Genomic DNA, 144179 nt, shown 5'->3' on the forward strand with positions numbered 1-144179 from the left:
CCATTTTCAAATCCTCTACTTGGTATATATTATCTCTTTATGTTTTTCAACTTTGATCACATTTATATGTACCCTGAAATAACTTATACTATTGATTTGCATTTATTTAAAATTAAATAAAACTGAGGTAAGCTGTACAAAGTCTGTCCAGAAAGTGCCCAGCCATGTACCATGAAAAATAGAGACATTTACTGAAGAAGATACAAGATACAAGAAACATTCTACATAGGACAGTAATGACTCAGTCCCCTTCAAAGTTACAACCTTCTTGAGGAAATCAGGTTCATTGGTAGCAGTTTGAATCGAGCCATTAGCAACTACAGCACAACACTCCTTCTGCTCTGGTAGCAGAAGCTGCAGAATGGATTTTGCCACAACACATTTCATGCCAAGATCCTGTGTCACAATCTCAGACAAAATAGTTTTTGGAATCCCCAGATCAGCTTCTAGTTCTCGCACTGTCAGTCACCAAAGTTTGTTGATTGCAGCCTATACGTGTTCAACATTCTCAGGTGCTCTGCTTGTTGCAGGTCTTCCAGAATGTGGATCACTTTCAACAGATTCTCGACCATCTTTGAAGCATTTGTGCCACACTATTATTTATGCTGCACTCATTGCACTGTCACCAAAAGCCTTTTGAGTCATCTGACTAGTTTCCACAGAGGAATGTTCAACTTAACACAAAATTTGATGCAGATTTGTTGTTCTACTCAGTCATTTTGAATGTGACAGCCACACACCACACATGCTCACTCAATAGTGTCTACTGCCCACACTGACTAGTACAGTGAGGTCAGCATTATTCACTCATGTGCATTCCAGTCCACTCTCCCTGGCTGCCAAGTTATATTGATGTTGCACAAACTGTTCTTGTTATATTAACAATGACTGGATCTTTTCTGGAGAGACCTTGTATTTCTCCATTAGTTTTATTTACTAGTTCTTAAGTTAATAATATTTTCGTGAGATGTATTTATATTAGTATATATAGCTATAGACTTTTTCTTTTTACTTTAAATGTAATATATTCATTGCTAAGAATTGTGTACAAATTGAAATGTCTGTACTTATCCTCAGAACAGCCCATAAAATCTCAATTAGGAAAGAAAAGTAAATAAAAAGTAAAAATAATATACATCAGTCGACTATCCAAAAGATCACCTTAATAACTTACTAACCAAATACAGTTTATTAATATAGTGCAGTAAAAAAGAACACAACACTCACATAGTTTTCAAAGTGTTTCAAGAGGTGGGAAGAAAGGAAGGATATTTATGGAACTTTAGAAACTGGGTTGGATGATTTTAAGGTGGGCCTACAGGGCAGGAAACAGTTTGGGATTGGACAAGGTTTACGACATGATGTCTTTGGAGTGAGAATCTTGAAGAGCATCTTGATGATCTGATAGTGTTGAGATGACAGAAGAATTATTCATTGTTAAAGTAGGCTGCTCTAGGTGGTCCACAGGTTTACTTCCAGAAGGCAGTATTTTTTTTGGAGCAAATTAAATTATTTTGCTTGTCTTCAACACTGTTTAACACAGGGCTGTGATTAACAGCTCCATTTTATTTAACCTTCGGGCAGGAAAGTACTGTTTAACAGAGCAGGATGGCATTATGTTAAAATTCTCCCAATTTTTAAAAAGCCATTTCTCTGTCAATTGACTATTTCCAAGGTTACTAAGAACAGAGCTGTCATAACCATTTTTAAGAATTAAAAACCTAAAACTATAATATGTAGTTATAAGAAATAGATAGTTTAATTCAGTACATAATGAAGACTTGCTGTAACTTAAAGTCCCACTGGATCATTATGATAATTCTTTCTTTTTTGGACATACTTGCCAGTACTTGCAGCTTTTAGGCTTTTAAATTTTTCCCAGAAGTTAAATGATACTTTATTGTAGTTTAGCTTGTTTTTTTAGTTACTGCTTGGTTTGCTCTCTGGTCACATTTTTTGTGACCAGATGCTAGTCACATTTTTTGCCCATTTTTCTATCGAGTCTATTTTTTTCTTTATTGATTTTAGATGTACTATGATTTTATGGAAACCAATTGTTTTCTAATTATGTGCATTACAAATATCTTAATTTTTGCCTTGTCTTTTCTTCCTCTGTTTTATGTATTTAAAGTCCAATAGATTTTTCCATATTGTAAAATTCATCAATATTTTCATTATATTTTATATTTTTTGTCCCATTCAATAAATATTTCCCTACAAGGAAGTTATAAAGACATCTGCCTATGTTATTTTTTTCTCCTAGTTTTACAGGCTGGCTTTAAACAGTTTTATCTTTAACTGGCCAGGAATTGATTTGTGTGCTTGTTATAAGTCAGGGACTGATTTCATTTTTTACCATTCATGGATGACCAGTTTTCTCAGTATACCAGAGAATATCTTTTCCAACTTTCTATCATATATCACCTTCCCATATATGTGTGGGTCCACTCCAGGCTCCAACCTCTCATGCTATCTCCTACCTGATACACATAGAAAAGAGGGACCATCATGGCCATGCTGGGAGAGACTCCCTGTGGATACAGGAACCATACTGACCATCTCCCATCACCCTCCATCGCTAAGACTCAGTTTGGAGGAATAATAAATGGAAAATATTAATATAAATGGAAAATAAATGAATGCTGGGCTCCTGTCTGCAGCGAGAGACCCAGGAACAATAGAATCCCGGAGCAGCTGAGCTCAGAGATGGCATACAAATCTGGTTCTGTAAGCCTGCAATCACGAAACCACAGTTCCAGTACCAGTCTTTCAGCTTCTCAACATATCAGCCCCTGTTTAAAATGTTACCATAGTGAGACAGATCCTATGGACCCCTCTCCGAGATTTGGGGAGTGGAGCTTCAACCAAACCCAGCTGCCTGGACGAGGAGACAGCGCCTCTGCAATGGAGTCCATTGTCTACGGGATTGGTGGAGAAATACTGGTTGAGTTTGTTCATATATCTACAAAGAAGTCAAGAATGGGTAATCACCTCTTCCTGTTGACAGAGCAGTTTTCAGTTTGAGCACCAATCTAACCTTGAGGCAGGATGTTCCAGAACAATCTCCAGGCAGGACAATAGAGAATCTCTTAAAATTCATTGCTGCCTCTGGTAGGTAAGCTGGAACACAGCAGCCACTCCACCTCCACGGGTCCTGTGGGGACTGTGCTTCCAGGTCTTACCAAAGAGCTCAGTGGCTAAGCATGTCCCAAGGCTGAGAGCCAGGACCCCAGGTTGCCCCCAGATTTGGGGTGATTTAGCTCATCACACTTGTATTCTGCCTGAACTGCACAGGCTCCTGGGTGCCCCAGGGCTATCTGTACTAATCCATTGTTAACACCAGTTTGAGTTTCAATAGGCTCTGTCCTCTTGCTAGTCCCCTCTCCGCTTCCCCTTTGGTGTAGAAGCCTCAGTCCTATTACTCACGAGCACATATGCTGATCACCCATCTGCTCTTCCAGGGACTCCATCAGACTGCAGTGCACATTTAGTGAGGCTGCCAATGAGCTAGAAGACTGCCATGTTTATGATTATTATTACATTAATATGAGAGAGAAGACAGGTGAGTCTGAGGAAGTTTGAACAATTTGCTGAAGATTGTTAAGTAGTAAACTTGTTAAATGCAGAGGCAGGATTTGAATCCAGATCTCCTGGGCTTCAGATGCTGTACCTCTACCATTGTGTCTTTTCACCTACCAGGGTGCGCACTTAATTCCCTATGTTGATGTTCACTCTGCAAACTGGGTCTCCTCATTGCATTGCTTCTGATGCCTCAGTGCAAAGTACGTGACTAAATTTTGACAAATCCCTCTCAGCCAGGTCCATTCTACGTCCCACCCTGCCCTGTCCAGGCTGGGGCGGTGTCCTTCCCCTGCCCCTCCTACTCTGCTTTCACCATAAACCCTTCAGAATTACAGCTGATGGGAAATCCACAGTTTTCTCTGTCACAACATTTCTCTCTTATTTTTAGTTCCTTCTCTTTCTAGTCTATAAAAGCAACTGATTCAGGGATGCCACCATTCTTGTTTGAGAGACTACTCAGCTACAGAAAAAGTGTTATAACTAAGTTATCATATTTTCTGTCAACTAGTTAAGTCACAAATTGTTGCCCATTAGCTTTCATTTACAAAACGTGCCTTGAACAGTCAGACCATGTTCAAAGGGTCCAGCGGACGTGTCCCGGAGTCAACACTCAGGGACGGTTAGGCCTCCTCGGCTGAGAAGATTTGTAAGTCATTCAAAGGCTTATTTTAAAGTTCAAAAATGAATTATTACTGCACAGAGACATCAACACAGTGCTTAGACAAAGGATATGAACGGAAAGCAATGACCGATATTTTATATGAACAAATACCTTTATAGGCTCTATTCACAATTCTGTGCTTGGACTAGTAGTTATTCACATTATCTTCCAAATGGAGCGTTGTTCAGAAGCACTGGACTGTGGTATTATGTGTTACATTGACAGCAGAATAGAGTGATAAAGGAATTGAACTGTTTCTGAATGATAGTGGGAGAGATACTATGGAATCGAGTTTGTGGCATAAGAGAGAGATTGGGAGTCAAGAGAACTCCACCCCTTCTGACTGCTGTGTGGGGCAGACAAACACGGCTGCTGTTTTCATTGGGCCCACATAACAAGTCACAACACCAGAAATCAGGATGGAAGGGGTATAGTTTTCCTGGTCTCTCTGGGTATGAGCAGAGACACATTAGGATTTCCGGACCAGAGGACCCAGCTGGACCAAAAGAGAGAGGGTGTTGGTGTGAAAAGAACTGGAACCATAAGCCCCTTGCAAACTGAGCAGGGTCCCAGGAGGCGCCCCCACTCGCCTGAGGCAGGCAGGGAAGACCCACAGCATCATCACCGAGGCAAACATGCAGTAATATTACTCCTACTGCACACGCTGGCCATAAGAAAATAATCTCTTTTGAGGCACAGCGACACTCAGCATTATCAGGGAACAGGCTGGTTACCAGGCTTACAGTTCTGCTTATGATTTAGGTCACACCTGCTTGGCAGGGAATGGGTTTCTTACAAATGTTTACTCTTATTCCAGTAGCTGGCCAGACTAAGTCATTAAGTAACAGAGCTTATTTACTTGCTACAACCTTCTGCAGATTATGAATAATAAATTCAATACCTCCTTATCCATGATGATTCTTCCTGTCCATTTCTTCTTTACCAGTTGTATCTTATCCCCTTCGGTTTTTCCCACAGTGTGTAACTATATCCCTGCCTATTTTGACTTCTTAGTAAATGGATGGTACTGTTCTCCTTTTGAAACTAACCTGTAAGAAGGGAAAGAATACTGTTTTAGCTGCTTGTAACATCTTCTTAGAGAGAATGATAATGATTAGGTAAGTGTCTATTGGTCGATTTAGAGGACGAAAGCAAGACTCCTTAGTCATGTACATAGTGGAAAAATAAAAGAAAAGGAAGACCTGCAATGCTCAAGCAATTCCTAAGCCTCGGGTGCTAAGTTAGAGCCTGAGAGGATGGAAAGCGGGTGGAGGAAAGGTGGGGAGTAGGAAGCAAAGGGGAGGTAAAATCAGCCAATGAGACTGTCCCAGCGGTGGGGCACATCAGCAACTGGATATTTCTTATTGGGCCCTGAGTTGCTTATATTACTGGGAATCTTAATCTGACTCTCTATAAGGATTTGTGTTTGTGATATTTTGGCCGCAATGGAATTTGAGTGGTACCCATAATGAGGCGATGCAGGAAAAGAAACCTACTCTCAGAACACCCGTAAACTAAGAAGGAGGAGAGCAAATCTCAGGTTAGACTGTCACTTCTCACTGTCCACTCTAGTAAAGTTCCTGGAGAGCCTAGAAGGGACCTAGACCTCCTTTTGCTGGCGAGGAGACAGAAATTGATCCATTTAATGTAAATTTTAAGGATTTAGTCACTTTACAAGACTCCCCTGTTCAGGCTACAAGAGCAAAAAAAAAATCTGCACAGCACCTTCTCCTATTTTGTAATTCAGTATGGATCTGGAGTTAAATACATACATATATATATGTATGTATTTATATGTATGTATATATATACAAAAATATCCGGATCTGAAAAAACTTCTCATTGCTACAAAAACATAATCCTTCAAAATGATGAACTCCTTAAATCAGCATTCTACTGCAGACTTTCATGTTATACAAGTATATTTTTAAGACTCTAGGGGTACCCTGGCTGGTGTAGCTCAGTGGATTGAATGCGGGCTGTGAACCAAAGCATCGCAGGTTCGATTCCCAGTCAGGGCACATGCCTGGGTTGCAGGCCAGGTCCCCAGTGGGGGCCACATGAGAGGCAACCACCCATTGATGTTTCTTTCTCTCTTTCTCCCTCCCTTCCCATCTCTAAAGAATAAATAAATAAAATATTTTTTAAAAATTAAAGAAAAAGGCTCTAGGGGTGGGGAGCAAGAATTTCACCCCCCAAGAGTTAACGTGGACGTATATAACTCTGCCCATTGTCCTCGTCACTAAAGCTTGTAATGAAGCTCCCCTCGGCATTGTCTTTCGATGTTGACAGAACCTTCTTTCAAAATGACTTGTCGTATAAAGCCGACATACCTTCAATTGCTCTCACATTATTTCATTAATTTTACCAACAGACCTGTAACTACTTTTATTACTCTCATGTACACAGATGGGAAAATTGATGCTGATTGGTTGACATTTATAGAGTCAAATCCATTGTGGTGGATCCAGCATCAACCACAAGACCAGAAGTTGCTGGTAAGTGAGGGAGGAGTCAGCCATGGGGTTCTGTGCCCCAAATTCTTCCCCTAAAAGTTTCTGCATAACACTGTGCTTCTTATATATACCTACCAAGGTGCACCTTGCTTCAGCCTTTAAAGGAAAGTATGGAAATCAAAGCAGAGTCTCTAGTAACTGTGCTGGCACCTGGCAATGTGGTAACATGAATTACACAACAAAGCAAGGTAGTTATGCCCAAATGACTAATCAGCACTACTAAGGAATTTATAATATTATCATATATTAAAAATTCATCCTGCACATATGCATAATTCCATACTCAAAATTATACTGAGTCAGACTCATTCCTTGATTCTAAAATAGAAGCATTTTTTCTGCGTCTCTCACCTTTTCTGCCTAGGTAGCAATAAGAACAATAGGGCTAATGGAAACATTATTAGACTATGCATCTTACACAGACTTTCATATCAGAATCTAACTTATTGCAACAGTGACATTGTGAAGTAGAGAGACATGGTATAAATATCTTAAAGATGAAAAATGTTATGCATAGAAAGTGTCCCTGGCTTGCTTAATTTCATTAGTGGCATTGTGACACTTCAATCCTGATTTTGTGACCTGCTCGAAATTGCTGTGAAGGAGGGGAGTGTCCCCTTCAGCTAAAGCAGGTCCCTTATCCTGCTAAACGGACGCCTGGTGTTGCACATCGCTAGTCCATGGAGCCTGCAGCTACGCAGCTTTTCTTCCAGCCACCATCATCATTAGATATCCCTTCCCTGTCTGCGGCTGTACAGCAGCTCCCAGGGGTCTCCTATCTCCAATTAAAAGCTCCAAAATTGCATGTTTGGGTCTTCCAGCAAACTGTTGGTTTGTTTACAACTTCGTGTTCTACTCAGGTGGTTCAAGTTTTATCTCTTTGTGGCACTGCTTATACAACTCTCCTCTGTGCCAAACCACATTCTTCTCCTTCAGGTGGTAGCCACGTCCCAAGAAGGGCGCGAATGTGTTCTTTTCTTCCTTGTTTCCTGCTTCTCCGTTAACTTTCCCCAGCCGGACTGGGATGTACTCTCTGTCAGGTGCTGGCTGACAACACCAGCCAGCAAGTGGTTTGGATTAAGGCCTTGGCCCGGATTCTCTCGGACCAGCCAGCTTTACCCAACAGCTTTTAAATTAAACCCCAGACCGTTTTTGGAAGTGAGAGTGGAAAATAACAAACAAACAGAGTGGAGACAGGAGGAAATTGATGTAAAGAGAGAAAACTACTCAGTAAAGGGATGGAAGCTTTGGAAGGCTGGGGGAAGTAGGTTCTTCGGGGCCATTTTTGCCAAAGCTTCTCGAGCTGAGATTTCTGCTGTGGCATCCTGCAGGATCAGCCTGTGAATGTTCCTCATTCTCTCCTTTTTCTTTCTCTGAACGTCTGTGGAGGCCTGGAGCTGGCTGTCTACACTGGATGAGCCAAGGATCCCTGCAGCCTTGGAAATGTTCCCCTTACTGTTTTTGGTGCCTTTTCATTGACAAGATAATTTCTTCACTAAATTAGACTAAGCTGATCGCACAGCATTTCTCCCTGCCTAAAGATTTGAGTAAATGAAAAGTTCTAGATACAAAAATGGACTTTCTATTTCCGTTGACAGAGTGCTATCCCATTTTGAACCCCCATAAAGCTGGAATGGGTGGGGGTCTCCAAGCCACATCAAAATGACACCACCACCGTTGAGAAAGCGAAAGTAACTTCCACAGAATTCAATGTCTTGTATTGACACCAACTGTGGAGGGAGCTAGTAAATATTATGGGTACTGGAAAATGAAGGACTTTGGTTTGCACTTTGTTTACCCCGGTTCTTACAATCACTCTTGAGTTAGGTAAGCCACATCTTATCATTCCTATTTTGTTTGCTGGGATTTGAGGATTAGAGGGAAAATAGCTCTAAAGAATATGGAGTAAGCCCGAGGCACAGCTGGGACAGAAACATGGGTCTTCCCCTGCCGGCCTGCTACACTGACCACATCCTACGGCTCTCTAATAAATATCAGCCTGTTTGTGCAATGACGCCGCTCTCCTATTCATGGAGAAGACACATAAAATAAATTGTTTTTATCTCTACAAAAGCATATTCTACAGAGAACATTATGCATGTGTGCTTTATCTTAATAAGCTATAAACTATCTCAGTGTTAATGATTAGAAGATAATATTGTAATTCTCTTTTAAAATGGAAAACAGAACCAATGGTGTTCTAGCATAGGAAATGTTTGGTCTGTCATCTCTACGTGAACATAGTCAAGTTCACAGGTGGGAATCTCCTCCCACCCGTAATCTGAGTACACAGCCACTGGTGGGAGTTATTTGTACGATAAATATGTTTTCTTAAATTTCTTGACTCCCTTACTACCTGTAACATTTTTAAGTAGGAAGTCAGCTTTCAGATTTGAATTAATAAGATAGAAATAGTTGTCTTATACTGCTATAGTCCCCAGAGCCATTTTCCCCAATTAATGTATTACCTTGTTTCTTTAACATAAGATGCTTTAAAATCACAAACCGACCTACCTTTTAACTCGAAACTTGCAGCATCTGATGAAGTGATAATTAGCAAATTTGGTATTCCTTGCATCTCTTCTTTCTTTCTCCCCTCCTTCCTTCCTAATGTCTCTGCGTCCTTCCTCCTTCCCCTCTCTTTTTTTCTCCCGACCTCTCCCAGGTTATTCCACTAACCTCTCGAATCACTCTGGCAGCTGACTTGGATATAGGATAAGTTGGTTCTCTGTAAGTAAGCAGGCCTTGTCTTCCCTAATAAGCCCTTGTTTGGAATAGTAGCTGTGTTTTCTCATTATTCTACCTTGAAGCTTTAGAAGAGAACAATTTTATGAATTTAACAAAAGAAGAATAATTTGTCATTAATACTACCAGTCTTTTTAGGCAAATCTTTTTTTTTAAGATTTTTTATTTATTTATCTTTAGGGAGGGAAGGGAGGGAGAGAGAGAGAGAGAGAGAGAGAGAGAGAGAGAGAGAGAGAAACATCAATGTGCGGTTGCTGGGGGTTATGGCCTGCAACCCAGGAATATACCCTGGCTGGGAATCGAACCTGGGACACTTTGGTTCCCAGCCCACGCTCAATCCACTGAGCTACGCCAGCCAGGGCGGCAAATCTTGTAAACATGAAGCATCAAAGACTTTTTTTTGAAAATAATTGAAATGTTCTACAGGTTTTATTGAACGTACCAGTACTTGGCCCTGGGGAAGCTCTTAGTGGATGATTAACAAATGTATTTCAGTCTTTTTTTTCCATGACCTAAAATTACTCTAGCTAGGAGTGTAATTCTGAAGTTTTTCATTCAGGGAACCCCCAAAAGTTTTAAGGGTCAGATTCAATTCTAGAGTTATGAACAATGATATAGTAATTTCCCTTTTAAAAAAATCACTTGTAGCCCTGGCTGGCGTAGCTCAGTGGATTGAGCTCAGGCTGTGAACCAAAGTGTCACAGGTTTGATTCCCAGCCAGGGTACATGCCTGAGTTGCAGGCCATGACCCCCAGCAACCGCACACTGATGTTTCTCTCTCTCTCTGTCTCCCTCCCTTCCCTCTCTAAAAATAAATAAATAAAATCTTTAAAAATATCACTTGTGTACTTGACATTTGTGTAGAAAAACCTACAGCATAAGAGTCTGATACTTAATGCAATGCTCTTAAACCCTGGGTCCATGTGTTTCAAACTTAGCATAGCCTTGCCTCCAGATAGCACAGTTCAACGGCCAATATAATTAAAAATGATTTAATTTCTTTGTAAACTGGAAGATTCTAAATATCAAGCTCATTGCAATTCTTCAATGCCTTATATTCTCTTGTCCTGCCTAAGCCCACTGTCTCCAAGTCCAGAGCTACTTTCCCTTTGCTCCTTTTATGATATATTTGACCTTGTGCAATTGTGTGTTTTAGTTGCTGATTGAGCAGTCTAAGAAAAGTTTGCTGTTTTTGTGCCTGGTGCGGGGTCGTCTGAAATCCGCAGGGTGGCATGTTAGAAAGGAAGAGGGACATGACCTGGGAGAGAGCAAGGACAGAATGGAACCCATGAGGATTAGTGCTGGAGCCTGCACCAATTTCTCACTGCTTCCAGCTTTGACGGTTCAGGGAGCCTCACGAGAAGGTGGTGAATTCATCCTGGAGCTAAATATGCACCCAGCCGAGGAGCATGAGAAGCTGACAGGGGCTCCAAAGGGAACGTGGGGAAGTGCAGGCATTGCCTTGCTGCAGACCAGGCGAGCCGGCAGAGCAGGGGCAGCCTGCGTGGGCTGCACTGGCGCCCTGTTGCCCCTGCAGCGGCTTCCTGAGCACACAGGGAAAGACAGCTGCTGCTGAACACTCGGTTGCCCAACCCTGTACAAAATGTCTTTTGTGGTCCGTGATAGACCGGACAATATGGGAAAGAAAATTTGGAAAATGTAGCTGTAGCAGAGCTACGCTGACACCATATAAACACAGCACAGTAGCGGGGGGCAGGGAGGACTTCGTGCAAGACTCCAAAGGGCAGCTGACACTTCCTTCTGCATTCAAGACATTTGCATGCTGTTAGTTTAACTGGAATAAGTTAAGTAGCTGTTTGCATTTTAAACACGGTCTGTAAGAATTGTAACAATGTAATTATTCGACTTAAATGCATAGCAGTCTAAGCTCCATGTTAGAGATGACTTTTTTGATCCACCAATTATTCAGACACCTAGCAATGGTAGGCCTGTGCCTCTTCTCATAAGTGCTGCTTCAACTAACTTTGTGATTCAGCAAAAACAAACAAAAAACCTGTCAGTACATGACCATGTAAAGTAACTATGTTATTAACTGTGTTATTACAGACTGTGTTAGTACATGAGCATGTAAAACCTTCTGATAAAATTCTCACACGGTCAAAACTTATGATGTAGATTGTTATGTAACAGTCCAGTTATTGCTCATCAGAGATCTTGATAGCTGGATAAGATTCTTTTTTAAAAAACATGTGTGGATTGAAGATTTTGCAAACTTGAGAAATTTTCTCAACCTCATTATACAGAAAGCAATTAAATTAAAATCAACCAAATAGATTACAAAGAAGACAAAATTATAATCTTATGGTGAAGATATAAACTGGGACCATTGATTGAAATTTGTGTCCATTATTACTGACATTTATAATCTAGAAGCCTTGAACTTCAGTATATTCAATTCGATATATGTCATTATAAAATTCCATTTGCCAAAGTAGATGTTAAAATGGCTCAAAAACAGACACATGGTAAGTATGAAGGTCTTCAATATGTTTATCCAGTGATTTTTAAATATTCTGTGTCCTTTGACAATATTCTTAATCTCTTAAATATTAATTAAACTGATTTTAGTGGAGCAAAGTAATAAAAATCATGTTCAACGATCTCATAAATATGAGTGAAAGATGATACGTTATAAAGTGCAAGTGACTCCAGCATCTTCCTTGTGGGTACAGGATCTCACGCCCCACTGTCGGATTTTACACTCTTCAATAGATGCTTCTCTCCCAAAACAATAGACTTCATTCAGCCATATTGGACCCGTGCCTGCAAAAATCAGATACATTTGCATTAGTAAGTACACTTGAGTGTTCATGTTTGAGTGAAACAAAGCCATTTATTTACTCACTCATTTAACAAAATGTGTTCATCATGATCTATATACAAGTACTGTGCTCTCTACTAGGATTCAAAAATTAATCCCCTGCCCAAGAAAACTTTATATCTTGTCAATGTGTAAAATACTAAAATCCAAAAGATAAGAGCTGTAATAAAGGTACACAGTTCCACACAATTATAGATTAAAAAATGATTGGTTTTCTCTAAGTATTTAACAAACTATTTTCATTTTTAAAAATAAGGAAAGAAATAAACTTTAATATAATGGATACATGCAATACCCTGGTAATCCGAGTGCATGGGATGAGGTGTATCTGGAATGTATGGTGTCCTGGAATTGTTTTCTTAGCCTCCAATGTGTTTCAGTTTACATGTGCCTGGCTTACCAAACACATTATCTATTTTTCATTAAGTGAAGACTAGTACAATGAGCAAAGGGCTTAGGAAGTCTCCTGTAAGAAGGCGGTGGACTCTGAGTTGCAAGCACACGCGAACAGGAAAACGGCAGAGCTCACACGCCTTTCTGAACTCTCCCTCAGACGCACCGGAAGCAAAAACAACGGTGTCAGCAGCAGGCTGCCTCGCAGATATTCATCGAAATGAACATAATTGCCACTTTGAAGATAAGGACTTTGTTTTACCAATGAATGAGAAAACAACTGCTATTTTTAAAAAAGGAATTCGTAGCAAGACATGTAAAAAATGAATGTTTGGAAATGTTTTCTGATATACCCTAAAAATATTCTAAGTGTTTCATGTATTAAAGTGTTCCTTTTTTTAGGCTTGTGACATTTAGAAACAGAACCTTTGAAAAGTTCTGAATGAATGATTTCACTGGGTTCTGTTAAGCATACAGTATTGCAAACCTCCTAATGAATTTTCAAAAACATTTCATGCCATCAAGAAATGGATGATTTGGCAGCCCAATTTCAACAAACACTTCCGCAAAAGTGAGGGAGGGTAAATAAATATGTTAATACTGTAAGCATAATTGACAAATCATTTTTAATTTGGATTAATATAATGTCTAAAGGTTTTCTTTCAGTCACAGCAGCAACTAAACACAAGGTATATTAACAAGGGAGAAAGAAGTCTGGATAGAAAGCTGGGTACGTGCTATAAAATTTTCTGAATTGTACATTGTGAGTCACAAAAAGAAATGACAGCATCAGAACTACAGTTTTAGAACTCTTGTGTCTGGCAGAAATGTGGGCATTAAATTGAGGAAGAATCTGTAAGGTAATAGGATGTCAATATAGACATTTTCTGTGATGACTTATGTGTTTATTTACTTTTCAAATTAGGACATTCTGATTTCCACATATAAAAAAGATGAGTAAATTACTTAATATTTGAATAATTTGTGCCTTCACTAGAAAGATCCAAATATAAGACAAAATTATATTTTGGTTTAAATTATCAAGGTAACTAGGAACATTGTATTCTTCTTTTAATATAATACTAATTAAATCATTAGGATTCAAACAATATTTCTATTAGAAAAGCGAAGATTATCCTGGATTGATCAATTGTAAGAATATGAGGTCTGTTCAGAAAAAGTCCAGCCATTGTTAATATAACAAGAATGGTTTCCACAACATTAATGTAACCTGGCAGCCAAGGAGAGTGGACTGGAATGCACATGTGTGAACAATGAAAACTTCTCTCTACTACTCAGTGGGGGTGGTAGATGCTGTTGAGTGAGCATATGTACTTTTGTGGCTGTCACATTCAAAATGCCTGAGCAAACAGACCAACAAATCTGCATCCAATTTTGTGTTAAGCTTAAACATTCCTCCAGGGAAACTATTCAGATGATTCAGAAGGCCATAGCTCTGGGCACCTGGTGATTGGCAGCTTCTCTACGACAATGTGCTCACGCATCAGGTCTTGTGCACACTTTTTTGGTGAAATATCAAATCACCCAGGTGACTCAGCGCCCCCTACAGCCCAGGTTTGGCACCCCGTGACTTCTGGCTCTTCCCAAAACTAAAATCACCTTTGATAGGGAAGAGATTTCAGACCATCGATGAGATTCAGGAAAGTATGATGGGGGCCTGATGGCGACTGGGAGAACTGTGGGACGTCCCAAGGTGCCTAATTTGAAGGGGACTGAGGCATTTTATGTACATTGTTCTCTGTACAATTTTTCTTATATCTTGTATCTCCTTCAGTAAACGTCTCTGTTTTGCATATTACATGAGTGGATACTTTCTGAACAGAAGTTCATTTGTGTTTGAAATGTTCATACCAATATTGAGCTTTTTCAACTTGGAATTTTAAGGCAGATAATTGGCTTTCATTTTATAGTCAAATTGTATACTTAGCTCTTTCTCTTTGGGATAAATGTTATCTAAAATAATTTTTTGTTTGTTTTAATGGTAAATTTTACATCTATGCCATTAAACATCTACATTTTTAAAAAAGATGAATGGTATATGATCTCAAAATCAGAAATCTTCCCAAGAATACTTTCTGGTTCCCAAATTGCTCTTATAGGTACATATATTGTTCCTTTTCATGTTTGTGAGTGTTTGTATGTATGAGTATGTTTATGCATGTTTTTGAAAATGATACTATGTATAAAATCTATACCAACTTTCTGGAAGTTCCCAAGGGCTACTCAAAAATATAGCCAAATAATAAAAGCTGCACAAACAGTAAAACTACTCTTATGTTAACACGGAAGGGAGTCAAAATAATGGAACATTTATAAATCGCACTCACTACATCTCTGGACATTTATAAATTGTGTAAATAGTCGGGAGTAAATGTTCTTCTGAAAACTGTGGCTCCATCATGTCTGGGCACACGGGAATGGTACGGATCCGTGGCTTCTGGGCCCAGGTACCAGAATGCTTTCCCTTACTCCACATTTCCTAGATCTAGTCACTGGGTTTGGATCTCAGCAGTGCCGCGTTTTTACAATTCGGGAAAAGAGAATTACGAGTGGGACCTCCCAATGACAGTCACACCAGCAGGGCCACCCCCACCGGGTCAGACAAGACAGAATATTTTGTCAGAATGAATGTGCTGGCACGCGGGCACGAGTGTTTAGAAACCACAGTAGAGGAAGTCATGAATGTTGGAATTCCCTTCTGTCGTAATAATAATGAATATTTAAACCCACTCTTTGAAGAATTCACAGTGTGGCCCGAAACATTCAAAGTACTTTTGATGGGTTATCTCATTGAATCCTAAAATAACCTTAAAAAGGTAAGTGCTTTTATAGTGCCATTTGACTGTGGAGGAAAGTAAAAATCGGAGGCAGTAACTTTGCTCAAGGTCACGCAGCTAATGCACGATGAAGCGTTTCCCCCGGGGCTGCCTAGAGCCAGGGCCCACAATCATTGATTTACTGCGATGCTTTGCATTATTAGATTCGGTCCTTCAACAGATGTTCTGAGGGCCTACACGAGCGAGCAAAATCAAAGTGCATTCTCTCTTGGACTGACCTCCTAAGGAGGACTTTTGTTTTAGGCAGATGGAGCAGCTGAGGTCACACAGGTGTGTAGTGGCAGAGCTGACGCTGCAGCTAGGCCTCCTAGCTCTTCCTCCACAGCTATGAAAAACAGAGGGTGCCATTCGGGGACTCTGGGCTCTCCTACGGGGAAAAGACTCAAATGCAGTGAACATGCTTTCAGATACAGTGCACATACTGTATCTGTTCTCACCTATGATTTTTAAAATGTGCTCTTCTAATAAGCTTGTAAAATCATGGCCATTGTCTCCATTTCATGGGTAAATAAACTGAGACGCAGACAGGATGAACAGCTCTCTCAGAAAGAACAGAGCCAAGCAACAGAATATAATAACCTTTAAACCGTGATGGTATTCAGTGACTACACAGAAGCCCAAATGGAGTTTTGAAAATAATTTTCAGATGTGTCATTTTATTTTTATATTAATATATTCAGAACTATAGCGCCTAAGGGGAAAATTTATTTAATACAGAATTCCCCTAGCCTTCCAAATTGTTTTCTGCATTAAAATAAATGCTAAGGTAGTATAAAATTAATAAAATGTTATCTTCATGCAAACCACAAAGATAAAACAAATTTGTTTTTGTTTCTTTAGATAATAATTGTTACTCAAGGATTTTGTTGTCGCTGCTATCATTGTTATTTTTTGCCTCCAAACTATCCTTTCTCCTTAGTGGAAACCTATACAAAATTGGTATGTATATTTTAGACGTTTTTATTCTCTAATTCTATCTATCTATCTACTCAGTCGTACAGCTTCAATCCCCTTTAACATTTTAGGGCTGTGGGGATTCCAACTGACGGACTTGGTGCTTCCAAAAGCAGGCAATGACAAATGGACTGTCCATGTCCTCTGGGGTTTTATGAGCTTGGCTTGTGATGTTGGGATTATGCTTGACAGATGATACCATTTTCCCTTAATCGCTCTCTTTTTTTAAAATACAGATACTGTTGTTCTTTGAGGGATTTGAATTCATTTAATCTAATCTTCAGAAACCCACCACTTTGTGGGGGAAAAAAAGGGAATCAGATATTTTACATTAGCTACATCAAAGCAATGAGATTTGTGATTAGCTGCTGACTAGATATGTGGGGAAGTAAAACCGCAAGTGTTTAAAAATTTCTGCATGAATTTGCATTAAATCCAGTTATGGCTGGGTGAGGTGAATTTGTATCACTTTTAAGACTTCTAATAAGGAAGTACTTTGTCAACAGCTCCAGAAAAACATTGTTTTTTGTTTATTTGTTTTGTTTTGTTTTGCAGGGGTGGGGGATCAAAGTTGAAAACAGAATGGGAATCTGAATAGAGAATGGCTAAACAGGCTAGAGCTCTGGATTCTAGTTCTGTGGTTCTAAAGAAGCTGTGTATTGCCCCTATTTTATTATATATGCAAAATAAATGGGTATGGCTAAAGTACCTCTAAAATTTCATTTACCTTTAAAATTCTATGATTTTAAGATTTTGAAGAAGCATGATTTTCAGATATGAAGTTCTTAAGGGTAAAAAACATGCTGTCTCTTAGAGACGTAGGTTAGGACAATGAATCTAGACACGCCCGACCACCATAATACCATAGTAGCTTTGTAAACAGCTACTTCTCACAGGTGCTGTGTGCGCTAAATGAGACCATGCAACAAGCACTTGCTATACAATATTATTCCTGCTTCGTACTGTCTTTGTTACCATAAGAACCCTATAGGCCCTGTATCAGGTTGCATAACATTCAACATGTAAACATCTTTTAAAACTTTCCTTGTGCATGGTGCACTATGTAAGAATTTGAGTTCTGATCCATTGAGATATTTTAATTATCTTTGAGATTATTTTTATTCCCATTTACTAAAGCACAGTTCAGAGGTATAGTTATCTTTTTTGATCTCTTTCAATTTATTCTCGTATTTATTTTAAATTCCACTTAGAAAATTGGTTACGGATTGAGAAAGAGGTAATGAATAAAAGATGACATTTCTGTTTAGAATCTTCTTTTGTCTCTGCTCTCAAGTTTGGTGCTTTAGCACAAACTAGTGCGAAGTGAGAAGATCGCTGCTCCAGGCCCTGCTCACACCTCCTGCGTTTGCTCATGGGCCCTGACTTGCCTGGAACAAATTCCCAGAGTACCGCCGTTGTCTGGCAAAGCTCATCCAAGTTTGCTGCAGGGAGACCAGTTTGCTACTGGGAGGACAGATTGGAGGGCGGAGAGAGAGAGGTGACTCACCCCCTCTTCCCTTCCCCATGCAATGAGGGGCAAAATGCCTCTCAGTGCTTCCTTATTTTAACCTTTATGTCTACTCAGGAAAAAAGGGGAAAAAAAAAGAACATTCCACTTTAGCAAAAGGTACACCCAAATGAAGAAATCTATTTAAAGGAGCATGCTGTAAGCTTCATTTCTATAAATCATTTTTCTTGCAGCTGCAAAACTAATCCTTCATAACGCTAACAAGGATTATCTCTGGTTAGCCAGGTTTGCTATTTTAAACTGAGAGAGAGAAAGAGAGGAGGGATGGGGGGAGGGAGAGAGAGAGAGAGAGAGAGAGAGAGAAACTGCATTGAGAAAATTATATTCTTCCTTTAATGGGGGAATTATACAAATAAGGTAAATTCAATTTTTTTAATTCTTGTTTCAGTTTTGGTAATAATATATATATTATTAGTCTGATTCTTCTTACTTTCCTAAGGTATGACAAATAATTAAAATTCTAATGCATCTTTTCTCTCCCCAACCCTTCCACTCATATTTCTCTTTCCTGTCTCTATGCTGTATTCGAAATTGCTTTTTCTTTTCCCCCAGAGTGACACTGTAAATTTAAGGTGGAGGAGTGGAAAAATAAGGAGGAGTTTATGCAGCTTTACATAAAAAGGTTGTTTGCTGTGTCTAATCCAAAATCAGCTTACAATGTAAGCCTGTTTCTTAAAATAAAACGTACGATAAAACAGATCATGAAATTTATTTCTCAGATTTTTCAGAACAAATAACTTCAGTTGTATTAATTCTCCTGGCTCATCTTGCTGTATTATTTTGAAATCCTCATACTCATTCTTCACATGCTTGGTACTGAAATCTGGGTACTGTCCACACAGTGGGCAGAGACAAGAGCTGGGTCTCCTTGGGGGCAGTGGGGAGATGGTCTGGGCTTCTATGCAGCGCACGTCAGCCACACCCCTCTCCGCACAGTAGGACATCACATTCCCCTGGGCCTTGGCACACCACTGCTGTCACTGTACAATACACTAACACACACCGGACTCTTCTGCCTTTCAAAGGGGATGGAAAAAAAGCCTAAAATAATACCGTTGTTTCTGGTGAGCAATGCTATGAAGCAGGCTTTGTACTGGGCACTTTTCAGTATGCCAGCTCTTTTAAGATCCCAAATAAATCTGGCTTGGTATTATTATTATTCTCATTTTATTGAAAAAAAAAAAAGAAATGGAAACTCTGAGACATGGGTATCAGCGCTAAAGTTTCAGCTCATATCTCCTTAGTTCCCAAATCCACTTCAGCAGGCACTCAAACATGTGAAAGGAAAACCAAAATTCTGACATGCCTTGCTGTTTTACTATAGTGAAACTCTAGTGTAATTTATAGAACCACCGACTACTGTGAATACACAGTCTCAGTAAAAACAGACACTCATCTTAGAGAAGTAGTCAGTTATCTGAAGGAAACTTAAGAGAATTGCCTCCACAAAGGCAAAAAAAAAATTCACAAGAGACTAAACTCTACTGTTTCGTTACTTATTTAAATAGAAAACGTTTCCCTGCCAGTATTCTCCAACACTTGTTTTCTTCCTTTGTACCACTGCCCTAGATGGGAAGTCCCCAGAGATATAAGCAGGACTGGATAAAAGCTGTGGGACAGAAGAACAAGGTACTTGTGAGACCAGGCCTTAAAGTCCATGTGATCTTGAAACAGTGGCGTCCAGCTGTGACTTGACCATCTCTGTTTGGAACTTCAGTGGAAAAACAGCTTTGAAGTCTATGACAAGGCTTGGGATTGGGAGGGGAAATAAAGCTGGGGTACAACTGCTTATTTGCTTTCCTACAACAGATTGTATTTTGCCAAACCTTATTAACAGTTTCCCGTGAATTAACGTACATATGTGACTGCTCTTGCTCTAAATTTGGTTTCTGCTTTGTAACAGATTAAAGGTTTCCTTTGAGACAGGAGAAATTAATAAATTGAACCACCAGGCTTGTTCCTTAAAGATACAAAGCTAAATGCATAGTTGTCAACCCTCTGGATAAGATAAGGTGCGAGTCATCTTGATGAAAGTGATTTTAGTGTTATTAGTCACTTTGTACTGAGCTATTCAGCTAGCCCACATTGATTAAATTATACATAGACAATCGAGAAACTAGATTTCATTTTGTCAGCTAGGGCACATCCAAGAATTCAGATCATCACATGCTGTTATTTCTAAAACCGAAGAACGTTGGGCCATCATCTCCCTGCAGAGCAGGTCCACAGGAAGGACAACTGTCCTCCTGCCATTTTAACTGCAGCTGTCCGCTTCACAGATTCTGGCAGTGGAGTAGTTAATTCACCAGTCCAGCTTTGCCAATCACTCTATTTTCCTCTGTGTTAGTCCCCTCCACCTAACCCACTGAATCTAAATAAAATTGAAATGTTGAAGGTTGTCAGAGAGCATATGGCCTTTGATTTTAATATCCCCTTCTTTTCATTTCTACTTTCTAGGAAAGGCCATTTTAAAACATCCTACAGAGACTTTTTCTACTTGTACCATAGTCTCTCCCTCTGCTGGCTTCTACATATAAAAGAATGTCCATGCTTCGTTTAAAGAAAAAAATTAAAGAAAATTACCTTGTCCAAAATGGGCTTCCTTATGCACTGTGAGAACACCAGGGTACCCCAAACTCCTGCAGACGACCTGTCCCCCACGTAACTCCCAGTAGTCGTCACAGACCGTACCCCACTGGCCGTCGTGGAAAATCTCCACTCGGCCTTCATGGGGGCCACTGCCATCAGCCAGGCGGGCGGTCCTGGATGGAGCTGCAACAGAAGCAAGCAGAGGTTAATTCTATATTGATACAGTTTTATGACGCTTGTTAAACAAATCATTTTAGCACTTTTTTTCAGTGAGGTCAATTGTTGGAATAAATTTCAAGTGTTCTAGCATCACGTATGGTAAGGAGTGGAACTGGAAGCATGGCATCAGTCAAAGCTGAAGAGCAGAATCTCTTCTCTCCATCTGATCCTTTATGTAAGTTATGTCAATGAGAGCTCTTCGAAGATTATGTCCCCATGACTGGAAAATTCAATAGCTATCATTTTCTAAATGTTATAGAAATTTTTCTTACTATGTAGAAAGTTTTATAACAAAGTTAGCTATTATTTTCCTGACATACTAACACAGAAACAGGAAAATACAATCCAGTGACTTTCAATGATGTAGGAGGTGGAGGAAAAGATACTTTATAATATCATAAACATGGAGAAAAAGATGACCAGACATCCTATCTTCTAGCAAGAGAAACAAGATAACCATAGTGACATTTATTGAGAAATATCAAGGCTATTTCTTAGGATGAGACCCCTGGATTTTTCAAAGAGAGAGAATAAGTACCCTGATCTCTTGAGGGTGCTGATTCTCACGAAGACCTTATCCTCATGACCCATCGAAATCTAATTATCCCCTGAAGACCCCACCTCCAAATATCATCGCATTGGTGTTTATGGCTTCAACATACAAACCTGATGGGGGAAGGGCATGAACGAACACAGTTCAATCCGTAACAGTATGCCTTGGAGTCACAGATGGCTGCCCCACACCCAGAGTTCCTGATTCAGTAGTCGTGAGTGGGACCCAAGACTTTGTACCTTTGACAAGTTCCCAGGTGATGCCGATGCAGTTGGTCCTGGGAGCAGGCCTTGAGAACCACTAACCTTGAAGATCATATTATATATTGAAAAGAGGAGGCATGTTTATCAGACACACCTGCTGATACTTTGATACTATCCTTCAGTCTCCTTTACTCCAAAGAGAACAGGTGCCAATTACTTCCAAATCCCTTATGCTTGTGCAGTTTTGAAGGGGAATAGGTTCCTCTATTGAAGTTTTTATGACTTAGTTGGGCATGCTCATGCCTATCTGTCATCTAAATATTTTTCAGTCATACATCAGTTATAGCAGAGTGACCACACTTTGCTGGTCTTTGTCCATCTGTAAACTAATACAGAGACACAGCAGGCCAAGAGACTTTTTCATCTACTCTGTTTTGGTGATAGAGAAGAGTTCCTTTTGCCATTTGGAACAGCCTCAATCAGCATTTTGTCTGGAAGACTGCGGGTCAGAATTTTCTCTGAATTTAGCCAGCTCATTACATGAATGTAATTAATGGCACAGTTTCTTTGGTATCAAGCGAACCCATTTAGTCAGGCAGATTTTTTTCCGTTGGGGAATATTTGCCTCGTACCTAAAGATTTCAGAAAAGTAATTTGCATGTATTTTTTTTCCTGGGTAACTGTCTTAATTCTCCTCTTAACTTCATTAATGTAGATTTTCTCCAGAGTCAAGTCAGATAAACCCAGATAAACATTGACCGTGTGCCCACTTAATGACTCTCTGTATTTGGCATTGCTTTGTAAAACTGGCTAAAAATAGAAACAAACCAAAATGGAAATGATCAAGTATGTTAGGGACCACAGGATTCCCTATGGAACCCAGGGATAAGATTATATCTAGTCACGTAGAACAGCCTGACCAACTCAATTCTGCTCAGTACTCTCTCCCCAAGTTTTATTCAAAAGCCTCTCAGTAAATTGCTTCATTCTTTTCTTTTGTTGCAAGCTAGATATCTCCGTTCCCCAATCCACATGATAAAATGTATGTTAATAACTTCTAAGTTTCTTTTCTACAGTCTTAACTGCTCAGGCTTCGTGTGAGCTGGATTGCCCATCCACGGCCTAAGTAGGTTGGGCCAAAGATGTTTTCGCTTGCATTGACATGGTGCTTCTGGAGAGAGGGTGAGAGGCATTGCCTTCTTGGAGGGGAGTTCTGAGCAAACAAAGACAATACGTTCATTCCATAGAAGACACTTCAATAACCTGTGTGTATTCATGCGGCATTAATTATGCTATATGTTTAGCCCTGTGATCACTTTCATATCTGGGATTGTTGAGTATAAATGAAATTAAAAATCCAGGACTCAGATAACCTGGATTTTAGTTCTTCCTTGACACTGTTTATGTGACCTTATTAATACATTTAACCTCTCTAAGACCAAATTTTCCATATGTTTTATAGAAGATGCGATATTCGCTCTCTGTTAAATGTATCTTAACACAACTTCTCCTGTACCAGGTGTTTTCCTGGGTTCCTGGAATAATTTGAATAAAATATATATCCTGTCTTCAAGTTTCATGTATATTATGGTTATTGTGAAAGTTAGCAGAAATAATGCATTCTTTAAAATAGTATACAAATGAAAAGCATTTATTTTTTCAAGTTTTAAAAATTGGGGGGGTTTTCATTTTTTGATGAAAGCATTGGGATGAATATATTACCTGTATTATTCATCAAATTATTAATTAAATATTTTTTTCTATTAATTCCCTGTTTAACGCTTTTTCTCCTGAAAGAAGAGTTCTAAATGAAATAGTATAAAAGCTTCTGCAAATAGACAAAACCTACTCTGCGGTTTCAGATGTGAGTTTATTTGACCTCTGTTATTTCCTAACATGATTATCTACTCTTCTGCAGAAACTCTTCTGTAATAGTGATGAGTCAGTTATGGGCCATTGGCCAACACCAGCCTGCTGTTGGTTATGTAAATAAAGCTTTATTGGAATGCAGCCATGTCCATTTGTTTGTATATCATCTAGGACTCTTTTCATGTGCAACCAGCAGAGTTGAATAGTTGTGACAGAGACCCTCTGGCATATCTGTTATCTGACCCTTTGTTGAAAAAGCTTGCCAACCCCCATGACAGTTTAAAACACAACAGTCTAGGATTTCAGTAGGGATTCTCCTGACAAGTGACCCCTGCAATAAATCAAGTCCTGGTCCATCACTACTTTCTTCTCCTGTCCAACCCTCTGAGAATCTCTCAGCCCCCACTCTCCTACTCTTTTTTATTTTATAATTATTCCCATTGCCCAAATAAGCCTTGCTCTCTTTAATTTCTGGGGCTGTGGTCCCTTTCCAGAATGCTCTGTTAATCCCAACTCCCAGCCTCCCCTGCATCTTCCCCTCCCATATTCACACCTCCCATTTCTCCAACCCCAGCCCCGCCCCCCAGGGTTTAGATGGGTCCCTCACTTCCAACTCCCACAGCACTGCTGACCTTCCAAGGCACTGCAAACTGGTGCATTTCCTCTAGACTGAGATTTTTACAGTTCTTTGTTTTTAGCACCTGACAAAAATGTAGATTTTCATTAGTAGTCACTTGGTAAAAAGCTATAATATGAATGAATGAATGAATGAATGAATGGTGAGCTCTTCTTGATATACAACCTACTGAATGAATTAAATTGGTAAATGCTTAAAATGCCAAACAATAGAACTAATAAAATTGAGTGTTTTACAAGTCTCTAGAAGGAATATCATTTCTATATGTAGAAGCAATAAGGGAAGCTGTGAAGGAAAAGATTGATTTTATGGAATTAAACATGTTTTATTATGGAAAAAAATGACATGGCTGTCTCCTGGAAGCCCCCCAAGGCAGGAAGGGTCTGGTGGGGAGTCTGATCAAATGCCTTACATATTCCAAAGCCTGATTTTAGGTTTAGGGGATTTATCTCTTAGTGGCAGACTAATGCTAAACAGAATCTTGGAACTAAATGTCAATTCAATTTGCAAGGAGAAATGTAATTGCTTCAAAAACTGGAATATTTGTATCTGCTTGACAAGGCCATTTTCTCCCCGTGGGCAATCTTTAGAGGAAGTCAAATCACAATAAGTGAGTTATTCATTTAATTAATTTATTAATTTACAATGAAACATAGCAGTGAGATTTTGCCTCTGGGACTGGAAAGCAAGCTCTTTGGTTAACACATTTTTCTTTATACATGTTAATGTATTCAATCAGGTTAGGTGATTTGATATTATGCTCTGATTCATCGTCATTTAACTTTTTAAAGGCAATCTTACTATTCTTACTTCCTAGTTCTGGAGAGAAGAAGGTAATATGATAACTTTTGTGTATTTTTAAAAGTCCATATATAAGCATTTATTATACTAACAGTACATTCATATTTCTCTGACCTTAAGATAGCAAATAAAAATGTGTAGTAGGGCAGATATTTTACAAAAGATTTTGCAGATTTTAATCTGAGGAAATGACACCAAATATAATAAAAACTAACAAGTACAAAGGTTATTTTTATTTCATTTATTGCAGTCTTATTTTTAGAGAAGGTTGTAAAACAAAAATATATTAAATATCTCAGAATAGAGGGATGGTTATACATTAGATGGATCATGTTAGAGCATTAAACATGATTGTCAAAAGGGTCATGTAGGAATGGGGGGAAAGATGATAATGTAGTATTAAATGACTATCTCAATATTAACATTTGATTTTAATTATGCAAAAAAACTGATATATAAAAAGGCTGGAAGGAAGTACCTAAGCATATTACAGTAATTCTGTATATGGAGTAGAAATTAAATATGTAGTTTTAATTTTATATAATTATAATTTCTTAAAACTAAGATTAATTTAATAAAACAAGTAGTGGCCAGATGTTCACTAACACCCTTACTGTTGTAACATGTCTGAGACTCCAAGCTGAAATTCATAAAATTGAGGAGAAAGAACAAGGTCAAAATGAGAGGTAGTTCTATTTTTTGTAAAAAAACACACCATACAATACCATCAATTGTTTATGCACACATGCATTTGTAGCAAATGTATAAATGGAAAAAAAACACACAAACTCCAAGATCATGGTTTATCTTGGAAAAGCAGGGGAGGCAGACATAAATAGAGTTTCAACTGTATTCGTTAAAATTATATATCTTTAAAAACGCCCACCTGCAGTTTGTATGATAAAATTTCAATATTTTAAAAATCCAGGTGGTTTGTACATAACGACTTATTAGCTATTTGTTATAAATGGTCTTCCTTCTTTCCTTTCCATGTGAAATATATTTTAAAGGAGACAACACATTCACAGAGATGTTGATGGAGCCATGCGTAAGCCCTAAATAAATTATAAAAGTGCTCCATATAAGTCTTTCCTTACAAGCTAGAAGAAGATATTCTGAATCTGCAAACCTGCAGTGGACACACAGCCTCATGATTTGTAAAAAGAAGTTGGGGAGTATGTGAACTCCGGGGCTTTTTTGCATGTGTCTATCACTGCTGCTTGGGTGAAGAGCGGAGGCTAAAAAAGATTGGAGGAGTGTAATTCATTTTCAATTGTGATATTATTAACCTCGTGGTCAGTTTTTATACCATTTATTTAAATGTGGACTTAAATATATTACAATGGTAATTATTATATTTGAGTTCCAAATGTAACCAAGAAAATTTTTTTAAATTGGTTTTAGGCTGACCTGGAAGTCCTTGCAATATGACAAAATTCCTCTAGGAAGGGAACTGATTTTTTATTTAAGATAATTATCTCAATGAGGTACTTGGCTCTGAAAGCTACAACCCAGATATCAGATGTTTGGGGAAACAAATTACATTTCTCTGAAAAAAAAAGTAACTGATTTTGAGTCTGTTATCTGGATGTCAGGAGAGATACACATACTCCAGAAATACAAAGACAGAATAAAGAGGAGAAACTAGGGCTATAGTAACAAATGCTCACAATTGTGTGCCTTCAAATAACAGAAATGAGAGGTCTGTCCGGAAAAAGTCCAGCCATTTTTAATATAAAAAGAATGGTTTGCACGACATTGATGTTACCTGGCAACCAAGGAGAGTGAACTGGAACACGCATGTGTGAACAATGATGACTTCACTGTATAGTCAGTGGGGGCAATAGACACTGTAGAATGAGTGTACTGTGTGGCCGTAGTCTCATTCAAAATGACCAAGCAAGTAAACCAAAAAATCCATATCAAATTTTGCATTAAGCTTCAACATCATCCTCCAGGGAAACTATTTATATGATTCAGAAGACCATAGCTATGGGCAACTGGTGATTGGCAGCTTCATTACAACAATGCACCTACTCATGCATTGTGTCTCATGCAGAGTTTTTTGATGAAACATCAAATCACCCAGGTGACTCAGTCCTGCTACAGCCCAGATTTGGTGCCCTGCAACTTCTGGCTTTTCCCAAAAGTAAAATCACCTTGAAAGGGAAGAGATTTCAGACTGACAGTGAGATTCAAGAAAATACGACATGGCAGCTGATGGTGATTGAGAGAACTGTGCAAGGTCCCAAGGTGCCTACTTTGAAGGGGACTGAGACATCATTGTTCTCTGTGTGATGTTTCTTGTATCTTGTATCTTCTTCAGTAAATGTCTCTCTTTTTCATATCGCATGGCTGGATACCTTCTGGACAGACCTCGTATGTTCTCTCAAACTCTGGAGGTCAGCAGTCTGAAGTCCAGCCATCAGCAGAGTGACGCTCCTTCTGAAGGCTCAGGTGAAATCCTTCCTTGCCTGTTCCTAGCTCCTAGTGGCTCCTTGGCTTCTAATTGTCTCACTCCAATCTCTGTCTCTGTCTTCACATGATCTTCACTGTCTCTGTATGCCCTCCTCTTGTAAAGGTATCAATCATTAAATTTAGGAGCCAACTGAACCCAATATGAGTTTGTCTTAGCTTAATTATACCTGCAAAGGCCCTACTTTCAAATAAGGTCACATTCTGAGGTTTTAGGTGGACATGAATTTTTTTAAGCATTTTTTATTGTTATTCTATTACAGTTGTCCCAGTTTTCCCCCCTTGCTCTCCTCCACCCATTCCACCCTCACTCCCACAGTCAATTTCTACACTGCCGTTCACATCTGTGGGTTGTTCATACATGTTCTTTCACTAGTCCCTTCCCCTTCTTTCCACCATTATCCCCTTCCCCCCTCTCCTCTGGTCACTGGCACTCTGTTCCATGTTTCCACACCTGTGGTTCTATTTTGTTAATTAGTTTATTTTGTTTATTCTCTTATAGGTGAGATTATATGATATTTGTCTTTCACCAACTGGCTTATTTCACTCATCATAATATTCCCCAGTTCCGTCCATGCTGTCGCAAAAAGTAGGAGCTGCTGCTTTCTTTCTGCTGCATAGTATTCCATTATGTAAATGTACCAGAGTTTTTTGATTCACTCATTTACTGATGGGCACTTATGCTGTTTCCAGCCCTTGGCTGCTATAAAAATGGAATTTCCTCAAAACACTAAAAATGGAACTGCCTTTTGAACCAGCAATTCCACAGATGGGAATATACCCTAAGAATCCCAAATCACCAATTCAAAAGAACTTATGGACATGAATTTTTAAAAACACTATTAAACTCTGTATCACACAGGTAGCAGGGATTTGAGTGAGGAGACACGGGGGAACATAATTTCTCTATATTTTCATCAGACTATTTTAAACAGGAATCACTGGAATTGACTTAGAGCATGAGGTTGGTACTCAAACAATGTTATTTCAATATCAAGAACAAACTGACCCTCAGGAACTGCAGACTAGCTGGCTAGTAGATACTCTGGTAACACTGGGAATTAGTTAGAAAAGTCAACCATGACTATACTGAACACCCACAGTCCAGCTGCTGGATAATTAAAACAAAGATTGAGAATTTGTTGCTTCAAATTAAACTATACTAAATTCAGATGATACTGAATAAATTTCACTTGATTATGAGTAAGCATATATTACTTCAATGTATGAAAGTTTAAAAATAGCAGAAGGCCATTATGTTCAATATTAATTTGTCAGATTTTGAATTGGATCATCAGATGGGACTTTAAGATCTTGCTAAAAAAATGGTAAATATTTAAGATGAAAAAAGAACTTGATGTTTAAGGAGAATACCTCTCTAGTTGTACAGACCCTCACAGGAACGTGATGCTTAAGAATAAGTTTATGTGTGAAAAATAAACAAACCGAAAAATTGACTGAGACAAGAAAAGCAGAGTGTGGTTGTTGGTGTAAGTTCTCTTCAGAGCATCGTGGACTATACTGCTGCCTCCACCACTGGATTTTTAAAACTGCCAATTAAGTAAGAAGGTCTGAATTTCAAAAAGTATATTGCTTTCTTCAAGGGCCAGTGTTCATTTATTGGGACATTTGTTATCACTTAGAGCAATCTTATTGTAATTTAATACTTCATTTTTAAGTGAGTCTTAGTTTCAAAAGTTACTTAAGAGACTAGTTAAAAATATATACAGGAAAGTTTTATTTACCTATTTAAAAGGTACTTAAAATTTTGCTTTTCACTTAACACCCTAGGGCATAAAAAAATAAAGTCATCCATTAATATATGAAACGTTAATTTAGAAAACTCACATCATAAAAAAGCATAAGTTACATTATTATTCTTTCTGATTTCTGAAAGTGTAGTCCTCGGCCAGACCTCCCAGAAGTCTTCACGTCCTCTCTATAAGTTGGTGGGATACTGATAAGTGATCTAGCCTCTATGTGACTTCACCACGTATTTAAAAAATAAACATAACAGGGGGGATTTCATTTTTAGGACGTGTTTTGTAATTTTCTTCCAAGACTCTTATGCAAATTGTTATAGTTCACAAATGTACTTTGATGAGGTTTGAGAGCAAAAGTCAGGTTAAGGTAAAATATAATGTTGTACCTAGTAATTGGATTTAAATGAGAAAAACCAATACTCAAACTGCAGACACACCACAAACATAATAGCTGTGTGACTTTGCACAGGTCATGTAACTGTCTAAATCCTCTCGGGAGAAAAAGCAAAGTGATAGTTTCCTGTGAAGTTTAAGTGAGGGAGGTAACCAACTTAAGTGTCTGGCACAGAGGGTCACTCTATATATTATAGGCTTTGTGGTTATCATGAATATTACTATTTCTTAAAAATTTAGATTTCTGGACTAATTATTGGGATGGGTGATGGCAGCACAAAATACTTATATATTTAAAAAAAGTTTCTCAACTGCTTTGGGCTCCAGGATCCCAAGGCGAGCTTCTGGAATTTACATATATCTGACCACAATCCAAACCTTTGAAATCGGAATTTCTGTATGTTAATTCCAGCCATCTGCACGGGATAAAGGCCTTGGAAGTCATTTAGATGATCATCATGGCCTGGGAACAGCAGCCAGACCAATACAGAATATGGTATGGTTACTTAGGTCTCTAAATCTTTCACATTATGGAAAAATTGACCTAATACATTGCTTTCCAATGACAATTAGCACGAGTATTACTAGATATTACTGGACAACACAGTGAGGTTAATCCACTTTTTCAGGGCCCTTCTGCCTGCACGCTGAGATTCAGAAGGGGTGGTCCTGTCTAACCTATTGCCTGGTATTTACCTGATCTGGTGGGACAATGTGTGTGACCCGCTCTAGACACTGAAGTCGTTAGTCACAGGAAAACTCAGGGTCCAAGCAGAGACAACCTGAGTCCTTTGGAAAGAGAGAAGGAGGCATTTTTTTCAAAGAAGGCTAGGTTTGTAAACAATGAAGCATAGAAAGAGCTTACTGGATGATGAATACATCATGTATAAAGAGAAAGAGAGACAGAGACAGACACCAAGTCCACATGAGCTCCTGGATCCCCCCCATGCCTGAAACAAAATCTAGCTCTGGAATTCTTCATTATGTGAACAAATAGATTCTGTTTCTTCAATAAGCTAATTACTGTTACTTTCTACTTTTAAAAATTCTTACAAATATGTAGATTGGGCCCTGGCTGGTGTGGCTTAGTGGATTGAGTGCAGGCTGTGAACCAAAGGGTTGCAGGTTCGATTTCCAGTGGGGGCACATGCCTGGGTTGTGGGCCAGGTCCCCAGTGGGGGCCATGTGAGATGCAGCCACACACTGATGTTTCTCTCTCTTCCTTTCTCCCTCCTTTCCCCACTCTAAAAATTAAATAAATAAATAAATAATAAATAAATCTTTAAAAAATATGTAGATTGGACTATTTGACAAAGTGCATTAGAGGTGATTCTGTTTGCTGTTAATCTCATCATCATTAGTTATTGTCTACTTAAACTCCATTATTCTGGCAATTTTTATTTTATACAACACCATAATGCAAAAGAACATCACTGAAGTGTGAAAACACAACATTGGCAAGAAACAAATAAAACTGAATTTGTTCTCATAACTATAAAAACACCAGAATGTCTTGAATTTCTTTCTGGCACAATCTGGGCTCTGTCTGGGAACAAAAGGGCAGGAAGACAGGCAGAGATGACCGAGGCAGGATCTTCCACATTCTGGAACAACTGTGGCCTTGGACTGCTGAGGCTGAGACAGGAGACTGCCCGCCGACACTGAGGTAAGGGGACTCCCCAAATTCATGTTTTGAAAATTTACCCTCCAACGTGACTACATTGATAGAGCTTCTAAAGAGATAATTTAAGTTAAATGAGGTCATAAGGTGAAGTCCTAATCAGATAGGACTGGTGTTTGATATTAGACTTCCAGCCTCTGGAACAGTTAGAAAATAAACTTCGGTAATTTAATCCATCCAGTCTGTGTTATTCTGTTTCGGCAACCCTAGCAGACTAATATACTTTCCTTTTCCTTTTTTTTCAGTTTGTTTTCATTATTTTCAAGTGAAATGAGAACTAGAGTACCTCAATGGGTATCAACTTGAAAGTGTAAGCTTTTCCTTGAACTTGTAAATAAGAATTAAGCAACCACACCTGCTGTGTTGTCATCTGAATACATTAAAAACCTCTCATTAGCAAAAATAACCACTTTGCCACTGAAACACCTACTTTAAAGGGTTAGAAGACTCTTATTCAAAAATTGCAAAAGCATTTAAGGACCTACGAGATCCTTCCCAGTGGCCCTGGTGGGAACCGCACTGTGAGAGGCGGCTGGGACCAGGGCTGAACAGGACGAGCACTGGCTGCAGGTCCATTACTGGTTGAAGTCTCTGTTGCAACGTACAAGACATGTCTGTCACACACACACCACAAGGAAACACATCTATTGTGTTCATGGGACACAGTGTGTTTTTAGCAACAACTACCGGGCTTATATAAAGCTTTAAACATGACCTAACCGTCCAGCACTCAGCTGAGTCGCCAGGGGCCGGCACCGCTCAAGCACACTCTGCTGGCTGGCACTACTGAGAAAGCGAGGAGGTAAAAAACAGACACAATATGGCATGGACATCCACGCAGCCAAACTGTGTCCCGAGAAATGTTCAATGTGAGGCAGTTACTGAAACAAAGACAGCATAGTAGTAGGTAGCTCCTTCCCCTGCACATAAGTAACTCTCATTACCAATCATGGAAGCCTTGTGAGCATTACAGGGAGATGATATTTCTCAGTAATATTCATGGGGGGGAGAGACTGGAGGCAATAGACAGGGGGTATGTGAAGTCAGACACATAAACAAAGAGAGATGAATGGGCAATGCTTTTTGGAATTGGACCTAATGGGAATCATGCTGTACGAATTTTTATCTCCTTCGCGTCTTCAATTTTTTAGGCCCATCCTAGAAAACCAAATTGTTCATGAAAAATCTTTCTCTCTTCCTTCTTCCCCTCTCCATATCCTCCATACTGTGTATTTGTGTGTTTCACATAAAAAAATATATAAAACCAGTGTGGGACTGTTGAATGGCGTTGTAGTTACAAAGAGACACTTTGGAAATGGATGCACCTGGCTTTGAGTTTCTGCTCTTCCACTTGTTAGCAGTAAGCCTCAGTTCCTAGTCTATAAAGTGAGAATGTTAATAGAACTTACCTCCAAGACTCTTCTGAGGATTAAATGAGCTAGTGCATCAAAAGCCCCTGGTGCACAGCAAATGTTCCCTAAAAGTTCATATTATAATTATGTAGTGATTGGAGGAGAAGGCTTTGCGTTGGTCAATGGAACGATTTGAGAAAGACCAAAATTCATTTATGATTTAGCTGTGTCCTTGGTAGACATTGAGTGAATGACAAATTGATTGTTCATACTACATTATATGAGTTTCAAGATAAGATACTCTAGAGGCACATCCTAGTTATAGTACCATAGGCTTGAGAAAAGTACAGTAAAACATACCAACAATCCACACATTAGTAACACATATGTTTACAACACAGCCTTATACAGTGTGTCATTGTATGGCAGGAATTCTTTTCCTCGAGTGAAACACTTACCCTTCCAAGTTAGGCCAAGAACACGGAAGACAAACCACGTGACTGGCATTAGAGCTGGGCTCAGATTTGCTTTCTTTTCATTATACATGATTAACGTTGGTATAATTTGTGCATTTAAGCTGGGTGTTCAGCATCTATTTTTGGCTAAAAAGAGAAGCCCCTTTTCTCCAATTTGGAATGTAAAGGTTGCTATTTCACATATTTAAGAATCTGTTTGTAGCCTGGGGGGTGGTCAGATAACTTGTGAATAGAACCCCCAGGAATGGTCTCCCAGGGTCTCTGGGATGTGAGCCATTCTGTGGCCAACGTGGACCAAGGCCTGCTGGCCAGTGAAAGTGCGGCCAGGCTTTGCCTGCGAGCTGGACAGGAAGTTGGGTAGGAAGTCATGCCCAATGAAACCATGAACGAAGAGATCCAGCGAGTCTCCAGATATTTCCATTAACTGGAGAGGCAGCGTTGCCAGTTTGCTAATATTTGGGAACACTGACAACTGGCTGGTCCCTCCCCACACCTTCCTTTTTCTTCCTGGAGACCCGGGTGTCCCGCAGTCACGCACGGACCCAGAGTCCCACTGACAACTCGAATTTATCTCAGCGCTGCTGCAGCTTTCTCGCCAGCCAGTGTCTTGGGGTCACGCTTTGTCTTTCAGCACCTGGACTCTTGTTTTATTAGCCCGACATTTTTTTCTGACCTCTGCGGACAGCTGCTGGCCTCTGTCATGCACTTGCTTATGCTGGTGTTTTTATTTATAATTTATGCTCTTGGGCTTGGCTCCAGCTCCTTGATTTGTGATCTGGACACAATTGTATTGTTCTGTCAATGCAGAATCTTATTGTCTAGATTCTAGGATATCTCTTTTTGTCTATGACATTTATTTGGCGTCTTAAATTTATACTCTGCTTCCACTCCTTCCAATTATAGGTTTGAAATGTCTGTGTTATAGCAACGAGGAAGAGCGGTTCCAGTCCAGAGAGAATACTGGGAGCCATAACTTACATATTTGAAGCAGTTTATGATTTTATAGAGCATCTTTACACACAGCATCTTTTGTGACCCTCACAACAACCCTGTGAGGTAGGTGTTAAATGTCCATTTCACGGGGAAGGGAATGGAAGGGGAGAGACACAAACAGGCGCACTACTTAGAATCCTACTAGACCTGGGACTCTGTGTTAAACCTTGAAGGAAGGAGGAGTTGTGAAAATGCAATCTGTTAATAGAGAATATTCAAAAAGTAAGATTGAACCCCACACATCTCCTATTCTTTTTTTTCTTTTTTGGTCGGCCGCTTTCTTCACTCTCATAAAATATCTCCAGTTCTACTGAAATATTTATTTTTCTCCAGGATCTGTACTAGGTTATTTGTAGCACAAAATACAAAGAGTTTTCCAGAATAAAAAATTATCGGTATTATTTTTTCATGATCAAAAATTCCTGCTTGAAATAGACAGGCAATTTAAGAAAAGTTTTGTTTTTGATTCCAATGTATTGAATGAACTGTTCAAGTTCCACTTTACCTCACTATAAAACTTGGAAAATGCTATAATCTGGGGACTAAGAAAACAGAGGTAAATTAATCAAATCAAATCAAGTTAACCTTTTAATATTCTATGGAATTTAAAAATCTTGACCTGCTCTAAACATCTATAGAGCCCTATTCTTTCTCCAATATAGCTTTGCTGTTTTGTATAATACAATTGGCTCTCTAGGGTGAGACACAATGGCTATCTTATTAGTTGTAAAGTCCAGCTCCAGGGTGTACAGGATGAATATATGTTGAATGAATGAATGAATGAATGAATGAATGAATAGCTTTTCTTTTATGTTATCCCTGTCACTGGATGAGAAGAGTATTTTTGAATGTAAAGAACCCACATCTAGTCAGTGCCCACCAGATTTTTCCTAGGACCCAATGGGTTAAATGGGTGCAGCAAGCACAGGATGAGGGGGTGGCAGAGGACTCTGGCCTGGCTCTGAGGGCTTGCTGGAACAACGTGCCAGTCAGTTCTATGGGAGGCGTCCCAGTCGGGGATAGTAGGAGGTGGTAGCGATGGTGGGAGACTGGAGTGGGGAGAGGTATGAGCATGAGAACAGAGGCCACAACGGCACCCAGGCCGAGGAGAGGAAGCCACGCGGGAGCCGGGCACCACACAGGAACCAAGGTCGTTTGAAGGATCCCCAAAGGGCTCGTGGAGTCAGCTGTACTGATGACTTGTCCAGAGGTGAAGGGCATTTGAATGAGATAGTAGCAGAGGGTGTCCCACCCAGCCCACCTGATCTTCCAAGGGCCCTGCCCTAAAAGGATCAGGGAGTGGCACCGGTCCTGACACACACACAAAAGAGGAAATCAACTGTTACTTGCATTACATTTAAATTAAGCCTGAAAATTTATATAAAAAATGTCTATTAAAATAATTCAATATAAATGTTTGTATACCAGGATTAATTAAAGATGTGGGGAGTCAGGCACTTTCATAGAGAATTGATTGATATAATTTTTTTAGGAGCCATTTGCAAGTATCCCTCAAATTGTAAAATGCATGTCATCTTTGAATTATTGATTCTACTTCTAGAAAATTCTCTATTAAAAATATTCCCATGAGATCATGTATAAGAATGCTGAATATGGCATTGCCTATTAAAGCCAAATCAAAGCAAGCAAAAATGTTCTAGCACTCATGACTGGTGGGCTGAATGATATATGATGGTAATCACAGTATCACTGTGTAGTGGAATAAATGGATAGCCCTTGGGAAAAAAGGTAGAGACACGTGTACTGACATAGGCAGGTGACTGGCATGTTAACTTAAATAAGTAAAAGGCAAAACATACTGTACAGGTGTTTGTGTACATAATTCTTTCTCTTTGAAACACAGAGTTATACATACTCCATGGAGTCTGGAGGCTATATATACGTGTACACAGAAATCTCTCTCTTATTGCTTTCTCAAAGAAAGAATGCACACAAACTGCAAATAGCCATGAAAATATCTGTAATTGAAAACATTTCTGAACACATCTGAAAAGAAAATGTTCAAAGCATTTGATAACCTCAAGCGACAGAAGACTCTGTGTGTGTTCAGTTTACAGTCTACAAAATAAAGAAGTCCTGTATTTGCCAAGATGAGTCAGACTCAAAGTTAAGTAGCTCAGAAAAAGTCTCAGGAAATGGAAAAGAGGCGATAAAGAAGAACCAAAGATAAAGAGATAAAGGTAGAGAAAAACATGAAGCTAGGGAAGAGCTATACAAGGAAATATTTTCAGTTATGCAACTGAAAATAGGAGTGACCAGGAGAAGGGGAAGCAGTGGGGGAAAGTATACAGTAGACAAAGGTAATCAAAGGAGAAAAGATATACTAATGTTTCTATTATCTTAATATAAGAACAACACTAATAATCACCGAGTAACACTAAAGCACCTTGAGGAGACACACAATACTCAGTGTTATTTCGTCCAAGGGCAAACAGATCAACAACGCAACAAATATGGGAAATGTCATGTGGTTGGACCGTACTTGGATGCCTGGCATTCGCAATGGTGACCCTAACTTGTCTAAAGGTGGCACTCATACACAGTATTAAGATAAAATAATTGCTTTTGTTAATGCAGAGAAATTAGTACTATATCTTTTAAACAATAACTATAATGGAAAACTGCTAGATTTTTGGTATATGAAAGGATTTCCCATGGTCTGTGTAAAACAGACCCTTTCTGGGTAAGCACATGTAGCTCCTACTGAGAATACAAGGGGGGGACACTTGGACCTGAGAAAGCAAGAAGGAAACCTTTATTCCTTTTCCTGACCCTTTCATTTTATCTGTGTAGGTTCAACCAAGACACAATGATTGCCTTGTGGCACGGCATTCTGAAGACATCACATTTAGCATTCAGTTTTTACGGCCCAATTTACGGATTCTGCTCATCGCAATGTGAGGTTCACCCTCCCCCGAGCAGAGAGCCCTTTTGTGACATCTGTTCCACTGCAGTTTTAAGCGTCTTGGATAGACAGTAGCACTCTTCAAGTTTTTAGTAAAATAAAACAAAGCACAAAACCCAGCCATCTCAGAATTAGCCTGGCGAGTTCTCAGATTGTCCAGATTCCTATACGGAACATTTCGGTAAGCTCCGTTAATAGGCAAGGAGGCAGTAATTGTTCCTATTCATAAGCTCGATTTTCCTTCAGATAGAAATTGGCTTGAAAATGGAACAATTTTTTAAGTGGAGTTTTTAGAAAATTGTGCTCATCACAAAAACAAAATACAAATGAGTAATGAGAATCAAAGAGTTGTATAATTTTTGATCGGTTTGTTTTACTCCAGTTAACATACTTGCAGAAAACTGGGGCTGACTCCCACAGAATCTATGTGGATCAGTGCTGAAGTTCCTTCTCAACACTGGCCTCAGGCCCGGACACCACTATCAGAGTTCGTGTTTTACCAAGGTGCACGTGCACAGAAAACAAGAAACTATACACTTACATGATATGCTTCTACTCCCCTTTTCTCCCTTCTGGCCTTTCTGTCCAGGATTGCCTTGGAGGAAAATAAGCAAAAAAAGAAAACATTTTAAATTAGGGCAATTCACAACGCTTGCTTTACATGGAAACAGAACAGCACAAAGTAATCTAGAATATCACTTTATAACAACCTACAGAAACTCAAAATACTAATGATGTTGATAATCATTATTATTATGTTAAATATTATTATTATATCACATTAGAAAGCCCATCACAAACCTGGCACTGTTCTGGGTAGATCCTTTACAAACATTATTTTAAATTAAGTACAAGGGCATTAAATGTCCCATTTTCCTAAAAGCAGACAAAACTGAGATGCAGTTAACTTGCTTTGGGCTTACTCATCCTTTTCTTTCCCCCTTCCTCCCTACCCCAGGAACCCCCCTGTCTCCCATCTCAAACTAAACTGTGTTTTTCTATTCCCATTACAATTTAACTACCTTGATTTCCATTTCTTAGAGGGGTATGTTCCAAGCCTGGGCTGTGAAAGAATTTCTGGGTGTGCATTCCCCGACCTATTGAATCCAGAACACTGGGGGTCAAGCCCAGTAAGCTGTTTAAACAGGTCCTGTAGGTGATTTTGGTGCCGGCTAAAGTTAGAGAACCACAGACCTAAAGAAATTCTCTGCATCTCTTAGGCCAGTACTAACACTGTAACACATCTTGCTACACGGAATGAATCATTCTCTGCTCTCTACTCCCATAGCATCTGGTCCTGCTTCCTAAATGCTTATTACGTACTGCATGGCATTAGAGCTAAGTGCTTCTGCATTTTCCTGTCATCTGATCTTGAGGGCAGCAGCTGGGTTATATTTATCTCTAGCACACAGTGAACTCTCATGAAATTGTGTTGACTGGGTGAATGAATGAATGAAGGAATGCTCTCCCAAGTACTCTAGCTAGTGGGCATTTGTTGAACTCCAGGAGTCTGAGAGTACAAAAATATCTAAAATTGTATAAGCTATAGCTAATAACCAACATGGATAGACATTTTGCTTTGCAATAAAAAAAAGAATACATAAGCAAAATAAATTTTAAAAAGCTGTTAATCCAAAATAGAAACAATAAATCCCCCCCAAAAAACTGTTTGAAACACTGAAGATATCTATTGATTACTGATAGCCCATCATGACATTCATTTATAAAGTTAATCGTTATGATTTACTGTAAGTAGGAAGTTACAAATAAATTGTTCTGGAAGGAGTCCCAAACAAAATCCTATCACAATTTGATTTGTATAGAAATTCTACAACATGGGTCCTCTTATTAGCGTTGTTTTGCAGACAAGAACACTGAGGCTCAGAGAGGCCAACTGTGTGGAGAGGGGGGATTCAGAGATAGGACTCGGATATGCACCGTGCTGTCTCCGGTAAATGCAAGCAAATGTGCACTATCCCTGTATTTCCCAAGAGGGCAGAGAGAATATTATACATGAAATAACTGTGTGCCCCCATTAAGTTCAAGGTCAGGCCACTTTGTTTAATCCCCCAAAATGACAAGTCTAAGATTGAGATCCTTCGCATAAACTTTACAGAATCATCTCTATGATTGAACTTTAGATGAGAGATCACTGTGAGGAAGTGCCTGGAAGAAACCCCACCCCCCCCGGCCCCCAGGGTGGGGAGACGGCTCATCTGGCATCCTCACCCCTGAGCCGGGTGTGCGAGGCCACGCAGGCACGCAGTCAACAAGGTTGGCTGCTTCTTGTTAATCAGATGCGTTGTGTATGACGACACAGCTCTTCTGCAGTTTATTTCTAATGTCTCCCCTCACCACTTAGAGAAAAGTTGTGTGAAATAGGCTGTTAGGAGATAGTGAGGCCTTCCTAACATTCCTAAAGTTCTGCCTCATTGCCCCTTGTTGTTTAGACTTTCTAGAAAGACCAATGGAGACAACTGTACTTGAACAGCAATAAAAAAAAGAAGAAAAGAAAGACAAATTAGTAACTCTGATTTACTTAGAGTTCACAGCGATATTCATTCATAGAGTTAATCATCATGATCTCATGGAGAGAGGAAGTTACAAATAAACTGCACCAGAAAGAACCCCAAACAAAATCTTACCATGATTTGCCAGAGATAGTAAATAAGTAGCTATTTGACATAGATTGTAAACTTTAAACTTAGAATGCAGATGAAATACATGTTTTCCCACTTCACAGAATTATTTTTAATTATCTTAGAATCTGTAAGTAGCTTTGCAATTTTGTCAAATTCAAGGTTTTTAACTATATTTATTGACTGAACACAAATTACCCAAATAGGAAATTCAGTAATTCCTGAGTGATGCAGATAATTCCCAGCAAATTAATTAAATGGACAAACATTTCTTCCCATGTCTCAAAAAAGGCCGATGAAAGCTGGATGGGTTTAGAGACTGCTGGTGTGTACACATAGCATTCAGTTCAGGTGATCAGGTGTCTGGTGGAGACTGGGTGTACGTTGGTCATTTGTGGCTAGCTGATTTTTCTCTAAGCCCAATCGCCATTGACACAGTCTATAAACACCGATGCTGTCAAAAATACCTCGACACACCTATTAGAATTGCTAAAATCCAAAACACTAACACAGTCAAATGCCTGAGGATGTGGAGTAATGAGGAGTTCTCATTCATTTTTGGTGGGAAGGCAAGATGGTATAGCTACTTTGAGGGCAGTTTGGCAGTTTATCTTATAGAGCTGCCACAGGTTTACCAGGCAATCCAACCATCACACTTCTAGGTGCATGCGTGTCCACACAAAAATATGCACATGAATGCCTAAAGCAGCTGCATTCATGACTGCCAAAACTTGGAAGTGACTAAGATGCCCCACAATAGGTGAATGGATAAATGAACTATAGTACATGCACACAATGGAATATCCTGAGCATTAAAAAGAAATGAGCTCTTAGGCCCTAAAAAGATATGCAGAACCTTAAACCGCATTCACTTAAATTGCTCAGTGAAATAAGCCACTCTGACAAGATTACCTATAGTACGACTCCAATTATATGACATTCTGGAAAAGACAAAAGCATGAAGACAGCACACAGATCAGTGGTTGATGGAGTCTGGGGAGGGGCAGGAGTGATGATGAGCAGGTGGAACAGACCACAGGGGACATTTGGGGGCAGTAGAACTACGCTGTATGATACGTATTATAATGGTGGATACAGGGCACTAGACATTTGTCAAGACCCATAGAATGAACATCACCAACAATGAACCTCAATGTAAACTGTTGACTTTAATGAATAATAATGTATCCATGTTGGTTTGGCAATTGTAACAAATGCATCATACTAATGCGAGATGCCAATCATAGTGGTAATTATTTGTGGATAGATGGTATATGCAATTTTTCTACAAACCTAAACAATAAAGATCCTATTACCATGGTCATAATTTATTTTGAAATTAGGGAAAAAACCCTGTTCAATTCTAAAATTTCTGTGCAAAGTTCACAGTTCAGGTTTAGGCTCCTGACTGGCATAAGGAATCATCATCCACGTAAATTTTAAAGGGCATGAAAAATGTTGATTACAAGTACTAATATATAACAGCAGGTAGTTTATCTTGCATAGAATAGAATTTCAGGTCTATTTGCATTTTGCCAACTATAACCAAAAGTGGCCCGTTTTGGTTAAAGTGTTATTTATACTTTGCTTGTTTGTTTTCCTTTGCCAGTCTTTCCACTCTCTTTGCTCTATAACAGATGCCATTTTTCATGGTGATTTATGGTTGGAGAAGTTCATAAATTCTCTGTCTTTTTTTAACACTATTTTCCTTTGGGACACAGAAACTTTCGTCAGGAGGACAATCATCAGTTTCAGAATGTGCCAGACCACTACACAGACTGCATGTGAGTGCTGCTGTTCAGACTGCGATGATCACTGTTTTTGTCAGCTAAGAAGTATGAGCTGGTGCTCACATACTCTATAAGGAAAATACACATTATCATACCTGACCTCCCGGGCTTCCCTGCTGGTCCCGAGAGTCCACGACTTCCAGGAAAGCCAATCGCTCCCCGATCACCTTTAAGCCCTGGGGGACCTGCATAGTCAATGAACAGAAACATAGTGGTAATAATTCACTTTTCGTACAGACTTCAGAGTATGATGAAACAAACAATCTGGGTCCATTAATGAATATGATCTAGGGGAATCTCCAAAGGGAGTCATGATATCTCTCCTAATATTTCATGTGCGCCATTGACAGACGATAGAAACTGTAAGTAGAAACACTAGTGTATTTAGTACATTGTAGGTTTCTAACAAATGACATTGTTATTACAAATAAAAACATATCAGGGGGAAAAGTCTTGGCCTTTTAACCAGAAGGCTTATGTCGTCTAGTATCAGACTATTTATTTTTAAAAATTAGGCCCCTAGATCTGGAATATGTCACTCTGGCTCTCATGGACTTGATTTTACATATTTCATTGTGATCCCAAACCAACACATATATTTTTGTGTATATATTATATACATATACAAAACCACAGTTTTACACACTTAAATAAAACAGCTTGTTTTTAGCACCATAAATTGCTGTAATAATTGTGAAAACTGCATATAAAAGCAAATAATATTTTCCTGTGGTATAAAATATTCTATTCTGAAGTCCTGTAGCTTGAAATAGATTATTGTAAAAATGTCATTTTAGGTGTCATTATTAGTTTCTAGAAATCCAATTTCAAGTTAACTTCTTGGGAAATGCATTATAAAAAATTGATTACACATCTTCTGCCAATGTCAATCTTTTAATATATTGCCATTAGGTTCAGGCTCCAGAAGGCAGGCTTTATGGCTTATATATACTTAACTCATTAACAGTATTTTCTTAAGGTTCATTTATACAAACACCTAAATTTGAGCTAACTGTTCTCTAACAGATATTCAATTTAAGAATTACATTATCCTAAAGAGTTAAGAAATATTATTCAATCTAGTATAAAATTTGGACTCTAACAGATAATAAACAGATATTTATCCATATTAAAATGATAAATTATGTTTAGAAATATTGGTAAAGTCACGACATCTCCATTTAATTTAATTACTCAACATATGCTATTTTGTATATGTACAGATATATATAATATGTATATATGTATTTATATATGTATATATAGTTGTACACAGTTTGTAGTATATATTGGCTGAACTTCACAGCATCCAGCCAAATAACGACCTAACATCAGTTCTGAAAACAGGCGGACAGGTTGGTGTTTATACCCTTCTTCCTTAGCCAAGCAAGGCAGGTAAACCTTTGCCCTTGCAGTTCTTAGGATCTGCCACTCAAATTCACAAATAAAAATATTATTGAGTCTGAACTTGCTTATATCTTCATCGTAGAACATTCTCCACTTATAGGGTGCCACTCCTGTTTACCATTTTCTCCATTGATGCAAGAAAAATATATTGAGCAAGCGCATTGTTTCAGCCCACGTACAGTCCTGGAGTTACAAGGGTTCTTACCCAAATAAGTCTTCCAGTGTGGAGAAAGATGGTAACAAAGTTAACAAATAAATGTAGAAGGTAATTATGGCAATTAAAACTTTAGAAGAATAAGGAAATGTAACAGAATGCCTTGGGAGATCAGAAACAGCCTCTTGAATGGTGGATCAATGAGTACGTTCAGAATATAGCTGTCTGACCAGGGATCACATCACATTTTCAATAGGTGAATAAAGAATTTGTAAATGAAGCACTGTGATACCAGAAATTACTCAACTATCAGACCTTTATTATGGCAGATGTTTAAGCAGACTCTAGATAGTCCACAGAGTTATGTGAACAGTTTATGTAACACTGGAAACATGGCCCCTAAATATAAGCACCACTCTTGAACTGTATTCCAAGAGACCAGATTCTCTGAGACCTTCAGGTGGCAATTAGCTGATTTTCTGCAGTAACCTGTGTCAAGGGGGAATGGTCTGGCCCCTGCTTCTAGTCCACAGGAAACACAGAACCTCAGCTGTGAAGCATGTTAGGGTTTCAAGGGTCTAACTCATGATCCAATTCAAATCTGTCATTTTACAGAAGCAGGAACAGATGAGTGGTCCAGCCACCTCAGTAAGGATGGTCTAATCATTACTGACATATGCTGGGTGCCCAGCTCTGCGTGTAGGCTTCTTTCTGGGGTCTGGCAGACTGGGTAAGAACAAGAACTCTGTAATCCTGTCCATATGAGTTCAAATCCTGGCTCTTCCACTTACCAGCTGCAGCTTAATCTTGGGCAACCCAGTTAACCTCCCAGTACATCTGTCAAATGGTGCATTATTTGTCCCTGTTTCATGAGTTTGATGTGATGAGTAAAAGAGCTAATTAATGTAAAACACTTAGAAAAAGTGCCTTCCATATGACAAATGCTTTGTGTGGGTTCTTCTCCTCCCCCTCCCTCTCCCCTCCTCCTCCTCCTTTATAGTAATACAGTCATTATTTCCATCAGCTCTTGGTGAAAGGTGCTACATTTAGTTTCATTTAACAATATGTACATAGTTAACAGTGACGTTTTGGGATTTGCTGGCACAACACTCCTCACTCAAATGTATGTTTTAGCAAGCATTGCCCTGGAGGAAGCCAGAGGAGACGCCCTTATAGGTCAGTCTGGGAGTAGGGGCGGGATGGGATGAAGACTACTAAAATACAGTTCCTGCAGTCCAATATTCACAGTTATGGTAGGGTTTAATTCTTCTCCAGAGACCTGATTCCTATGGTGGAAAATTCAAGCTATGTAAGAAAAGTGAACAGCACCCATGGATGGTGAAAATTTTGCAATCAAAGGGGTCTTCTCATGGAAACTTATGAAGGTGGTACCTTCCATGCATACAGGTAAGGCTACCCTGTGATGCCACCATGGGAAAAAACAGTCCACTAAGGCCTACAGGCAGCAAAAGTACACCAGGAACTAAGGAGGTGTTCTGCAAAGCATTTCTGTCATGGTGGAATAACCCTAAAAGCAGTCCCCAAGGGATCTCAGATGAGATCAAGAGTCCTCGATGATGACATTCATCACCCTTATATAATTATTTATTGTGCTGTAAGCTCTGTGAAGGCAGAAACTCTGTATTTCTGTGCATGGAATCCATGCAGCCTTGTAGGGCACTAGGCACAGGGAAAGTGCTCAATTAACATTCTTTCAAGTAAAAGGCAATAGGTCATTCTCCCTGGCATAATTCCAAGGAAATGACACTCTGGAATAAATTTCTAATATATTATTTTGAGATAAAGCATACTTTAGCATAATATGCACCTTGTGCATGAGTAACAATTGTGATGGCATTGATTATTTAAGACCACTAGCATAACCACTTAAGTTTCTCAGATTTTCATATTACCATTGTGAGTCTAAATGCCTTTGACTTTACCAAGCTGAGCTTAGAGGGTTTAATTAGATGTATGGGGGGGGTGAATTTGCTCAAATCAGGAAGTAGAAGTAACATGACATTCCACCACATACTCATGACTTCCTCATTCCACTTCTAAGTATGGGGCAGCTGGGCAATTTGGCAGCGACTGAAATAGAATGCAGCGATTAATTAGGAAGAATCCATTGGGATTCCTGAAAACTTGAATAATTTTGCTGCAGTACACCAAACCAAAGGGTGACCTAATCATCTAAAAGCGTCAACTTATCACTCCAACAAATAAAGTCTTTCCTTTACGAGGGCCTGGATAACGCCTGCTTATGTAAATAAGCAGTGCCAACAGCAACAGACTAAACCCTCACTACAAGAATCAAAGCAGCTTTACAATGGCACCTGTATGGCATTAACTAAAGCTAAAGCTTCTAAATCGCTCTTTATATGTCATACATCCATAATTCAGAAACAGCTGCCGAAGATGCTCCCAAGTGAAGCTTTGCATGGCAGGTCAAAGCCCAGTCTAGACTGCCATGGCTGAATTAGCAAGCATTGACAATGTACTTAGTCATGGAGGAGCTGACGACCTTTGACAGTAGCAGGTCTGGCAGCTGACATAACACCAGTTACTTCAGCTGCTGATGACATTAACGCACCATTATTAACATCTGCTGAATGCTCATCAGTTAGAAAGACTTTTCTCAATAAAGAATCTTACCTGGCAAGTACTTTTAAGGACCCGCAAAATGTATACAGAAGTACACATATACTCGTTTTTTCTTGAAAAGAATTTTTTAAACTTTTTAATGTAAACTTGATATATTGGCTCTTAAAACACAATTATACAAAGGTCAGGCAGTTGTAAAATCCATGCTTTTCATTTTTAAAAAATATTTTTCTGATGTAACCTGGGCTAGTCAATACATTGATCAGAAAGAAGAACATTTTATGTAATCAAAAGACAGAAAAATGAGATAAAGTACATGGTATTTAGACAATTTTGTCAGCACAAACCGTTCCAGTTATAATTAGACCATGCAATATTCTGCCCGTTTGCAAAAAGCATGTGGGGTATTTGATTCCTAGCCAAAAAGAACACGGCAATCTTGTCATCGTTGTCTTCTTAATTTTCTTGAGAGCAAAGAAAGTTTTTGCTCTTTCTCCTTTTCTGCCTTCTGTTATCTTCTTTCAAAATATTGCTTTCAAGATTATAGCCATAGACAGGGAAAATAATTGGAAACAATTTTGCTCTAAGTAAAAATACAATGTCCGACAACAAAGGTGAAAGTCAACTGCATTCTAGTCAGCCTTTACATTTGGATTCCATAGGTTTAGGCAAATTCCACTTAAGGACTATAGAAGGAATCTAATCCAATTTGCCTCTGACTTATATTAATGCATAATTTTTGCATCTTAAAAACCAGATTACTTGCAAACATATTCAACACGAAGAAGGTGTCACATTCTTCTCCACGTGGGATGTAAAACTAGATCACGCCTTATACAGACTGCTGTCCATGATATGGACAGCACTCCTCCCTAGATTTATGTGCTTTGTGAACAGCCCCATGCAGTTACTCTGGCTAAAGCTTGTAACTTCCTCTAGGGTCAGCACTTCCGTTCAGCACATTAGAGTGAGTAGGCTGCTGAAACGGGTAATACGCCCCTTGATGGACACACACAGCACACACACATCACACTCACTTCCCACAGGGAAATAAATAGCTCTTGCCCCTACACACATACACAGATGTGTCTTACAGAGCCCCGCAGTGCATGAGTAAGTTTGAGTAAACAGTCCCCATTACCATACCTATTGGGCCTGGACTGCCTTGTGGGCCAGCTTCTCCGGTGAAACCTCTATCTCCTTTTTCACCTGGGGGTCCAGGGGGACCTTTAAAAAATAAATTACAATTACTGATCATAGTTTTAAAGCATAAGTAAAATGGGCCTGTCATTTATTAAGACAATCATATAACTAAACTCAAAGCCTTTTATTTGTTACATAATAATGCAGAGTAAGTAGGACCTTCCCCAACAGAGGCATACCCTGTTATGGAGCAGTGCAATGTTGTATACTCACAAGGGCTACACAGCCCTAAATTAGACAGCCTCATGGTGTGCACATATTTATGTGTGCCTAGCACTTTTCTGGGTTCTCAGAACTGGAGGACAGAGAAGAGACACTGAGTCAAAATCGGCATAAACCCATGTTAGCTTTGTGCACATACTGGACAGATTTTACTGTATTGAGTTTGATGCTGTGTGCAAAACGTATAACTAAAAACATACAACTCATGAGCGATGCCCTCAAGGGAAACTAAACCACACATAGCAGACGGCCAAACCACTAGAGTTGAAAGTGACAAACCTCGGATATTTGTTAGGTTCAGATCAGCGTGAGTAGCAATGTGAAAAGGCTTTATTGAGGGAGTGGGACCTGAAGGGTACTTTGAACACTGAAGAGAATGAGATGAAAGAGAATTCTGGGTAAGTGGGAGAGATGCAGGGAATAGAAAACAGGTGAAAATAAGAAAGGAATCCTTTTTCAAGTAAAATATTAAATAGGGAGTCTACTTAATATTTTATAGATATAGATATTCTAAAACAAGTTGGAGGGGTTACAGGGAAAATTTTGACTACTTGGCCTCACAATTTCTCAGGGGTCTCTGAGTACTGAGTTAGATCAACACCAACTCAGTCATTTGAATTTTATGTGCCCAGCAAGACAGATACATGATATGTGATCACTTCTTCAGGATGATGGCACTGAGCATGTCTTTAGGCCCTAAAGGTATCCTACTAGAATTCTCTCTTCTACGCAGAGTGCACAGGGAAAAACATCATTCTCTACATTTACAGCAAACACTTAATTTTCTTTTCACCTCCAAAAGGAAGAAACAAACTTGGAGGTATCATTGAATAATTGCACAGTGATGTTTTAAAAGAGACATTTTCAACTTCTGTGGTTCAGCCACATACACAGCCCAAGGACAACACACAACTATATTTAGTGTCATTGGTAGAGCGGTTTGTTTACAAATTTTAGCTAAATTAGGAGATATAACAACTGAAGAGTCCATTGTAGTCACCTTCTTTGTTTTGAATTACTAGTTAGCCTCTCACAATTCCGTTTCATGACCATATCACTAACCACCTGTGAGCACGAAATGGAAAGAGTGCTACCTGTCAGCTCCGTTGCTGATGTATGTCAAAGGAAACTAGATTAATAATGGTCAAAATGTACGATTTGCTCTAGTTCAAAAAACCATAGTAATTCACACTATTTTTTCTTCATCTTTAATACCTCCTAATTGTGAAGTTACAGGAATAATTCATAAATGCTATAGCAATAATTTTCCATGAACAAATCCCTCTATAAAACACACATACAAAATCCACTATTTAGCTCCTTCCCTATGGTAATTTTTTTAAAAGCAAATCAGATTTCTACATAGCCCCAAGATATATACTGATTTAGAATACTCAGTAATCATAAATATCATAGACTAACATTATGCAGGTTAGTACAAAGCAAACCCGGGCATATTTTTATTTAAAATGCTCAGATGATGACATAGCACTAACAATATCTGCCTACATTTCCAGAGCTAGGCTTCATGTCCTACTCATTATGATCATAAATTTTTTGTTTTGTTCTCAATCTCACCTCATATTTAGATCATAAAAATCTGCCAAATCTTCTAGGCTCTTACTGCTTAAACCTGCCCCCTTTTTTTTGTATTCTTCCAGTTTTCATGCATACTGACTTAGATATATTTAATCTGGAAGAGGCCTTAGAAACTTTAGTCAAACATACTTATAGAAGGTCAGAGAGAGTGAATTGTTCAAGGTCTTAAAGCTAATTGGGTAAAACCAGAGCTAGAACTCTTAGTTCCTGACATCCTAGGTGATGCTATTCCAAACTTAATTGACTTCATTTTTGACATCTGTCCTTCCACTCCTGAGATTATATGATTACATTTTTATTTGTAGTAGCTAAAGACACAATCTACTTTTAATTCCAATAATTAATTGCACACAAATCTCTAAATTTAAATATCATCAATTGCTTATTCTTCTTCTTTACTATCATATACATAGATACTAGAGAAATAAACATTTTCCAAATGAATATAATGTTATCGTTTTCACCACTGAGACATATCATATTTTATTTCTCTTAATGTTCTTCCTCAATGTTCACCAACTTTGTTTCTTTAAATCACGTTGCACCCCTTCCTCACCAAACTCTGCTTTACTATTTCAACAACTTAGTCCTTTGGACTATAGTTACTAAAATTACCTGAGAAATGTATTAAAATGTCTTTCTCTCTTTAATCTTTACTATTATTCAGAAACTATTAATATAAAGAGGAGGAATAGAAAGTAATGATGCTGATCCTACAACCCACAAGTGACGAAGAACTCAATTCATACAATATGTCTCTTCAGGTTACAGTTTAATAAATATTTATTAAAAGTTTACTTTATGGCTAGATGTTATAATAATATAAAAATAGTCCCTCATTTTAAGGAGCTTAATGTTTCCAAAAAGATACAACATTTTACTAGAAGATAGTATGAGATACTTTTAGATATGACAACCATATTAAGAATTCTCCTGTGGAAAAAAATACTTAGTGTTCAATATAAAGGAAGATATAAATGTCAGTAGGAATATTGCTGTGGTGGAACCAGAGAAGACTTCATGTAAGAGGTCCCACATGAGATGGACATTGAGTGAGAGGTACTTTTAGATATTAGTAGAAGAGGAAGTGTACTATTTCAAGTGAAGGAAAAATACCTGAGGCAGGACATAAAAAGTGTTGGGTATGTTAGAATCACAGTAAAATCAATTGAAATATTTTGTATCAGAAAGGGAAAAGGAAGGGCATGAGACATTCAAAAATAGTTAAGAAACCGTGAGTGCCAGTGAGAGAAGTACATGTGTAATAAGGAGGCAATGAAATGCTTTTTGCAATCTAGGGTTTCCTTTCAGGAACACTGCATTCTGAGAAGAATAAAGAGAGGCTTGTAGTGGGAAAGACTGAAGCAGGAAATGATTGGGAGACTATTTCCATAGTCGGGCAGAGCAGTGATAAAAATAGCCTACACGTGACTATAAAGAAGTGACAAGGGGACAGAGACCATAGAATATAAGAACTAATGATAAACTTGGGAGAAAGAATGAAAACAATTACATTTTCTTCCTGGAAACCTGGAGGGATGATACTGCCAATTACAAAGGGTAACTTAACAAGAAAGTACTAAGAATAAGAAGAAATAAAAGTACTGGCTTCCCTTCTTCATTCAACACATATGTAATTGCTCACCCACTACATATCAGGTGCTCTAACGGGGCCCGTGTGTGGACAGGTAGTCCAGCGTTGACGAGATCCAACTCCCTGGAGCTCACATTCCATTGGGGAAGACATATGTAAACAAATAAGCAACTGAACATGGGAAACCATTTCCTGCAGCAGTAAGTGCTGTGAGGAAGTTAAAGCAAATGATGACAGAGAGACAGGGAGAAGAATAAGAACGGGAGAGGGAAAAATGATCTGTAAAAGGATGACTTTGAGTAGAGCGAGGAAGGACTAGAGATGTAAGAGAAGAACATTTCAAGACAGACAGAAGGGCTCTACTGCACACGCTGGACAGCAACGCCATCATTCTTTCAGATGTCCAAGCTAGACAGAGGGTTTGCCAAGGGCAAATTGGAAAATGAGGGCAAGTAAGTGGCTGGATACCAGACTCAGCAGGAGTTTAGATTTTCTTCCACACCTAATAGGAAGATATCAGAGGGTCTTAAGCTTGAGAGAGAAGAAACCTAATTATGTTTTTGATAGCATCCTTTTGCTCTGTATTATGTAGAATGGACTAAAAGTAGAATCAGGGAGAACAATTGGGAAGTTGATGTATTACATTAAACTGGAATGCAGGTGCTTAAATGAGAATAGCAGCAGAGGAGATAACGAAATGAGTTTTATTATAAATATCATAGGCAAGAAGAGTTAACAGGACTCATAGATGGATTAGTTGTAGAGAATGAGAAAAAGAGAAAGGTCAAAGACAGCTTTCAAGATGGAGTGAGTAACAAATTAGACAGTGATACAATGAACAGATAAGATTGGGGAAGTAACAGATTTAAGGGTAGATGGGTATGAGGTGCTCGAGCATTTGGTTTTGGATCGGTAAAGTTTGGGATCTTTATTTGAAATCTAACGTGGAGCTGTCTAATTGTTATCAAGAACCTGATTAGCTCAAATTTGTCTTTCTCATCTGTTTTAATGTAATAATTAAAGGATACATATAATGTGTTTGCCATGAGTAAGCTATAAATCACAATAACAGAGAGAACATCCCTGCCATATCACAACCCCCCAAATAGGTATCTACCTAGGTACCCGCAAGTTTCATTCATTCACTTTCTTTTCAGAGATCAACATTAATATGAATTTTGTGTACCTCATTTCCTTGCATTTTAAAAACAATCATTCTTATTATAATGTATATATCTGTAAATATATATTATTTAATTTTACTAAATTGTGGGCACTGTAAAGAAAACGTACTATATACAATCTTCTGAAACCTGTTCTTTACAAGAGACAACCCTAAACAGAAGGATACCAAAAGGCTGAAAGTAAGTATGGAAAATACTAAAAATATAAGGAACTAGAAGCTAGTGTGAAATATGTATGGTATATGTATTAATTCGAAAATCAGTAATATTCAAGTCAACTTGTTTCACAAACAATACAGAAGTATTTGACAAATTCATTTGTTTAGGAGAACTCAAAGTCTTTTTGAATTAATAATAAAATAGTGTAAAACATAAGAAAGAATCTGGAAGTTTTGGAAAAGAGAATTAACAAGCCTGATTTTTTTTAACAGGTAGAGAACTTTGCAACTTACAGAAAATCTCTTTTGGTCTTCAGCAATATGGGATACTTGGATTAATGACTTATTAGACATTAAGAGAAATTTCACCTTTTTAAGTCCCTTTCTACTAAAAGAACACCAGGATACTGTTAGCATACAGTGTCTTAATATGATCTGAAGATTTCTTCCTCTAGGTAATTGTAGTAAATATGTGCTCAAAACTATTTTAAGTCACAGGATCTAGAAGACCAGATCTCAGTGTATATCAGTACCTTTTCATATGTCATTTTCTGGAAGAAGGAAAAGATATTTTACCTTGAATTAAAGTGATATTTTTCAGTGTCTGAGAATGTTCCCAGTCTTTCAGCCTGAGGTCATTAGTGATGTTATTCAATATTTTCACTTCCCCTTTTATTTCCTGTTCCAAGTATGCATATTTTTCTTTCATAGACATAATTTCTGCTGACGCATTGTACACACGCTCTTCTAATTCACTCAACTCCTGTGAAACATAGGCAAGCATCGCAATTTTTGTTACACAATTATTTACGAAATATGTAGCTTTAAAAAACCCTGAAATCCATGTTAAAAAATCCACATACTGTTACAAGAATATTATGGGAAAAGAATACAAAAATTAGAGAACTGTTTAAGATAGTAATTCTTTGGTTTTGAAGCATTTCGTCTCTGACTGAATGGCTGAAATTTCACATCCTCTGTGGTGCCCCCTTTCAATTAGTTGAATATATTAAGGTATTCTTCTATTCCCAAATATAAAGATGTCAAAATGCTAATACATTTTTAAAAACTTGTATTGTTTCTAATTCATCTGATGTAAAACTTTGTATATTATACTAATAGTAGAAACATACTGTTCCAGTTCTGTGAATTTGGTAGATTTAAATATCAAACTGTTTTACAGCAATAAAAATGTTGAATGCCATATTTCTCAGTGGTAATTGACATTCAGGATAGCTTTTCATATTCAATACAATCTCAACTAGCACATTAACAATATCTTTTAATTTTTATTGCCTCTGTATTTGAGGTTTTATTGTTTGTTTTCGATTATAATTATATGTATTTTGTGTACATTTTTATACCTGCATACATATATGGAGAGACTATGAACAAGAGATACCCTACTTATTTGATCTGGGTCATGCTTTTAATTTTTCCTCTACAATATATTAAGAATACACAATACTTGATACCAAACTATTAATACAAGGCCATTATAATAAAAACAGTGTGGTACTGGCATAAGAACAGGCATATAGACCAATGGAATAGAACAGAGAGCCCAGAAAGAAACCTACAACTTTATGGTCAATCAATATTTGACAAAGGAGGTGAGGGAATATAATGGAGTAAAAATAGTCCCTTCAGTAAATGGTGTCAGGAAAATCGGACAGGTACATGCAAAAAAAAATGAAAACTAGACCACCAATTTATAACTTACACAAGAATAAACTCAGAGGGAATAAAAGACTTAAAATGTAAGTCACAAAACCATAAAAATCCTAGAAGAAAACACAGGCAGTATAATATCAGACACCTCTTGTGGCAATATTTTTGCTGATATATCTCCTAGGGCAAGGGAAACAAAGGAAAAAATAAACAAATGGGACTACATTAAGCTGAAAAGCTTCTGCACAGCAAAAGAAAGCATCAACAAAATGAAAAGGGAAACCACCGTGTGGGAGAACCTACTCACCTGTGATACATCTGATAAGGGGTTAATTCCCAGCATACACAGAATGCACACAACTCAACACCAGAAGACAAACAATCCAATTAAAAAAGGGGCAAAGGACCTGAACAGACAGTCTCCAAAGAAGACACACAGATGGCCAGTAGACATATGGATAAATGCTCAGCGTCACTAGCCATGAAAAAGATGAAAATTAAAACCACAATGAGATATCATTAATAGGTCTACAAACAAGGGCTCGAGAGAATGTGGAGAAAAGGGAACCCTACTGCACTGTTGGTGGGGATGCAGACTGAAGCAATCACTCTGAAAAACAGTGTGGAGTTTCCTCACAAAAATAAAAATAGAACTGCCTTTTGACCCAGTGAATCCACTTCTAGGAATATGCCCAAATAATCCCGAAACACTAATTTGAAAGAATACAGGCATGCCTATGTTCATAGCAGCGTTGTTTACAATAGCCAAGATCTGGAAACAGCCCAAGTGCCCAGCGGTAAATGAGTGGATAAAAAGGCTGTGGTGCATTTACACAATGGAATACCAGTAGGCCCTAAAAAAATAAGAAAATCTTACCTTTTGCAACAGCATGGTTTGACCTGGAGATTATTATGCTAAGTGGAATAAGCCAGTCAGAGGAAGACAAATAGCGTATTATCTCATTCACATGTGAAGTCTAATGAACAAAATAAACTGACAAACAAAACAGAAACACTGGCATGAACACATACATGGAACAGACTGACAGCCGTCAGAGGTGGGAGGGGGACTGGATGAAAGAAGGTGAAAGGATTAGCCATAAAACATGCATACATGGCACACAGACACAGACAATTGTATGACAGCCAGAGAGAAAGAGGGAAGGGGACTAGGTGGAGGTGGGCAAAGAGCGGGGAGAGTTTGCTTGGGGGTGATGGGCACATGATCACATGATGCCGTGTGCCAATGACGTTTTAATGAGTTTGATGAGTTGTCGTGTACTTGAATCCTGTATGGTTTTGCAAACCAATGTTATGCCAATAAATTCAATTACAAAGCATGAAATAGAAAAAAAATATTGTAGTGGTATGCCAGGCAAATAATTAAAATATTATGTAATATTTCTCCATTTTATAATGTTTATGATATTTTTCAATTTTTAAAAGAGAAAATGTTTGCTTTTTCCCTTATTCTAAGTATTTACTTTTGTGCCTAATTTTCTGTTTATAATTTTGCATTATTTTTTCTTAAGGATTGTCCCTCAAAACCTGGATCTACTCCTGGGTGTATGTGCCCAGTATGGACGAGTCTGTGGAATGATGTGGGTCATTTGTCTAGTTCTTTGGCCCCTCCCAAATGCCAAAGGTATTTATTTAAATATTAAATAAATACCTTTGTATTATTATATATAAAAATAATATATTTACCTATCAAAACACTTAGAGGCTACCTTATTTTTAATAATTTAGTGGGTGTATACGGCATATGTTTTTATAATTTGATTCCTATTGATGGAGTTTTGAGCTGTACATATTTTACAACTTTAAATAATGCTATAATGGACACCGTTTTATACATATTTTTACATAGTAAACATAGTATGTCTATAGGACAGCTTCTCGAAAGTGAATCTGACCAAAGGACTAAATATTACAATTTTTGCTCAGTACTCTCACACTGCCTTCCAAATACATAGCGCCACTTTAAAATCTTCCTAATTGTACATTAGTGCCTACTTTTTGAACCCAAATGCTAGGCACCATCAACATATTGAAGTTTGCAGAATAAGAGTAGACACATAATACTTGTTACTCCATTTGGTTTTCGAACTATGATAAGGTTAATTACCAAGTCAAACTTTTTGATGGTATTTTTCTTGGCTATTTTTTCTTTCAAGTCCTTTGCTTGGTTTTGCTTTGGGTATTGGCCTTTCCCTTTTTGATGTACCAAACCTTTTCATCTATCCTGGCAATGTTTTCTGTTTCTTTGTGTTACATTTTAGTGCTTGTTCTGGTTTCATGGTATGATTTATGCTTTTCTAAGTACTTCTATGTTTCACAGTTGATAGAGTCTCATTTCCCATTTGCACATAGAAATGAACCAGTAGTACATCTATTGCTTAACCTGGGTATGAAGTGAAAACTACACTTCCCCTGACTGGAGGGGACACGGCGAGGTGAGAGGGTCAAGGCAGTGAGGGTGTGAAACCTTTGGCCAGACGTGAACGTTCACCCAGATTGGCCTGTTCGAAGGCACTTACTCAAGCCCGGAGGCTTTTGGTATTCACTGCTCATCGCGTGCCTTCCCTCGCCCAGAGCCCTGTTCTAGGTTAGGGGATCACTGCTCTCTCCTTCCTCCTGCCCTGACTGCCGGGCAAGTGTCCTTCCACACGATATGGGCAACATAAAGAGTGAACATAAATGTTTGCAGAACACATCCCCCTGCTCCAAAGAACAAGTGCAAACTCCGACAGTTCACCGATCACCAGATGTTGATTACCACCATTCATTACCACATTTCCAATTTGGTTTCAACTCTTCATTTATGTGGGTTCATAAATATTTCAGTAGACTCTGCTGGACTGGGGCCAGAATCAAACATGTCCTTGTTGTTCTATATTGTGTATATTTCTCTTCACTTGTCTCATTGCTTCTCTAATCCTGTTTTTACATAAAGTAATATTTCTCTCTCCCTTTCCCTCCAACTTAATCACTTTTACTCCAAACACGGACATTTTATTTTCCTCTGTCTCCCGTGCTCTTGAATCCTATGACAGTTTCTACTTAGCACATTGTCTCGAGCCGGTCCATGGCCCAGGCCCCTGATACCCCGATACTGCGTGTTAGGGTTGGATGCTCATTAACCATGCAGGAAACATCGACAGCCAGATTTGGGAAAACATGATGTGGAAGAAAAACAGAATATTAAGGTTGGTTTTGGAGTGAGGTTCACAGAGTCCCCATATTTAGATAGCAATGTCATTGTCTTTAAATATCACCTTAAGATAGGGACCAAGTAAAAATTCAAAAGTTCTGAGTAATTGCGCCTTACAAATACTTGTAGTTACAATTACTTACAATTACAATTACAAACTTGTAGGATAATCTTTATTAACCTGTTTAGTCTATTGTCTAGTTAATAATTCAGTCGGTTTTCATCTGATGTTGTAACTTTAGAGGCTTCCCTTTGCCTTCTAATTAATTAATCTTTGCTTTGCTCATTAAGAACGGGTCATCCAGTAAAACCTACTACAAAGATGCCAGATTTTTAAGGTAATGATGGAAATTTGATAGGCTTCACATTACTTATAATCTTAGGTCTTACATATTTTATAATAAAAAGATTATTTTTCAAAAGTAGTAAAGTTTTAGTCATATGTTTGTTTTTCATAGGAAATACCTTAAGAGAGACTATATCCAATGGCAGGGGATGGAAATATATATTCATTTTGCTGGGAATCCAGAAAAGGAACTAGGTGCTTGAGACCTTCTGGTAAGATTATCAAAAGAATCAGGGTAGGTAGGATGATGTTCAAACACAATTTGCAATGTTTGTTTTTCTGATATCAGAGGAGATAGGATCTGACTGAATTCAATGTCAACTTGTGACCTTCCAATACAAAAGCTCTTACCTCTTTTTGTTTAGTTTTACTCTCTTGGACTTTGCCATTCAGTGTTTCAATACTGAGCTGCAAAGCAAGCAACGTGGTATTCAGACTTATTAATGACTTGGAGATTTCATCTATTTCATTTCCATGTTCCTGGGCAGAGGAAACTGCAGTACTCAGCTGGACAAGAACATCATTAAATCTTTGATCAGTCATCACACTGAAGTTTTGGAAACGCTCTGAATCTATGAGATTGGCTTGTGCATCTGAAATATACTGGATTCTCTTCTCCATTTTGTTCATGTTTTCTGTGACAAATTCTCGAAATTTTATTTCTTCACTATCATTTCCTTTCCCATTGAGATGCTGAGGAGTATCATTGATATTAATGGAACCAACTGTGCAATTCTTCCATTCCCACTTTAGGAGCTGAGCTGCACATTGAAGCAAAAACAAGCAGAGTCATGATCTGTCTCCTTAAACGCATATACCTGTCTCCCTACATGCTTTCTGTATCATTCCATTCTGAATCATGCCTTTCCATTCCATTCTAACAACCTGAATGCTAACCTAAATCAGGTATTTATTTTGAATAGACAATGTAGGAACCACAGTAGGCACATTGCTGAAAGAGTGACAGTCTCCTTTTCACACTTTACACTAGAAGTTATTCCAGGATTAAGCCATTCTTCCCCAAGTCCTGTTTATAAGAATCTTTTTGAGCCCTGGCTGGTGTGGCTCAGTGGATTGAGTGCAAATCAAAAGGTCGCTGGTTCGATTCCTAATCAGGGCACATGCCTGGGTTGCAGGCCAGGTCCCCAGTAGGGTGAGTGTGAGAGGCAACCACACATTGACGTTTCTCTCCCTCTCTTTCTCCCTCCCTTCCCTTCTCTCTAAAAATAAGTAAGTAAAATCTTTACAAAAAAAAAGAGAGAGAGAATCTTTTGGACCATTGCATTTGATTTTTCCCAGTAAGAGAGATCCTACAGTCTATGAAGTGCACTGTGGCAGGGTCTGTTGTTAGGATAGAATGAGATAATGTGGAACAGAGTATCAGAAGTCAGCATGTTGAATATGTTAGTTATTATCAAGACAAATGGCGGCGGTGACAAAATAAGTAGTAAAAGCAGAAGTATGGGCGTTATCCACTGTACGAGTAAGTTGTGTGTTTCCCCTTCCTCGCCCTATCCTTCAGCTGGCAGAGAACTGTCACGCTCAGTCTACACAGGTCTAATTTATAGCTGGGGGAGCAAAAATTTGGGCAAATAATATTCTTACTTTAGAAAGTATTATTTTTATAAGATTCCTCTTTGCTTACTATGAAATATATGTTCATAGTAGAAAATGTAGAAAAGATGAATAATTAGAAAATATAATTTATGAGTAAAACCTTCATTCCAAGTTCAAAGCTCACGGTTCAGAGTACGTATGTCAACTATGTTTCTCTGCTTTCACTGCCACATTATTACTGTAAGAGCGAGGTTACATTTTATATGGAATCTGGAAAGTACCCTAAATTAATACTATATTATAAAGACTTTTGCATAGTATTTAGAATTGTTTTATAAAAAGAATTTTAAGAACTGCATTGTATCCCATATATGGATCTACCCAATTTATTTAACAAACCCCTTACATTAGATTGTTTCTGTTCTCACTAATATATTCAGTGTTTTGATAAACAATCTTGTGAATAATTATTTCCCGAAGAAAAAAGTTCTATTAGGTGATTTGGGACATACAAAGCTGTGGATATATATTTCCAAATAGATATACATTCTCTAAACAAGCTAATTATCCTTCTGAAAGCATCTAGAACAATATATTTACAGTTTAAAAAAACAAAAGGAATAAACATTAACTTTGCAGATAAAAATAATGCATAATTATACACAATACAGAAAACTTTAAACACTATTTTACCTCTAACCAGTGATGGATAAGATTTTGTTATCTTTTCATATCTCTACCTCCATTATTTATACCTTTTATCTACATATACATCAGTCTCTTATTCATATTTGTTTAAATGTATAAATTTTTATACTTCACCATTATTAAGCAATAATAAGAATAACTTCATATACTTGTATTTGAAAAATACATCTACATAATCAGCCTTTTCTGAACTGTCAGTTTTCTGAGTAAAAATGATACAGCAATAGTGCCAGCTTTATGGGATTTTAAGAATTAATGAGATAACATATGAAAAAAGAAACATTTAGTTTCTACCCTTAGCTCTGGGTGCCTGTGACATACTTGAGACCGTGGTGTTTGCCCAGGTCAAGCTGCCTGACCCTGGAACCTAGCTCTGCTCCTCACTGTTAGCTGGGGTACTCCGGGCAAGTTATTCATCTCCTCCTTCTTAGGTTCCCTCCGAGATCTGCAAGTAGCACCTGTCTCAACAGCGGTGCTGAGGGTGAGTGAGATAAAGCATGCAAATCCCAGAGCACACAGATGACACATACTAAACTTTGATTCAAATTTAAGTGTCTTGCAGAAGAAACATTTACCAACTTTTTAAAAAGATTTTATTTATTTATTTTTAGAGAGGGAAGGGAGGGAGAAAGAGAGAGAGAGAGAAACATCAATGTGTGGTTGCTGGGGGCTGTGGCCTGCAACCCAGGCATGTGCCCTGACTGGGAATCGAACCTGCAATGCTTTGGTTCACAGTCCGTGCTCAATCCACTGAGCTATGCCAGCCAGGGCACATTTACCACCTTTAGTGAAAGAAGCCATTGATGGTGGTTGCTATTGTAGACAATATCATATTAAGAATAAGTATGAAACTATATATGCAATTAAATCCCAGTTTTAAAAAACACATTTTACTATGGGTCCCTAGTTACATTCTCTTGAAAATTAGTTTATTTGAATTAATAAAACACATGTGACTATATTTTGATGTGATCCACAACAGAGACCATTTTAACTATTCATTATTTTATATTTCTTAATGTATCAACAAATTGGACAAAAAGATTTCTTAGTAGGATCTCATCACATCTATTAAGTGTGGGAGCAGTTTTGGGGTGGGCAGTCTCATTCATGCATTCATTAATTATGTGATTTATTTATTAAGCACCTACTAAATATAAAACACTTCGAGTAACTCTCAGAAAGACTGACTGAAACTCAAAGTAGTTCCTTAAATTTTTTCCTTTTATATTGATTATTCCTTTTTTGAGTTAAGAATCCATGTTCTGCCCTGATTGGTGTGGCTCAGCTGGTTGGGAGTCGTACCGCAAAAAGAAAGGTTGCTGGTTGGATTCCTGGTCAGGGCACATGCCTGGGCTGCAGGTTCAGTCCCCAGTTAGGGAGTTGGAGACGCATGAGAGGCAACTGATCGATGTTTCTCTCTCACATGGATGTTTCTCTCCCTTTCTTTCTCCCTCCCTTCCCCTCTCTCTAAAAAGAAATAAATAAAAATTTAAAAAAATGAAGAATACAGTTTCTGGATTAGAACTACCTGGGTTAGCAATTCTTGCTCTTCCCTTTATAAATTATATCTTGAGCAAGTTAATCTGTCAATGCTTCTATTTCACCTCTGTATAAATGGAATAATAGTCAGTATTTAAATAATTAAATGAAATAATATATGTAAAGTGCTTAAATGTAAGCACTTGTAATATATGTAAAGTGAATAATTCCTGGCACATAATAAGCATTTGATAAGTTTCAGCTTTTTTGTTATTTTTAAGATTTTGGATTCATTATCCATGACTTATGTATCCATTTTTACAAGATTGATAATGGGGCAATTAATATTATATAATGTAAAAATTGAGGGAAGGTTTGGTATTGCAATGAGTACAGTAATTTGTATGCTTTATTTTACTAGGAAAATTGATCTGATTGTTCAACCATATAATTTTACTTATACTAGAATCCATTTCTATTTTATATTGGCAAAGCAGCCCTTTTTCATAGTATAAAAGAGAGACCTGATTTAACAAAAGGTCCATATGATCAAGGGTTTTTGTTTGACATCAGTTTCAACATGAATTGACAACAAAGGTAACATTTTATTTATAGATTGAAAAACACAACAGTGCTTATTTTCCCAAATTCTGAATGAAAACCAATGTTGTCCTTGCTTCCATTAAAAATGTTTAACTCTGTCTCATAAACCTAGGTAAAGAATGCCAGGGTTTCTATTTTCAAGTACTTATTTCTCCCACCATCATTGGACAGACGGCATTTTTTGACTTTGTCACATTTGAACGGAAGCAAGTTTTATGGCTTGAGCAAGGACCTAGGGAGAGAGTTACATTTGATTCTATAGACCACCAGTACTCTGTCGTGTCGGCAGTATCTTCTCCTACAAAAGTCTGTGTTATCTTGAGCTGAAGAATCTTCAGTATTTCCGTAACAATTTATATAGACTAATACTAAATTATATTTTATTGTCCAGAGACATAATCATGTTGTTACACTACACCAGCGATCCAGTAGCTCCTTTAGGAAGACGCAGCATATGAAGTAGATTTTATAATTCAGAAACATCTTTCTACGAATATGACATTCAGGTTTAAGTAGACTTTTTATGTACAACATTTCACTTTACCCACCAGCTCACACTTGCCAAAACAAAGTGATTATTATCATTTTAGGGATATTTTTTTTCTATAATTGCAACTTTTTGATAGCAAGTAGTGATTATGTATTGAATTTTGGTTCCTTTTCTGGAAAATACTCTGATCTACCACTTAATTAAAGTTGTAAGTGGACTGTCAGTTGTCTATTACTCAAGTGTGACGGACACAGTAAGATCTATTTCAACTTGGGATGAATTCGGGTGCTAACATGAACTTACTTGATTTGAACATTTTTAACTTCTTGTCAGTCTTCGTGGATACCTGCTGTAGTTTTAGTAAATGAAACCACTTCAGATCAATCACTGTCAACCCTAAAACAGATGTGCTGACATGATAGTATTTTCTAATAGGTCGGAGATTTTGAACTTGGTTAGAACCCCACATCCTTTACAGATATTCTGCAGAGCTTATTAGAAAGAAGTTGCATTCCTGGGTGGGCTCTGCAGACCATGGTTTATATAAAGGTGATGAAATTCACCCAAACTGTAACTGCCTTATAGCTAATAAACACAAACAATAAAATATCTTTCAGTTACGTCTTTCAAACCACAGATAAGCATGTACATAAACAATGTAGAGAGAACCTCAGTGCATCGGGAAGTTAATTTCGTGACAGATTTATCAGCTTTTTCTACTTAGATGGCTGTGTTTGGTTTGACTGGCTCACTGGTTTAGTTTGTCGTGGTTGATTTTTCTTTTTTCTTTTGTTTATAGTGGCCAAAATAGGAGCCAATCTTCACCTGTGGAACATATTTTCCTGGCTAAAATTATGGCAACTCTGTTTTTTCTTAATTGTTCAAGCATATTTTGTGCTAAAAACCCAGTTACACTGGGAGATAGCAGACCGCCCAGGTTAGGAGTCCAGTGTCACGGGTGGGCAACTCCGGCTCCACTACTGAAGAGTCTCCGTTTCCTTCTGTGGACAATGAGCATGGGCACATGTCTGCCCCGGGCTGACCTGAAAGGTGTATCTGGATGATCTGTGACAAGGGTAGAGCCCCATGTCTGAACACAGCAAGTGCTCAAAACGATAGCTACTGTTACCCTTGTGGTTGTTTTGTCATCATTTCTTTTTTAGCAGAATTTTTGCTTTGCTTTGGAATATTCCTTTAGATTGCCTCTTAGCTGAGGAGGTTTGGCCTTGTGCTTAGGAATAATTTCTTGTTAAGCTGATTAATAGGCACATCAAAATGTCATACTCCCAGCCTATCTCTTATTAGAGCATATGTCCATTTTGCCAGTCATCCAGAAAGGAGAGCTACAAGGCATATACACTCAGACACCAAGCAGGCACATCAAAAATGCTACTGAGGGGACTAACACTCACAGGTCTGACTGAGCTGTATGCAAGCCACCCCTGAAAAAGCCCTCAGATCGATCCCCAGTTCTGGTCAGACCCTCCAAAGACACGCATACACCTGGAAAGCATCATGTTGGAGCCCAAGAACAGTGGTCTGATGTGTCCTTTGAGAGGATACTACTAGGTTATTTTTAGAGATATCTTTTTAAAATGGCTTTATGAAACAGGTAACCATATAAACTTTAAAGATATTCATGAAGTATAGACCATTATTTTCTTTTAAAATACTTAGAAGAATATTCCTTTTTGCCCTCACTACCAGCAGTAGAGGAACTTTATCTCACCTGGCTTGTTTTTATATTTTAGGCATTGTTAATGTAAGTAATCATATTCATAATTTAACACGGGCAACAAGGATACTTATCATGAAAATAGTGACCCACCACTAGATGTATATAGGACTTCAGATGATAATATATGTTTGAAAATGTCAATTCTTTCTACAGTTATATTTCTATCTTAATCTTTCATTTTTCTATTCTACTTCATTTTTTCTATTTCTTCACTTAACAACTTTGAAGACTCTGTCTTCTCATTTAATAAACTTGAGTGACAAGTTGTCCTATGAAGTTCACCTGATGAATCTTCCGCACACAAAAGACCAAACACTGCTTTTTGCTTCTAGAGTAACTAACACACATGATGCGCTGCTGGGTTTCAGAACTCTCGAATACTGTACCTGCCACTATCCCAATGACAGGTATGAGAACTACAAACACGAAGAGGTAAAGGGCAATCAGTGCCGCTTTGAAGGACTTCAGTTTCTCTTGAAGGGTAGAGCCATTTTTAGGATCTAAAAAACAAAAGCACAACCTCAATTAGAAAACTGAGTCTTCTGATTTCATTGAAATTTTTGCAATCTGCAGTTATATGGTTAGTACGAAGCCTATGGAAATAAAAAGGAGAAAAACTGGTCCTTGTTTATTCAGGAGGAAGCAAAAGGAATAATCACAAACAAACCAATACACCCCTCACTGTGGACATTTGATTTACTCACCCATTCACTAAGCATCCACGGAAAATGGACTATTCTCTACATGCTGAGCTCGTCTCATTTTGGAGCATTAGTTGATAAATTTTAATATTAATACCAGCATGTGTGAACACATTTATTCTTCTGTTTCATAGGGGAATATATTCTGGGTGAAAAAATACAATCCTTCAACTAACTCCAAAACTAAAAGCAAGAATTCAGACATTGTTTAATAATAGTCTATGAGGAAATGGAGGGAAAAGGACAGAAATTTTTTAAGAGCGAAAGAAAAGGGAAAAACAAGGAAAGATCTAAGGAAACAGAAAAAGCATAACCCGCAATGCTGGTGAGATGGGCTGTTCTACCTGCCAGGCTGACTAAGCCTGAAACCCGGAGTCCTCTCCGCCTTTTTCTCCAATTGCCGATCACAACTCCTCTGCGTGCTGCCTTTTGGAAGCTCTCAAAAATTGTGTGTATGTGTGTGGTTTGCTTTTTCTTCTGTTCCCAATGACTCCGTTCTCCTTCCCCCATCTCTCAACATCTCCACCTTTACAAGCTTTATTGTTATCTTTTCTCCTTGTCTCATTGGGGCCACGTCCTCCCCTCTATTGCTAACACAGCGTGCAAGATCCATCATGCCTTGGAGTTGTGGTCTGTATTTCAGGATTTTCTATGTAAGAATGCATGTAAGATCCTATAACTTTGCATTTGCTGCCTCCTCTGACTGAAATATCTCTTTGACTTCTTCCCTACCCGCCCGCCCCCATCCCCTGGTAAAATATACTTAAGGGGTTAAGCAGAGTTAAAGCACCTCTGTCTTCGACACCTTAAAACGACCTGCCCAGATAAAGCCAAATACTATAATCTGAGGTCTTGTGGTAACCTGTACAAACACCTGTTTCAGCACTGTTATGTACTGAATTGTGTTTCTCAAAAAGATATTGGTGAAAACATTGGGTATCTATGAATGTGAACTTATCTGGAAAGATTGTCTTTGCAGAGATAATCAAGTTAAAAATGAGGTCATAGTGGATTAGGATGGGCCCTGACCCACTGACTGATGTCCTACAGAAGAGGACATGAAGACACCAGGGGAGAAGACCGTGTGAAAATGGAGTCGCAAACAAGGTACAGAGCCAAGCGTTACCAGGAGCCACTAGAAGCTAGAAAGAGGCAAGAAAGGATTCTTAGCTGAGAGCCTTCAAAGGGAGTATGGCCTTGCCGACAGCTGGACCCCAGACTTCCGGCCTTCGGAAGTGTGAGAGAATAAACGTCTGTTGTTTTAAGCCACTCATTTGTGATCATTGGTTATAGCAGCCCCAGGAAACTAATACAAGCGCCTACCATCCGTGATTTTCAAAGATTAATCCATGGTGCCAGGTTTATAGTCATCTCCAGGACCTAGTCCAGTGGCTGGGAAATCAGAGAACTCAACCAATGTTGTGGACTAATTTAATCTACTATAATGTTTCCTTACTTCAATTTAAGCTTACATTGCATTCTCTCTCAAGCCAGAGAAAGGCCTACTTATCCAGTAAGTATTAGTTTAACATTCATACACATTTCGGATAAGTCTCAAGACTGCAATTTTACATGTCAGTAACTCTAAGGGTAACCTCCCTGGGCATCCCATCCTCCTCCTACTTACTCAGAGGTAGCAAAGTTGTCATTGATCGAGCATCAAACTTCACAGATTCTGAAAAGCTGTCATTGTCCTCCAGTTCATCAGGAAGGGTATTCCACTTTGCCATATTTCTGCCAAACACACGGAAAAATGTATCAGTTACACATAAAATGGCTAGGACCCTTTGGTCCAATGTTTCCAAATGAATTTTATAATTAAAATTTAATTTGACCAAGGAACACAATGAACTAAATGTATATATCTACTATCTATGTTAAGATATTATAGTAATACCTACCCATAAGTTTTCCTTGTAACAGGAAAAGACAGACTTACATAGAAACGACTCATCTCTCTCTCCAGGTACAAATGTGTATCGGTTGGTATGTGTATGTTTGTTGAGAGTGAGAGATAGCTTTCATTTTTAGCTATAAAAACTATTTTTCCAAGTGTCAGAAAACAACTGTTTAGCTGAAGTGAAAAAATAATTTCCCTTAGAACAGAGAGTTGTGCAAAACTGGAAGCAAATATTTCCTGTGGTCTTTTATCAGATCTTCGTGAGCCAGTTTCTCTCTTGCCAAGGCATCTGTTTGTCACTCGGGGGAGATAAAATCTAGTCACCAGATTAGGAATCACGGGACAAACTTAGTTTTCTTTTCCCTTTCTCATTTGTATGTATTTATTTACTTCTCATGACTCCTCATTATACATTGGCAGCATCACAAATATGTCCTTGCAGCTTTTTAGGCACAATCTATGTTTTATGACAAAATGCATGCCTGTATCTCTTTAAGATGCATCAGAATCATTTGAGAGCCTTGATTAAAAGATAGATTGATGGGCTTTAATCCCCAGGATTTTCAGTGTTTGGGGTGGGAGAACCAAGAATGTGCAATTCCACCAAATTCTCTAGAAATGCTGCAGCTTCCTGTGTGGGCACTCACAGCTGAGGAACATTTTCCATGAAAAGAAATGATGTGATGTGGCCCTGGCTGGCATAGCTCAGTGGATTGAGCCTAGGCTGCGAACCAAAGCATCGCAGGTTCGGTTCCCAGCAGGGCACATGCCTGGGTTGCAGGCCACGGCCCCCAGCAACCGCACATTGATGTTTCTCTCTCTCTCTCTCTCTTTCTCCCTCTCTTCCCTCTCTGAAACTAAATAAATAAATCTTTAAAAAAAGAAATGATGTGATGTTATCTTGGAGACATCATTTGGTTGGTAAACTCAGAATAACACCAACATCTTCTCATCATTTCTTGTTTTCTTTAACGCTGAGTTGCGGATTTAGCACGGCCAGCCACATTGAGGCAAGAGTACTGGAAGCTCCAGAGCACGGAATTCATAGCTTGTCCAGAAAATGAAGCCCATCATTCACATGCAAACATTTGGGCAGGGGTATTTGCAAGACCTGGACACCGGCCGATATATGTTTTTTTTTTTTAAATATATTACCAAGGAAATTCTTTGTATTGCAGTGACAATCTTTGTTCATGCATCAATTTGTGAATTGGTCTTAGTTTCCTTATATCCTGTTGATCTGACTAGAGTGTGTTCTTAAATGATTTGTCTGTGGTGGAGGAAGGAAGTGGGAGGGGGGTATAAAATCTACAGACTCTTCTCTTAGGTAAAGGCAAAGTATGAGAAATTACCTTGGAAAATTGATCATTCAAGGAAATTCACTTGGATAATTCAGACCCAGAGTCCCCTGGCACCTGCCCCCTTTTCATTCACTCTCTTACTTGAACTGGATGACAGTTTCACTGGCCAAGCAAAACAAATGAACAAACCACTTTAAAAACTGGGATCACAATAAAGCTTAGCAAAATTAATTTTTAAAACTATGAGTCAAGGCACTGAGGACTATGTGGCAAAGCTTTTTAACTTTGAATTTAGTTTATAAAAAAGGGGCTCACAAAGCATGCATTCAGATACATCTACTACATAACTAGAAATCTCTTCTTTCAGGCTGCTCACTGGCCCTTCTCAATGTGTTTGACTACGGCTTTGGTCTTACTATTTGAGTTAGTGTGACTCCATTTTCACTTAAATACAAAGTAAACATCTGTTACATTACTCCATCTTCTAGATGGGATTATTGTTGTAAAAAAAGATGAAACCTTGCCCAGGCTGGTGTAGCTCAGTGGATTGAGCACGGGCCTATGTACCAAAGGGTCAGTGGTTCGATTCCAAGTCAGGGTACGAGCCTGGATTGCAGGCCAGGTCCCCAGTTGGGGACATGTGAGGGACAACCACACACTGATATTTCTTTCCCTCTCTTTCTCCTTCCCTTTCCTTTTCTATAAATAAATAAATAAAAGCTTAAAAGCAAAGATGAAAACTTTTGAGCCTGATAAATCTCTCTAGACTCTGAGGTACCTAAAAGGAGGGACCATATTTTATTTTGTTACATATTTATTACTAGAGCATAAAGCAACCTGGAATGTAAAATATACTTAAAAATATTTGTTGAATGAACTGATTTGTGTTTTATATGGTATTAGTCTCATATATTATTTTGGTTTTGGTTTTATTTTTTAAACAAAATGGATATTTTGAGGCAGGGGGATGAAAATGGTATGCTTTTCTGATAGAGAATTTCTTCGTAAGTAAATTTTGTCCTTTATTCAGACTCCCCCCCATTCTACGCTCATTCTTTTCATGCCTTCCTTGAGCATGAACCAAGTGTTGGGGCTGGTGACTATGTGACACCATTGAGACACTGCCACTCACTCTAACCTGTTCTAAATCAGCGTTCGTTTTCCTTTCGTCAGGTCACCTGGCAACTAGCGGGGGGCATGCCCCAGTGGAGTCCTCAGGAGAACATGACTAGAATTTTGGTTGGGACAATTCTTTTTAGCAAAGGACTGTCTTCATCGTACAGCATGTTTATCACCCCCGGCTGCACCCACTACATGTCAATAATGTCTCTTAACCATTACACCATTGCTTCCTGCCTGCGAAAAGTCCAGGAACTTCATCCCTACACATTTCCAAACACCCATTCCTTTCTGAGAATCACTCTTCAATATGTATCCCCAGTGTGGGTGGAGAGTTAGGAACTCTCTCTGCAATATTTGCCTCAAGCAATTTGACTGTTAGTTAACATGGAAAAATGGGGATTTTTCATGTGCTTCAGCAATACAGAATACAATTTGATTCCTCAAATTGTTTTTTGGGATATTTCTCAGATCACTGCCTGCACATTTAGCCCTTTAAATATATATACACTATAAACTTTTGTTAAAGCTGATATAAATACTTCTTATAGAAAACTTAAATGACTTATTATTTTAAAGAGAAAAGAAAATAGCAAATCCAAGATTATAATACAGTGGTCTAACTTTGGCCTCAATAAATCAAAGTGAGTGTTATTTTTAGTCATATACTCTCTCAGAAGCTCCACATGTATCTTTCAATAAATTTGCACCTTAGAACCCACAGGGCCTTCTTAGCTTAAAGGACTTTTCTTGGTAGAAACAAAGAATTCTTCCCTCCCTCCCTCCCTCACTTCCTTCCTTTTTAGATGGCTCTAGAATGCCAGAGGCCACATCATGAAATAAAAAGGTAAGTATTAGAATATTTTTCAGGCCAGTTCGACAAATTCCTATTACATACCATTACATCAAGCACCGTGCAAGTCACAAGAATCCCAAGATCAATGAATATTGAATAGAACCACAGAAGATCTTATGCTCTAATGTGGAAAACAAAAACCTATAAATTATCACCAGTGATATATATATTTCCAGCTCGGATGCCATTTTTCATCCAGCTCAGAAATGTTTTGTGGGTTTTTTTAATAATACAACTAGCTATAATGGTACATTTTCTAAATCAACCTAACTTTTCTGTTTTTAGATTTTTGGGTATTGGCATATAATCTATGTCATCTGTTTATTATAATCATTTATTTCTGCTCTTTGGCCAGTGAGACACATATGGTACAGTCAGGTGTAAAGGTAATATAGAGATACCAGCAAAGCATGGTCACTGCAGCCAGAGGTCAGGGCTTTACTCTAGTTCATCCTCACCCATGAGACCCTTATCTGATTGCACAGCAACTTCTGACTTCCTCAGAGCCATTCCTTCCACTCTATTCCAATTTCTTGGCTTCAGCTCATTTTTCTCTATCCCAGCTAGGTGTCATGGGTAGTATCAATGGAGAGTTGGCAATTAAAGGGGGGAATTCCAGAGGCATTAAAAAACAAAAGGAAAGGAAAACAATGATGAACAAGCATCAAAATGTAGCACTTTAACAAAGAATAAAAGAGAAACATCAAACAAAATATTTTTCAGGAAAATAATATGGAAGACATAAATTTGAAAATAACCATATTAAACAGGCAAGTAAAGGAAGAAGAATCAGTATTAAAAGTAGAGAAGAGGCTCTGACACTACTGTAGAAAGACAAGTCAGAGTCATGGCAGACAAAAAAGATTTTCAAGGCATGCAAGGATATCCATAACCTCTACATGGAATTTGAGCTGTTTTGTCTTATGGTAGAGACAGAAGCAGGTTCTTGAGAGCTCAAGAAACAGTAAATGTGCCCTGGGTGCTGTGGCTCAGTGGAATGGGTGCCACCTTGTGAACCAAAGTGTCACCTGTTCAATTCCCAGTCAGGGCACATGCCTGAGTTTTGAGCTAGGTCCCCAGTTGGGGGCACATGAGAGGCAACCACTAATTGATGTTTCTCTCCCTCTCTTTCTCCCTCCCTTCCCCTCTCCCTAAAAATAAATAAATAAAATATTTTTTAAAAAGGATAAAAAAGAAACAGTAAGTGTATAAACATGATGAGCCTTGAGTATATAGCAGAAATCTGGTTATGCTCATGCCTTTCTATTGAGAACAGATACTGAAGATTGCCCTAGACAGTTCATTCAGGGGAGTTTAATTTTTCCCTGCTTATTTCTCCTCATTTTCCAACTTATTAACATTGGATTGTTCCTGGTCTCAGTTTTTGCCCTCTTTCTATTTTTATTCATTCACTTCGGTGTTCTCACCAGCATCTTCGCTTTAAATACAAACTATAAGGTTGGTTGAAGACTCCTACAGCAGTATCTGTTGTCCAGACCTCTCCTCTTAATGCCAGACCTGTACATGCAATTATGTCACTACTTGGAGTTTTTAGTGGCCCAAAGCTGGGGGCCTTCCTCGTCTCATACTCCACAACCAATCAATGTCACCCTCCCTACGACCATCCTGGCTGGTGCCCCACCATCTTTGTCAGCTGGTCTCCCACCTTCACTCCTACTCTTTCTATTTTATCTAATTATTTATTCTCCATGTACCCCTAGGGTGTTCCTCTCACCAAGCAAGTCAGATCACACCACTCCATTGCTCAAACCATGTGGACACCTACCCATCTCACGCTGGTCCTGATTAAAACCTCACTCTCTTGCATGGACATTTCCTGAGCCTCAGATGTAAAATTACAACATAGCTCTTTCACTTCCTCAAGTCCTTCCTGGCTTAAGTTTTCTTCTCGAAAAACATATCACTATCCATGCACTTGAAATTCTTGTTTTTTAATTCATCATGTCTATTGTCTGTCTACTTTTACCCGAGTTAGATCCATGATTCAAGAGTTTTATCTCTTTTGTCCAGTGACCAGAAAGTTCTTGGCACTTGGTAGGTACCCATCAAATACATAAATAAATTATAAGAAATTTCACAAATAAATGAAAGACAACATTTTTTGCAAGAAGACTAGGTTTCACATATGGGGTTATGCCTCAAGAAAAGTCTGTATTTAACTAATGTGGAAAATATAAAAGTTCTTTTACACAGTGGAAAATAGAAAGGTTTTCTCTGAATTGTGTGGAAATAGGAAACAAAAATTTCAGCTCCAAATTTCCCATTTTACCTCAAAGGCATTCACTAGACTTACCAAATTATTTTAGTTCTCTACTTGCATTATTATTGCAATTTTTAAATAATTTTAAAGAACATACATATATAAACTTTTGTTAGGAGCTAGTGAACCATTTATACAATCCAAATGTCTTTAAATGTCTTTTCCAAAGTTAAGAGAAAAGGTAACTTCACATAAAGTTACAATTTCAACCAAATGTCAATGCACTGACAAAGAACTGTGAAATCTTCTGAGTTTGTGTAATCTATCAAAAGGATGTTCTCGTGAGAAGTGAAACAAATCTCTGCAATATCAGCTTTTAATAAAGTGGGTGAAAAGTTTCCAGAAGCTATGATAGGAAAATCAAATGAAAGAATTCCAATGTTATCTTGTTTGGAAACATAACTGCCACGTTTTTCCTGTTTTTTTTTATTATAAGAACATTATAACAATATTAGAGATAAACTGGGTCAAAGTTTCTATCTTCCTTTGCTCTAATGTAAGAAAAAACACTTTGATTATTTATATGCAATTTGAGCCTTTGTGCCTACATACATATGTTACTTTGTTGATTCATAGTGACATTATCATTTGGTTTTCTGTATTTTCAAGATCTTATTTATATTTTTATACATCAAATTATTTTTTAATTTAAAATTATGGGCTACATAATAACTCATCAAATATATGAATGTTATTCATGTAGCCATTTTTCTATAATATAATTCTGCTTTTTAAAAATTTCCCCTTTTCTTTGGAGGACAATATTTACTAATACAGATAATGTAGATATTTTCATAATTTCTCTGTCTTTTTTGGAAATGTTATTGTAGGATAACTCACCATGCATTGACTATAATCAAACTATCAAACTATCAGTTAACAGAAAAACTGTTTTGAACTTCTTGGCATCTACTGCCTAACTGCTCTTTATAAAGATCATAAAAAATTTATGATTCTCCTAGAAAGTGAGTGTGGCAGTTTTAAAGCAAATGCACCACTATTTAGTAATGATATTTATTTTAGAATCATTTTGATTTTGATAAAAGTTAATATCCCAAGGTGGCTTTTATTTATTTGCATTTTCTGTTATTAGTCTTGAAGGCATACTTCCACACAATTATGTATTTTTCTTCTTGGGTTTTTTTTATTCATATCAATTGCTCATGCATACCCAGGGGATCTTTACATAAATAAACCCTTTTTATACACTACATATAATTTATGCACAGTCTTTCTTCCAAGACTATTCTCTATTCAGATTTGTCAACGAACTCTTATGGTTAACTTTATCTTTAATATTTGGGGTAAATAATAACTTTGTAATGAAAAAACTTTAATTTTGAATGAACAGTTAAAAATGTTACAAAGTAAAAATAATTATATGTTTGTGAAAAAAATGGCTCTCCAGTTAAGAAATGTGTCCATAAACGGGATCAAGGTAAGAAGCGGAAACAGCTGCGCTGTGCCCAGCACCGCCCATGCTCCTCCCTGCAGTGAAGGAGAGAGAGCGCCAGTTTGCATCTGAAGTCTAGGTTTCATTTCCGAACTATGTGACCTCAGACAAATATTTTAATTTATTTGATTGTAGTTTCTATGTATGTGTAAAACTTGATTACAATTTCAATTTAAATAATTATGAGGATTTAAAGTAATTTTTATAAATTGGTACACAGACAACCATCAATAAGTGAATCATCTTTATTTTAACATACCAATTTCTTTTTTTTAAGATTTTATTTATTTATTTTTAGAGAGAGGGGAAAGGAGGGAGAAAGAGGGAGAAAAATATTAATGTGCGGTTGCCTCTCATGGGCCCCCTACTGGGGACCTGGCCCACAACCCAGGCATGTGCCCTGACTGGGGATCAAACCAGCGACTTGAGTTCAAAGGTTGGCATTCAGTCCACTAAGCCACACCAGCCAGGGATAAAATATTGATTTCTTTTTACCTGAATTTTTCCAATTGTATCCTCACAGCAGCTCCCTAAGGTATATAGCAGTAGTGTTGCCATTTTGAAACCGAGACCTAAAAGGTTTAAATAACTAGTTAAAGTTATACAACTAGGGAGTGGAGAAGCTTAGATTTGTACGTAGGCTGTATACTTACAGAATATCAGCTACTAACTACTGCATAAAGCACTTGTAATCTCAGCTCTGTAACTTTTCTAACACTATTCTCACGTGGCCAGTGACAATCCTAACCCCCATTTTCTACTGTGTAAATCTTACTCATTCTCCAAGACAAAGCTAAATTCTAACAAATCCATGAATATTTTGTAATGGTCCTTTCTCTCTTTTGGCCTCTCTTATATTCCCATAGTAGTTATCTGCACACTTTTGTACTAGTTAAAGTACTCAAATTATATGTTAATATATTATATCATATTAAGGTGCTCAAGTTACATATTTGTCTTAAATCATGAACTTCCTGAATACAGTAATTTGACTGCATATTTCCCTACAACTAGTCCAGTGAATGCATATATTGGAACACAAATAATAGTTCCTGTATGAGCATACAAAGGTTATAAAAGGTATTAAGTTAAAGCCAAAAGTATAATGTGAAGATTAAGGAAATGTGACTAATTGAATGTTTAATTGTATTTTGAATAAAGCCAATATTTTTCAATAAAATTATCACAGTTATATGCTAAAAGTTTCTTACCAGTTTAACCTACAAAGTATTTAGTATATTTCATATATCTATGCATACACATACATTTTTATTCATGGAAAACCTAAGAAAAATTTCTATTTCTTTACCACTGAAATCATCAAATCAAATTATTAGTGATAGGATAAAAAATTCTACCATAAACTATTTATGTTGTGTATATACACCTATATATACATATGTATCTCTCACACACACACCCAGACACAGATTAGATACATACAATTAGTAGAAGCACTTTTGGAAAAACTTTAAAATAAATTACTTTACCGTTTGTCCCAAAGACAGCTGAACTGGTTTATCCACTTCCCACTCTTCACGATTGAAATGTAAAATCTTTATCACATAGTATTTCAGTATTTGATTCATGAAAAAAGGAAATGACACATTGAGTGTTGAAAATCTTCCTTAACATTGTATTTCAATAGTACTTTCACCCAAGCACAAGTTTGCAAAATCTAAATTAGTCAGATAACTCATTCCTCTTCCTATCTTGGACATTACAAAAGAAAAAGAGAAGTAGATGCAAAAGAAACAAGGGTTACTATAACAGGCAGAGTAATTCTCCCTTCGTGTGATATCTATGCCTTCTACCAGTTCGTACCATTATCTTCCACTAAACTCATTATCTTCTATTGATTCTCATTATATCCTCTTTCATACTGGGCAAGTTTGAGGGATAATTCCACGAGTAAGTAATTTTTCTCCTTATCACTTATCTCTTGTTTCAAATGCAAAACATATAAGAAAAGGACACAGATACTCACTAAGTAAAAGCAATAATCTAATAATAATGCTTACTTCAGCTCTATGTACACTGATGCTAGCATTATCTACTGCTGTCTTGGGAGCCCCCAACCAATTGCTTATGTCCTCGGAAGCAGAGTGGGGAAAAGGCGTCTCAGGCAGGGAGTCAGAGGAAAGAGATGTCTTTCACCTTCCACCATCCTGTCAGGGTTTAACCTTTTCATCTCCTTTGTATGATCACGTTCAGTAAGTTCCAGCACAACAAACATGAGAGGTATACATTGCATGGATGAGCTAAGTTTTAGATCTAACTCATCTGGGGGGAAGGTGTTAGTTTGCATTCCATGCGTGCTCTAAACAGAGAGAGATCATATTTTCTACCATAAAGGGCCAAAATAACCTTGCCACGCCCTTGAGCGCCAGAGAACACTCTCAGGAGACAGTACGCCCGGGAGAGAGAAGGCAGGGACAGGGTGCTGTGCTCGAGGGAGAAAGTAACAGTATTACACAGCCTCTCTTTTCTTTTTATTTTTTTTGGGGGGGTAGATAATATTTCAATTGTCCTTTTTTAATCGACATTGGTCCGCAAAACCATGCAGGTTTTAAGTGTGCAACTCAATAAAACATCATCTGTACACTTATCGTGCACCCATCGCTCCAGGCAAAGTCTCTTTCTGTCACCATTTCACACACCACCCCCCACCCCGCTTTGCCCACCTCCACCTCGCCCCCGCCCTCCCTTCCCTCGGGCGACCACCGCACTGTGGTCGGTGTCTATGGGTTATGCGTGTATGCTTTTTGCCTGATCCCTTCACTTTTTCTCATCCAGTCCTTCAGCTCCCTCCCCCCCCATAGCTGTCAGTCTGTTCCATGTATCCATGCCTCTGTTTCCTTTTTTTTTTTCCAAATCCGTATGGCATTTTAATGGTAGATTCTTCTAAAAAATACTTGCTGAATTCCCATGACACACAAGGTAAGGTTGCCTGTAGTTTCTCATTTATTCTTACAATAAGTTTTGAGACAGAAACTATTAGTGCCCTCACTTCACTAATGAGGCAACTGAGACTCAGAGGTTAAGCCGTTTGCCCTGGCAAATTGTTGGGCCAGAATTCAAATCCAAACACTTGACTTCAGGTTCCATACACTTCCATCTTCTTCCTTTTTAAAAAAAATTAAATGTATTGGGGTGACATTGCTTAATGAAATTATGTCGGTTTCATTAGTAGTAATAGCAGGGACATGGAAATGAGCAGTGAGAATCCTAGCCAGGTCGTTTCAAGCCAGAAGTGGGGTCACTGTGGTGGCGGTGGAGCCGGGCAGGTGCTGGAAGGTTATCAGGCTGCTCCTTCACCACACTAAGTGCCTCGCCGCATTCTTAGTGACAAGGAACTTAGACTAACATCAGAACTTGCTCTATTCTGTTTATAATGGTTTGTATATAGGTACATCCTCTCTCACATATATGTCTTATAAAATAGGGTCCCTTGGGGGTATTTAAAAAATGTAGGGTTTAAAAAAAACCTCAGAAGTTGAATACCCCTGTCAACACTATGGTGATTAGAAAAGCAAGACTGCAGCTCTGGCTGGCATAGCTCAGTGGATTGGGCGCGGGCTGCAAACCAAAGTGTCTCAGGTTCGATTCCCAGTCAGGCCACATACCTGGGTTGCAGGCCATGGCCCCCAGCAACCGCACATTGATGTTTCTCTCTCTCTTTCTCCCTCCCTTCCCTCTCTAAAAATAAATAAATAAAAATCTTTTTTAAAAAAAGAAAAGCAAGACTGGGAATAATAAACTAAGACAACATTCCAAAATTCTAGCCTGCTGAGGTTTATTTTTGTAGAGTAGGCTATATTTCTAGCCTACGAGAAATATTGTTGTGTATACATCTTTACTTTCACAACACTAACCACTTCTCTCTTTACTTCCACATTCTTCAAAAATCTACTTATGCATTAAGAAAGCCCCCTGTCTTTGTGTGTGTATAAGTAATATATAATGCATTATACAATATTGTCTATTAGGTCTTACTATATGTAAATGCCTCACCAGGGAAGCAGGTAGAAAATAGATTCAAGTCAGGCTAATGATTAATTGAAAGAACAGAGGGAATGTCCAAGGAGTTGGGAGTTTATATTCACTGTTTCATTTAATTTCACAACAACTCTGCCAGGTCATTTTCCGATGAAGAAATTGAGGCTTAGGGATATTAAGCAAACTGGCCAAGAATAGAGTCATAAGTCATCAGAGCTGGTATTCAAACCCAGTAATGTTGGATTTCCAACCTTGGCAACATGTGCATTCTTCTCAATCTAAGATCAGTATGTGTCGTATCACCAGGGGTCTCTATCAGAAATGTCATATGGAAAACCCTCTGCAAATGTCGGCAGGTTCCAGGTCACCCAGACAGTGGCTTTGCCATCAGTCACAGCCATGGGATTCCCACGACTTCGTTTCTGCTGCCCGTGGACGTGTGTGTCTCGAGTGCAGGCTGCATAACCTCCTTCCCGGTGTTCCAGTGAAGGTTTACAGTCAGAGAGAAATGGGCTGGAAGAAATGACTCAAGTGCCTGAGGGCTCACTGTGGTGAAAGCAGACACACTGAACCCAAAGGAACATGTATCTTACACTCATTAAGAGATACTTGTGTATCTACAATTGCAACAGGCCATTAGTTATAAGGTAAGTGATACCACCACACTTTTATGTGAAAAACTGACCAAGATGATACTTTTTACATACTGAACTCAAAGCAATAATTAGAAAGTGATTTAAATATATTTTAATAATGTTGCAATAGATGCATCTCTATGTGAATATAACACATTTATATGACTAGCAAATCATAGCTGATCAAAATGGATATTAAAAAATTACAGCTTAGAAAAGTTTTTGTTTGATGATTATAAATAGAAAAAGAAAAATCTTGATGTTATCAGTAACAATTCTATATAACCATAAGGGAAGAGAAGTTTCCTATACAAGTATTATTCAAGTTAAAATACATAAACATACCAAGTATAGTCAGAACTTAGCAGTATCCTCCTTCTACTAAGCCTACCAAAAATGTGTTGGCTCACCTACAAAACCTTAAACTGATGTTATTGATTCATATTTTATTATTTTTACAGGATTTTAAAATTTACTTTACACACACATTACATCTCAATAGTTGGTTAAAAACTATAGTCCCATGGAATTTAGATTTAAATTTATGTTTCTATGTCAATATAAAGTTATAATAAAATAATATATCAGCACTCAGTAGAGTGGAAGGACCAATGTCCATCTTTTTCTCTGAGAATCAATGCACTTGATCAGATTATCAGTTTTTAAAAGAAAGCGCACAAACGACTTCCAGTCCCAGGCCCAGCATCTAAAGAGCTTGGAAGTCACCACTGATGTGCCTACCACAGGAAAAGTTAGCCGAACAAACTGGAAATGAATGACTTCTCTTGGAGCCACCAGAGAGCCGAGGTCGCAAGGCAAAGAGCCACCCCAGCTGCAGAGAGGTGATCGCAGAGACCGCTGCTGAGGCTGGCTTGCCAGAGGCAGAAGGCGTGGACGGGAGCACAAATGCGTGAAAACACTCAAGGGGCCATTTTGCTGAGTGGCTGGGGGCTGGGTGAGGATTAGTGCGAGAAGTGGGGGACTCTGCGGGGCTGAAATCTTAGGGAAACCCCCACATTTTCCTGGGCCCTATCTCCAGAAATCTCACCGGGTCCTGACAATGAAGAGCCAGAAACATATCATTAGGTGCCTCTGGGAGGGGAAAAGTAACCATTTTTAATTTATTAGGGCTACCTTGGTTAATAAAATCATATAGACTTCGGGCGTACAATTCTATATCCTCTGTATATGGTACTGTGTGTTCACCGCCAAAAGTCGAGTCTCCTTCCATCACCATGTGTCCCCCCTTTACCCTCCTCTACTCCCCCACCCCCTTTCCCTCTGGCAGTCACCATGTTTCGCCTGTGTCTGTGAGGTTGTGTTTTGGTTTTGGGTTTGGGTTTGTTTTGCTTAACCCCCTTTACCCGTTTTAGATAGCCCCCCTCCCCTCTGACAATTGTCAGTCTGTTCTCTGGGTCAGTGAGTCTGTTTCTATTTTGTTTATTTGTTTATTAGATCCCACACATGAGTGAAATCAGATGGTATTTGTCTTTCTGGGGCTGGCTAATTTCACTTAGCATAATGCCCTCTGGGTCCGTCCATACTGTCACAAAAGGTAAGATTTCCTTCTGTTGTATGGCCGAGTAGTATTCCATCATGTAAATTTACCCCAGCTTTTTTATCCACTTGTCTACTGGTGGGCACTTGGGCTACTTCCAAATCTTGGGTATTGTAAATAACACTGCAGGGAACATAGGGGTGCATATATCTTTTGAATCAGTGTTTCAGGTTTCTTTGAATATATTCCCAGGAGGGGAATCACTGGGTCATAAGGCAGTTCCATTTTTAATTGTTTGAGGTAGCTCCATACCACTTTCCACAGTCGCTGCACCGACCTGCACTCCCGCCAGCAGTGCAGGAGGGCTTCCTGTTCTCCACACCCTCGCCAGCACTTGCCATTCGTGGATTTCATGATGATAGCCATCTGACGGGTGTGAGGTGATATCCTATTGTGACTTTAATTTGCATTTCTGTGATGATTAGTGACATTATGCATTCTTTCATGTGTCTATTGGCCAGCTATATGTCCTTTGGAGGAATGGCAATTCAAGTCCTTTGCCCATTTTTAAATTAGATTTTTTTTTGTTTTGGTGTTGAGTTGTTTGAGTTCTTTATAAATTTTGGATATTAACCCCTTATCAGATATATCATTGGCGAATATGTTCTCCCATTTGGTTTTCTTTTCATTTGTTGATGGTTTCCTTTGCAGTGTGAAACCTTTTTAGTTTGATGTAGTCCCATTCATTTATTTTTTCTTTTGTTTTCCTTCCTGAGGAGATATACCTAAAAAATATTACTGCAAGAAATAGCAAGACTTTACTGCTTATATTTTCTTCTATGACTTTTTTTGGTTTTAAGTTTTACATTTAAGTCTTTAAGCCATTTTGAGTTTCATCTTCTGTATGGTGTACACTATTTTAGGATAAAAACTCTCAGCAAAGTAGGAATAGAGGGAACATACCTCAACAGAGTAAAGGCCATATACAACAAACCCATGGCCAACATAATACTCAATGGACAAAAACTAAAATTGTTTCCCTTAACATCAGGAACAAGACAGCAATGTCCACTTTCACCATTCTTGTTCAGTATAGTACTAGAAGTCCTAGCCACAGCAATCAGACAAGAAAAAGAAATAGAAAGCTTCCAAATTGAAATGCAAGAAGTAAAACTGTAGTATTTGCAGATGACATGATCATGTATATAGAAAATCCTAAAGACTCCAGCAAAAAAAAACCTGCTAGAACTGATAAATGAATTCTGTACAGTAGCACAATACAAAATTAATATTCAGAAATAGGTAGCATTTTTACACATCAATAATGAACTATCAGAAAGAGAAACTAAGAAAATAATTCCATTTACAATTGCATCAAAAAAGGTACATAGAGATAAATTCAACCAAGTAGTTAAAAGATCTGTACTCAGAAAATTATAAGATACTGAAGAAATGAATTGAGGAAGATACAAATAGAAGGAAACATATACCATGTTCATGGATAGGAAGAATTTACATAATTAAAATGTCCACACTACCCAAAACAATCTACAGAGTCAATACAATTCCTATCAAAATAGAAATGGCTCATTTCACAGAGCTAGAACAAATACTCCAAAAACTTATATGGAACTACAAAAGACCCCAAATAGCCTCAGCAAGCTTGAGGAAAATAAAAAAGTTGGAGGCATCATGCTACCTGATATCAAACTATACTACAAGGTCACAGTAATCAAAACAGCATGGAACTGGCGTGAAAACAAATATGTAGACCAATAGAACAGATTAGCAAGAAATAAACCCACACCTTCATGTTTAATTAACATTTGACAAGGGTGGCAAGAATATACAATAGGAAAATGATAGTCTCGTCAATATATGTTGTTTAGAAACTGTTCAGATACATACAAAGAAGAAAGAAAAGGAAGAGTTTTCAGACACAACCAGAGCATTCTCCACATCAAAGGCTTCCCCTCCAGTGAATAGATCCATCTCACGGAGGCGGCTGAAGAGCAATTACCCAACACCAGCTTCATTCCTGTATTCCTTAGTGGGGAGAGGGGGAAGGTGGGGCTAGGAAACACCCTGACAGTCACAGCCCAGGGAACTCAGGCTCACTAAAAGACTGGGTCTTAACCCTAAAATTATAGAACACATCCCCTTCCCCATAAGTGACCACCCCATCAACAGGGCTGCTGTATGACAACAGCAGAGCTGACAGAGTTGCAAGGTTCCTTGTTAAAGGAAATGTGTAGGGAAACCCAAATGATAACAGACAAGACGAAAACAAGGACGCTAGAAAACAAAAGCCAGCCTCTGACAGCTGCAACAAACATTAAATCCAGCCCGACTTCTAACCAGGTTATCAAAAACCTCACCCTAAGGCCCATTTATCTCAGTTCCTCTTACCTGATACATCATTTCTGTCTTTCAACATGAAATTACAAGTTTTGCTAAAAGGCAGGAAAATGTATCCCAAGCCCTAAAAGCCGTGCTCCTTGGCCAGTTGGGGAAGGGTGAGGGTACAGTGTGGCCAAAATACTAGTGACTGATTTCCTTACCGGCTCAGCTGACTCCCCAAAGCAACATTAACAATTTACCTTTTCTCTGCAATTCATGCCATAATAAAAAGACATAAAAATGCCAGTTAAAAAAGGGAATGTGAGGTCATTTTTAAGTGATATTGTAAAAACATGAATGCACATTGCCCTGGGTTTGGGAAGTGAGGCTGCAGAAATAAGGTGGCAGACCCATGTAGTTTAAATAAGCTTAAAAGTGCTGAAAGTGTTCATTTAAGTTTGAGCAAAATTCATTAAGTAAGTTCTTACCCAGTTTTCTGGAATTATTATGGGATGTCAGCCTAGGGGGTCAGGAAGAGAACAGGACTCATAGCCAAGGGGATTGTAGCAAAGTGGGTATCATTTACTTAATAGTGATTCCACATGCTCCCTATGCTTTTCTTCTTACAGCAAATCCTCTTCATTTTAAAATGAGATAATGTAAAGGCCCTTCAAATATCATTTAGGGTCAGCTGGCCAGTGACAGAGCATGAACTAAAGCTGTGTTCTTTCCACTCTGCAACGTGGATTCTTCAGTTCTGTGAACAATGTGATTATTTATCTATACCTCTCCATTTTCCCTCTTAAAATTTTCAGAAGCCACTGCTGGTAATTACCGGGAATGCTTCCAAAGCTCAAATGTGTCTTTTGTTGTTTGATCTTCCTACGATGGCTTTCAGAGAATAAAAGGCCCTTTTTCCTTCTACATTTCTTTCTTCTTTTTTTAAGATTTCATTTATTTATTTTTTAGAGAGAGGGTAAGGGAGGGAGAGAAACACTGATGTGAGAGAGGAACTCAATCCAGCTGCCTCTCACAGGCCCTCCTCAACCAGGGACCTGGCCTGCAACCCAGGCATGGGCCCTGACCAGAAATCGAACCAGCAACCTTTCGCTCTGTGGGACGGTGCCCAACCCACTGAGCCACAGCAGCGAGGGCACCGTCTACATTTTTTGAGAGCACCACTCCCTGAGGAACTCTAAGCAGGAACCACATAGCGAAAGCAGTCTGAGCAGTGTAGTTCCTAGCACCTCCTGGAGGGCATAGGAAAAAGAGTAAAACCAGGGGGGTGGTGCCGTGCAATGAGGTGAAAAGCAACACGGCATACCTCCTTAGCCAGGAACTCAGAAAAGGCCATGCAACCACCTGAAGGAGCAGAAGTTGAATTGCTAAAAAGGAAAATTCTGGATGGAGGACACGGGGCATCCAAATGCCCGAAGACAAGAACAGGAAGGACATCAAAACCCAAAGGAAGGCCAGGCTGGCTGGAGGAATTAACAAACCACCCCAGAATGTGGCAAATAGGGTTCCACAGAAGTCAGCAAATTAAGTAGGAGGATGATGGATTGAGAAGTTTTTCTTTATCTTAAGAGCAATAGCAAGACATTAATGATTTTGAAGCGGGACTAAGGAGATACATTTGGATTTTAAAAGATGATCGCTCGCAATGCAATATGGGGAATAAATTGGAGGTGGGGAGTTAGACAGAGGGCAAGTGGACTAGTTAGGGCGTTAATGAGCCAGTGCGGTGCGAAGCTGGCGGCAGCGTGGTCCTGGGTGGTGTCGGTGGTAACGGGGAGAGTGGGCAGAGATATTAAAAGGCTAATTTAATGTGACTTGGTAATGGATTCCAAAGTGGCAGATGGTAGGCTCATAAATGAGACAGTGTACTACTCTAGGTCCACTCCTTACCTCTTTTCATCCTTCTATTTTTCCCAACAGGCTAACATTTTCAGACTAAAACCAATAGCTCCCTTGACTTCTGGCCTCCAATTAGGTTTAGCAAATGGGCAACCCAGCAGGAGAATTGTGAAAGGAAGGGGAGTTAGTTCCTAATGTCAATTGTCTAGAAATAAAATGAATATTTGTTTTCTGGGAAGGCATAGAAGCCACTTGACCTATATAAGCAGAAAATTTCTGGGTGTGGTAGGCAGAAATCTAATTCTCTTTATTATCAGGATTTTGATATCTTACCCCGCTCTAGAACTATAATAGTTAAAAAAAATTCTACTACTTTTTGAGTGATGGGGCCCTCAAAGAACCCACAAGTGATAGAACTTGTAGAAAGCAGAATAATGCTCTTTCCTAAGAAGATATGCACATACCAACTCCCAGAACAACGTAATGTTACAGGGCAAAGAAGAATGAAAGTTGCTCATGGAATTAAGGTTGCTAAATTAAAACAAATCAAGGCACCTGAAATTAAAATAGGGAGACTATTCTGGGATATCTGAGTGAGTCCACTATAGCAATCAGGATCCTTAAAAGTAGAAGCGGAAAGCAAAAGAGAGTCAGAAAAAGGGACGTGATGATGGGAGAATGGCCAGAGCAATACAAGGTGGCTGGCCTTGGCAATGAAGGAAGGAGGCCGCTAAAGCCTGCGGTGCCCTCTGAAAGCTGGAAAGGCAAGGACAGGTCCCACCCAGGGCATCCAGAAAGGAAGGCAGCTCTGCTGACACTTGATTTCAGCCCAGTGAGATCCATTTTGGACACCTAACCCATAAACCTACAAGAAAATGATTCTGTGTTGTTTTAAGTCTCTCAGTTTGTGTTCATTTGTTTTTGTAGCAGGAGAAAAAACTAATACGAGACTGTATTTGTTTCCTAGGGCTGTCACTCAAAATACTACACTGGGCTGCTTCAACAACAGAAATTTACGTCTCACTGTTCTGAAGACTGAACGCCAGGACCAAGGTGCCACAGGTCCGACTCCTGCTGCGGCCTCTCCCTGACGTGCAGACGACTGCCCTGTGCTGCTTCTTCACGTGGTTGTCCCTAGGTGCTCACAGTCCCACTGTCTCGTTATTATTCAAATTTCCTCTTCTTTGTCAGGACACCAGTCAGGTTGGATTAAGGCCTCGTTTTTCTTTAATCACCTCTTTCAAGGCCTTATCTCCAAATCTGGTCACATTCTCAGGTACGAAAGCCTAGGATTTTATCATGAATTCAAGGGGACTACCATCTAGGGGACAACAAGAACGATCTCCTAAATCTCCCTTGACACCATCTCCAGAGAGTCCTGAGGCGACACACCCAGGAGACCGACTGGGCCCTGTGAGGTGGATGCTCAGAACTCGTGCCATGTTGGATGCTTATGGAGTGTCTTGGCCCAAGTTCACTCTTTGCAAAAAGCCAGACAGTCTCTCCCACCAGCTACCACGTGGACAAAGTGACCTTCCGGCAGAGATGACAGTGACTCAGTTCCACAGGCAGGGCCTGGATACCTTTCAATATGTCAACAGCAGAAGTAAACACTGCAATCTTCTCTTTGTGGCTCAGACAATCATCTGGTGACCAACTGATTATACTTGACACCAACCATCCTTCTGAGAAAACAAAGGCTCGGAGTATCAGCTTTTTAGCCAGGATTATGAGGATGGTAAACATCCTCAGGAGGTTTGAATTGGAACCCAACTTGTTTGTTAACTGATCATTCTTTGCCACATTGCACTACCTGTGGATATGACAGTGATGATTGATGTAAGCCATTGTCTTCTGACTAACAGCATTAGAGACACTGTCTGTTTCTGGTCATTTCCCCCCACCCCCCCGCCCCGTGAGTATATTTTGGGGAGGCAGGGACCATGAGGCTCTAGGCTCTAACACTGGGGCTCAGGCTACCAGTTAAACCAGGCCAGTGACTTAAGCCCGCCAGGGCGTTGAGTCTTGAGAAAATAAGACGAAGGTGTTAGGAGAGGTAAGAGATGATTTATGGCAACGGTAGGAGAGAGAGTCCAGAGGAAGACTTACTATCAAGAACCCTGTGTTGGTGATGCTGTCCATGAGCATCATCCTTAAATAAAAGAGGCTTTGGGTCTGTGTGCTTAGCCTTTTCCACTTCTTGCCCTTTCCTCTGTCTGGGTTCTCCAGCCTCCTACTGACGCTGTGAGCCATCAGAGTGTCTTTCAGGGAATTTCTTTGCTGCTTACCATAGCCATAGTTCTTACTACTACAATGGTGATGGTATTCGACGTAACAAACGAAAAGCTGACTTAGAAAATTAGGATGGTCTCAAGAATACTGAATACTCTTCTCTGGTTAATCTCCATCGTCTAGGACTTCTTCTTTCTTTATTTTCCAATTCGCTTTTTAAGAGTTCAAAATTTAATAGTTTATCGTATGCCAACGATAACTTTGTAAATGGTATGCTCTCTCTACAGAATCAAGGGCAGTATGCATAAATGGATTCTTACATGAAAATTGGTCACATTCTATCTTTTTATTCGGTATGTAATATGAATATGAGATGTGCTTTGTGACTGTTAGTAATGTTCCATTTTAAAAAAATCACTTTATCTCGAATGACTTAGAGGTAACCACCTTACTTTACCAAGTCTACGATAAAAATGAACAGCTAAAACTTCATTAATTAGGTTCAGATGACTGGTCTGATCTGATGGAGTCCCACAGCTCCCTGCAGGACAAGGGAGTCATCCAAAACCCAGTCACCTAAGGAGAGCAGTGAATGTTGAAAATAAAGATGAAAGGAAACGGCAACTTTTCATCCTAAGCCAACGTGAAGGATATTCCACAAAGGACAAAAAGCAACACTATCTTTTGAATAATAGTTCAAAGAAGAAGATGATTCAGAAAAATGAAGAAATGGAACCCATGTAAAGTGCTCAAGATTGCGTTTTCCTTTATAATGTAAGCCACAATTGCAATGCTTAATCTTGAGCCTTCTATTATTTAGATATGAATAAAAATTACCTTAAAGATTCCTTTGCAAGCAAAAGTTCTTTGAAATTTAAATGAGTTTTTCCCATCTGTCATAATGCTTAAAACAAATTTACATAGCCTCCCATGGCAAAGGGAACAGTCTTCCCTCCGCTGTTTTTACCTCACAGGGATGAGATTCTGTTTGTTTATTTGTTCAATTTATTTTGTTTTACTACAGTAGGCAGCAGCGTACCAAACATTCTAGCCTGCCTCTAAAACCTATACCCCAAACATTCTATTTCTTACATTTTAAAGTATTCACTAGCTAAGTCAGATTAAGGAGAATTGTTAGAAAATTGGTTGCCAACATTATTATGCTTACATTTCAGAATGAATTCCTTGCATCCAAATCATTTGCCATAGTTGTGCAACATAGGAGAAACTGAGCAAGGTGAGACCTCTAATGACAGACTGTAAACTAGCTAGTAAAAACCTATTCAGAAAAGAGACATGGTGTTATGTATTCAAGAAACACATTATAGAATTCTCAGTGATTTCTCGGGAACTAAACATTTTTACTTTCTTATGATAATTTACTCATTGTGATACATAAGATTCTTATTTAAATAGCATAGAATATAAAGCATGGATGCTAATGCATGCTGTTGAGTCTGCATCCTGCCCCTGGAATTTCCTGTGACATCAGGCAAATTATTTTACCTCAGTTTTTATCAACAAAATGAGAATTCAGAAAATAAACTGTTAGAATTGAATAAATTCATATTTGTAAAATACATTTAACAGTGCTTGGACTCTAGTAGCCCTTTATAAATGTATTGTTTATAGCAAATAGAAGTGTTAAAATTTAAAAATATAAGGTCAACATTGAATCTTCTCCATTAATATTACAACTTCTTTTCCTAAAAGAACAATCTCTTAGGAAATATTATCTGATTATCAATAGTATTCATTTTTACTAGCTGGTTTTTAATAGTGGCACACTCTTTTACCCAGGAACCCCAGCTGTGGGATGTGTTTTGATATAAACTAGGTGGGCTGTCATATTTTCTATTCTTTTATGTATTTCTTTCCTGACAGAATTTTTTATTTTTGATAATTCCACAATTTAAATTAATAATTTAAATTTTGTAGAGTGGAAAGATTCTTGTTATATACATCATTGTGATTGATTTGCTTATGGAGTCTAGCATTATAACATCATGGGGGCAGAAATCACAAAGTCTAGAACCAAACTAACTGGCTTCAAATTCCAGATCTATTCTTATTTTAAAAACTTTTTTAATGTTAAACCTGCTTTATTATTTTTTATTGTTATTCAAGTACAGGTAACAAGCAAGCAAAATATAACCAGAGACATTAAGATAAAGAGCAAACTGACAGTAACCAGAGGGGAGAGGGCAGGAGGATAATGGGAGAAAGAAGGGGAAGGGTCATCGAGGAACATGTACAAATTCTGGGACTTTGGGCAACTCTGTGACTTTGGGCACCTTACTTAACCTCATTGTGCCTCGGTTTTGCTCATCTCTGAGACAAGGATAAAAGGGTTATCTCACAGATTTGTTGTGAAAGTTAAATGAGTTTATAGCTATGTCTCCCTGAGTGTTCATTATCATTACTGGTATTCTTATAATAACTCTTGTTGTAACATCATTATATTTTCATTTTTGGCATCCATTTCTGGGACTTTGAAATGTATATTTGCTATAATTTTCAGTAGCTGCCTACTCTTTGACATTGCCCATATTTCAAAAATATGTTTATTGAGGATCTGTTATGAAGTAGCCACTTTGATAGACACAGGGGCAAAATAAATGTACAATAAAGCACTCCTTGTGTTTAGGTATAAAATCTAGAAGGGGCGTAACAGCAGATTCTCCTTTCCTTCCTAGGCATTTATGAGATCACATTTTTCAAGCCACTTTTGGGTCCATGTGACTATTATGGCTGATAAACTCTGAAATAAGGAATATGGGTCACTTTGAGGCTAAAGCAATGGGAAGTACAAACTCAAGTAGGAAAAGCATGCTAAAATCTTAGAATTATAAAGGTTATTCAACACTGGATTATACATTGCAAAGAAAATGGCATGACATCAAAAATAGCATACTATAACATGCAAAAAACATAATACATTTAATTTAGTACTGGTATTTAAAATACCATTTCTTAGAGCAGTAACTGTCTCTTTTCAAATAAGATAAGACACTTTAAAGTTTTAGAGAATTTCACAGAATATAACTAAGAATGGTTTATAAAATTACAAATAAAATGTTTTATAGCACTCTTACAAATGTTTTGAAACATCTTTAGAATGGAATCAATTTCATGATACTCACAGCTTCAGTGAAAAAGAATGTCAGCTTGTTCGTAAATCAGAGGAACTCATATTTTCTGTTTATTTTTCTGTTTTCATATTTTCTGTTGTTTACTAAAGCAAAAGGAAATTTGTTGAAATGTATGTGCATCTAAATTGAATCATGGCATTTAATAAAATAAACTAATTTTATTTAAAAATGCAATTAAGTTTCTCAAAACATTTGAATTAAATGTTTACTAAAACCTTAATATTTTATCTTTATAGTATTGGTCAGTAAACTATGGCCAACTGCCTGTTTTTATAAATAAAGTTTTATTGGAATCCATCCATGCCCATTTGTTTACATATTGCCCACGGCTGCTTTTGCTGCAACTTTGGAATTAGGTATTTGGGACAGAGAGTGTATATTCCATAAAGTCTGAAATATTTACTACTTGTTTTTGAAAAAAGATTGTTAACCTCTGCTAGTGTATTGAAAAAATTTCATTAATTTAACAAATTTTAAATAATTTGAATTTAGAGTTTAACCCACCAAACCAGAAATCCACTTTTTAAACAGAAAGGCATTTAATTCAGAGGATAAAGTGAAAAACAATATAAATGGAACCACTTTAAAATGGAGTTGGAACAGACATCCCACAGTAACTGCTTCGCATGTCTTACTCCTCAAACCTTTGGAATATTAAAACTGGGCACAGAGCCTTTGGTCTATTTTGTTGTACCCCAAACAACTGTTTGTAAAGGTAACAAGAAAGCAGACTGACTACAAGACTGAATGACATTCCTTAGAATCACTGTATCAGTTATCTGCATCCATTGAAATGCCTTCCTCCTTTTCATACAATTGTTCCCCTTCCCGTCTCGTAAATACCACTTACCTTGACCTTCTAATCAGGACACTATGTAAGTTCCTGCCTGAATCAGTGCTTCCCAAAGAGCTATGCTTTTGGATCTCAAAGAAACGCTTGTTGCCTTTCACTTTGATCTTTGATTTTTAGTTAACCAGGGCACCCACAAAATTGTTAGAAACGCTGAAGGGGGTCAGATTTAGTTTGGGGCTATCGAAATATCTGCCAGACATTGACAAGAGAAAAACTTTCAAGTTAACCTGCAACTAATCACAAGTTCTTTCACATTTGCAGGCAATCTAATCTTTGGTCTTCCAATTTTTTTGTTCCCTATTTTTTTAGTCTTAACTGCCTTTATCATTCCTGACCATCCAGAAGCAAAAGTTTAACCACTAGAACTACTTGATCAGTAACACTTTCAACAAACTTTCCTTTATCTTTTAAGTGGCTGTCTAAATCTCCAAATTTTAATCAAATTGAGGACCTAACTTCTTAGCTCCCACTCCAGGGCTGCTGAAGGGTATGTAAGACACAGAGAGCCGTATTACAAACTCATCATTTCCAACTGGATTAAACCCTCATAACCTGCCCGTCTTTTTTACTGGTCTTTATTTTTTCCTTTCAGCATCTAATCCAAGCGTTTGGTAGTCTATTCAACTCCTATCAAACCTCCGTTTCCCTTTACACTCAGCAAAATGTCAATATCTGATTTCACACGTCCCTGAGAAAACTGTGATGAAGCTGGAATTTCCTCCAGTTTCTGACACTAACATGCACACTTTTCTCTTGGTGTCTTCATCGGGCTTGCCCTTGGTGTCAGAGGACAACTGTGTCCCTATAATCCCTGCTGTTCCAATATTATATTTTCACATCTGCCTTCTAATTAAATATCTAATTGCCTACTGGATAGTTTCAACTTGCATGATTAATAGTATTAAAATTTGTTTCTATCCTCAGCTGAGGACATTTTTTATAGCTTTTACAGAGAGAAGAAAGGAGAAATGGAGTGATGAAGCGATAGAGGGGGTGGGGAGAAAGAGAGAGAGATAGAAACATCAGTATGAGAGAGAAACATTGATTGGCTGCCTTCTCGAATGTGCCTAGACCAGGGATGGAACCCACAACCTTTCAGTGTATGGGACATGATGTCTGTCAGAGCTGATTAATAGTGTTTTTAATATAACACTTCTCATGCATGTTTTTTCTATCCCTCCCCCCTGCCAAATTCTTATTCTTACTCATCTTCCTTCCTTGGGAAATGCTATCATGCTTCATGCACATGCTCTAGCCAAACACTGAAATCATCATTGCATTTCAAGGCAAAGAGAGAAAAACATTGATTTTTAAATAACTTGCCATTTGTGTAAAATTGCTAAGTCCAACTCATATTTCAACACTGGAAACAAATTTTAGATGAATCAAGAATGTAAAGTGAACATAGACCAAATCAATAAATGCTTTAGAAGGGACTGGGAATAGGTGTTTTAGTCCTGATCAGGGAAGGTTTCCTTAGGAGATAAAACCCAGAAACTACAAAAGGAAACAAGGTACTAGGTTACATTCAAGTTCTTAGCATCAAATAGCACATTGTCAAAAAGTGCCTGAAATGTGTACTTAAAATACACCTTTAAGATACAGGCAATTTTTACATGTTCATTGTCTTACACATACTGTCAAGTACTTGCAATACCCACCTACATGTTTTCAATTGAAAAAAACATCTGGTTCATATATGACAGGCGAGAGATTTTAGATGTTCTTCATTAAGAATGAGCAACCCAAGTGGTGTGAAAAGATAAGAGAAATACTTGGAGGAGAAATTCTTAAAATGGTGTTGAACTTCCTTTGCTTCAAGTCAGTGAAGTTGAAGTCCATGTCCAGTCACACAGTGCCACTGACGTATTACAGTCCTTACAACTGTTTGATAATGTCGATGAACATGTTCGAGTGTGTAATACACATCTGACACTCTACAGAAACTGATTTAATACTCATGATAGTTTTGAGAATGATGCTGTTATTACTTTCACTTATAAATTAGTGAAGGGAGCCAGAGAGAGGTTGATAAAACTTGTCCAAGGTCATTCAGCTGTCAGGTGTCAGATCTGGGAGTCAGGCCTCAGGTGCAGAGACTCGGTTCCAGACACTGGGCCCTTAAGACAATACCACGGTGTTTCTTAGGGATTTTCATACATGTTTAGATAGAGAAATAAATGAACAAATAATGAGTACATAAGTGTATTACTCTTAAGATTATGATGTAAAACATAACAAAAGTATGCTGTTTAATTTCCAAATATTTGGGAGTTTTAGTGATATTCCCTTTGGGTCTTTAGTTTAACTTTATTGTTATCAGAAGACATTTTTAAGGTTTCAGTATTTTCCAATTCACTGCAACTTGTTTTATGTTTTCAAGTGTTCTCTATCTCTGCACATGATCTGTGCTCATTTTAAAAGATGAAAGTGACACAGGAAACAAAAAGTAATGATGCAGGAAGTGAACTTCAAATCAGATATAAATGGAATTAAACACGTGCAACAGCTGGCTGTGGGGACGTCAAAACCAGCACTGCTCAGGAGATTCTAGATATGAGGCCAGAGGAACACAGTGAAGGCAAACATTAATAAAATTAGAAAGTGGTTGGGACCAAAAAAATGAAGAGGTTTTAAAGGAATCGATACTGGCAAAAAGTTCACATAGAAGGAACTCCCAGAGACACTGCAAGACTTGAAAGCAAAAGGATAAATGATTGAAAGCAGATTCAATCACAGTCAAGAGTGTGAAAAGAGTTTAGCCGGGCAAAACAACGATGCTTCCTCTGTAGGGTGTTCCGCCATTGGAAGGCAAGCACCATTCAAACTACTACTGACATTACATATTTGACAAAGAGGTAAAACATTTAAATCTCAATGTTTCTAATGTTTTAAATTATAGTATATTAAAGAAATGTTTTACTCTTTTTCATTTTCCTATTCATTTATAAATTATAGGAAAAAAAGTTTTCATAATGTTTGGGCAAAAGTTAATTTTGAAGTTAATGAAGCTACCGTAATTTTTCTCTGTCTAAACACGCTCCTTGTATTTTTAACTGGCGCAGTTGTTTTCTTGTTCCCACAACACCCTTTTAAGTGAGAACGCTCTGTATTTGAAGTAGCTGATTTTATAAGACAGTAGAATACAGTTTGACTCATTTGACAGTCTATACATATTGTTAAATCATCATAGCAATTAAGACACAATAATGAACATTTACATGAAGAAAAATATTTGTAGACAATTTCCTTCTAAAAGGAGGTGAGGGTGAGTGGGGCAGGGGAAAGTAGTGGTGGGAAAATGGAGACAACTGTATTTGAGCAATAAAAAAGATTAAAAAATGAAATTAACTCAAACAGTTTAAATAAAATAAAATGAAATATTAGACAGAATGATAGAAAGAAAACTCTATTTAAGCCCACTGCCCTGTTTGATTAAACTGAACAAGTTGGTAGTGTTCTATAAGTTGTGATCTAAAATAGCATGATGAAGAAACTAAAAGATACACACATCTTTTTTAAATCAAACAATTTACAATTAAAATGATGTTAATTTAATGATACACTTAAAGGCATGGCAAGGAGAGATATTCACATGGGTAGTTCTCAAAAAATGATTTGATTAGAATTCTCTAACATAGTCAAGTTGGTTTGCTTGGTCTGTTTTCACGTCATGAGTTCCCTTTATCTATAAGCAATATCAATATTGACAGTTTCCCACGGTACCACTATAGCATTTACTCAACATTTAACAGCTGTGTACACACAGATTAAAAGACAAAAGTCAGAGTTTAATTTCCTAGCTTCTGAGATTGCTTTGCCCTAGCTTGCTTCATGTCATAGGATTGGTGAGCTCTGATTTTTGCTCAGGTACTAATGTTTTTTTTTTTTTTTCCAGGGGTCTCCTTTCTTCTGAAGATTCCTTACACATGTGCCTTCCTTTTTATAAAATTAATTCCCTTGTCATATAAATATTTAAAGTAGACTTTGGAGGTTCAAACACATCAAACTATATAAAATTTATTTTATTTCATTGCTGGTTTTAAAAACTCAAATAGTATTCAAAAATGCAGCTAGAAGAATGTATATTGCTCCTCCTGTTACCCTGAACCGGGAGTTTCAAAGTGGTCGGAAGGAAGAGTTTGGTCTCATCCCACAAGGGGGTTAGTGCCCCTCGGGAAGGAGGAGCCCCAGAGGTCTTTCTAGGTCACGTGAGCAAACGCCCAGAAGGCGGCCAGCTGCAAGGCCAGCTGCAAGGCAGAAGTGAGCCCTTCCACGTGGGTGCCTGGTTCTCAGACTTCCAGCCTCTGGAACCATGAGAAATAAATGTGCTGCTTAAGTCACTCAGTATTTCGTTATTAGAGGATCCCAAGATACAAGATGACTAATATACGGTCTTTTTTTGGTTTTGTTACCTAGAGAGCTTTTTTACTATTCTCTCTTTTTTCTTGATGTTTTGTAGGCAATGATATGAAATGTATCTGGGTGCAACTTTTTTCTAATATTTACTATTTGATATGTTCTTACAAAACTCATGTCATCCTTTCTTTCCAAAAATCTCTAACTTAGCCCTTCAAATTCTGCTCTTCTGTTTTTGGAACTATTGATACTTCTAAATCTTTCATATAATTTCAATGCTTTATTTTTTCCTATTTATTTATAGTCTTAAATAATCTTACATATTCTTACATACTATGGGATAAATAAGTAAACAAGTAGATATGGGCCTTTTGGGGATAGTATTTTCTTATTTATTTTTATGAATATTATTTTTCCTTTTATTTCTCAGGAGATTTTAAACATTTTCTAGGTAGACAATTAATTGACATAGCACAACTTATTGCAAAGACATTTCCTTTCTGACGGCATTGTAATGTAACCTCTGTCATAAATCAAATGCCCCTCTATGTATGGGTCTGCTTCTGGACTCTCGTTCTCTCTTATTGGTGTTTTTGACATATTCCTTCAGTGTATTGTTAATCAGGAGGTTTTTTTCCACTGTATTATTAACTACTATCTTATAGAATCTTTTTATAATGTGATTTATTTTTCACAATAATGAATGCAATTTTGTTTTTCAGAATACTCAATAATTTAATTTTTTTCAAAAATTTCTCATCTTTGATTATGTTGTCAAGGTTTTTGCTTCATAATTTAGCTGATGAAGAATTCATACTCAGACATGACAGCTAATCAATTTCCTTATCATTCTCTTGTTCTTAATTATTTTCAAAAAGGTTTGTCCTGGTGAATTTTTTAGAGCACTTGACCATTCATTGTAGTTAAAGTTAGGTGGTAGAAACTCCATATATGCTTCATTAGAAATACTGCACTAATTTCAATACCCTGAAAAAAAAATGAAGCCACCACCAACCCCTGCATTAAGAAACTTAGACTTTCATCTCAGGATAACGCCCAACACAGTACGTGACACAGGACCAAATGAAACCACCAGTTTCGATATGAATACAAACTGTTAAAGCGAATTTTAATTTTCTCTTGTTTTTCATTTTTCTAAGATGAAAAAATATGATAAATAGAACGTCTACTTCTGGTCATGACAGAGTTAAGAGGAACACAGGAATTAGATTTCCTCTCCTGCCCGGAATAATAACAAAACTCGAGAAACTACATGAAAACAGTTCCACACTTCAGACACAAGCTAGCACAAGACAATGGCTCCTGGGAGAGGGGAACTGCAAGATGAGCCCCCCAACCGCCTCGGCTTAGTGTTTGGATGGAGCACAGGGAGAGGCGTGGGTGCTGGAACCCCCAGCAGAGCCCACTGAGGAGCCTGCAAATGCACCAGAGACTGTGGCACGTGGAGTCGGGGTGGGGAGGGCGGGAAGTCAGCCACGCTGCTTACTCTTTACCCTGTGTTCAAGCACAGTGACGGCCTGCTCCTTAACGCCACATCCTTGGCCCACTAGTAATTCTTTCTTGAAAACTTCCTTACCTGGAATTGTACAATCCTGCCTCCGACTTTTTTTGAATGATACCCTTTCCCTTTTTTGTGCCTGCTTTTAACATTTTTGTGAAAATTTGTATAAAGAAAAATATAGAAACGACTTTTAAAGATTTCATAAAAACCTGTTATTGAGACCAAAATATGTCTTCACATAGTTTCTGGGCTAGAGTGTCTATTAACTATTTGATTGATCCTATGTGATCGTCTAAATATAAAAAAGCAAATAATAGTGAATCATAGTGTAATTTTACTTCCTGTTCACCAAAAGTGATAATCTTCTATAGGATTATACATATACACGTTCCCTTCCCATCATCATCAAGAAAAAGCAAATGGTGATCGAGAGAACTGATTTGGGAAAAATGAACTGATCCAAAAAAATAGAAGAATCTGGATTTGCTCCTTCCTACTTTTATTAAAATGGACATTTGCAGCATAATTTTTCTTTCTATTATTTCATCAACTGAGTATTTATCCATATTTTAGCTTCAAGAAAATAGTTTATAATACGAATAAATGAGAAAATCTAAGTAAATGGATCTATTTCTCACATTAAATGATGCCAGATTTCCTGACTATAGAATGCTATACTCAGTGTAACATTAAATCAAGATAAGGAAATATTTTAGATTATATGAATGAAGAAGAATGGGAAAATAAGCTTCACTGAATTCTATAGAAGATATGGCAGCATTCGACATAAAGGCTACTATTCAAGGATAATTTAAAAACTTAACTTGTTATTTTTGTAATTCTGACTGAGAACTTTGACCTCAGTGCCCCTATGGGGTAGGAGAAAAGCCCAGTTTTCTACCAGTACATCGGAGTTCATGGTGTGATGTGAGCCAGACTATGAAACAGACAAAGAAAATTGAAGAAAAGATCAAGGTGATAGTAGGGAAGTCTGGTTTCCCAATCAATGGATTCGTCCCTGTGGAACTCGTAGATAAGTAAAGTAGAATCAGAGTTTTGTACCTTACTCAGTGGCATTTTCTGCTGGGTACTACACAGCCATATCTAACAGAGGCCGTGATCCTCATGGCTGAAATCTCCCTGAATTTTGGCAGATGATTCTCCTCACCATTGGGTATGGACTGGGAGCAGGAAATATGGTAGTTCCAAAGTTATCTCTAACTTATTAAGACCTAGCATTCTATCTGAAGCAATGAAATAAGTGGCACTAATGTTCACTAAGAGTCTCACTTTACCTTTCTTAAAGAAGAGATCATTGGCAATATTCTTTAGAAAATTTAAAGTGTATGTTCTTGGAATGAGCTAAAAGATACGCATCTGAAAGTTTGGAAGAGAAAAGGAACCTCAGCATTGCCTCCAAAGGACTTGTGGAATCTGCTTTTCTCTTAAAAATTATAGTTTCAACATGTACTAAATACCAATTTATGTCCTGCTATTTTTTTTGGCTTAACCTTTTAAAAAATTATTTTTATACATTATTGCATCCCACATTTGTTTCAACAAAAATGTAAAGGTATCATTGATGGTTCCGTGGTTGGCATCTCCATAAAAGAGAGACAGATTAAACCAGTGCTACAATTTGATTGAGTGTCAATCAGGGAATGTAAATGACCAAATAATGAAGGTAAACAGCAAAACTGCGGTAGTCAAAAGGACAGAATTGTTTTCACAAACATATAAACCTTGACGTATTTATTGAACTACTCTGTCTTAGAAACTGTGTTGGGCTCTGCAGGTGGAAAAAGCAAGGCATAATCCTGATTTCAGGAGCTTACATTTTGGGGGTTAAAATGCACATTAGAAAAATATATCCCCATCAGGAAAAAAAGATTAAAATCTATCATGAAACATTCTGAAGCACAGGCGTGAGTAGAGGAGTACTAATTAGCAAGCAGAACTGAATTAAAGAAGATTATAGGATAGAAAAGGGTTTTATGTGTGGATGGAAAGATGAATCAAAATATGATAGTGACAAAACTATAAAATGTTTAAGAAACTGCAAATAACAGTATGGAAGAAAAGACGATGACAGGACAAAATAGATACACCAATATTGTTTTATAATTTTGCGTTGAGAAAAACTTTCCAATTCTGATATCAGAATAGCATATTAGGCAACAAAAATGGATGGGAAGTACATAGACGTTTGGACCCAACTGCATTGGTTCATGTCTTAACTAACAGGAGTGACCTGAAAGAACTAATTCTCCAGGGAGATATTTTCAGTTTCCTCATGTGAAAACTGGGAATAAAACATGTAGTTTTTACCTTCATGCAATGTTGTTCTGAAGGTCAAATAAATACCTTTTAAAGCATCTGTTGTAAAACAGGATCTGATACATAATAAACATTCCATAAATATGAGCTATTACTAATATTAACAAAATCAGAAACCATAGATGTTGATAGTGTAATTGTATATAGTACAAAACCACATTTTGTAGAGACAGTTGTGCTCAAGTGTGCCGATTGCTCGGTGGGAGAATTGAAAGGACTGGCAGACTTCTCAGCATGAGCTAAGACATGCAAGGCTCTTAACGAAGGCAAGGATAGGTTAAGGAGGAGAAAAAGAGTGAAGGCAGCCTCAGCATGTGAGAGATTTTCAGGTGCAGCCCCTTCTGGGGCACACAGGATGCTATTCATCATCAGATTATGAAACACCAGACGCGCCTTAGAAATCTTAGCTTCAGGAGAGCCTGGACAAAAAAAAAATCCCCCTGGTCACATAGCCAAGCCAGGCTGAAAAAACTGGCAAAACCAGGTGTAAGTCATTATTTCATATATCTTAAAACAGTACCAAAAGGCTAGTCCCTGGTGTCTCGAGGATTGTGTTGAATAGCACATCATCGAGTTGAAATAGCACATCATCAATCACTAGTGAGAGCATCTCATTCTAACCTTGGCCTAGGGGTAGTACCTGGACTATAGGTGTCTCCAAAATGAGCACGGTAGCTGTTCCAATACAGTGCTAGGACAACGTATCCATTCCCCACTTCTGACCATGTTCAAACTTTTAAAATTATAAACTCTTCATTAGCATACTTTCTATATATTTTTCACCTTTCCTAAAATAGAACAGGCAAAGAACAAGCAAAATACTAATTATTTGTATTATTCAATGAAGTGTGGTGTCGCTTCAGAGAACCATTTTCATTTCCAATATTCCAACCCAAACTTGTCTGTAACCTTGCAAAATTTGATAATGTTTTACCTCCTTTCACCATCAAAATTTGGACTTTGGCAATGGTATCAGTAGATTAAATAAGTATTCACTAAACCTAGTTGCTCCTCTATCGAACTAGCTTCCAACAGAATATTCTGTGGAGGTTTTAATTCAATTCCCCATTACATCTTATCACTGATATCAATATTATCAATCCAATCTAATCATACCAACTACACCAGTGTTATGGTACAAAAGCAGTTGCATTATGATTTAGAGTAATATTATTAGAAAATTGGTTTTAAACATAATATCATTTAATCAGCCTTTCCAACAAAAGCAGCCCTTGTCCATATTAGAAATGTCATGGATTCGGATATAAATCAAAAAATGAAATTTCAGCTAATTTTGAATTCCAAATCCCTGTACAGACATAACCATATATCTTTTTTCATGCTATAAAGTTGCTAATATGGGTTCCAAATGAGGCTTAACTTTAAGTAATGCCCATTTTTCTTCACTGGTAAAATCCTAGACAAGTATGACAGATTTCCAATTCCAATGAACTGCACTATTGAATATAAATGTATAATAACTGGACCTCGGCAGTTAGAGAGCACCTATGCAAATCACACTGTCCAGTTATGAATTCTTACAGGTCAGAGGACCGTAAGTGTCTCATAAAATTATTCTGTGTGCACTTGCTGCCATAACCTCAGGCCATTGACCTTGGGCGGATGAGGCAACATTAGAATTATTCCAAGTGTTCCTTCACAAGGTGTTGTTGAGTGTTACTGGCACATGAAGATAGATGGCTCCAGGCTGAATGACTCTTAAATCATTTGGAGCCCACACCAGATCTTCAGCCCAGAACAAATCGGGTGGTTTTGTAAGCAATTAGCTTCATCTCAGTGGGCGTCGGGAAGTAGAGCTAAGAGATCATATCATTCTCCATTTCTCAGCCTCTCACACGACACCAGGTTAATGTAGATATTCCCTTTTTGAATGATCATGTATTGGTTTCCTTTCCAAGTGCAGTCACTTCCCACTTATCATTACTTTTTGTCCTGAGGAATGCAGGGAAGAAATAAAATTAGCAACTACAATCAAGCTGCTAATTTACTAAAATCAAGCAGTTTGAGGAATGAGAAAGCTATTGTATTCTTGTTTTAATTAGCCTGTTTTAACTTAAACCTTTCAACTTTGCAGTCCTGTGTTAATACCTGGATGCATGTCAAACCTCTGGATCACCCCCTGATCACCCCATGAAGGGCCAGGGAGTGAATATTTACTTATCCAGCTCCTCTGACCTCTATTGTTTAGACTATGGGTCATCTAGAGGATGACCATCACGGACCAATCCAGAGGCTAAGAATGCAGGACTGAGTGTTCTTAGGAATATACTTTTTACTATGGGAGCTCTGAGCTTTTCTTTCTTCTTTGGAACACTCTAGGTATTGCCTGGTGTTTCTCATTTGCAATCCATAAGTCCCATGAATAATTCTTTATTATTTATTTTTAACCAAAGCCCCCTGGCTCTTTTTTAGGGCTGTTCAACAACCCAGAGCCTCTGGAGAAGGCCATCAAGTTCCATCGAAGGGCTGACCCACAGAGTTGGCAGCAATGTGAGTCTGGTTCACCTGGGCTGAGTACAGATTTATACAGGACTATCTCATCTCCTGCAGAGGACAGAGGCAGAAAACATTGATCTTCATTCCATCCAAGTTTGGGCAATTATAAATAATAATGTTACTAAGCATAGGGGAACATTAAATAATTTATTATAATTACTTAAACTCTAGCCATTAGACACATTATTATATATTTGTTATATATTTCATAAGTTATAAGTATGTATGTGTATATATGTATTTGGCAATTGTTAAAGTAAAAATACATGTGTGTATATAGGTATCTATATGTTTGTATGCATATATACATTTATCAACATGCAACCTTTTTATAGCATATTGTTAGGGGAAAAAAGCTTAGTTATAAAAGTGTATTCTCAGCCATTATGATTTTGTAGCTATATAGCTAGAGAGAGAGAGAGGGTAGATAGATAAGTAGATATTATCTAAAATTATGTTCATCTAAATGTTAATAGTATTTGCCTCTGGGTGGTAAATTTAGAATGATTTTAACTTTCCTCTTTTATTTGTGGCATGAACTTTCAGCATTAATATTACCCTTTACATTTTGAAATAAAATATGCCACCTTTATTAAAAACATTAAAACATAAAACATAAATTAAAGAAGGAAAGCAGACAAGATTCTTAAGTGGACAGAAAATAAAGACCAAAATAACATCCCTAAACTATAAATTGACTGTGAAATGTTGAAAGGGAATAAAACTCCTAGGAAACATAAATTTTATATTCAATATATAATAATATATAAAATAAGAGAGACTCTAATAGGAAACTAAACTGCTTGCATTAGGTCTTTCTGTGAAAGAGCAAAAATCTGAAGGAGATTCGTGATGACTCTGGGTGAATCCCAACGGCCAGATGCAAAGCTGCTTGCTCTGCCGTCCACTAAACTGAACGTTGTCAATTTGTGATTAAAAAACAAAACCCTGTAAATTGATTTAATGGAATTTGATGCCAAATCTTCATGCGTCTACTATGTCACTAATAAGAGAAGTTTGACAAATTTTAGTTAGCAAATGAATCTTTATAATTCATGTAGAGAAAGAAGACATTATGTTAAAACAGACGCAACTGCAAGACCAGATAGAGGGCCATGGAGGGAAATAATTGTGAGCGGTGGAAGCGTAACTTCTCGCTGAGTAACCTGTTCATATCACAAGTCTATTTCATCAAAGGTTCTTCCCACATGGAACCACTGAGAAGTCACTGGGTGAGCAGGAATGTGTTTCTATTTTTACAGTGAGGAAATACAATAGAAAGTAATGTGTAATGCATGTAAAATAGCACAATCATCACTCATTTAAGAAAAGTCAGTTGATGTTAAAATCAGAGTTTTGTAAAAAGCTAAAGTTACGGGTTGAGTTGTGCACTCCCCGCAATTCCCATCACTGACTCTTGACTCCCAGCAGTAACCCAGCATGTGACCTGATTTAGCAGTGGGATGTTTGCAGAGGTTAACCAAGTTAGAATAGCACTAGGGTGGGCTCTGGTCAAATATGCCTGGTGATCGTACAAAAAGGGGAAACTTGGAGATAGAAACGGGAAGACCAGGACAAGACACAGGTCGCAGGCAGCCACCTACAAGCCAAAGATCTGAAACAGATCTGCCCTCGCAGCCCTCAGCAGGAACCAGCCCTGTGGGTACCCTGACTGCAGACTTCTAGCCTCCAGCACTGGAGGCAATAAATTCTGTTGTTAAGTCACCCGGTCTGTGGTCCATCGGCACTGCAAGCCTGGCAGACTAAAACAGCCAATATAAACCTTCCCTGAAGGTTTTACGTGAGACATTGTTTTTATTAAGGAATTTTTCACCAGTTTTCAGGCATGAACACTTTTCAAAATGAAGCTACCAAATATTTTAATACTTTTGAAACATATTCTTTTACTTTTTATGCCTTTAAAACATAAGGCCAGTATTCAAAAACAAGTTTGGAAACATGGTTAGACAGGAAGATACGGATCACCCTTGACTAATTTCTTATAAATCCATAAGTAAGCAAGGCATTTTGAGAAAAAAAATACCATAGCATTTCATCAGGTAAAAGATTACAAACAGAAAGAAAAAAAAACATAACCAAAGGCAACTAAATTCACAATGTAACATTCTCCTGAGGAAACCAATAAAACTATTTTCATTTTATAATCTGAGCACATTATGTGCTATTGAGTATTTTGGCTGTCTTCCCTCGGGATGCAGCTCTTTAATAAACCATCACGGACAACAGTAAAGGTGCACCAGAGATCCTCAGCAGGCTGCTTTGCATTCTGAAAGTTAGGTAATGACATTTCAAATATACTGAGTTGTAAACATTTTTTTAAATATTTATGTAAATTTATACATAAATACACACGACCTCAAGTGATATCTAAAAAGGGCATTTGACACCTGAAGACAAAGGCAAAACTACACAAAAGAAACTACAAGGGAAAGAACAAACAGATCCCCGTATTCAGAGTAAGAGACATGAGAAAAGCAGAGCTGAAATCATTTAACTGAATGAAATGTCATTACCTGAAATTATGAAAGTGTCATCGGCGTCACAGCATGCATTTGTAAAAAGCATCCTTAATCGTATCTCACCGTGGCGACTTCAACTCCGCATTTATTTATTTATTCAGCAAGGGCAATGGCAGATTCCATTGCACAAGTTCTTTTCTCTGAAATTAGAAAAAGGTAGGTGTAGAAGAAACCACAGTGAATTTACATACAATTATTGTAAATAAGTAATGCACTGATATGTATGTATAATCACTATGCAGAACATAGGACGTGCTACTGACTGAACAAGGGTGCTAAGGTGTGGCTGGAGAGCAACTTTTGAAAGATGGGTTGCGTATTATGTCTCTCAGGAGGTGGCTTTATGGCTGAAACCTGCGGCTGTGTGACAGTTTGGGAGAAGAGCCCTCCGCCTGGGAAACCTCACGTGCTGAGGTCCTGCAGGAAGAACTGGCTTGGTGTGGTAAAGGGGCAGAAGACAGGAACGGTGAAAAAATGGTAGCACAAGCAGCGGGCACTGAAAAGAAACAGATCAGGAAGGGCCTAGATAACATTGGCCAAGAGCCTGCATTAGCACAGGAGAAAACCAGTGGAGGGCTTAAATACAGGAATGGCTTTTCCTGATTAATGTTTTATTTAAGATCTCATTTATTTATTTTAGAGAGAGGGAGGGAGAAGGAGAGGGACAAAGACATCGATGTGAGAGAAATACAGATGGGTTGCCTCCTGCATGCACCCCAACAGGGACTGAACCCACAACCCAGGCATGTGCCCTGACCAGAAATCAAACCAGTGATCTTTTGGTTTGCAGGACAATGACAAACCAACTGAGCCACACTAGTCAGGGCCCTGAATTATGCTTTTAAAACCTCATCTTGGCTGCTCTGAAAGAGTGGATTGTAAGGAGGAAGAGTGTAATGATAGAAATCATTAGAAAATTGCCTTACTCACTGCTGTACTCCCAGTGTCTACCCAGCACATAATAGGTACTCAGTGTTTGTTAAATGAAGAAATGAGTAAATTCCTAGGTTACAAAGGACAAGTAACAGGAGTCTGTGGAATCGTGTTTCAAAATGAACAGTTTTTAAAGATATATACCTTTGAAATATATCATCTCAAATACCTCTGTGGGTTGCATGAGTCATGAACATTTCTGGAGATGTGAAATTGTGATTTGTGCAACCTCACTTAACTCATATTGATAAAATGCCCAAAAGAAAAGAAACAGGAAAAAAAGTTAGAAAATGACCCAACTATACCATTAATTTACAAGTCGTGTGAATCAGCAGTAGCAGCATATGAATTTTTAATGGACTATTACACTTCTCTGAAATTATACATCTGGTATGGATGTGTCCCTGAGGATAATGCAGCTTCTCCGTTAATGATGATTAAAATAGAAAACATATTTTACCTCATTAAAATTCACTTAACAAACAATCGTTCAGCCCCTAATTTTTCCAGGGACTGTGAAAAGCTGAATCCAGCCCAGTCCTTGTACTGCCTAGCTGAGAACAGCGCCCCCTTCAGGCATCTCGTGAACACGCCCACCCTATACCTCTCACTTTAGAGCCGCATCTTTCACATTGAAACCCAGGACATCCTTTCCACTTGATTTGCTCTTAGGAGAAGTGACAAGAGTTCAGCAACCTATTGTACCAGAAGAAAATGCTGTGAGCAAAAGTGCACTGTCGTCCCCCGCCCCGACGCACCCCGAAAGAGGATGGAGCACCGAGTGTAGGGAAATGAGGATATACAATACCTGGCAAAGCGGGGGGCGGGGGGTGGTGTTTAGCTTGGCCCAGAAAAAGACTGTTCTTACAGATGGCCCCCCAAAATCACCCAGAGCAATGTCTAAGCAGACCAGATCAGTTCTACAAACTATCTCGCTCCTCTGTCCTCTCCGCCCAAGTGGAGGCATTTAGCATTGCCTGGAGGAACGCTAAGTTGTTCAAAAAGGGGAATTTTAGGGAGGGAAAAACACCCATCATCGCCTGGCCCACCCTGCCGGTTCAGGCAGATCTGGTCCTGGGCCTGCCCATCCCTGGCCAGCCCTGCCCCGGCAGGTAGTGGGTAACCCTGGGCTCACAGGCGCCAGGGCCGCCTGGAAGGGTGGAATTCAGCTCCTTGAGCTTTAGCCTGGGGGTGACGAGGGTGATGCTGGCTGAGCTGAGTGCGGGGCCCTGAGCTGAGACCTAGGCTGGACATTGGGGATAATTGAGAACTTTAAACAAATACGTGGGCCTCTTTGCACTCACAAATGTTAAGTGAGCCTCCTGAGGGGGACAGAAAGAGAAGCTCAGTGAAACAGGAGAGGGGAGAACGGCCTGATGGAGTCTGTGCGGAGCGTGGCGTCAGTCACTGCTGGTGGGCAGCCACGGCTCCTCCTCCGCAGAGCTCCGTTTGGGATGTAAGCACTCCGTGTCCCGGTGAGTCTGGATGGCTTGAACTGTGAGGTGGCAGACACTGTGTCTTCTCCACACACTGTGGGCTGAGCATCAATGCCACCACGAAACCAGTGCCACCTGTCTAGGCATGATGTTCCATTTCCCTGGGTTTGGGAGCTGGGGAAACGGCAGGGAGAGATTCTCCATGTCCCAGGGCTCACAGATTTGGAAGGCATCAAAGATGGGGGCATTTTATATAGTCTGAAAAATACAGTCTCATAAGAGACATAAAATGAGCTAAAGTGTGATGTACGCAAAGTGTAAGTGACTGAATTTAGTGGGGATAGTGGTGGAAGACAGACAACTATTCTGTGAAATGACATTTTTATGATATATAGTGCATTGAATATTAAGAGGTTTTCCCTAGCAGTAACTGAGTATTATTAATTTGTTTAAATGTTAGCAATGACCTGATTGGAAAAAAATGTTTTAGAAAGATAATTCCCACTTCAGGTGACTTCTCCTAAAATAATCACTTACAGCAGTCACTTCCTTATGGTAAAGCCATCACGGAACAGTCCTGAAAAAGTGCGTTCCCAGGAGCAAAGGGGTGAGGCGAATGGTCCCAAGTGGGCCTAGAACAATGATTTCCAAGTAAAATCCAAGGGCGTTTGTAGGCTGAGTGTGATGTTCACTTTTCCCTTTTGTTTGCAGTTATGTTCACAATGCATTTCCACAGAACTGTGTTGTAGCCCCTACATTAATGTTTACAACAATACAGATAAAATATTAAAAACACAGAGAAGTTCTGTTGCCCTGCTGTAGATATGTAAATAGCAAAACATCTGAAATTGCCAAAAGCAAGTAGGTGGCGTGGTTCCTAGAAAATTTCAGTTGGATTGGATTTCTGAGGTTTTTCCACACTCTAGGTTTTAATGCCTAGAGTTCTGTTCTCTTTCATTGCTCTGGTGGAAGCGAGCCGCTGAATGCTCTATTTGCTTTTCCTTCGCAGATTCCATTTTCAATGGTTACCGCCCCAGTGACTAGCAGAGAAGGAAAGTAGGAGGGGCAGAGCAGGAAAGAAAGAATACTTAGTCCTTCAGTGCTTTGACTTTTACAACCCAACGGTTCTGCGTAAGTTATTGTCTATAAAACAGGCCCCCACCTCCTCTGTTCCTGAGCACCGGCTGTCGAACAGCACATATGAATAACAAATTTCTAGTCAATTTTATCACAACTTTATTGCCCTGTGTGGCCCTTTTCTGGGCATTGTATTGCTTTTCCACTTTTTTTCTGAGCTAATAAAAGAGGCAGAAATCTCTTTCCTACCTAAACAATTCAGCAGCAACTGTGAGGGTAATAAAAAGATGATTTATAATCCGTTTGAATAATTTCTTGAAGCAGGTTTAGAACTGTCTCATAAGTCTCAACCTAATGTGAAGTAGTGTAATTCATAAAACCCTAACACTAGATAAGCATGGAGAAGGAGGTCTAGGACAAAGTATTGTGTTACACCCAGGTGAGGTGATGCCTAAATTCACCTTGTCAAAAGTGTTCTCCGTCTTCTGCAAAACAGAATGAAATGAAAACACATCAGTGTTGCAATGTTCTAATAAATATTTTAGAAAGTCTTGCCGGTATGGAAACTGATCAAAGAAAGGCCAGAAAATTTATTATCCAACGTGAGAAATCTTAATAATTTTTCTGGAACAACATGGATAAAGCCAGGACGATCCCTAGCAAACCAGGATTTATTGTCACCATGATAACTCCTTCCCAGAAACGTGACTTTCCTCTTCTGTGCCTTCAGAGTCCCTTCTGCACGTGTCCTCTCCCTCCGTAACATTCTTCAGTAATTTCTGAAGTAGTTTCAGTAGTTTCACATCCTCACTGCAGTGAGGATGTGTTCCTAATTTTTCTCCAGGTCTATAAAACTACACAATCCGTTCTGTCTGTGTCTCCCTTACCTCGACTGTCGTCACTAGGATTGCCAGTCTTTGAACCAGCTCAGCTAATTCTGGCCACATCTCTTTATACTCCTTCTATCTCGGTTGTGGTTCTCGCCGATCTCTGCTCCACTGGTGCCTTTGCCTCACTCAAGTCCACGCGTGTGTGAGGACTCTCCCCTCCAACGTGAGGAATCTTTGACAACCCGGCCAGAAGAGGCCTCCTCTCTTTTGTTTAAAATGCTATGTAAGATTGTACTTTACATTTCCCCAGTCACTACTCTTCCCAAACAGTACAGGGACGTCCAAGTCACTGAAGCCAGTATCGTTTTGCTGTCTCCGTCATAACTGATCTTTCTACCCTTTTTGACACACTTCCCATGTAAGGTAGCGTATCACCTGGCTATTCCCCTACCTTTTTGGTTATTCCTCTTCAGACCCCTTTGCTACTTGCTTCCCATGTGTTAACCTCGCAACCCAGTGTAACCCCGGTGTTCTCAGGTATGGACCGTCTTTCTTTCTGAGCTAAGCTCGCTCTACAGGTGATCTCATCACTCTCACTGCTTCGGGTATCACACAGAACCCAATAACGCCTCCCTTTATATCTCCAGCTATTATGCCGCCCCCAAGCTCCAACCCATCTACCCAATAACAGTCTAACGGATGTCTCGTGGATGTCGAAGGAGCACCTTCAATTTAGCAAAGTCTGCTCTCCCGACACTCCCTGTTCATGTCCAGACTGCTCCTCTCTCAGCCATCCACATCTTACTTAATGGCCACAATTCCTTCCGTTTCTGATGCTGAAAACCTTTTGTTTACTCTGACTTTTCCCCCCTCAAATGCCTGTTCAGTTTCATCAGCAAACCCTGTCAGCTGTACCTTAAAAATAAATAGAGAATTCCATCCTTTCTTACAAACCAGCAGGCACTGCTCTGCCCAGAACACCATGTTCTCTCCTCAGTTATTGAAACAGGCTCCTGGCTGATCTTCCCACTTCTGTCCTTGCCTCTGGAGAATATTCACCACGCCACGGTCACGGTGACCCTGTTAAAGTGTCAGGCTTGGCGAGTCACTCCTCCAGTGTCTTCCTGTTTCAGAGTGAAAGACAAATACTGCCCTGTGACTCACTTGAACGCTGGAATGTGCACATTCTGTGTCTTATTATCTCTTTAATCTTCCCTTTTTTCCTCCCTTCAGCCTCCTTTCTGTGGGTGGAACACATCAGACACACTCCCTCCCTAGTGACTTTGCACTTGAATTTTCTTCTGACTGCGGTGCTCTTCTCCTGCATCCACAGGTGTAGCTAGCTAGCTAGCTCTCTCGTCTCCTTCAGGTCTTCGCTCCAAAGCCACATTCTCAGTGAGACATCTCTTCATCTCAGCATCATTTCACTTTGCCCTTGTCTGATTCTGCCACTGGGTAACAAACACATTACATATTTCACTCAATTATCTAGTTTATTTTCTGTCTCCCACCACCTGAATATAAGCTCCCCAAGAAGACAGGCTTTCTCTGCCTCATATTCCCATTACACATCCATCCATCTGAAACACAGAAGACAGCTAATTAATATTTGTTGACCATGTTGAGGAAAGGAAAAGCTCTTCTTAACTCTATTTTTTGTTGTCACAGTCCTATTTTTGTGCTTCCACTGAGATCCAAATCCCTTGGCAGGGTTGTAGATACAGGCCCGTTTTCTACTTTCCTACCTTCATGTCACCCTGCAGCCGACTCCCGTCTGCCAGTCATCCTCCACATTCACCGAAATGCCCCGTGATGTCCACGCGGCCCACGTCCAGCCACTCTCTCTCTAGTCAAACGTTCCAGTCCTGACTATATTTGTAATTTTAGAATATTTCACACACTTTACCACTTCTAACCCTTTTGTTGACTTCAGTGACCCTATATTCTCCATGGTTTCATCAACAATTTTGTCAGAATTTTACCAGTGTCTTTTGCCAAGTCATCCCTTATCTACTGTCTCAACAACAAGTTCCCCCGTGCATATGACTTGTCGCCTATTTTCATAGCACTAAGTTCCATCCATCTGATAAAACAGGCACTTACATCTATCTGTAGGCAATGAACTCCTCAGGGGTGGAAGGGGAAAGCGCACTTCGGCCTGCATAGCACAGTACTTGTTTCAGTCTCCCCATGGCCATTACCACTGTTCTGTAACAAACAAGCAATTAGAAGAAATGCGAACTTGGTGGCAGGTACAACCTTTTCCCAGGGAAGAAATTAACCTGTATTATATGCCCAGTTGTCTTTCAACTGTACATACAGTTTAAATACTGGAAAACTTTTTTGGGACAGGAATGTACATACTCTTTCTGTGTCATAGATGTTTTAAAAGAACACACATTTATTCAAAGCTGGGTCTCTGCTTTTCATTAATTCAACACTATGTTATGAATTGCTACAAAAGTGCTTATTTTTTATTTCCTTCATAATCTGGGAGGTATTTCATTATTTATTTTACCCTTAGATAGATTTAACTAATGTCCCATTCATTATCGTTCCTCAGAGAAATATGACATGTATCTATTTATTTTATCAAGATGTGATGCATGTTGCAAAACTGATGTCTTCAGAACTTTGAAAAATTAAAAAGAAGAAGGAGGATTCTGAAAATCTCTACAGAGGGTTACAAATAATTGCTTTTTCTCTCATGTAATTGTCAGTGAGGCTGATTTTTCATTTTATTCGCTGTCTTTTTTTTCTGCCATGGGGTCACAAATAAATAGAAAAATAGAAACAATAAAATCAGTATGTATATAATTGAACATAAAATAAATATGACATTCTTATTAAATGTGACTTCAATTTTCTCAACTAGGTACATGAGAAATCTAGAGACATCCCTTCATCCTTGCTTTAATATGCTGTTCCTTATATCCTGGTTGAAGCATAATCCAAACAAAGGTTCCAGTATTTCTCCACGCCAATAATAAATAGATAGGCCATACTTTCTTGGGTAGGGAAAGTACTTCGTGTGAACGATCAGGTGATATTGTGATATGATGCCCATGTTAGCACATCCAGATTATACCACGGCCCTTTCGGAAACTGAATTCCAAGGTGGACCGGTGAAATTGTGCCACATAGAAACATTGATTTAACATGATTATTACAAGAGCTAGTCTCCACTAATCCACAGTCTGTTGTCATGATTTACACATTCTCCACTACAAGGAAACATGGGTGGGTGGAGCAAAGAGAAAGAGGGAACCAGGACAGAAAAGGCATGAAGAAGTGGGCCCCGCCTTTTCAATGACCCCACTGAGGGTCAGTGTCCAGTGACTCACAGTCCAATGGGCGTATTATTACAGAAGGATTTTGCTATCAAGTGGAGAACGAAATTCATAAGAAAAGTCTCCAAAGACCTCCTCTGAAGATAAATAAAACAGGAAACAAACTATGCACCCAAATTGGATTGGTAGTGGTCAGTAACACAGAAGCTAGAGAATGAAGATTGCCTGATGACAAATGTTACTGACCACAGTGCACCCCAAACACTCGTCCTTACGCAGTAGCCAGAAGTGGGAACTTGCTCTAAAAGCCCACGTGATGCAGAGGCACTTGAAGAAACATAAGGTGCCACCATTATCCTCCTTAAAAACTCTTGACTTGAGGTCCCCATCTTCTAGCAAAAGTTGAACATAAAATTTCTCTGGAAGAGAATATTTCCAGTAAAGCTACTCTGCTCATTACTCATGCAGATTGAGAACAAGCAACTAAGAGTTCCCAAGTACCACCAAGAACACAGGGAGGCAAGTCACCAGGAGCCAGCATCGGCACAGACGTTACACAACTAAATAGGCCAACAAAGGCATTTTGAGGATGAAAGTGTCAGAGCATATGGAACGGCTAAATAGAAAATGATTACTGAGATGTGAGGTGGCATATATGAAAAGAATCAGATACAACTTCCAGAAATGAAAAACTGTAATTGTTGGAATTAAAAATGAAGCCTCAATAGATGGGTTAAGCAGAAGATAACACACAGTTGAACAAAGAATTGTTGAACGGAAAGATTTATCTGAAGAATTTAAGAATTCAGTATAGGGATGGATTGGAAAGGCAGTGAAAATTATCCAGAGATACTGAGCATAAAATATGTCATATCCATCTTACTGGAGTTTCAGAAGAAAGAGACAACATTGAAAAGAAAATGTTTGAGAGTTTTCCCAAACCACTGAAATTACTCTTAATCATGTCATTTGAACTAATTTCATTTCAAAATCTGAAACATAAATCTATTGAATCAAAGACATGAAAAAATTTTAAAAATTGTTTATCAGTCTAACCATGGCACTATTCTTGTTATCTCAATTATTTATCCAAAGTCTGAAGGTGAATATATCATTCAAAAAACAAATGATGGTAGCAAGCAAGATTAGTGTGAGTGTTTTAAGTAATATTTGCATATTAATCTTAATAGACATGATTCTATAGAAATTAATATCTAGCATTTCCTTTGTATTATAATAAAGAAAAGGTGTGTATTACAGCAAGGTTGTTGGAATGATTTTTTTGTCCACAAGAAAGAATTTATCTTTACTCATTAAAAATGTTCTCTATGTTTTATAATTTCTGTGTGGCTGTACCCTTTGCTTCTACACACAACTATCCACATTTGATTCAATGAATTACCAAAATGTTTGATACAGTCAGTAGAGCTGGGGATTGTAAACAAGTTTGGAAGCTCCAGTAGATTCTGATATACTGTAAAGCTACCCTCCATTCAAATTCATTCACATCTGGTATGTTCTTTGCTTCCAACAAAATAAATCAGAGTAATGTAAGCTTGTAATATTTTATCCATGTGCTTTGTCAAAACAACAATACTTTAGTTGCTAAGTAATTTGATATAAAGCCTGCTGATGACTTTGATTATCACACATGTTTCCAACAATCCTTTAACTTCCTCTAAAGATGACAATTGTTACTGATGTGATCAGTGTAACATTTATTTAAAGAGGAATTATCAAGATTATATACCGCTGTAGAGCTACAGTTGAGCAGGTGACATGGAAAATACATCTGACCATAAAGATATGCAGAGAGCTAATACACTGTTAAGAAAAATCTGTACCTAAACTTTAATTCATCATGACACTCAGAAATGTCTACTGAATAAATGTACAAATGAAAAGTAATTAATTAAACTTAAAGTGTATTACTTAAAGAAAATTATGGTGATTTGTGTTCTCCTTTAGATATCTGAAACATAACTACATCATTGTAAAATGCCGAACCATTAAAATTGCTATTTATTCCATGTACCAGAAATGTTGTAAGCGTATTAAATATATTAACTCATTTGAATCTTAAATCTCAGAAGAAAATATTACTATTACATGCATTTTAAAGAAGAGAAAACTTAGGTATAGAAAAATGAAACATGTGGTCCCATTAACAATTTTATTTGTATTTTTAATAACACAAAGGTGACTCAGCACTCTGCACATAGGTTGGTGCTACATGCTGATCAAGTTTTATGACTCCTGGGAGGTATTTATGTGTTCTAATCGTGAATTTTTTTCACCATTCCCTCTCTCACCTTTTCATTTTGTTTTTTTAAGAAAAGAGAAAATTTCATGAGGTGATTCTGGTAAAGCCCTCAATGCCTTAGCTCAGTGTCTGCCAAGACCAAAAAGGGACTGCTCTATTGTGTCTATGATGTTGCTCTTAATGCAAAAATTAGGATAACACAGAAGTCCTCTGTAAGTTCTAAGCAAAGTCCTAATCATTTTTAAGTTTTGGGTAGGTTCCTTACAAATGTATTCCTGGAATACAGCCTTTCTATTAGCAGTAAAGTCACTTTTTATTCCTTTGAAATATAGAACTGCGCTAATGTGTGGAGGATGGATGACCGAAGGGTGCACAAACAGCTGCTCTACTGCAGGTAAAATGAAATTACTTTAGATGGGGTGGGCATGAGTCGCCCCAGAAGGCTGTAAGGCAAGATACAGTGTCAGCTTTCATAAGAAGCCACGTTTAATGGATGCAAAGGAGCTGGGCAGAATCGTAGCACGTAACTCTCAGAGAACTTGGCAGCTCAAGATGGGTAAATCTTAGAGAGGAAGAGAACAGAAGGAAACTTTAAGTACTTGTTTGACAACTGAACAAAATCAGTCTTCATTTGTATGCAACTGCGAACAACTGCAGGTCATCCTTGGTGGGCCTTTTTAACCAGACCTGCACATGTGGATAGCGATGTTTTCTATAGCATGCTACCTATTAACAAAGGAAGATGATGAACAGGTATTAACTTCTACTTTTACCCCATTGCTTTGGACTTTTTTCCACAAAAATTCTTAAATTCAAAAATATCCTTCAGGTGACCAAGAGACAAGTGAAGTCACTACAGGTTTCATGACCCTGAAAAGATACATACACCTCATGATTACATGAGAACAGAGTCCAATGGCAGACAAGACACTCGCTGTTTAAGGCATGGATGAATTATATTTGGATCGTGGCTGTGTTCATCCCATAGTATAACATGCTGTCTCAATGTACTCAAAGTTTTTGCTGTGCTTGTAAACAACTGTTAAAATCAACTCACTTCCATGCAAAGGTAAAAATCACACCTGGACAGAGACTGTTTCTCCTTGAACTTGCAAACAATATCCCTCCTAAACCCCTGTTACGTGAGGAGAGGAAACTAAATAATGCAAATGCCTATGACTCAGGGGAGGTGACAAGAATCTGCCTCAATGGTTTAAGCATCAAAGGAAAAGACACACCCTGCTCTAGAAGAATCTGTAAATCATGTTGAGTGTTCGGTTACCAGCAGGCTGCACATCCATCCAACATCACCTACTTGTTTTGTGATAAATTTTATGAGGGAGGAGAAAACAAAATTAAATGATCTGGGTAATACGACAATTAACACTTATTTGTTTTCTGACTTCTTTTTCTTCAATGGGAAATGTCTTCATTTGTATGACAGAGTAGGTCTCCTCTTTTCTCTGCCTGGAGGGCTTGGCCAACTCTCTCTTCAAGTGCTTTTAACTCCTGATTAATCGGCAATTGGGTAAAATTATATTGTCCATTGAACTTGAGGCTCTATATATTCAATTTGGGATGAATTGCCTTCAAAACAAATAAAACATTAGTTGGGAGTAACAAAAAAGTGCTTTATGTGATCTAAAAGGTCTTTTTCTTGGGAAATGTAATGATCACATTAACAATAAAACAGCAACACAAAAGTGTGAACAATTTGTCTTGTGAAGGTCCCTTGAGAACGCTGTGGAGAGCCGGAAGAAAAAGCTGTCTGCAGCGCGAGGTCCTGGGAGGCAGTGGCGTGTTTCATTACGACACTTGCTGGCAGCTCCTCGGTTGTGCTGAGAAGTGATGGTGTCCCAGCAAGCCAAACAAATGTGTTGCCTTTCTGGCTTTTTGGTTCTCTCCCCTCTGGCCATGCATCTCTCTTTTCCTAAAGTTGATGTAAGTAGTAATTCTTCACATTCTTGTAACAGCCTTAGACTAACAAAAAGTAAAAATAAGTACCTTAAGATTGTCTTATCAACGACTGCTTTAAAAATTATTAAAGAAAATATATAGGAGTGAATGTTTATGATCTACTGGTAGTGGACAGTGACCTGTATGTGACCATGGGCCAAAGACTTTCTAGGATTTAATTCTTTACAGGTAGAACTGGAGGGAGGTATTATGATAATACAGCTAAATATACCCCTTTCTATGAAAAGAGCCCTGCACTATAGTTCTCTAATTTTTTTATGAGAAAGCCAAATATATTTTCCATAGTGATGAGTTAGAAATGTTGAAGCAAATGATTCCATTCACAACAGCAATGAGAATAAACATTGTTTTTAAAAACTGATAAAACTGTAAGAAATATTCTAGAAAATTTTCTGAAAACTCACAAAACTTATTCAAAGAGGTATTGAATTATTAGACAAGTATTCCACACACTTGGATGAAAAGATTAAATAGTGCAAGTTATTTCTATTCAAAATATACCAGCTGCATAGAGACCATCTATCTTATTAACTTATTTTTTTATTATGTTTTGCTTTTTTGCAAAACCTTTTCATAGTCTATTGTCTTCATCTAGAATATGTTTTTAACTATATCATGGAATTAATTTCTCAATATTTTAATATTTTCAGAAAAAAAGATTATAGGGAGATGAGGTAAATGTGCTTCAGACATTTTCTTTAGTTACTGTTTTGTTTGATCATATATCATAGATTTGTGTTCCCTCCACATGACATTTGGTTTGAATTAATTCATACCTGTTTATTAGGTTCAAGCAGCCCTGGCTAATATCTGTACTTTATCACAAAAATGAATTTTTCAATTTTATACATACATGCACACACACACACTACTAATTTTCTACAAAGCCTTCTTAAAAACAAGTCTAGTCTAATCCCAACCATGCAAACTAAATCCTACCAAGTTTACCTTTACCTTTAAGTCAGGGCCCTAGGGTGTATTAGGGGTCCAATTCCATTTCAAGTCTCAGTTTTGATAATAGAGATGCTAAAAAAACTTCCTATTTTCATCTGAAAATTTCTGTCAACTCTTTATATGGAGATTTTGGTCTGATTTTGCAAATTTGGCACCCCATGGACTCTATTCCTTTCCTTTTCGCTATTGACTGAAATTTGTCTTGCCCTGGACTTCCTACTTGCCACACATGTATTCCCATCAAGTTCTTGGAGGTGTACCAGACTCCTGTTAGGGTACCCATTCTTCACTTTGAACCTGCCCTCTCAAACTTTTCCCCGGGCTTGGTAGCATGCACCTTTGGCCAGAGGGTACACTTTTAGCATTCTTGTCAAAAATGAGAATGAGGATTTCAGGCTGAATCATTTTTGGAGATTTCACTAGCTATAAACACCTCTCATGGACTAGTCATCAACTCGTGCCTATGATGGCATCATGACCTAAGTATCACAGGAACTTTTCCCCCCAGGACTAACACTACATCCAGCTCCACTCAGGCCCTGTCCGCCTCTACTAGACCATCCGAATTCAGGTTACAGCTTCTCCTAGGCTCACCTGTCCTGTTGCATTTAAAAACATCATGACTGATAACTCTCAACTATGACAGCAAAAGTACAAATGCAAGTAAATCTGTGTTACTTTAATAAGATTGTGTCATACAATTTAAAATGCAAAGCCATTCTACATCAAATTCTGCCATTAAGGTACAATAGTTATGGTTGGTTAAAAGATTAAGAATAAAAAATAAATACTGCATCTAAATCTTCAGAAGTGTACCTACGTGAGCACCAAAGACAGACACTGGGGACATCTAAGCCTTTCCAACGGGAGAAGATACCTTCGCCGTAAGAATCTGGGTTTTTATGGACCAAACCACAAGACTGTCTCCAGTGTAGCAATGAATGAGGATATAATCCCCTTCACCTGTATCCTGGCCTGTTGGAAATATCATTCCCACTGTTAAATGGAGGATCTGATTATCTTAGATATCATTTGTCATTTGATCCACCTAACTTGTTTTGTTCTACATCTGTGCTCCTCAAGGGCTTTCTATAACCTACTGGTACAGATCAAATGTGCTGATCATGCCGACTCAGTCGTTTTAATCTCTGTGACAATTGCATTTTTTATTACGAATTAGTGAAGTGGTTTTTATTGTTAAACAAATAAAATTGTCAGCCTAAATATCGCAAATTGTGTCGATGCTCTGTGTCTAATTGTTATCTTCCCTTGAAACCAAAGACTAATAATGTGTTTGTGTAAACGTTTTAAAGATTTAATGAAACCACTTGCTGTCGATAAGGTTTCAAAACATTTTGCATTCCAAAGCAGAAATAAGATAAATAAGTACTTAAATAAGATAAATGAGTAATGCTTAAACCCTCTGGACATAGGATTCTTAGCTGCAATCATTAGGTATGATTCACCATGCATATTGGTGGATAATGGTACAGAATAGTAACATTTCAAAGCTTTATAATGGTAATAATAAGAGAATCGAGCCTAATGAATATTTAGGTTTTCTACATAACACAGTGATATAATCTGCAATAATGGCAGTTTTATTTCTTCCTTTCTTATCTTCATATTACATTTTTTTTCTTGCTTCACTGCATTTCTAAAGATTTCTGATACAATAAAGAACAGAAGCAGTGAGAACAAGCAGCGTTATTGTTCTGTTCGCGGACTCAGAGGTGAGCTCTCAGTATTCCATCATTAAACGTGGTATTTGTTGAGGAGGTTTTCGTTCATACTACTTACTGTGTTAATAATGTCCCATTTTTATTTCTATTTTATTAAGAGGCATTCTTAAAATCATTGTTGTGAATGGATGTTAAATCTTATCAAATGTTCTTTCTGCATTTCAGAGGTGACCATATGGATTTTCTCCTTCACTCTTTTAATATGAATTATCCTGATTGATTTTCAAGTGTTAAACAACCTTATAATCCTGGGATAAACCATAGTTGGTCTTGGCATGTTACTATTTTTAATATATTGTTGGATTGAATAAGTCAATACTTTGCAAAGGAATCTCGCATCTGCATTCATGGGTAAGACCAGCTTTCAATTTTCTTGTGGTAGCTTTGTCATTTTAGTTTCAACTTTTTGCTTGCCTCACAAATGAGTTGTAGGATAGTTGCTACTTTCTCTTCTCTGAAAGAGTTTTTGTGGAGTTATGTATCTCTAATGTGAGCTAGAATTCATAAGTGAATTATCTAGAACTAAAGTGTTTTGCATGTGTATGAGATTTTAAGCTCAGACTCATTCTTTAATAGCTATGAGATTATTCACTTACTCAATTTTGGTTTTTGTCAGCATTAAGAATTTATTTTTTCTAAGAATTTCTCTATTTTATTCAACTTTTCTTAATGATACATCAATACAAATGTTAGAAGTGATGTGAAGCAACAGAATTTTTATACAGAGGGCCAGTTTCAACTGGTACAACCACTTTGGAAAACAGTTTCATATTTTCCATTATAACTGAACAAGTTTATGACCTTTGGCCCAGTAAGTTTACTTCTTGGATTACCTCCAGCAGCAATGCATGGATATGTGAACCGAGGGAGATGCACCCAAATATTCAGAGCAGCATCATTGATAATAGTTCCCAGACCGGACACAACCCACGTCTGCATTAGCACTGGCACAAAGAAAAAGGGACAAATTGTGGCATAACCATGGAACACTATATAACAACAAAAAAGAATGGCCCACACATGTGCAAGGACATGAATGAATCTCAGAAATTTAATTCACAAGCTTCTAAGAATATCTGCAGTTATTGTTAGTTCTTTTGATTCATCGAGGTTCTATTATTACCTGTGTAACAAATGATGACAGGAGTCTCAACTCCTTACCTATAGAGAAGAAAAGGCTCTATTATTTATCAGTTGCTACTCTCAACTGGGCAATGTTGACTGTCCCTTTACAGCTGGCTACTTGGTCTCTTGGCAGCATATTGTTTCAAACCTAGAATTCTGCCATCACTTTAAATGTCTCATCTTCACTTTTAGAAATCTCGTATCACCTTTAGAGCTCTCGCCCTTTCCCCAGTGCAGAGCTGGTCTGTGGTCTGGAGCGGAAAGAGGGCCGTAGTCTCATCAGGCACTTCTCTGCCGTTGCTGCTCTGCGGCACTTGGTGTGCGGAAGGGCAGTGAGAGGGCCCAACAGAAGGAACAGGCCTCTAGCCGAAACACGCTCGCCAGAGAGTTATGGGACCCGTTCTGCTAGACTGCAGCTGGAGTGGCTCGCAGGCAGGAATTTCACCTGCACTCTTTGGGCCGGCACATATGGAGCCGGAAGGCACAATACTCTATTACCAATAGGTGGTTAATTTAGAGACTCAGAGGGGGCACACTTGTGACTTGGTCTTTTTATCCCTTTTTCATCTGGAAGCAAAAGTTTTCTTTGTGCTCATTTATACTGCATTTATTTTATCTTGATCATAACTCACCAGCCACTAAAGGACTTCTTATATATAACATCTGTCATGAATCTTGTCTATGTTCACACGCTAGGCATTTACTTACCTAATTAGTATTCATTTACTGTTTTTAACATTTTTTATCTATCTCGGTTTGTTTTCTAGTCTTTTTCTAACAGAATTGCAATTGCTTAGATAACACAAAAACTCACACTGGTCTATGAGGCAAAAAAAAAGAGCATTGATCCAATTTACAATGTAATATTGTTGTGTCCAATTATTGTATTAGACACAGTGCATTTGGAAGCTCAGTTTCTTCCCTACTAGGAAGGTGCAGGGAGATGGGGTTTTTCTGTTGTAATGAAGTGCAAGGTTCAGAGAAGGCAGTTCATTCATTCAGTGTCAGGGAGCTGTCATATTCGGGAGCCTGGATATGATCAAAATCTCTCTGGCATCAAAATCCATACAAGCCTACCTAAAGCACTAGTCATTAAGTGGAGACTTTTATTTTTATTTGTTTTTTTACTTATTCTTGCCTAGAATAAAATGCAATGCTGCTCCAAGTGCTGCATAGGACATTTAATATATTTATAATTACTGTATTATATTCTATGGTCTTTTATAAAATTATGTATATTTTAGCTCTTGGTTTCTGGTCCATACTATTTCAGAAATATTGATCTCTAATAACCTTTGCCATCTTCTGAGAAATTCTCACATGAACTATATTTTGAAATTGAATTATCTTAATAAGTTGCAAACACTAACCTGATTCAAGGGGTAAAGACTGCATTGGCTTCTGAATATTATGTTCTATTATATACCCAAAGCTAATTACTATACATTTAAAATAAGGTAGACTTTAACTTAAATCTTTTGAGTTAAGGCAATATTTGGTAAAATGTTTCTCCAATCAATTTAATTACCATCGTCAAAATATAATGGCAGTTGACAACTATAGCTTTGGAAATACAACTTCAGCTATAATTTACTGTGGTGCCCCTTTACAAAAAACTGTGAAACCAGAAATGAAATTATTTTACACCCTGTTTTGACTATTGTAGCAGGCATCATATAAATTCTGAACAAAACAGATATTTATATACACTTCGATTACAAAGGTCAATCAAATGTTGTAAGGATGATAAAATTTGATTTTATTACACTAGAAATGGAAGTGGGTTAATAAATATTTTTACTTATTTATAAAAAAGCAACTTTTGATTTATTGATAGCTTTCCTCCTAGTTTTCTTTCAATATAGCCATGCTGGGAAAAGAGGGAACTTAATGGCCCATCACTGGCTCTGGCAGTTCGTAACTTAGTCTTTGGGGTACAGCATGATCCAGATTTTTCCCGAGGCATAAGCTATAACTTGGGAGTAAATGAGTCAGTTTTGGAAGCTGTTTTAACTCTTTCAGAAGGCCAGAGCATCATGAGTGCACTGGTGCAGAGTTTATGAACTGACAATTATATGCTTGAAAAATCAAGCTCAGTGACTAATTTGGAAAACATTTTGAAACAATTTTCTAAGCATGTGCCTATCACTTAATGAAAACTACTTTTGTAACTTCCAAGGATTTTATAAATTTTCTTTAAGACAGATGCTAACCTATCTATAGTAAATTAACTTATGAAATCTTACATAATATAAAAATGAATCCTCACACTTCATTTTCATGCACTGTTTGTGATACAGTACAGATTAGAACATCCTAAGTACAATTTTTACTTGGAAAACTATTGGCAGAATTAAATGTGTTTTCTAGCATAATGGTTTAAAGTAAAATGAGAACGGCACTTGATTAAATTGAATGTCAACCTACGTATAATTTCATTATATTGAGGACTCTTCGAATAGTACATGAGGACTGGAAATTTTATCCTGTGAAATAACTTGCATATCTAGTTAATAGTAGGTTGCCCCACTTCGCAACTGATGGAGACAAAGCAAGAAATCCGAAGGAACATGTAATCGCTTATGTTCAAGGTCCCAATTTCATAGAAAATCTCTAGCTTCTGGGAAATCACAAAGCAGAAATCACTGAAAATTATTTTGTACAATTTCATATGTTCAGTTCTCCCAATTCTGATTCATAATATGCTTAAATAAATGATAGTTAAATCATTTTCAAATAGTTATAAGTGATTTTTTTTAAATAAAATCAAACATCTGTGCTTTTAACAAATAAAGGAAAGAGATTCCAGTTACATAGAATGATTGCTTTGGTGGATAACCAAGAACTATAATTTGTCACACTGGGTTTCAACATGTTTCAATTGTATGGCATATAAATACAACCATTTAGTAGTCCCACAGTGAAGAGATGAAGCTGGCTTTTCTAAAGAAAGTAAGATGGGTTTTACTACACATTCACCCAGAAGAAAAGACAACCAATACATCTTCTCCCTGCTCTCTTTCTCTACTTTTCACATCTTTCAAACATATTTTTTTTGCATGTTACTATTAAGCGTGGGAGCACTTTTCCAGTAAATGTACAACTGTTGGTGGCTAGCATTGAATTCCTGTTCTTCCTTCCACATTTACACCCTCTTGTCAGCCTACTGATTGTGACACAGGTGCTAGTCCTTGGCTCCTCTTTGGCATAGGCTTTTGTGACTTAATGCAGTACTCTTGGAAGTCAACTGTCTTGTGATTTCAAGATTATTTCCTCTGCTTTGAAGTTCGAGAATCTGTTTTGGTACTCAAAGCCAAGAATATTATTCATCATCAGAATGTGTCAATTTAAACGTCTATTTTGGGGAAGGGGCAGGAGCACAAAAATGAAAAATCAGGACTTAACATCAATCCATTAATACATCAATGTTGCAATATTAAAAATTTACTGAGAACAATGGAAGTACTTCTGTATGGGGTAAGAAAAAATGAAAAACTAAAAGCGAAGTTATTATTGGGGAAATGTGTCTGTACTCTTTCTGTGAGTTTTAAGTACTTGACTGATCTGACCAAATAGTCAACTAAAAGACAATTTTAAAAAAATGCCAGTGGCATTGCCTCAGAGATCTATCAAGTAAATAGACTCACCTATAACTTCTTTTATGAACTATTGCTGTTGAGGTGGAAAAATATAAATTCTTCTATGTCTATGAAGAAAACTTATTCAAGGTTCATCATTTCTTTTGTCAGCTTAAGAAACGTCCAAACCTGGAAGAATTTTTATGAGTTTATTTGAGCCAAGATGATGACAATTGCCGGGAAGCAAAACCCAGGAAGAGCTGAGAAAATGCTCTGGAGAATAGCAGTTCTGCACCTTATCTACACATTACAATCAAACGAGGAGGTGTAAGGGGGTTACATGAAATCTGTTAGCGACAGATTAGGAAGGGGGGAGAAAGCAAAAGTGGGGGGGGGCCCTGGGAGTGGATAAAAAAATAAAATGATAGACAATTTTACACAGGTTGGTAAGGAGCATTAACCACCAACAATGAACATGATAACAATAACAATGAGGAGATTTGTGGTCCCCCCCTCCCCCATGCAGAGCCTGGGCTTTGAGGGGTCCTGAAAAAGGAAATCTGGCATTCCAAAGGTATGTTATCTTAGATACAAGATGAACACAGACCACAGGTTCAGTGAAGGTAAAGATTGGCCTTTGTTAGGGAAAAATACTGTCCTGGGACATGACTACCAGTCACGACCTGCTTTTAGTTAGAAAGTTCTTAATTTCAGACCATCCTAGGTGGTTACTGTAGGTCTCTTGAGCTTGTAAGGCTGCCACACAGGTCTCCCCTGAGCTCGTCAGGTTTAGCATTCGGTCCCTTTTCTTCCACACTTGTACCTCTGTGATTGTAAGTAATTTGCCCTGTAAGTTTTGCAAGTGATATTAAACTGAGAGAAAATTCTTTTGATGAATCAAAGAAATAGCCTGACCTTCCCTGAGTTACAGCTTTTGTCTGTCATTTTTTTTTTATTTTAGATTGACGCTTTTGAGGCACCTGAGTCACCAACTGGAGTTCACATTCCTCAGATGTATCTTTGTTCAGCCACTTAGTTACTCTTAAACTTCTTAAGCAGAAGTAACTTCATGCAGGGAATCTCTTTGTCAAATGTCTTCTGTTTTTAAAAAACAGCATCGATTTTCGAAAGCTCTATTTCCAGTTTTTTCTTTTCATGAAAACCAAGAAAATTAGACACATGCTTTAATAAAAGTTGAAAGCTGACTACTGAATTGCTGCCAGAGAATTCATAATACATGTCTGCCGAGTGTCTCAATAATCCATTCTCTGAAACTGAAAGAGGTGAGCAATCAGTGGGTATGAGTATCTACATTCCATGTTCATTTATGTTTGTGAGGAAGTATGAGGAGGATTATTCGATAAACTTACTGTTTGGGATGAAGGAGTGGAGGGGCACATTGCTTTGAGAAGATACAGGGGGATGGTGGAGCTTGGGTAGACTGTTTATGACATTGATATTTCAGTGAACATTAGTAAGGCACCTATTTAAAATAAGTAAACAGTCACAGATACTTCCTATGTATTGAAACACTCATAAACTTTTGTATATTTTATTACAAAAGGGAAATTACACAAATATAAGAGACCATATAAAATAAAGAGACCATGTTAAAATAAGTAAACAATCACAAATACTTCCTATGTATTGAAACACTCATAAACTTTTGTATATTTTATTACAAAAGGGAAATTACACAAATATAAGAGACCATATGGGGATATATCTATATCTATCTATATCTATCTATCTATCTATCTATCTATAGATATAGATATCTATCTATCTATCTATCTATAGATATAGATATATCTATCTATCTATATCTATCTATCTATCTATCTATAGATATAGATATATCTATCTATCTATAGATATAGATATATCCCCATATGGTCTCTTATATTTGTGTAATTTCCCTTTTGTAATAAAATATACAAAAGTTTATGAGTGTTTCAATACATAGGAAGTATCTATATCTATCCCCATATCTATATATAGTATCCCCATATCTATATATATATATAGATAGATAGATAACCATATCTATATGCCTATATCTATCTATATCTATAGAGATAGATATAGATAGATACATCTTTTCTAAACATGATTCCAATCTCCTTTGGAAATAATGACAGACAAATGGATTCCACTACACAAAAATTAAAAACACCATAATGTTTAAAATGTTTTAAACACTATAAAAGCATTTCATATATTATATATGGAATTTGACAAATGAATGTAGAAAAGTATCTGGCAATTTATGAACCAAAATTTAAAATTTATTTTCAGGGCCGGGGCATTACTCATGATTTTTTATGTATCTAATAATTCTGTAGTGAAAAAACATTCGAATAGACTACCTACAAGACTGAGTGGCTGAAAGATGGTCTGTGTTTTAAAGGACAAGGAGGTTGTCCTTAGATGTCCACAAAGAAGTGAGTCTGGTCATGGAAACAAATACCAGAGCTAGACCAAACAAGAAAAAACTAATAAAAAAATATGAATGAGGCCTGGCTGGTGTGGCTCAGTGGATTGAACACCGGCCTTGAGAAGTAAAGGGTCATTGGTTTGATTCCCAGTCAGGGCACATGCCTGGGTTGTGCGCCAGCTCCCCAGTAGGGGATGCACAAGAGATAACTGCACATTGATGTTTCTCTCCCTCTCTTTCTCCCTCCCTTCCCCTCTGTCTAAAAATAAATAAGTAAAGTCTTTAAAAAACATGTGAATGAGACTCTAATGGATGGTCAAGGAGGAAAGACTCACGGTCAGGCATTTGTTCCTGACGTGAGTAGTAGAAAATGTCCAGAGGGGTTAAATGTGATCAAGGTAGGTAAACTTCAATGGAAGGAAAATAATCAAAATTAAAAACAAACGTCCACAGGTATACCACATAGGAGTAAGACACAAAACAGATCTCGAATAATCACAATATTTTTGCATTTATGAAATGTCATATTTTTCATGAAAAATGCGAAGCTATTGTATACCCTGACTATTTAAGAAAACACATCCTCTGAGAACTTTTAATTAGTTGTGAGAGCAAACTATTTGTTCCTTGGTTTAAGAAAATGGCTCGCTGATCTTCCTTTTAGTCTCAAATCCTGTATGTAATATCTCGCTGTTGTTTATGACTCATTAATTCTATTGTTCTCCTTGTTGTTCATGCTCATTGCTTTGCTCATTGGAAATTAGAACAGGTTAGAAAGGTTGAAAACTTTTTTTTTTAATATGTGTCCTGAAAACAAACAGCTGAGCAGATAAAGCTGAACAGCTGAGCATTTGATGTATTACATCTCAGCACTACCTGACAGCCCTTCCTCCCCAGAGATGCAATTTTTTTCTAATAATTTAGTCTCAGTCTATTAAAAGACAATTACAGATAATGCGCACAGGCAAGTGGTGAAGAATGCCCAGAACAACTTTTGTAGAGAGGTTATCAAAACACAATTCACCAAGAGGATTTCGCATTGATTTAAAAAACATTGCAAAAACAGACAGTTACGCAGATTTTTAAAGGACTAAATATAACAAAAAAGATGCAAAGCCTTTGCTTTTTACTACTTCATATATTTTTAAAACCAGAAGGTAAACGTTTTAATAGCTATTTGCTGCCTTGTTTGTTATAACTCAGTACTTATTTTTGATTGTTGGATGCAGTTTTGAAAGATGACTTTATCTGAGGACACCGGTGTGGTTTGACAGCTGTCCTGCTGACCCCTCATTTGGATCATAGCCAGCTGGACTGCTGCAGTAGGGGGTGCCGTCGGCCATAGCAGCAATCGCAGCCAGTGGTGTGGACTGTTCTGCCACAACATTCTACAACGAGATAAGCCTCTTGAGACATTCTGAGTATATCTAGTTGAAACTATTGTATTCATTTAGCAACCTACTTTTTAGTCCACTAAAAGACTTCAAACATACTAATATTCACGATAAACAGCAGCGATCATATATAATAGATGAGAAATACACTCATTCTTGAAATCTCCTTTGGCATCTACTTCGTACATGAGGTGTAGGTATTCTCTCTGCTGTATTGACTGGAAAGCTGTAGTACATGTCATCACCACATACAAAGTCTGTCCAGAAGGTCTCCAGCCATGTAATGTGAAAAATAGAGACATTTATTGAAGAGGATACATGATACAAGAAACATTGTACATAGGACAATGATGCCTCAGTCCCCTCCAAAGTAGGCACCTTGGGACCTCACACAGTTCCCCCAATGGCCATCAGCTACCCCATTGTATTTTCCTGAATCTCATCTACAGTCTGAAATCTTTTCCCTTTTAAAGGTGATTCTAGTTTGGGGAAAACCCAGAAGTCACAGGGCATCAATTCTGGGCTATAGAGGGGCTGAATCATCTGGGTGATTTAATATTTCACCAAAAATCTGCACAAGATGTGATGTGTTAGCAGGCATTGCCATAATAAAGCTGCCAGTTACTAGTTGCCCATAGCTGTGGCCTTCTGAATCATCCAAATAATTTCCATGAAAGAATGTCCAAACTTAACACAGAATTGGAAGCAGACTCATTGCTCTACTCATTCAGTCATTTTTAATGCAACGTCCACACGGTACACATGCTCACTCAACTGCATCTACCACAGTGAAGTCATCACTTTTTACACATGCGTATTCCAGCTCACTCTCTTTGGATGCCAGGTTACAACAATGTTGCACAAGCCATTCTCATCATATTAACAATAGCTGGACTTTCTCTGGCAGACCTCATATTTTTTTAAGGCAATTCAAATCATGCCACTTTCTTGTTTGGAACCCTCCAGTGGTGCCCCGTCACACTCAGGGTCCCCTTCAGACTCCTGAGTACTATTCCTCAGGCCCTGCACAGTCTCCCCTGCCTCAAGTTTGCCTGCTCCTCCTCTTTCCCCCCAAGTTCACACACACTGGCCTTGTCTGGCCCCTCAAAACAACAAGCACCAGGACTTCACAAATGTGTGGGAACCCCTCTCCATCCCCACTAACTAGTGCAGTGAAGTTGTCATTGTTCACACATGTGCATTCCAGTCCACTCTCCTTGGCTGCCAGGTTACACTGATGTCATGCAAACTGTCCTTGTTATTTTAACAATGGCTGGACTTTTTCTGGACAGATCTCGTATAACATGCCCGGATTTATATAAAAGTAGATTTACTTCTTATTACCTAACAGCCTGCACTCCCCCAAAAGGGGCTGCTTACCTTGGAATGGTCTTCCAAGTTGCACTTGACTGGTTCTAGAATGATTTCAGAAATATCAAAAGCCCCTTTTCCTGACTTACTATAGATTGAATTTGTACCTATTAAAGCAAACTTCTGGAGTAGCTGGGGTCCGTGATATTTTAAGGACACTGTCTACGTGATGAACAGAGCATGTGATACCATCACTGCAGAACTTGATGGGAATCAGAGGACCTGTCCTCCTGCCTCCTGTGACAGCCACACAGTCTCTCTAAACACCCTTTTGTCCCCTCTTTACAATGAAGAGGACAGAGAGAGGGTCTCTAAGAAACACTGTGTGCTCTCATAACAAAAGACTCATCAAACAACCATTCTGTTGGTAAGTGCAGCAATAGGAAGAGTACCATCAACTACATCTTTAGTCTGGTTAGTCACATAACTGAGATTCTGTGCATCTCAGTCTACTTATCTGTGAACTAAAGGGGTGAAACAAAAACAGTAATTTTCAAACATTTTTTAGCAAAAGCCTTTTTGCCCACAGGAAAATCATAGGTAGAAACCCGGGATATAAACTCTAACAGGGAAGCTGTTTGGGAGGAAGGTGGATTGGCACTGGTGGGGCCGGACCTGTGTCCACTGCCTCCAGCTTGTTCCCAACTCAAACTCATGAATGTGTGTGGAAAAGCAGGAGCTCGGATACTCTTCATAGAACTTCGAGATGGTCAGATAGTTCGCAGCATTTTCAGACTTATTTGGGCCAGTGCAACGAGTTAAAGGAGGGAAATTTAACTTGCATTAGATGAGGACAGGGTTAGAATCATAGACCAGCTTCTTCAGCTCATCCAGTGGTGCATGGCTGTGGGAACACTTTCCGGTTCATGTGAGTAAAACATGAATATGTAAATTTGGAATGACATAAAAGTGCCCTTTCATGCCCCTTCCCACCGTGTTGTAGTAAGCCTGGCCTGGTCCTGCCATGCCCAGGCCTTCTCTTATATCACAGATTGTACAGCCTAATACTCTGGCCATTCTTCCAAATGAGGGAAAGACTGTCCTTGCAGGCTATATATTAAAACGGGATTTGTAGCACTGTGAAAACATTTACTCATAACACAGATTATAATCAGGGGGACAGCTTGAATAGAGTAGCATCAACAAAAATTTCAAATGGTGTTGTAGAAATTCAAAGTAATGTGGTTGGGAGTATAATAAATTTTGGAAATCCTCATTTGAAGTTCATCTAATCTATAATTATCCTAAATAGAAGGCCATATTATAACATCAACACAAAGCAGAGGGTATTTCCCTTGAGCAACTTGATAAAATGGAATAATTCGTTCTTTTAATTCCCCTTAGCCTGAAGTGTCCCAATATGTTCCTTATTGTTTATGGCAATAAAATGTTACTTATATTAGATTGATGTGTCAGAGTACTCATGTTGACAAACCTCAAATGTAATAATTTAGGGATATAGTTTAGCAAAGGATTCCATCTCAAGAGGGAATTCAGCCACCGTTGGCAACTGAAGGGCATGTGCCCAGCTCTCCTTCGAGTAAACTGGCATGCCCAGGCCTGCTGATGCTTCTCCATGCAAAGTTCACTTGCTCCCTTTTTCCTTTGCAGAAATGAGAGCATGCCTTGCATACTCTTACATAAACTTTTCTTTTAAAAAAAAAAAAAACCCTTAAGTTTTAGATCTTCCTACATCTGAACTTACATATCTATTGAATGGATTTTGTGGCTGCAGTGTAGGGGCATGATTTCTTTAAATAAATGATGCTAAAGTGAGCTGTGTTAGTAAATACTTCTGGTACACACTTAAAATGATTGTCTAAGTTAACCTCTTTGAATTGGGGTGTTGGCCTGAAAGATATACTCAGCTTTGTTTTAGCCATGCTGCCCTTGACCAAGGGGTCTCCAACTTGCAGTCTTCCCAACTAGATTAGCGTCTCCAATTAGCTGCTCTGACAGGCAAAACATACATCATTGCATTTCTAATCTGTATTTCCCTGAGTCAAAGTGAAGGTGATAATTTTTTTATATGTTTAATGAGCATTTTTTCTCATTTGCCGAATTTCCTATTGGATCGTTTGCTCTTTCATTTTTCTTACTGCCTTGTAAGAGCCTTTGTGTTCATTCAGTGTTCTGCAAATATACTCTTACTATGTTACTCATTTATTAACTTCATGGTGCCTTTTTACCATTAAGAAAGTCTTCCTTTACAATATATTTTATCTAGTCTAATGTATCAGTCTCTTCCTTCATGGCATCAAAATTTGTTGGCTGTCTTAAGAAGACTTGCCCATACTTAAATTTATTTAAAAAGTTATTTCCAATAGCCTCTAACACTTTAACATTATTTGGGGGGGAACGCTTATCCCCTACTCTAGACATCTCCTTTCGAGTCGAGGGCTCTCACTTAGCACAGCACACCTGCTGTCCCTTGCCCCTCACTCTCTCATTACCAGGGGAGGAAAGGGAATTGTCTTCCCAGTGAGTGTGGGAGAAATACTGAACCTGTGCAGAGTCACACAGCAAACCTACACTTACTCCTCCTTACTCAAAGTTTCCCAGTGACTGCCTCTGACCAGCCAGGGACAGGTGCAATTGAATTGAATACTATTATCTAGTGCACAGGGCAAGTGCTTTGAGAAACAGACAGGAAAGAGCTTTTTAAAAAGCAAAATTTTTGAGGCAGGTATACGTTGAAAATGGCATTTTATTTTTAGTTTTTTAATAGAGATATTTCAGGCATTGGTGGGAAGAATAGTTATTTGTTGGTTTTAAACTGCAGTTTAACTTTAACGGCCAATGGCAGACCGAGGTAAGCTGGACTGCATTGCATAGTGGAGAATCCAGTCTGCATTCTACAGGGGAGAACAGTGGCAGAGATGACTGAATTTATTTGACTTTTCAAAAGCTCAAGAATTGAAAATAGAAATAACCTCAAGAACTTTTTGGTTACTTTCAGGATGATGTAGTTATTAAAGGTGCTTAAAAAAGATAATTTGTGAACTCAGGACTCTGAGGGAAGATGGGTCAATAGAAAGCATGTTAAAGAAGAGTTAGGAATCCCAAAGCACATTTACTGAAGATCTGATTTCAGTGTCAGTCTGGTGGGAGGATATTCCTGGGGGTAGGATCATGACTCAAAAAGATAAAGAAAAATAAGACTTATTTGAATGGTGTTTAATGCTTTGGGAGGCTCAAAACTAATAAATTGGGAGAAAATTATAAGTTGGGAGAAAAAATAAAGAAAGTCTATGACAGAGCAAAGAGGAAGCAAAAAGAGAGAAAGTAAACAGATCTAGTACATTCTCTTTATCAAGAGAGAGTGTCAGCTGACTGATAAGATAATGGCTTTTGTTGAAACATGGTGAACTTTGCCACAACAAAAAATACGTCCTTTTAACCATTCTTAATGAACACCAGGAATCCAGAAATATTGGGCTTCAGAGGGACAATGAAATTAAGTGGCTTACATTATTTGAGTAGAGAAGAATTTTACCTCAAACAAGACCAGTGGAACGGAGCTGTCACCAGTGAAAATTTACAATTTTGTAATGGGGCAGCAATGTTTCAAATGCCACTCTATGCAAAAGATGACATTTTACATTGGAGAATTTTTATCTCATAAATATTATAAAACTGTACTATAATTAACTTTTTAAAATATTTTTAAACTTATATTTAGAGAGGGGAAGAGAGGGAGAAAGGGAGAGAAATATCAGTGTGTTGTTGCCTCTCACACGCCCCTGCTGGGGACCTGGCCTGCAACCCAGGCGTGTGCCCTGACTAGGAACTAAACCAGCTACCCTTTTATTCCATGGCCAGCACTCAGTCCACTGAGCCAACACCAGCCAGAGCTAAAATTAAATTTTTGAATGAGTACTTTCCCAAACTAGTTACATAAATGTGAGTATTGGACAGTTGGTATAATTGAACAGCATCCATGCAAGTCTACAAATAGGCACATTTTAGCTGCTGACTTAGAAATTACTAAGTCTCAGCTATGCTGTTTGGAAACAGTATTTTTATTAGGTTAAGTACCAAATTGTGGGAACAAACACTTTCCTGCAATAACTCATAGAGGCCCTCGATTTCAGTGAGTGCATTAGTCAGCTATCACCACAATAAAGCAGAATAACTAACAATATCCTAATCTCAGTGGTGCAAAACACAGACATTTGTTTTTCTTTCCCAGGTTTATGGGTCAGCTACAGACTCAGCTACAAATTCAACTTGGCTCAGCTCAGATTCAGGCCCAAGTTGGCTGCCTCTTGGGTTCAAGTCCACTCCAAGACTCTCATGGCTCAGGATCCAGGCTAATGCGGCAAGAGCTACCTGGGGAATGTTCTTTGTAAGGCAGAGGGTGAAAATCCTGAGAAGGGCAATCAAAAGCATGTAATGCATTCTAAAGTCTTCTCATCCTGGTACACTGCTGCTTCTACTAGCTTTGCTCAGAATAAAGCAATTCATTTGGTGAACCCAGAGGCAATGGAATTGGGAGATATAATCTCCACAAGGACCTGCCAGGGGCAGAGAGAGACAGAATAGTCCACAAATAATAATCTATCATCCTAGATGGGTGTCAGCACTGTGATAACTCTGTGTTTCCCATATTTTTCAATTCTTTAAAAGATAAGGAAATCAGAGACTTAACATTGAACTACTAAAACGTTTGTGACCATTCTAATGAGGGACAGTCCAACGGAAGTTACAGCAACAATAACAAAAAAGCACAAAAACAAAACCCAAAACCTAAACTAAATCTATCCAGATATTGAGAACTCTACCTTAGAACGAGCCAAATAATAAATTGGAGACAAAAAAATCTTAAACTTCAATTTCTTAGAATTTTAACTCATTAGGGCTAACAGAATTAAATTTGAGGGTAGTATTCAATATGTTTAAATTTTATTTTTAATTTTAAATGTTGGAAGAATGCAAATCTTTTGCCAGAAATATCTGATGCATGCATTTTTAATTCATATCATTTCTATTAAATATATAATGAACATAGGTGTTTAAAAGCAATGTGAGAGTTTATAATGGAATAATGTTATTTCAGTATACATATAGTCATAGGTGATTATATGAGATTTGATACAATATATGAGTTGCTAATATCATTGGATCTAACCTTTCCTTTATGTTAGTCATTTTTTTTATCATTCTTGGATTATTGATTTTTCTTTTTTTAAATCTTTTTTTAATCCTCTGGTGACTTGATAACTCACTATTTTTGCTCATTCCAGAAAATCAATGGTCATGCTGCCTGTTACTACCAGAACTAATAAGTAGAGACAAAGATTGAATCTTCATGGATACTTTATTCAGATACAGGGAATCTGAGAAGATGGTGGGTTATGTACCCTAAAAACAATCTGAACACTTATCTTCAGCCAACTTTTTATATGGAGAGGAAAACAGTAGGTAAGAAGTTTGGAAAAAAGGTTAATCAGATAAGAATGGCAGTTTGGCAGTGATTTTACTAGTATTTCTTTATCTACTGATCAACAATTCTTTATCTCCATGAAGGACTTCCCTCCCTGAAACAGGGTGGCTCAGATACCATCTTGACCCCTTGCAGACCCTCTGGGGAACAAAGGTTGGGTTGCTTGTCCACCTCCTAGAGGCGCCTAGGTCACGGATCCAGTTCCTGTGATTAATGTAGCTTTCCACAGGTATTAATCACTGAAGCCTATCAACTATAACTAAAGCTGAAATCTTTAACTCTTGAGTTTACCTATCAATTCTACCATGTTGGTTCAGCAGGAGATAAGATGTCATACCTTTCTTAAAAGATTTTATTTATTTATTTTTAGAGAGAGGGAAAGAAAGAGAGAAAGGGAGGGAAAGAAACATCAATGTGTGGCTGCCTCTCATGCACCCCCAAGTGAGGACCCAGCCCACAACCCTTGACTGGGAACCAGACCCGTGACCTCTAGCTTCACAGCCCAATGCTCAGTCCACTGAGCCACACCAGCCAGGGATGCTGCCATAACTTGAATATTTTCTTTCCCAGCCTTAAAAGCATTGCTTCATGCTTAGTGATCTTCAGTGTATGCACTGAAAAAGGGGGCTGTAGGGAAAGCAACCCCATAGTGTGATCTGATCATGAAGTCCTAATTGGGGGAGGTCATGGTGGGTCATCATGCCCTGGGCATGTAACTTCTTTAGTATATGGCTTATCTTAACCAAGCCTTGTCCATTGTTTCTGTGCATCTAGGCTAATAAACCTTTAAAATGCCTCTCAGACCCTTCCTTCTAAAGCATGACCACCCTTAAGAGAATATACCATTTTGTTAACTATCCTGGATCCAATTCCCACCTTGCTTTCTCCCACCTTCATATAATCTTCTTAATATTCCCTCCTCAATTCCTAATACATAAAAGAAGCTACAAACTACTATTCAGGGAAGCATTATTTTTCTCATTCTGTTGTATACTCAACAGAATATACAAACTCTCAGATGTATCCTTTGGACAAAATACAATTTTACGAAAATTCTTTATAGGTTTGGAGCCTCCTTACATTCACACATTTGCCATTGAGGTGTTTAATTCTTTTTCTTTTTATTTAGCAAAGAGCTCATTTGTATATGTTGTTTTAGGGTCTGAAAGTTTTTAGGATCTTCTTATCATTAACCGGCAACTTTTCGCTTGCAGGATGACGCCGAACCAACTGAGCCACACCAGTCAGCATTCTTTAGAAATCGTAAATTTCTCTATAATTTGTCTGGTGTAGACACTTTTCCTTTCAGCCATTTCAGTTCTAAGCATGCCCTCAAAATCTGGAGGCTTGATTTCTTTTTAGATTTATGTTTACAATGTTTTTATTTATTTTTTTACCCATGGTTATGTGTTTTAGATAAATAGCTTAACTAAACTGTCCAGTTCAAGAAGCTCCCCTTCAACCAACTTCCTGTGTTTATTTGCTTGAATAAATGTAAGTAGGTCTTCCTCTGGCACTTATTTTGTTTAAATGTTAACAGCTTAAACGTTGGATGAGCTCATTTCCATGCTTGAGAAACTTTATGTTTCTGATTGAGAATGAAAGTTCCACTCCCAGCGAGGGTGTACAATGGGCTGGCTGTTAAACCAGCCATGACAGCCTCTTGTCTCGTCCACTAGAATTTCCCTACACCCTTTCCTTAAGGAAATCTCCACTTGAGAAGAAGATAGATAATAATGTTCTACCTTTCTGGCCTCGTGGGGTCTAGAGACACTGAATTAACTGCGGGGAAACACATCACCACTCTCAACTGCCTGATGTAAAATGCGACAAGGAGTAAGCGGGCCACCCAGAAGCCATGGGGCAGCTCCAGATTGCTCAGAGGCCCCCTCGCTCTGTGGCTGCCGATTCTCTACCAGCAGCACCCCCGGAACGGGTCCCTCCTTCAGCCCACACTTGTTTGTACTTTGCACAGGTTTTCTCCACCGCCTGCTATAAACAGCCTGTTTTCCTTTGTTCAGGAATCTCAAATCCGTGATTTGCTCATGAGACTCGTTTTATGCAGCAGTGTATACATAAAAATATCTTTGCTGTTATTTCAAAACCTTTAAGGGTGGGAAAGGAGGCTGACACAGTTTTTCTGGAACAGGATTAGGACTTGGATGGCCTTTCTGACTCATTTCTCATTCACCACAGGGCACTTTCTTCCACATCTGTCCGCATGGCTCACAAATGATTGGCTAGTCATCGGCGCACACCCCCGTTTTTCCCACCTCTCAGCTTTGGTGTGTTTGTGTGGGGTGAACACCCACTTCCGCACCGAAATAGTCAGGCAGCCAAAGGGGAGGCCAGTTTGGGGCAAAAACTTCTAGCTTGTTACATCTACAATCAATTCTTTTTAAAATTATTTTTCCTTTATTAGATTGTATAAATAATATCTGATAAGCACATAATAATATATGCAACATGTGAGTTATTAAACATCATATAATTCACACCTGTGAAACCAATATTTCACCTATTAACTAAAACTTCACAAATTACCTGGATCCACTATCCCACTGTCCTGTCTCCTCCCATAAGCATGTGAATTTTGTGTTTATCCATTTCTTTTGTGTATATTTTAATTTATTCAATGATGTATATAAATCTAAACATCTAAATTGTTAGTTATCCTTGTTTCGAGGTTTAGAAAATGATATACTATAAGCTGGGTCTGACTTTCATCACACAAAACAAATATATCAGATGTATCTAAGGTACCACATACGGTTCAAATTTCTTTTTGTTCTAGATGTATTATATTCTACTTAATAATATACCACTGGTTATTTATTTCCTTGTAGAGGACACTGCATTGTTGCCAGATTTTTTTGGCTCTATGCATTACACTACTTTGAATATTCTTGCATACCCAGCATGGTACACATGTGCCACAGATTCTCGAAGGTGAGAAATTGTTAGATTCTAGAGAAAATTATTACACGCCAAATCACTATAACAAATAAGTACAAAATATAAAAGCTCAAAAGATAATAGAGGCTTTTTATGACAAATTGAGAACATGAATTCAGCAGCCAAGTGGATCTGCTCCATCTTCCTTCTATCACGTAGTTCTTCCAGCCTCTAATGTCTTGTCATCAACATGCATTTTACAGATGTCATAAATAATTCTGCCTTAAAAGCCATAACTCAGATTAACACACATCGGTTGTAGTCACATTCTATTGCCTAGAGTTTAAATGTGTTGCCAAATTAAGTGCAAGGGAAGCTGGGAAAAGTAGCCTATTTATGTGCCCAGGAAAGGAAGGATGCATTTGGTTGTCAGCCAGCAGTGCTTGCCACCACATACTCCCCAGCCACCCAGTGCCTACCTGCCTTCTTCCCACCTTTGGAACACATTCTCCCCTAGAGAAAGCCACCCCAGAGCCCAGTGGAGACATCGCACTCCGCTCAGTGTCTGAGGTCTCTGGGTGATATTTAGTTCTTTCCACCAGGTCTGGAAGTGGATTTTGTTATGGCTCATCAATCTAGTAAATTAAAGTAAAAGTATTCACTGCGGTATAAGACCAACAAAGAATAATGTCATCAATAGCAATATAAACTTTCAGATAGAAAAGGGAAAATGTGAAACAAACAGGAGCAATTGAATCATACAATAATAGAATACTGCTGGACAGGTGTGGGGAAGACATTCTTCCCCGTCAATAGAAAAAGTACCTCGAACAATGAAAATATATCATCTATCACTCTTCTTGGCTCTGACTTCACCTTCTGAGATGTCCTTTACTTATCCATAAGCTTCTAACACCACGACATAATGGACACAGGAGAACATGCCCTTTGGGGGAAATAAAAATCTTTTATAGCCTACTTTCAAATAGTGTAGGTTTGGGATCCAAAGAATTATATTGTGTCAATTAAGCATAGACATTTTAGGCCAAGATTGAAGTTTCACCAGTAATGTGATTCTCTGAAAAATAGAATAGTTTTTCTGAAGAAATTTGATCATAGTAAGATTTATGTGCTAGCAATCACATCAAAATCTTTTCTGGACATCATACTTATTCCTGGTGTATTTATTTACTTTTATGTCTCTCTCTCTCTCTCTCACACACACACACACACACACACACACTCAGGTATATCATCAGGCTACTTGAAACACTAGTCGGGAGGAAATACAATTGCATTTAGCTTTCCAGTTCTTAAGGCCTTGAAATTATGAACTCTTTCCATTGCTTGCTTGTAGCGCATCCAGTTATTCCTAAACTCACCTGTATCTTTATAGTGCCTTGCTAGTGTCTTCAAGGAACCAGATACATAGTGACATTCTGATAATATACAAATATTTCTTCTAGAACTGCAAATGCATCCAAGTTATCAGAGCTGGTGATTTTAGAAAGTATCTTCTGTGACATAGACAGGCAGGTAGCCATCCAGCCTGCAACATCTGTGCACTTGTTACGAGCTGCCTGACTGCTAGGCCACTGCGGCGCATTCTGAGTTACATAGCACACTGTTTCCAGTAACACTTTTTGTGTTAAAAACAAACTGAACCTCTATAAAAACAATCTACATACTGACTCAAGTTGGAGTAACAGGGACTGGATTTATATTCTCATGTGAAACAAGCAATAAAAAAAAGACAAAAAATTAAGCATTGGCAATGAGAACATTGGTCACTGGGCAAGAAAAAGAAAGGGGGACTCATAAGGGACAGAAGTGAAAGGAGGAGGCACCTACAAAAGCCCACCTCTCCTTCAGAAGACTGTTCAGACCATACACAGGGAGGGGTAGGGTCGGGAAGCTGACAAAGCCAAGCTGCTGTTGAAGAAAGCGCTACACAGAAGGAAACTCCTGTTACGAGCAGAGTCCCGGTGGAGCGTTCAGCTGAGTACTGATGAATCAGCACAGACAGGAGGATGTTGTTTGAACTGGGGGTGGGGCGAGGGGAAATGCCTGAAAATTATAGAAAACAGGACTCAGATTACAGGGATTCAGGGATTATGCAGCCTCCCTAGGCAAAGTAGGGAGGCTTACAATTTAAGAAGCATGAGTATCTAATACTGCAACAGCATTTAATAATAATATGTGAGTGTTAAAAAAGGATCTTCCCTCAACAAGGGGTAAAATTTATCCCTAGAATAAATACTGCTCTGATATGGCCTAACAAACTTAAAAGTACAACTTGAATCAAACTGAGAATCAAACTGAATTCATGTAATTTAATTGCATCCTACAGCAAAGCTCAAAATATTTTTAAGAAAACAAAAATATTCTGTACCATTTGGCATCTAATAAAAAACTATCAGGTATAATATAAAGCAGAAAGATACAATCCATAATGAGGAGAAAAATAATTAGAAACTGACCTAGAAATGACATATAATAGAATTAATAGTTAATAGCATTAAAACAGGTATTACTAGTGCAACATAGTTGAAGAAACTAAAGGAAAAATTTGAGCAAGTTATGTATAGGCATGGAAGATAGAAAACAAAAAAGCCAAATCTATCTGTTACAGGTGAAAACTACAATGTCCAAAATTTTAAAAATATACTGGATATGTTTAACATCAAACCAGATAATTCAGAAGAGAAAATCAGTGAACTTTAGCACATTGAAACAGAAAATATCCCAAACAAAGTGCAGGAGGGAAAGTGCATGAAAACACAAACAGCAATAAAAACAGACCATCAGTGAGCTGAGAGGCAACCTAAAGTAGTTAATTATACATGTAATTGGCATTCCCAAAGGAGAGGGCAGAAGGGGAAATGAATAAAAAAGTATTTGAACAATGATGGCTAAAAATTTTCAAATTTGATGAAAAGTATAAACCCACAGTTCCCAGAAGCTCAATAAACTCTGAAGGACCATAAAGCAAATTACACCAAAGCACAGCATAACCAAATGCTAAAAGCCAGTGGTAAAAAGAAAATCTTAAAAGAGAGGAAAAAAATAATGTTTTATACAGAGGAAAAAGTATAAAGGTGTTTGCTGTTTTCAGAAAAAAATGAATGCTGGAATACAATATAACAATCCCTGTACTGTGAAAAAAACACTGTCAATCTCAAAAAGGTTTGTCCTGCAAAATATCTTTCAAAGGAACAATAATATATTTTTATTTTATAAAACTAGCTTTTTCTGTTATAGAAATGGCTATTATCTCTCCACTTTATGGTGTCTGTTGAGTAATAGTAGTTTTTAATTTTAATGTAGAAAATTTGCTGATATTTTATTTTTTAGAATGTTAGAGTCTTGCTTATAAAGTGATTTTCTATCCCAAGAGTGTAAAATTATCCTCTATAATTTTTAAAAATATGTAAAAATACAGACATCCTAGCTTTGCACAGTTCTGATGTGCAGACACTTTAGTTATCACAGTTTGGTTAAACAACACTTATCCCCCAAACATGGTTCGAATTTTAGTTCCATATTAACTGGGAATAACTGCATAAGGCACAAACTATATTGTAGTTACTGACTCCACAAATGGCTCTATAAATTAAAAAATGCATACCACGATCAGTGACAAGTTGTGGCTCGTCTTTCGAAATCTGTTGGTGATCGGTCACCATGCATCTCTTACTCAGTTCAGGCACAGATGACAAGGCACACGGGTGAGTTGTCTCCCGGAGACAAACCCTTAGGAGGTTGTACAAGAATGGATAACCAATAGAGGGCACTGGCCAAAGACGATGCCCATGGGGTAAAGGAAGAAAGTGATGACGCTGGACGTGAAATTCAAATGGAACAGCAGTAGAGTTACAGATAAAACTGCTGGCATGTGAGTGTGGACATGCTGTCGCGCGAGAGGCTCTAGAAAACGGGAACTGAGTGTCAGCCAACTTATCGACATAAATGAGGAAAGCAGTGGGGATGACAAAGATGATGACCCAGAAAAATGACACTAGCAAAATACCCACATTAAGGAGACTGTTGGAGATTCTTCACAGTCTTGAAAGCACAAAATTATTACTTGCTGTTAGAAGCTAATCCAAACTTTAAGCAATTTGCCACAGCATAGGAAAGATGCATGCTCCATTTGATTGGACATGTTCAATGAAACAGAAAACAATTCAACTACTGATTTTTTTATTATGAAATAAAACACTGTATTCACAATGTTCCTAGTATTTTACATTAACTTTGTACTAAATAAATTTTGGTTTTATTGTGTTTCACTCCCCTATACATTCATAAGCAACAGTAAGAGTTTCCAGAAGAAATGTAAAGATCATGGAACAATCACAATATTGCCTATTGATTGTGAAGATGATTTTGCACAGTTTCAGCTGCATAGTTACCTTTAATGGTTCTACATTACTACAAAAGCAAGGGCTGCTTATATATACATACATTGCTTTTAACCTTAATGCCTCATTCCACCTAGTATTGACTTTTGGAGTTGTACGAGGTAGAAAGTTATTGCCTGAAGCAGAGATCTCTTTTTCTAAAAATATAAATATCCAAGTGTCTTAGTACTACATACTGGTAGTTCCTCTCATCCCTTACTAATTAGCAATATTATCTGTTTCATGTATCTCTGTTGCTGTATGAGGAAGTGTGCCCTGTGATATGCTCTAATGGTCATTCCCATCCCTGTCCACTAGCATAATATTCTAAATAAAATCTACTAATTGGATTAAAATCTACACTAGTGATATTTCAATGGGAAAGTCCCTCTTTGATCTGCCTTATAAATTTCATGAGCCAGTAAATCTTTCATATTTGCACTGTATAGAATGAGATTATTTTATAACTCTATACATATTTAGAATTTTATCTTCCAGGTGAATTGAACATTTATTATAACATGGTCACCTTTTTATTCATAACATTGATTTTTTTCTGTGGTCTGTTTTGTCTGATATCCATTTACCTTTCCTAGGAATTTTTGGGTTGAATTTTCCTGGTATGTCCTTTTCTATTTTAATTTTTTAGTATCTTTATGATTTAAACACTTATTCAAAATACTATCTATCTAAAATTTGTTTTACTTTTTTTACTCCAATGTGATAGTCTCTATTCTTTATGTATCAACTTTAAATAACTTACACTTATGTAACTATTGATATATTTGAATTTGCTTTGCTATCTTCCACTTTACATTTCCTCTGTTTTGCATTTTCTCTACCAGTTTTTATTCTTTGTTCCTTTTCCTAGATTGATTTAAGTTTTTTTTCCTATTTTATTTTCATACTGATTTGGAAGTTAAAGCCTTTATATCTATCCTTTAATAACTTCCCTTGAAATATTGTCATGCATACTTAATCAATTTTAGCATGCATATCTTACCTCACCTTACTTTAACTCTAATTATATCCTCTTAACATTAAGCTAATGTTCCCCAACATATTTTATTTCTGATAGTTTTTGTCATTATATATATATGATGTAGATATACATGTATATATACATACATACATATACTTATGTAAATGCATAAAACATAAAATATACCATTTTCAAATGTACTTTTACATGTTATGAAACTATCACCACCATCTACAGATTTTTTTTCCAAACTAAAACCCTGCACCCACACATTAAACAGTAACACTCCACTCCTTTCCACTCCCAGCACCTGGAAACCACCTTTCTACTTTCCATCTCTATGATTTGACCACTGTAGACCTCATATAAGTAAAATTATACTGTATTTATTCTTTTATGAGTGGCTTATATTATTTAGTATAGTGTCTAAAAGTTTTATCCCTGATTTAAAATGTCAATTTCTGTCATTTGAATGTTCAATAATATTCTGTTGTATGTATGTAACATATTTTGTTTATCCATTCACATGCAGATGAGTGGTTTGGTTGCTTCCATCTATTGACTATTGTGAATAATGTTAATATGAACATAGGTGCACATCTATCTGTTTAGGTCTCTGTTTTTATTTTTTTTAAGATTTTGTTTATTTATTTTTAGAGGGTAAGGGAGGGAGAAAGACAGGGATCAAAGCATCAATGTGTGGTTGTCACATCGCCTACTGGGAACCTTGCCCACAACCCAGGCACGTGCCCTGACTGGGAATCAAACCAGTGACCCCTTGCTTCACAGGCTGGCATTCAGTCCACTGAGCCACATCAGCCAGGGCTGGGTCTCTGCTTTTAAAATAGTTGGGACACATAGCCAGATTTCAATTTCTGGATCATATGGTACCTCTATTTTTAATTTCCTGAGGAATATCAATACTATTTTTCATATCAGCTTCACCATTTTATACACCCATCAGCAATTTCCCAGAAAAAAAAAAAGATGTGTACAAATGAGCAGCAGTATAGAACATGATAGATCTTTCAAAAGTGTAAATAAACCCTGGCTGGTATGGCTCAGTGGATTGAGCACAGACTGTGAAGCAAAGGGTTGGCAGTTTGATTCCCAGTCAGGGCATATGCTTGGGTTGCAAGACAGGACCCCAGTAGGGGCCACGTGAGAGTCAACCTCACATTGATGTTTCTTTCCATCCCTTTCTCCCTCCCTCCCCCTCTCACTAAAAATAAATAAATAAATTTTTTTAAAAGTGTAAATAAAATGTAAGAAATGCAGAACCAGGTTTTCCAAGTGTGGGCCTTGTGTCATCTGAATACTCAGGTAAGTGTATTTCCCTCCCATACCTACAACCGAAAATGAATTTCCGAGACAGGATCTGGTAAAGCGCATTCTATGTATGTCTACATTTGAGAAGCACTCAACAAAGGAAGGAGATGTTATTTTCAACCTCAGGTTTAAATGCAGGTTTTACAGAATCAAGCTATTGTCCATAGTCAGAATATCCAGTGGAGAAAGAACAACTGAATATTTAAGAGAATGAGTTTTCCGGGGAGGAAGAAATGGAAAGTGCCCTAAATATAACTGGTGGAGTTTTCTTGAAGGGCAATATGCCTACTTAGCCTTTCTTTCCTTTACTATGATTAATTTTGTATAGAAAAGTTGTAATTGCAGTGGGCACTGAAAGGAGCGGAAATAGCTTGTTGAATGATGAGCTACTTAAAGTGCATGTGGAATGACGGTGGGAAGGAGGCCATACATACTGGTTAGGAACAACAACAAAATAAAAGGTTTTCATGACTATACCAACGAAAATGTATTTGAAGTAAACGACACAGTGGTTATTCATTCAAAATAATAAGATTGCTTTAAGAAAAGGGGAATTGCAGTAAATACAGTGAACAAGTCTGAATTTTTTACCATATTTAATGCCATTTTCAAATAAAAAATGCGAACGGTAGTAATGTGTTTTTGCTATATTTATTTCCTCTCATGCCTAATGCATAACTGGTCTCTGACTCATATTTATGTTTTCTAAGTGCCACACTCTTCATAAGGTGTTCTGCATGATTTCACAAACCTCTGAATAAGAATGAACCCAAGTCGTATTCAAAACAGTATCTACTTCATTCAAGAACACATATTAGCTGGAGTTCAAAGAAGAACACCTACTATGTTGGCGAGACCATGTCAATTAATTTTGGAACCATATAAATTAACACAGATGTGAATTCTTAGGTTTTGGAATATACATGTGCTATTTTTTGAAATCTAAATGCTGTCAGAGCAGCTGCGAAGTGATGAAAGTGATCACATCATGTTAGGCTTAATCAGAAAGCTCCTGAGACAGTAATGGACTCGATACGCTGAAAGAAACAGCTGGCTTTGTTTGTTTGCATTATAATTCCCAACAATATGGATGAAACGCAGCCACTGATAATTATGCATCAAACTACAGTTTTATTTTTTCCGTAATAGTTGAACATAAAGTGTACAAGGTTTTTCTTGTTTAACTTTTTAGTATATTAAAGGCATACACTTCCTACAAAATGTTATTTTATGTATGAAATTATACAGACACTGATTTAGGATGTGGTGTAACTGCTCCAGCTGCATACAGCATCTGAATGGCACAGTGGTAAATTCTGACCTTGTCAGGGAGAGACAGCTGAATTATGACTCAGCTCCTGTGAAAAATGATACGTCTCCAATATTAGATTAATTTCCTGTAAACTTTACTACTCGGCCTTACCAAACCTTGTAAATGGCATCTTTATCCATCATCTTGAGGTATTTTGATGTTGCTTGTAGAGTAATTTTGATTTCAATTTCAGTTTTTCTAAAGAGACAGTTATTTCCCTATTAAATCATACTCTACATTTTTATTACAAATTTCATCAAAAGATCTATAATATCCCTTTGAAAATTAATAATGTTTGTTTCCATATAAATCAGGTGACAGAGGAATGGGTAAACTGGAGAGTCAGAGAATAAATACTCGACTTAAATTAGTATATTTTTATACATTATAGAAACAAACCATTACCAACTTATGGTTAATTCATTCCAGGAAAGTGTTATTTTTGTAAAATTTGAAACTACTAAATGTTCAAATCATAATGATTTCATTAGAGGGTAAACACCATGCAAGATTAAAAGACCTGATATTTTAGTCCTGGCTCAGCTAAGTCACTATATTATCATGAATAAGATATTTAGTTT

At 38.0% G+C, this 144179-nt stretch overlaps 1 protein-coding gene across 3 annotated transcripts; it reads right to left on the minus strand.

Moving 5' to 3' along the window:
• Positions 1-10293: 10293 nt before the first annotated feature.
• On the minus strand, positions 10294-74694 carry MSR1 (macrophage scavenger receptor 1). Of its 3 annotated transcripts, XM_045821755.1 has the most exons (11): positions 74474-74694; positions 73479-73555; positions 65701-65807; positions 63759-63872; positions 57146-57555; positions 52140-52326; positions 46750-46830; positions 41534-41623; positions 37551-37604; positions 20663-20851; positions 10294-12288 (listed from the first exon to the last, which is right to left on the minus strand). In XM_045821755.1, exons 3-11 carry the CDS (start codon positions 65801-65803, stop codon positions 12155-12157), a joined length of 1362 nt encoding a protein of 453 aa, XP_045677711.1. In that variant the 5' UTR covers positions 65804-65807; positions 73479-73555; positions 74474-74694; the 3' UTR covers positions 10294-12154. The 3 variants fall into 3 exon arrangements, with proteins under 3 accessions (XP_045677711.1, XP_045677710.1, XP_045677712.1); XM_045821754.1 differs by lacking the exon at positions 73479-73555; XM_045821756.1 differs by lacking the exons at positions 10294-12288; positions 20663-20851; positions 73479-73555 and adding an exon at positions 34065-35394.
• Positions 74695-144179: the final 69485 nt, after the last annotated feature.

Source organism: Phyllostomus hastatus, unplaced genomic scaffold (assembly GCF_019186645.2).
Source record: "Phyllostomus hastatus isolate PE091 unplaced genomic scaffold, TTU_PhHast_1.1 phas_scaffold_46, whole genome shotgun sequence".
Classification (NCBI taxonomy): Eukaryota; Metazoa; Chordata; class Mammalia; order Chiroptera; family Phyllostomidae; genus Phyllostomus; species Phyllostomus hastatus.

Excerpts from the sequence above, each read along its gene's own strand:
- MSR1 (XM_045821754.1), bottom strand. The coding sequence starts at position 65,803 with ATGGCAAAGTGGAATACCCTTCCTGATGAACTGGAGGACAATGACAGC. Across the intron at positions 57,556-63,758 it reads TGTCATTGGGATAGTGGCAG|CTCAGCTCCTAAAGTGGGAA; the intron begins GTACAGTATTCG and ends TTCAATGTGCAG. Across the intron at positions 20,852-37,550 it reads GGGGAGTAGAAGCATATCAT|CTCCATCCAGGACCGCCCGC; the intron begins GTAAGTGTATAG and ends CTTCTGTTGCAG.